We start from the raw sequence: 144,179 nt of genomic DNA, 5'->3' as shown, positions 1-144,179 counted from the left end.
CCTGGGTTTCTTTGCTCCGACTGCTTCCCCCGCGACCCGGACCCGGATAAGCGGTGGATGATGGATGGATAAATTTACATTGCAAATATTTGTAAAGTCTAAGTCCCGAATTAAAAATTTATTTGTAAATTGTTGAATCTGCGTTTGTGAATCAAGTCACTCACGTGTTTTTCGTGAAGTGCATTAGTTCATTTCCTCTCGCGGATTTTTATGGAATCAGATTTGTGCCGAAAAAATCCCACAAAAAATTAATCTCAAACGTAAAACTTATAATTTTCAAACAAAATATCCAGCTCTGACCTTTGTGCTCTATGGTTTTAGTGCGTGAGCTCTGAGTTCTGCGTGCTCTCTGAGTTTTGTGAGTTTTGAGAGCAGTTTTGGCACAAAGCTCTTGCGTGGGCGGGACTTCTCAGTGGCGCCTTCCATTGGCTAATGAGATTTTGAGTGACAACTCAGTGCCCTGAACGTTGTTCACGCGTGTGTATTCGGCTTTGGGATTCCACTTTTGCAGAATATAACGCATTTACGCGCTGAATAGCTGTGATATAATTTCCTATTTCATAATATTTAAACAGATAGTTCTTTTGCTTGAACTGTATACTGTTAGAACATTTTGACTTCTTGTTTATCAATATTAGTATTAATAATTCATTATGGTTAATAATGATTAATGATTTATTAATTATTCACATTTCCTCTCAAAATCCAAAAATGACAGTGGACTTTGCAGAAGTTTGATACAACTTTATTAAATTTGATAAAAACAGATTAACTGTGATCTTCAAAATAAAATTTGAGCATTTAAACCGTCTAACAGTGGTTACGGGAAAGTGAAGGCCCTCTATGTTAGTACACGATAGGTTCCTGAACAGAAAATCAAGCACTCATAAATAATATTTTACAAATAAACAAATAAACGCTCCTTTATTCTGTTTCACGCTGAGTAAACAGACAGTATCTGGTAACGAGAGACAAACAGGTTTGTACTCACAGTAAAATCTTTGATGTTTTGTTTAAGACAACATTACCTCAATATCTACATTGATTGTCGGAGTTTGCAGGTATTTCATAGTTTTTAAACAGTAAAGTACAAAGAGAATTCGTGTTTGTGTAAAATTACTCACAATGTTGAAATATTTCCTGTCTCTCCACTACTGAGCTGCATCTAATGTCTTGGGCACTGAGTTGTCACTCAAAAACTCATTAGCCAATGGGAAGGCACCACTGAGAAATCCCGCCCACTGGAGAGCTTTGTGCCAAAACTCGCAAAACTCAGGGATGAGGAGCACAAAACTTGGAGAGCACGCGCACAAAACTCAGAGCTCACGCACTAAAACCATGGAGCACAAATGTCAGAGCTGGATATTTTGTTTGTTTTACGTTTTTTGTGTGATTCTTTTTGGCACAAATCTGTTTATATAGTTTTTGGATTTCCTCTCGCATTTCACCCGATCAACTGGCATTTATCTCGCATTTCACCCGATCCACATACAAATGCAGCCTGATCCACAAATGTGCCCAGCGGGCGAACAACCTACCGCTAGGTGGCACTGTTGTTTTTTCCAGTGTCTCAGAACTGACCTGTTTCTCTCAGGGTCGTAGCTAAACAACTCCCTGTAGGCGGGACTATGACTCCATTGGCTGCCGCAGTAAATGATAGACAGCTATCTCTGGCTGCTGATTGGCTAAATAAAAGTGATGACCAATGAGAAGCGCTTATTCTGTTTCGGAGCCGTGGGGTATCCGCCCCTCCCTCCGGCTGAGGGAGAGCGTCTGTCTGAAAGAAATCACCCGTTTTAACAGTCCATTCTCAAAATTACAAAACATATCAGTCCAATAAGCAACACGGTTTTAGTCCAAATACGGGATGATTTTAGCGTATTTTATTTGACAACCCAAATCTGCACCGAAATTAGGGAAGTACCGCTGGACTTTAACGTCGTTAAATTTAAGGCACATTTAAAAGCGTTCAGTGATCCCCTTCCTGTCTGTGATAACAAATGCACGTCACGGAAAACACGTGAGTGACTTGATCCACAAACGCAGATTCTACATTTTACAAATAAAATTTAAATTCGAGACTTCGAGTTTACAAATGTTTGCAATGTAAATTTAAACAAATGTATTTATTTTCGCATAAAATTGTGATATATCTATGAAAACCAAAAACATTTGTGAATGTAACTGTATTTGTGGATGTATTCATTGGTGAATAGTGAAACATATTTGTGACTTGTGTTTAATTTGTGGATTAACATTTACGCATTTGTAAAGTATTTTGAGACTAATCTCTCTCCATAGTTTATGTATTGTGTCAGAATAAAGGTTTTTGAGGACCAAAATACAGGGTCCATAGTTAAGAAAACAAAATCTGTAAACAAGAACTCTTTTATTACTGTCATTGATTCACTGTCTGTAACCGCTTATCCGGTTTATTGTTGTGGTGTGTCAGGAGCCTACCTGGAATCACTGTGTGCAAGGGCACAACCCGGGCAACTCTCACATTTACTCGCTAGTCCACCTACCAATGCGTGTTTTTGGAGAGTGGGAGGAAACCGAAGCACTGGAGGAAACCCACGCAGACACATGGAGAACATACCAAACTCCTCACAGACCCCACAACCTCAGAACCCTGGAGCTGTGTGACAGTGACACTACCTGTTGTGCCACCCTATTAGTTCCATCCAGTGTGCATTTTACCTTAATAATAAATGTTTACTGTTCATTGATTCTTGAGTCTCAGTTACAAATCTGTTTGATTTTTTTGTCCAAATTCAATATAAAGTTGGGATAATCACTGGCTAATAAGGATTGGTTGACACAACCCAAACAATAATTCACACACATGCTGCTTTAGTACCAGCCACAAGTTTTGACTCTTGACTGAAAATGGAAAAAAATAGCAAACACAGATAATCTGTTTGCTGACACCTTCACCTTCATTCAGTAAGGGTGGATCTTGGAATAGCGCTCCACACCAAGGTGTCAGGATTGGTTCCTTAGATCTCTCTGAATTTGTTCATTTGAGATTTTGGAACACCACAGTTTGAAAGTAGAGCCATTGCATTATGTGTTTTAGCTTATTAATAAAACACCACAAGGGATGTGTTAACCAGGTTAAACCATCAGTTATCAGTTTTCACTGGAGAAGTGTCTCCTGAACCCTGAGTTTGGTCTGAGGTGATTAGATAAGTCAGATAGTAGGAATTAAATCCGGCAGAGGTTTTTTTTTTTTTTTTCACCTTGAAATTTAAGTTTTGCTACCTCTGCTATAAACATAGAATGAAGATTCTAACTGGCAAAAAAAAGAAAGAAAAAAGGCCAATAAGCAAGGGCCAATAATAAGTTTTGTGCCCTAAAATTAAGACTAATGAAGTCTAAATGAGAAACTAAAACTGACTATTAATGAATGTAATATATATAAGGAATACAGGCTTATTCTGTACAGAATGATTTTTTAATCCCAGCAACCAAAACGTTCTCTTTACATTTGGCCTCATTTAGATATCATAATTATCTTCCAGTGTGAGCTTTGGAGCATGAATCTCATGAATGCTGTCTTTTAAATTAAACTCCAGTGTGTCGTTGCATGAACAGCAGGAGAGTAATCATCTCAAACTGCAAAGTGCTCTCTGAGGAAAACCATTAAAACATGGCAGGGCAGGATGTGGTTTCATACCCGTTAATTTAAGCTGTTGTTTCCTCCCAAGATAAATAATCCCCTCTGGCATGGTGAGTCTCACTGGCTGTTATAGAGGGTTTCACGCTCAGTGTAAAATGTGTAATAGTGACTTTTGGAAATATACATACAGATACATCTCTGCTTTTGAGAATAATGACACTGCTGGCTGCATGGTAAATAGCTGCATGTATAATGTGACTGTTTATAATTCACAGCCATCTGAGAGAAAATATGCCAATGTGTCAGGCTGTTTGCCTCTACTATTTGCTTCCAATTTTACTGATGCTAATGCAACTGGAGTTAGAATGATATAATGATAATTTTACAACACGTGGTGGTGAGTTAGTGTGTGTTGTATTGGTATGAAAGAATCAGGCACAGCAGTACTGCTGAAATTTTTAAACCCATCAGTATCACTAAGAATAATCCAGCAACCAAAAACATTCAGACGACAATGTCCTTTGTCCAGTGATGAAAGATGAAAGATGTAGGTTTTTAAAGAGTATGTTTGGTATATTCCAATGCCACAAGGCTTTCATTTCAAATACAAATTCTTATTGTCTGATTCATTTTGTTATGTTTATGCTGCTACCATAGATACAAAAATGAGTTTAAAGCTTTATTTCCCAAATGGTTGGGACATATGGTAAAAGTCTTGCTGAAATAACCTGGGACTTTTCTGGAAAAGACCATGTCTCCGTTTCAGTAGTACAGTTTGTTTTGGATTTGTGGTTCTGGATACTTCCCTAGTCATCCACTTTGTCTAACTGTGCTTCTGAAGGTATGCATGATTAGCATAAAAATGAGCACAGATAGCAAAGAATGTTTATAAATAAGGGATTTATTTGTTATGCAAATGATTACCAGAACCTATGAGACAGAAACAGATTGCTTGCCCAAGGCCTTTTTGTTGTTATGCTGCACTCAGGACTAAAGAAACAGTGGCAATCCGGGAGACAGGCAGTGTATGTAGCAGAAATCCAATTTACCTATTTGAAACCTGGCGTGAGGTGGCTTGGTAGGAGGGACAACAGAAGGACAGAGGGACATCATGTAAAGGATTAGAGAAAAGGTGAGAAATACAAAAGAATAATGATTCATGAGTTGAGAGAGAAGCTACTGTTTGATTAATGAGAAGAGAGAGATATGCCAGGGTCTATTAATGTCTAAAAGATCTTGCCCTCCTCTTCTACTTTTTGTCCTTGTGTTGTTTCCCTACAGAGGCGTGACTTCTTTGATGAGCCTGACACCCAGGCCCAAATAATGGTCATGACCAGCACTGACCTTACAGGCTTCCAGTGATGTGCAAATCCATAGCATTTGCTGTGTGCCTCGGAGAATGTACACTTTCAAGAACATACAGGTGAAAAGTGCCCTGAGAAGGTACACTACAAGTTAGATTAGAGTGACCAAGGGTTAAATCAGTCATACTTGAACCAGTTGACTGTTGTATTTCAATTTTCATTTTTTTTACCACTCCTAATTAAGATATTTCCATCAGGAAAACTTTTAGGGTGTGGCCTTTATGCTCCAATGAACATGAACACTCTTTATCATATTTGTTTATGGAAATGCGTTTTGGATTATTCCCATTATTTACACATTCGAGGGAGCATTTAAATTTACATAAAATACATTTACAAAATGACAGCAGACTGATCACATGTTACTCAATCTGCATGTTACCTTTGTTGTTAAAATTTACTTTTTATCAAGGAAACAGCAAAAATCTGATCTACTTCTGAATTTTTCATTCACACATTCATCTCAAATTACTTTGATTAACAATCTTCTCTCTGATGATAATTTTTTTCCCTCCATAAGGTTCAAAATTCTGCAGCCTGCCTCCTTTTCTGCTCACTTCACCACATTACACCTGTCCTTCACAACCTTCCTTGGCTCCCTGTAAAATACCACAACCAGTTTAAAATCCTTTTGCTCAGAAACAAAGCCTAAAATAAACTAGCCCATTCTTACTTGTCAGATCGCTCAACCTTTGATCTTCTCCTGCTGATCGGCTTTTCCGTTTCCTCTCCTAACCTTTGTAGTCTAGGCGCTAGCCTTTCTCTAGAATTGCTCCCTGTCTCTGGAACTCTATTCCCCCACAAATCCAGGAGTCAAACGCTTTATCCTCTTTAAAATCTCAGCTCAAAACTCATCCCTTCTCCCTCACATTCAACCTCCCAGTACATCTGCTGATGTCTGCCTGCTGTTGTATTGTGCATACTAACAACAACCTGTAAACCTATTTGGTTTCTTGAAAAACATGTATGTTCTGTACTCAGAGAAACAATATTAACTTGATTAGAAAGAAAAATGAGATTAACTTCTCTGGAATTTTAACTCATCATTTATTAGAAGCCATCAATGCTGAGGTTTAAAATACTGACTCTTGTTTCTGTGCATTTCTGTGAGGCATCAAAATAATTCAAATGGGATTTATTTTTTCTTAAAAAATGGTTAAGGTTTTACCATTTTTTTTCATTTATTTCATGCAGAATTTGGTGTGTTTTCACTGTGTCTGCATGGATTTCCACCAGGGCTCCCGTTTCCTTTCTCTCAGCCCAGGATGTGTACCTGCCTTGTCTCCAATGATTCTGGGTTAGGCCCAGACCACAGTGACCCGAAATATAATGACTTCTGCGGTAAGGGAGCTCCAAGTTATATGTTTGAGAATGAACTAGTGGTCTAGAACTAATGATCCAATATCCTGTGGCTAAAAGCTTTCAAATGCATTTAATGTAAAGCCTTCACTAGAGTTAGTGTTTGGAATGTAAAACGAACATCGGCTAGAGGTATACAGCGCTGTGCTGAATATGTGGAAGCCAGAACTTTATTGAGAACACTATTTATTTATAACATTTTAGAAGGTCTATTTTGTTCTATGTGGTACTAGGAATATCACAGGCTTATTATAGACTTATGCAAGTGAAAGACCATTCCTGTATTTGGTGCTTACAGCTTGTTAAACTGAGAGATGTAGGTAAAATGAGGGAATGCTCTAGCAGCTTATGCATGGTCCTTCTCCAAGCTTTAGCTGTTTCATAAATCAGATTTATGTCCAAGAGCAAAGCAACAGCAAAACAAGCCAAGGTGCCTGTGCTGATGTTGATTTTAAATTGAGAGCATGAGTCAACTTATGACTCGATGTAGTCACATTAAGCATGACACCAGAGAGACTAGAACGACCAGCCTTTCAAACACAGTATGAAAATATCTGAATCATTCAAAATGTCCTTTTACAGCTTTCAAATAACTCTAGCTTGCAAAGATGTGGTTTATTTCCCAGCCTAAATAACGTTTCATTTTGGCTTCACGTAAGATTCTCAATCCATAATGTGTCAATGGTTTCGCACATCAGGCAACTAAAAGCAGTCTGGATTCAAAGAGTAGGCTGAAGAACCCACCTTTATTTATCATGTTTAAACATTGGTGAGCATCCTCTTATGTTTAATGAACAGATATTCAGGTGTGTTTCAACATCTTGTCTGTTATGATTATATATGCATGAAATTGTATGACTTTAATTGAATTTAATTAAATGGGATGGTCTGGAACAGCCGCACCTGAGCTTAATGTCATCTAGGTCAATGGCAAGTGTTACTTAGGAATATAAAGCCAACAAATATTGGGCTATGGAGCAGTGGAACTGTGTTGTTTAAACTGATAACATATTCATTATCTTTGAGATGAGTTGGTGATGTGATTTGTAACCTAGATTTAATCAACCATCATCAGCATCCAGCTTTACTAATGATAAATAATGCTAGCAAAATACTATCAAATGTTCATAAAAATATTACCAGATATAGTGTAAAAAAACCTCCCAGAAGAGTGGAACCTGTCAAAATAATCCTTAATTGTTTTTTTTTTTTACTGTTATCCCAGCCTATTAACCATGCTTCATGGTCACAGAGCCGACCCATATTTCAGACTCATATTTTGCAGCTTCAAAAGTGAAAGATAATTAAAAGAAACACCTGTTATTACATGATTATTTAAACAAGCACCAACATATTGACTTGAGTGAGTCTCGGCTGAGTGATTCATTCATTTGAGCAGTCATTCCCTCCTCCATCTGCCTAAAATGTGACATCCTCAGTCAAGTTCAGACCCACTGTCAGAGTCAAACAGCTCAATTTTCTGCTTCATCAGTTCAATTCAAAAGAAAATGCACTCAGTGGCAGCCTTAAAGAAGGGACGTCATAAGCAGCATTTGTTCATTTTTAACCAAGCAGTAGCAAACTACCCAGATATCAGACATTTTGGCCACACCCGTGTCACTTTTGGCACTAGCAGGTTGCTAGCTAGATATATGAATTTTTGCAAATCTAGTTCTACACACACAAGTACAAATATATCATACACTAGGTTGACCACACCTCCTCTTTTACCAGGACATGTCCTCTTTTTTAGACTTAAGAGCTCTTTTTCTAGAGCTTACTTAGAATTTCGAGAAGCGTTTCATTCACAAACTAGTCCCGCCCTCCCCTACTCCAATTGGTTCGCTTGAGTGAGAAGGGGGAGTGGTGAAGTAGCCTAAAATCTTCTGATTGGACGGTCTGACTGTAGAGCTACCGTTATTGGTCGATAACCTTCTCTGTAAACATTTAATTAGTCAGTCTGCACGTCAGTGGGGGGGGGGGGGGGTCGAAACATATATAAATCCTTCTTACGTATGTTAAATATTACAATAAATGTAAAATTTCCATACATGGAAGTATCTTGAAATACGTTTTCAAACACCCTTACGTCAGACCATACCACTCCTTGTTAAGTTTTATGTCTCCATATTATTGGACACACATATTGCGTCCTTATTAAGGTAGCACGTGCACAAACCAGAGAAGGCTTTACGTAGCTACCTAGCCTTTTAAAATCACTTTATTGCCTTCACTAAATCACTCACGTGAAGACGTTAGATTGTTCAATTTTACCCTTCCATCTTAAATGCTGCAGCAGCTACACACCGGTTTCAGGCTGAAAATGTGTTTTTTGGCAATTTGAACGCAACATTTTTGACTTTTAATGTGGAACAGAACATTCAAATAAGAAGACAGGTTTTTATTTGGACTGTTTTTTTTTTTTGCATAACATAAGCAGAAATGTATAAAACTCATAAAAAACTTAACATCTACTACAAGCTCACTGTAATGTATACACCATTTTAACGTGGAGGGGAAAATTTGAACTAGACCTAAAAACAAAATAATCTGGTGTCTGTAGTAGTGAGACATTATTTGCTGTGCGTAGTTCTACAGTAAACACAAATATTCCTGCATTGAATCAATACATTTATTTATAAAAGGCACATACATGGCTGAGGCACATTGGTTAAAATGTTTTCACTTAACATGATTCACTAAAAGAGAGTTTACTTTGGAGACTAACAAAGAACAAGTTTCTATATAAAGATATTCCACCACGCTCCCCTTAACACTTCACATTGTAGATGCTGTATTGGTCACGGTATGAATGAATGAGTCCGAAAAAAAAGCCTATAACTACAGTGACATTTAATGACATTATTCCCATTTATTCAGAATTAATTAACACATGGTTCCTGTGGAAGAGATTCTGTATAATATGAATTTCATTTTAAGGGCATCAAAACTGCTGACACATTTTGATTATTGGGTGGTTTATACCTTTAATGTTAGTCAGGAACAGGCATATGTTTAGTATGGTAGTAACCAACAGCATTGTGTGATTTTGCTCTATAATATGTTGTTGATGACCCCTGACTACAAAGGTTATTGTGTGTTATGTGACACATTACCTGGTGTAATTGATTTATCATTAATGTACTGCAGACATTACAATAAATAAACTAGACTCTGTAAGGATTGTAAGACTTTGAAGCACATGCCTGTGCTATTTCCCATTACGACCTGAAGAAAAATTTGACCCCCAAGTTGTCACTGTATACTTTGCACCCAGGTCTGCACCGGTAACTGACTTGACTGTCTCCGTATTTCTTGTGATTTTAGTGGTATTTTTGTTTTATATCTGAATCATGTCATGTACTCCAGTATAAATTCAGATCCTTGATCACACAGAGGAATAAAGTGCCTATTTTGCATTTGTAGCTCATATGCAATATTACAACTTTGAGAGCAGAGCCATTAAACTCTAAATATATGGAAATTGAAATATAATTACTCATTTTGTGTCAAACCACACATTGTAGACTACACCAATGAAGTTGCTCTTGTAGTGATCATACAAACGCTAAAAGTAACACTTACAGAAACCCACTTATCTCACAAACTAATGAGAGACAGCTGTGAAGTATCTGGCTTGTCTCCAGTGTGGCAGTGGTTTTACTTTCTAACATATTCACCAGGGGTGTGCAATAGAGCAGGTGAAACCAACACTAATTGGACCGCTGTGTAAAGAAGACACACTCAGTTAAAGTGGGACCGTCTCTCCAGCTCTCTACCTACCTCGTTCTGTGTGGTTTTGTACACTATAATTACAGCATGTTGAGTTGAAAAAGTGCAGAGGTGTACTCAAAGTTCAAACTGATATTCCAGGGCTGAAAGCAAAATCCACTTACACAACAGTTTCTGGGTTTACAAACACTTTGTGGAAAAAAGACAATTAACAGTACTTTCTCGATGCATTTTTTAACAGTCTGATTGCAGACAATGATGTTTTTGATCTTACTAACTAAAGAAGGAATATTAATAGTTAATGAAACATAAATACATTGTCATAACTGCAGTTATTTCAATAACTTTGATTTATAAAATACCCTCCATTTAAATTATGTGCACAAAAGCTACTTGAAGTCTAATTGCTCCCACTTATGGAAAACCTTTTACCTACTAAGCTTCATATTAGTGAGTTACAAGCCAGGTGCACACAAAAAACACACATGACAAAACAGTGTATATAGTCCTCATCATCAATGTCTAAAGAGAAGATAAGTTAAAGATAAACAGCCCTATCACAATCAGCCTGTTCAATAACACTCAGTACAGCATTTATCAATAAACACTAAGAAGAAAGGCCAAACTAAATAATAGTCTAACATCGTTGCATACCTATATTTACAGAATACCCTTCTCATAATCTCTGGTGCCTACAACTTCTGGACAGTACTTATATACTTATATACAGTGTATATATATATATATATATTAAAAGCCTCTGTTGATTTTTTGATTTTGTAATCAAACCACCGCCACAGGACTGAAGTCACTCCCCTTTTAGTGCAAATTCCTTAGTGTCAGAGCCTGTGCCTAAACGACTCATGTGAGTAACGTATGCTATATAATGCGTAACTGCATGACATTATTACATAAACAACATTTTTAACGTTATGATTATGATGATATTATTGCAAATAATAAGCAATGCCCAACTCATTCCCACTTTGACTGCAAGAGTTAACATTATTAAGGTTAAATAAGGGTTTTGATTTGTTATTTTTTCATATGTATGAACTTCAAAAGCATTTCAACTCAATTCTGACAAAGAAAAATGTCAGTATTCCAATGAAGCACATTTGTTTTCTACAATTTCCAAGTTGTTTATCCAAGTGGCTTATGTGTAAAATGTAATTGAATGGCAGTGGACTAAAATAACAACCTTGTAGAATGTTCTGGAGAAATAAGTGATAAATTATTTTATTACCATCAATGAACATTCATTTCCTGTTATGTCTTGAACTTGTTAAAGGCTAAAGGTTATTTCAGCTCTGTAAACACCACCTCAGACACACATTTCAGTAAGTGTATAGGGCTATGTGCAGTTTGCAGTCTTCTGTGTGGTCTCCTGTCATAGTGAATTGAATTTGAAATTGAGGTGTATTTTGGGCCCATATTGCAGTCATGTCATGAAACATTTTATGCTGTGTTTGTGCTCATGTGTAAATATTGCCACTGTCAGGACACAACCTCATTGTGACAAGCGGTTTGCCACCCCCATAAAGCAGGACTCAGTTTCATAACAGACATTTTTTTCAATCACAAACAAAAACTCAACAGCAACACAGGCTTTTCCTCCGCTCACACTTTTCAGTGACTTAGTCTCAAAAATCTCTGGCAGCCACCTGCTGCTGCATTGTTTCCTATTTGCCTTCTCTCCTCAGCACTCGCTGCCTCTCTTTATACCTGCCAGCAAATCCTCAATGGGTGTTTCTCACTGGGAGCAGCTGACAGGTAATCAGAGCCGAATCGAGTGAGGGGAGTCATGTGGCTCACTCCCTGCAGCTCCTGGCTTGACTCTTAGCCTCACCTCTAACGTTGAGGTTTGTTGTTTCCCTGGCTCATTACCTCACCAGGGAAGCAGCACACCATAAAGGAACATAGCTTTATTGAGCCCCAATTGTCCACTTCTCTCATCCTCTGTGGGCTCAGACTATACCTATATTTCCAATATAGCAACTTTATTAGAGTAGATAACCTTTTTGTTTACTGTGAACAGGAGCTGCAGTATGGTGGTGCTGAAGATAATGTCACTGTCACCCAGTTCCTGGGTCCTGAGGTTGTAGGTTCAATCCCTACCCCTGGTGACTCTGAGGAGTTTGGTGTGTTTTCCCTGTGTCAGTGTGGGCTTCCTCTGAATGCACAATTTGGTAGGTGGATTGGATGTGCAAAATTGCCCACAGGTGTGAGTTGGTGGTGTGCTCAGATGGATTGGCGACAGTCCAGGGTTTGTTTTCTTTTATGTGAAATTATTTCTATGTAGGATCCTGACCCACCACAACCCTGAAAAGCATTGGGTGGCCAGAGAAGGTCCTGACAGTGATGATATGACCCTCAGATTCAAAAGTATGATCTGTAAAAGAATGCCAGGTCAGTTCTGCTGACCCAGTTGGTCGAGGCTGTGATTTTGAAGAAGTACACATTTCAAGCCCCTTTGTCTCCCTTTCTTATCTCAGTGGGGTTATAGACTCTTTGTTATAGTAAACACTCAGAGATAAGCCATGCACAGCAGTTGACACCTTCAGATATTAGGTGGTTGTATCAGTGTGTATGTGTGTGTGTGGTAGATAGCCTCTGAAACCTGCAGTGGAGCAGAGAGATAAGAGAGCAGACTTCATTCAGACACACACACACACACACACACACACACACAATGTATACAGCTAAAGTATTTCAACTTTACCGTTAGTATATATAGTGAACAAAGAATGTGCAGTGACACAGAAAATCAGTGAATACCCCTTGAACTCTTTGCTAAAAGCGAGTGAACAAGTTAATGTGTGACAAAGTGAATGAGGAAATAGGTTACAAGCCAGTTCCAGGAGGTGCTTTGCATAAAAAGTGATACATTTTGTCACTGATATCAGCTTTAGGTGAAACCAACACTAATTGGACCGCTGTGTAAAGAAGACACACTCAGTTAAAGTGGGACCATACATGTACATGTACATGTATGTTTTTGCAACTAGAAAAGACTGGACCTCCTGGAGATCCTGGAGAATTCAGTGAATAATACTGTATACCCTGCACAAAATCTTAACCAAGTAGCCACCAGTTTCCCAGCACAAATGTACCTAAACAGTTTAAACAGTACCCTGCTGTCACCCCACTCATAAAATTGCTTAAAACGTATTCAGTATTGTTATGCAGAATGTATTCCAACAGGGTATAAATTGCTATTCATGGAAAAGTTTTATCTATGCACACCCATGTTGATGAATAGCATTAAAGAACATGTTTGTTCTTTGGATCACACTCTGAGAGGAGATTGGTTTGGTTCCAGATATGGTTTTCCCTCCCCTGTGGGACAGAGTCAGACCCAGACACTCCACCCACAAGTAGATGGAAAGCCTGATGTGTTAAGCTGGCCTCACTGTTGGGATGGTGTCAGCTGCATACTAATTGGCGTTCTGATCCAAATATACGCACTTCTGCATGTTGTGTAGTCATGCCAGACTTGCAGACTTTTGATTGGTCCTCTTGCAAATCAGTCAAAAAAAAGGAACACTAGGTAAGACTTTTGTCTTTTGCTCCTGGGGCTCTCACTAATGCAATTCATGTTTATAGCACTTCAAGTTCAAGTTCAAGAAGTTTATTGTCATTTCAGCAGTATACAGTGTTTACAGTACACAGTGAAACGAAATAGCGTTCCTCCAGGACCAAGGTGATACATAAAACAATACACAACATTAAAGTGCAACTAGTACAAAGCTAGTGCAACATAAAAAAGTGCATACACATTAAAGTGCAAAAGATATGGCTAAGAAAATACAAAAAAATGTCCATACAGTACAATACAATACAATGCAATACAAGACAAAGCAAAGCAAAACCATAAGTACGGAGGGGGTGAGGGAGAGAGACACTGCAATTTAAAGTGTATTTGTGCTGTAAACGGTAACTGGATGTAACCATGACGTAAACAGGATATGTGTAAATAGTACACTCATTTTCAGTCCAACAGACCAGTGTTTGCATGAAGAAGTGTGTGTGCTTCTTCAGTCCAGTCTCAGTCTCTAGGTGTTCAGGAGTCTGATAGCTTGTGGGAAGAAGCTGTTACGGAGTCTGGATGTGAGGGCTTGAATGCTTTGATACCTTTTTCCAGACGGCAGTAGGTTGAACTGACTTCATACCAGTCAGTTAGCCACTGCACCTCCTCTCTGTATGCTGGCTCGTCGTTCTTACTGATGAGACCCACCACAGCCGTGTCATCAGTGAACTTGATGATATGATATGATTTGAGCTGTGCATCGCTGCACACTCACGGGTCAGCAATGTGAACAGCAGTGGACTGGGCTCCAGTGTTCAGTGTGATGGTGCTGGAGGTGTTCCTACCGATCCGGACTGACTGAGGTCTCCCAGTCAGGAAGTCCAGGATCCAGTTGCAGAGAGAAGTGTTAAGGCCCAGTATATTCAGCTTCCCGATCAGGTGCTGAGGAATGATGGTGTTGAATGCTGAGCTGAAGTCTATGAACAGCATTCGGGCATATGTGTCTTTCTTGTCCAGGTGGGTGAGTGCCAGGTGGAGCGTGGTGGATATGGCATCGTCCGTTGAACGGTTAGGATGATACACGAACTGTAGAGGGTCCAGTGTGGGGGGAAGTAGGGTTTTGATGTGCGTCATGACGAGCCTCCCAAAGCACTTTGTGATGACCAGTGTGAGTGCAATGGGACGATAGTCATTGAGGCAGGACACAGAAGAATTCTTAGGCACCGGGATGATGGTGGTGTTTTTGAAGCATGTTGGAACAATGGCGCTGCTAAGAGAGATGTTGAAGATATCAGTGAAGACATCAGCAAGCTGGTCTGCACATTCTCTGAGCACTCTGCCAGGAATGTTGTCTGGTCCAGCAGCTTTCCGCGGGTCGACTCTGCATAGAGTTTTCCTCACGTCAGCTGCAGTAAAAGACAGCACCTGGTCGCTGGGAGAAGGAGTGGACTTTCTCGACGTTATGTTGTTCTGTGCCTCAAACCGTGCGTAGAAATGGTTCAGCACGTCTGGTAGGGAAGCATCTCCGTCACAAGCAGGTGGTGTAGCCTTGTAGCTGGTGATGCTCTGGATGCCCTGCCACATGCGCCGAGTGTCTCTACTGCTCTAGAAGTGGCTGTGAATGATCTGTCCGTGTGTACGCTTTGCCTCTCTGATAGCTCTGGAGAGTTTGGCCCTCGCTGTTCTCAGGGCCGCCTTATCGCCTGATTTGAAAGCAACGTCTCTAGCTTTCAGCAGCGCACGCACCTCTGCATTCATCCACGGCTTCTGTTTGGAGCGGATGGTGATGGTCTTGGAGATGGTCACATCATCGATGCACTTCTCTATGTAGCTGGTCACTGATGATGCGTACTCCTCCAGGTTGATTGTGTTGCTGTAAGTTGCAGCTTCTCTGAACATGTCCCAGTCATTGCACTCGAAACAGTCCTGAAGAGTAGAGATTGCTTCTGGGTGTGTATGTCTTCCGGGTGTGTGTTTTGGAAGTCACTTATGGCTTCGTATAATTCCCACAGCGCTTGTTTTGTGTTTGCATCGGGAGGGATATAGATTGCGATTAAGTAAACAACGGAGAATTCTCGAGATAAATAAAAAGGTCTACATCTCACAGCCACAAACTCCACTAATGGTGAACACTGACAGAGGCTATGTTCTCCATATTACAGGTCAGTGAAACATCACAATGGTTTTGAATCACTTAAAATGGTGAAAAACCTAAATTTTCCAGATTCTCCATATGGAGAGTATGGCCATGTGAGGCTACTGATGGGAAACCTGAGTGAAAAACAGTAACAAAAGGGTTATAAGTACATATAACCTGATTGAGTGTCATCCAGTACTCCTGGGATAGGCATTGCAAAGTGTCTTTTTTTGATTCAGAACTAATCATCCGCCATCCTCACCGATATGTTCAGATATGTAGCCTCATGCTTTGCCACATTTTCAGCAAAAATGTAGTGTATATCAGTTCCATTAAAATGTTGGAGAGAAGGTGGAATTTAAAGGTGTAAAAGCAGAGAAACCTATATATAACTGACTGTGCCAGACAGGTCAAAGCAAAGCTACAGTGGGAAATGTGTGAGAGTGACCCTTATGTAATGATTCAATAGATTTACTGTACATAAGAATCATACTTTGTTACAAACAGCATATAGACAAAGGTTTGTGGACACATGCTCATCCAAATTATCTTCTAATATAGAGTATCAGTAGTTTATATGTAGTTTGGCACATTTAGATGCCCTTCTGGGAAGAGTTTGCACTAGTTGTTGGAACATTTTTGGGAGGAGCTGCTTGTCAAAAGCATTAGTTCTGGATTTCAAAACCACATCAACCCCACCCAAAGATACTGGACGGAGCTCCATCAATCCAGAGAATACTTCTAAACAGCCTGATTCTGAGTCTTTATAATCCTTAAGCCATCATTTGGCACTGCTCACAGTAAACTTAAGCAGATGCTGCTGCTCCAGAGCTTTCTATTTCATTTCATACTTGTTCAGGGAAATTATCTGGAGATTTTTTCCAAGCTGTGTATGCACAACTGAACATCTTGTCCACAATGAGTGAACAGTAATTGAATTCTACTTTTTGGATATATAATGTATCTCAGTGGTACTTGGCTTGAGGCTAATTACGAATTGCACGTCATCTCTAATAGCTTAACTTAAGAAACACAGAAGCCAGCTATGAACTCTCATTGTACCAATACATCAAAGCAGTGCAGTGTGAAAAACAAAAACAGAGCTGCAGCATGCAATTTACATGAGGAATTAAGATGCACACATCACAAGTATTTAAAGCATTCAGTGTTGGGATTTAACACACACGCGCGCACACACACACACAGGGTAATGTAAGGTCTGTCTTGGTTCATTTTATTCTCATTACTCTACAGCTACCCAATTAAGCCAGGGCTCAGGTGAACAGATTTCCCTTAAGCACTAAACAGGATCAGAGCATACACAGTGCAATTATTAATATTCCATAAATTAACATTTATTTCAAGTTTGGTTCTAATTTCATTCACTTTCATATTTGCACAATTAGATAGAGAATGACATACAGTATTTCACAATCTGTTTGGTAGTGCTTTACTGGAAGTGTCACAAAATAACATATTAGGCATAAATAAATCGATAATAAATAGTTCCTTGTAGCTTAGTTAAAATCTTGGTAAATGTGTATAAAATAATTAGCAATTAGTAAAAAGCACTCTCCTAGTTGGTGTATTTTTTTTAATTAGTTTGAGGCTTATATGCGGATTAAATCTGTAGTTAATGCAACTTAGTACACTTTTACTAAATAGATAGTGTTTACCCATACTGAGAGGTAACTAACTACAACTTATGTCTCAGTTGAGTCACCCTAACCCTCACTCCTCTCATAGCTGTCTTAATGTTTCATCATTCCATAATGAACCAATATAAATAATTAGTAGTTCATTAACCATTTATCTGCAACTCTTTATAGAATATGCCCCCTGTATTTGTTTCTCTATGCTAAATGCAATCTCTTTCTTTTGTTTAAAAAAGAAATATGAACAAAAAAAATTATCAGTGGGCCAGTTCCGGCATGTCTGCTTATCATCAATGTGTATTTTATCAATTATTGTTGACCAAATGGGTATGACAAGTTGTTTAAGGCCCATTGAATCATTTGTAAATATGAAAAATAATGACAGGAGCCCACAAATATCGTTTTCAAGCTTCAGCAGAAACATTCCTCAGTGTCAGTACAGGAGGCTTATTTAAACACATAGATATGTTCAAATCTTTCCTTGACAACAGAGGAAATACACCAATAAGCCTCTCAGAGTCACTGAGAGATGAAATTAATAACATTGATTACCTTGTATAATGGCATCTATCAAGGGGTGATGTATATGAGGCAGCAAGTGAATAGTTGATCCTTGAAGTCACATAAATCCTACCTAATACATCCCACCCCTTTACAGGTGCCAATGGCATGAGATAATCAATGTTATAAACGTTGTCTGTTGTGGGGTATTAATGTTATGGTTGATTAGTGTTTGCAGTGTGAAGCTTGAAGAACAGCACTGGTTTTTACCCCTGCTAAACACTTTCACCATATACTTAAAATATATTTAAATATGATCAAATGTTTGAAGACTCCTCTCCTAATGAGCAGTTTCCTTTATATAATGAAGTACCCACTGCTGGGTTATATTATATTCACCATGACCTATGGTTGATTTGCTCCTCCCAACAATAGCTTGACAATAGTTTTACGGAAAAAGTAAATACTGATCTTCCCAGATTATCCTGTAGTGTGGGGAGTCCATACTCCAGTCTTTTTACTTCAATGGTCTTATATGAGTGCAGGCAGGGCCGCCCTGACTGTGAGTCGTAAATATGAATCATGTTCAGTATTTATGACTCAGAATGCTGACGTGCGGGTGGGCGCCGTCTCTCGTGAATCGCCACATTAACGTCATACCTGAAACACCGCTAAACAACGAGCCAAGCGAGGCTTAGCGGCTAAACTTAAACTAGTTATTTATTTACTTGTTCTGCTGGGTCCAATATTCAAAACACAACTGGCCACAGCTTAAGAGCTTAGCCCAGACCTGCAATATACGACTCAAGGTCAGATCACATTCTCACCACAAAGTTTTAACCGGGATAAAATGTGCAGGTGTGAAAATACACTAAGATCCATGGTCAAGAGGAAAGCATGGCAAAGCAGGAATGTATGTAATAGACAGGGAATTAGTGATGAATATTGAAGTGGGGTACAATTGGAATAAATGATAGATGAAAGCCATGATATCCAAAAATGCTCCTCTACAGCAGAATACACCCACCCACCCCTTCCTACTTTTCTGTGTAAATGATTGCAAAGTTCCATTGAATAACAATTAGCTCCAAACCAGAAGACGTAGCCTGGCAGGAAGATTTAAAGCAGAATATTGTAATGCAACAAAATTGGACACATGTTCATCACTGAATACCTAACACCAGGATGATCAAATATATTCCAAGGCCTCAGGAGATATGCTAAAAACTTGCCAAGATGATGAGTGTGCAAGACTTTCTCTGTGTGTGTGTGCTTTCTTAGTTTGATTAAAAAAGTACAGGGTAAATGATGTAAGTGGGCATTATAAGTCTGTAAACGTTTATTTCTGTCTAATTTTTGTTGAATCTGAAGCCTCACAGCTGTGGGCCATACCGTGGCTCTTCGTAAACATGGGCTAAAGTGTTGTGATATATTTTGTTTATCCTTAAGTAAATACTTAAGCAAGAGGGACCTACTTTACTGGGGGGAGAGAGAGAGAGAGAGAGAGAGAGAGAGAGAGAGAGATTATACATACATTCCAAATATGGAAATGTGACTCCCAAGAGCTTGTTGTTGTTGTTGTTGTTGTTGTGTATGGAAATAAGGTAGTGGGAGGATTAGACTAAAGCAGTTTTGACTTTATTTATCGCAAAGTTTTATCATACTGTACAAACCTGTATTAAAATAATTAATATTTTAATTATATACATTATATTACATTTTAATAAATAATAAATTTCCCCATGTCCATGTGGGTTTCCTCCAGGTGCTCTGGTTTCCTCCCACAATCCAAAAACACATGTTGGTGGGTGACTTAAACGTGTCCATAGGTGTGTGTGTGTCACCCTGGGAAAGACTAGCGCCCTCTCTAGGATGTGTTCCTGCAGTGCACCCAATGACTCCAGTTATATAAATATAACTCTCCAAATGTCATTCTGTTCGCATAAGTGCAGATGGACTAGTAGTATCGTAATGGTTTGGTTCTTCACCATGAGATGTTGTTGATTCTACTGTGTAACTATTTACCCTTGTGTGAGAGTTCTAATGAGCACAACATTATGAAAAAATTACAAACTTGCTGACAGTCAATGACATTAAACTTAGTCAGCTTCTCTTTGGCACTGCTCACAGGAAACTTAAGCAGATGCTACTGCTCCAGAGCTTTCTATTTCATTTCATACTTGTTCAGGGAAATTATCTGGAGATTTTTTCCAAGCTGTGTATGCACAACTGAACATCTTGTCCACAATGAGTGAACAGTAATTGAATTCTACTTTTTGGATATATAATGTATCTCAGTGGTACTTGGCTTGGGGCTAATTATGAATTGCACATCATCTCTAATAGCTTAACTTAAGAAACACAGAAGCCAGCTATGAACTCTCATTGTACCAATACATCAAAGCAGTGCAGTGTGAAAAACAACAATCCAAAAACACATGTTGGTGGGTGACTTAAACGTGTCCATAGGTGTGTGTGTGTGTCACCCTGGGAAAGACTAGCGCCCTCTCTAGGATGTGTTCCTGCAGTGCACCCAATGACTCCAGTTATATAAATATAACTCTCCAAATGTCATTCTGTTCGCATAAGTGCAGATGGACTAGTAGTATCGTAACACAATTGCTAGCTACAAAGTAGACTAATGGTTCAGTGCCCCGCTTGGGCAGGTATTATTCTTTCAGCCCTTCTTCCAAAGCCACTTCCCCAATTTATATGTATTCAGAGAGAATTAGTAAACACGGAGAGAGTGCTGCAGAGAGAATAATCTTTCGTCTGTCGTACGTATAAATAAACACAAATAAGCAAACAAGCTACACCACCTCAACTTATGTCCTGTTTAAAGTCAATATATATTTATATAGATTAAATAAAGTACAGAATATAACAAGATGAATTCCACCAACCAACACTTGCTCAAACAACAGTGTAGATTACGAATGAAATAAACACAGCCACCTCCAAAAGTACATCATGCAGTTTCTGCGAATGAATTAAAAACAGACTGTTAGCTGACAGCATTACAAAGCAGCAGCTTCTGGCTACATAACTACAATTAAATTTTACACACACCTCCCATATGATAAAATATAATTACCTGTCTAGAAGAAAAACAGCAACCTCTGCATTACTTGCCATGCCTTTGTGTGTCCTTAGAGTACTCCACCGTTTTACAAAGCTCCACTGATACTTACTCTGGTTTGTTCTCTGGCTTTATCCAACTTTTAAGTAATAAATAGTTACCATAAATATCCAACTTTTTATTGAATACCGGCTTTGCCACTGACTTTCGTTTTTATAGTTGTTTACCAGTGCATTCCATCATGATTTTCCAGTGCTCTGTGCTAGTATGTTGTATATCTGTATGTAGCTGTGCATGTGCAAATAAATACACATGCAGGTCAGGTGCGAGAGCATGGAAATTTTAGGCGGTATGTAGATTGTCCATTAAGTCATTAATTCAATTTCTACTGTACGAAAGAAATGATTTAATGACATATTTACAGTTTTTGATATTTATTGGCTTATATACACAACAAATCTCTTTCTTTATGTCATCAGATCTTTAAACATAGTGGCTGCTGTTGGGATGTTAAGATTAGTTTGAGAAATATAACAAAACAAAAATTTTTTTAAGACAGGTCACCTACCCTAGCTTTAAGTTACCTGTGTAACTTCATCAGATATGGATAAGCGCCAATGCCATAAATATAAATGTATTTCATCACCTCCCTGTCAGGGAGCAATTGGAGCAATATAAAATCTTTTTTCATGTTTTTCTCAACCTTCATCTATAGTCACAGTATTTAAACATATTGATGAGCAAAATAAACTAAGTGGATTTTTTTAAATGTTTTTTGTCCATGGGCTCCTGGTTGCTTGTGTTTATCTTAATTAAGTAGGCCCCGCTACCCTCGGCTCTCTGGCTGCCAGCTTTAATCAAAATCACTGCCATATAAGGCCTGTTTTAAAATTACACAGACACTTTGTGACTTTGAGAGAGCAAAATACAGATGGTTTGGTTCTTCACCATGAGATGTTGTTGATTCTACTGTGTAACTATTTACCCTTGTGTGAGAGTTCTAATGAAAAAATTACAAACTTGCTGACAGTCAATGACATTAAACTTTGTCAGCTTCTCTGGCTCCACAGAGAGAGGGAGCAACATCCTGTTTTCTCTTCATTTTCAAGTAAATACCTGTTAGACAGTGGCACAAGACCAGATTAATAAATCTGAGTCTTGCTCATCATGTTCCATTTCTCTAAAGCACCTCAACATGCAAATGAGCTTTTGGATTTTTAAATATGAAATGGGAAACCAGTACCATAAAAGCAGTACTTTAAAACAGACTTTAAAAGCAGAAAACTGGAAATGGAAATTCTTGTTATTAAAGGAAAACTAGGTAGTAGTTACATGAAAGTATAGACAGCAATAAAAGCTACTCAGAGATGATGAAATAAAGATGGGGAGGGGTTTGCAAACAGTGAAATAATTCAAGAATACCATCCATTATCTGTAACCGCTTATCCAATTTAGGGTCACGGGGGTCCAGAGCCTACCTGGAATCATTGGGCGCAAGGCGGGAATACACCCTGGAGGGGACACCAGTCCTTCACAGGGCAACACAGACACACACACATTCACTCACACTTTCGAGTCGCCAGTCCACCTGCAACGTGTGTTTTTGGACTGTGGGAGGAAACCGAAGCACCCGGAGGAAACCCACGTGGACACGGGGAGAACACACCAACTCCTCACAGACAGTCACCCGGAGCGGGAATCGAACCCACAACCTCCAGGTCCCTGGAGCTGTGTGACTGCGACACTACCTGCTGCGCCACCGTGCCGCCCATTCAAGAATACAGTTTCTCAAAACAGTAAAGAGCTTGGGGATTTCATCATGTACGGAACACAATATCATTAAAAATTCAGGAGATCTGGACAAATCTCTGTATATAAAGGACAATGCCCAAAACCACTATTGGTTGGCTGTAGTCTTCGGGCCCTCAGATGGCACTGAATTACAAACAGACACATTTCTTTAGTGGAAATCACTGCATGGGATCAGAAACACTTTCCAAAATCTGTCAGGGATTGCAATTTGTCACTGGATCCACAAAGGCAAGTAAAAGGTCACAAATGCAAAGAAGAAACCAGATATAAACAGGATCTAGAAGCCAAATGAATGTCCTGCCATTAGACAAGTCAAAATTTTTAATTCATTTTGGAAATCATGAATGCTGTGTCCTCCAGGCTAAAAAAGGAGCAGGACCCTTCAGATAGCTATAAGCACGCATTGTTAATGCTGAACAATTTATACAGGTTTCGGAACAACATGCTGCCATCCCAGACATATTTTTCTGAAAAGTCCTTGTTTGTTTCAGTAAGATAAGGCCAGTTCAAATTATGCATGGATTTCAACATGGCTCCTTAATAAAAGAGTCCATGAGCTACATTTGTCCAAACCTGTCCCCCACTGAAAACAACTGGTGCATTACAAAACAAAAAATACTATAACAGAGACCATGAGAGACTGAACAGCTGAAATCCAATATTAAGCAAGAATAAAAATCCCCCCTAGGGGGGATGAATGAAAAAAATATGGATAATATTATTAAAATGTACTAATCACTGTATGACATCACAAAATTACATCACTTAAGAGTACTGGACATCTAATGAGATCAGAATACTTATCACTACATGACACCACTAACAATATACTGGAAAAAAATTGCTATAGAAAACTGAGCACTAGATGAATCGCAAAAAGTTGTATTTCTTGAAGAAAATATGTAGTGCTTGTATAGAGCTGAAATTGTTTTTCAATTTTGGTTTGGCTCATTATTGTTTGTAAATTATATTCTTCTCCTAATTACAAATAAAATTGTATGAATTATAATTATGGTTTGTATTAGGTTTTGGATTTGTTCTTTAAAACTGGCAAAGGTCAATGATCTATACCGTCATTAATCTAGGAGAGTGAACAGTAAGAGAGGAGTGAGATGGAAAGAGAGAGAGAGAGAGAGAGAGAGAGAGAGAGAGAGATGTAAATACAGAACTGATCATTGAATTACATCAATAAAATGTACTGATAAGTGATCTGCACTCTGCACCCTGTGGTGATGTAATTCAGTGCAGTGTTCTTATGATGTTATTAATGGCATCATTATTAAATAGTGCTAATTAACTAATGAAGTGATCACTAATGATAACAATATCGTACAGATTAGTTAATTACATCAGTGCAGAGTACTGATTATGTGACATTATGGAGAAATGATGACTTCATATTTAAAGTGATGGTCCTTTTTATAGAACTATAGAAGAAAGCAGTGAGAGTTGTAAAGGACAGAGCTGTTTGCTTTTTAATGTGCCCTGTTTGTGTTAAAGAAGGCAGGGATGCATGGCATAGGGTGTATAAGGCTTATTCTCACATGGCCTTTATTGATTGGAGTGACTGATGAAATGTTTTGACAGTCCTTCAGCCCTGGTAATTTTTATACTTAAAAGCCAAGTAGTGTTAAGGGCATCCTGGGACACTTAGCCTTTTTTTTTTAGACCATGCTAAAGAAGTTTGCATAATGTAGCAATACTGGCTCTAAATTGACCTCAAGTGTCTTTGTAGTTCACTGTGATGTTGGTCCACACTGGGCACAGCTCTGTGTCCACGTCAATATAAACAATAATGTTCTGAGGTGACAGTGGCTAGAGGATGAAGCTAAATGGTTTTGTGGTGAGTTAATTTAATCTGCATTTCATAATTATTCAGTACATAATGCATTTGCATCCTCAGTGGTTTATAAAGAGGGAGCTTATGTTTAAATGCCTTTTGAAGCTCCACTCCATATTTCAGCAAAAAGAAAAACGGATGAAAAACAGCTGTTGTTCTCTGTCCAAGTTCCCACTTCATATTTCTTGCAGTTGAGCCTAGCTGGAAGACAGAAAATTTCTCTCATCATCATCATCATCTCACACACACACACACACACACACACACAAAGACACACACACACTCACCTACTTAAAGATTCACAAAGAATGACCAATTTCAGGAGGAATATCAAACTTGAAATGCTTGGAGGGGGGTTTTGTGTCATCGTGTATGCAGGGGCCTCCAGAATAGAAAATAAAGCTTTATGCCTTAGTGACCCTTCCTTTGAAAAACAAAGCACAAAACATAATTAAAATACACACCACATTTATTGGCAATTAAGAGCAGAATTTAATTTACAACCATTAATGGGTCATTATGACTTATTATGCTCTTGCTGCCAAAAGTCTGACACATTGATACAAAGTTTCTGTTTACCAAATGTTCAAACAGTACAAAAGGACCTCAAATAGTCAACAAAGGTCCACAAGTCCAGCTGTGTACATTACAATTTTCACAACATTACTCAGTATTAGATTAGTACTTTTAGTACTATTTCAGATAGTATAAAACATTTCTGAAGATAAACTGTGGGGCAGCTGGGGATAGGACTAGTTATTCCTGATGTAGACGTCACAGTTTTTCCTGTGTATATTAATATACATTAATTTTTAATATACAGTGATATAGTGTAATATGTGGGACTGGAACCCACAATCTCAGGATCCTGGAGCCATAAGAGTGTGACACTACCTGCTGCGCCACTGTGCCACCCTTCAATCAATTCACTTATTCATTCATTATCTGTAACTGCTTGTCCAATTCAGGGTTGTAGTGGGTGTGGAGCCCACCAGGTATCACTGGGCACAAGTTGAGAACACACCATGAAGAGGTGCCAGTCCTTCACAGGGCAACAGACACTCACACTTATGGACGCTTTTTGAGTCGCCAATCCACCTACAAATTTGGTGAGAACACACCAAACTTCTCACAGACAATCACCCGGAGCAGGACTTTAACCCAAACCTCCAGGTCCCTGGAGGTGTGTGACTGTGACACTACCTGCTGCACCACCCCCTTTCAATCAAGTTTAATTAAAATCCATCTACAAGTGGAGGATTAGAAAATACAGAATTTAAATGAGACAGATTTTTACTTGTTACCCATCTTTACTTTTACCAGAATATTTAAGAAGTTTTACAAACAGTATCCGTGAGGAGGCTGAAAGTGGATTGTACCCTGAGGAGGGAGGATTATCTGGCATTCAGATCCTAAGTCTTCTAAATAGCCCTTCCAGCAAACTGCCTGGGATTGTCAAAACCATGAACATAAGTAGCTAAAAGTTTAACAAACATCATTGTGACTTTGATTTCAACCAGGTAATCTGAAAAAAAAAAACTATTAAAAAACCCACAACCCCATGATCCTGGAGCTGTGTGACTAGGCGCTCTGGTTTCCTTCCACTGTCTAAAAACGTAGGTGGATTGATGAGTCAAAGGTGTCCATAAATGTGTGCATGTGCGTCGCACCAGACCCACCGCAATCCTGAACTGTATAAGAGGTTACAGACAATGAGTGATTGAATTAATTAATCATTTCCATAAATAGACTCTTAGTCATTCGAAAAATCATGCAAGGAGATTTTAGATCTGGCTGCAAAGCCCAGAAAATGTATGGGACATGACTAGATCTACTGAGTTATCCTAAGTGGAGAGGTCATGTAACAAATCAAGGCCTCTGAAGGTATATTCACTCATACTTCACTGAACAGTATATTCAGAACCTTTTTTGGTGTATTTGTCCCAGGGTGCCAAGGACGCTATATTCTAAAACACTCCAGTTACTCTGTTCTGTTCTGGCATTAAACTGTTAAGTGTGCAATTGTTTTCACCATCTTTCAAAGTTTTAATTTAATTGACAGAGCATAATAGTACACAGTTCCACAGGGCGTTCAGACTGCAAATGAGAGGCATCCTACAATGCTTTGGAATTTTTAACATTTTTTTATATAAATAAGTGATTTGTTCTGTAGAAACAAATAAGCTCCAGCTTGTTGTGGACAGCCCATTTTTAGCAGTGTTCTGGTAAATGAGCTTTGGTTTGAGACCCCCCGCCCCACCACCACCACCACACACACACACACACACTTTTTCTGCCTGTTAACTGTGCAATCACTATGCCAGTGCTGTGTAATTATTGTTCATTACCCACAATAAAATGAAAATATAACACGGTGCATTGCAGTGTTCTTAGTGGAGAATGGCCTTGACACACAATGATAATGAGCTTTTCTATGTTACTCCAAAATAGTGAAAATTACATTTATTTGAAAGAATACACCTTTTGATTTTTGTGTGGGTAAAGCCTGGAAAGAAATATCCAACCAGACTTCACTAAGAGTACTGTAAAATGCAAAGGTGGAAATGTTAAATTACAATTATTTTTGGAGCATTTCTACTCTTCTGTGTATCATGATGTATAAACACTATAAATTCAGCAGGAAGAATTACAACTATATGCAGATATGTATTTATGTATGTGTGTGTGTTAATACGTGTTTTTCAGTGAATCTTTTAAGTGTCCCATGAAGAAACCTTGTTTTTGGAGTGTTTACTCCTCTATTTTAGTGTTGGACACATTTCTATCAAAATCACTTGCCAATATATATATATTTCACGTTTGAAACATCAAATTTATCTCTAAATATACACAGGGGTGTAGTGGAGATATTAAAGATCCATCCAAAGCAGTCACACCTTGCTTTTCAACAAAGCATTATAAGGCTGTTTGCTAGCCTTATGATATAAGGCTAAACACCAGGGTGTGGTGATCCAGCAGTTGGCACGTAGGTACCTTTCACCTTAGTTTACCTGCTGTACACACTAAATGAGCTTTCTGAGACAAACACTGAGAAATCATGTACCATTTTCAATGGGACTTTACTTTCTTATAAGGTTGTATAATATTTGCATTTTTTAACACAAACCCATAGCAGAATATTTTCCTACATTTGCTGGTTATCACAGCTCAACAGAAATGCATCATTTGAATAATGAGGACCCTGATTGCTTAATGTTAATTACACACTGGGTTGTTTTTCTGAGAGAAACATGCTCCAAATTGATGACAAATTACTGTAACACTTTACTATAATAGTCTTCCATTAGTATGTATGAGGTAGCTGAAAGATCTGCTTTGATGTTTTTGTTTTGCTTCCAATTTACTGTAGCCTGTATTGCTTTCAAGACTGTGTGAGGGACGAGAGATGTGAAAATCATTACAGTGTATGTGAATTTATTTGACCTTCCTCTGGAAGTAACCCTGGGCCAGAGAGCACAGAAAAGCCTTGAGAGTTTTTCTCTAAATTGCTGACATTAAGTTTCATCTGGGTACGCTGGCTTCTGTGAGATGAGTGGCCAATGCCATCTTGATTGACATAGGACACATTTCACACTGTTTTCAGTCTGTTTTGTTAGATAATGCTACAGTCCTCCAAGTATATGCCTTGATGAAACCAAAGGAACCTGGAATTTTGTTCCCTGGAATGTGTAACGAAGAAGATACCAAGTCTTGAATTTGCAATTTGTATTTGGAGCTCATTAAACCCAAAGATTACAGCCTGAGGATTGGATGAAAGTCTTGTTTAACCGATCCCATTTCATCCCAAAGGAACCCAAGGGGTAAACCTACCTTACCTTCTCGGAGTAGTTATTAACATGTGCAACAACCTTCACAGAGACAGTGAAATCTTCACTGAGACAGGATTGTGCCCAAGGTGCTATGCACGAGTGATATGAACATACTATAAACACAGAATATTAATTGTGTTGGACACAGTTCACAGAAAGGGCATATATTGTAAAGACAAAAATTGTTGACAGGAATTACATTTAGATTCCTGTTAGCAATAGCTTAAGGCAGATTCAACATTTTTAAAAGTACATTGTAAATAAAGATTATTTGTAAAACAAGGCAACTGTCTAGACTACATGTAATATATCCCAATGGCCACCATTTCCCAGTTAAAATCAACAATGCTGTCCTCCCCAAGGTACACAACGGAGGTTATATTTGTTGGTGACAGCAAACATACATACTGCCATCACACAATCCCCACTGCATTATTATTATACCTTATCTTTTATTGTGGTGGAATTGATTCAATAAAATGATACAGAAGATATCATAGCTTATCACAGGTGATCTGTTACTGGCAAAAGACTGAAAAAGGGTCACCTTATCAGAAGTTCACTCAGATTAGATCCTTCTCTGGACGCTGGCTTGAAGGAACTAGAGTGCCCCCACATGGTACCAACACTCATTACAGACCAAGTGGTCAGATAAAACTGACGCAATGGTTAGCAAGTTATTTTTAACACTGAATTATAAACATAATTCCCATCAGTTGTGTTTTACCATGTGTATAAACTTATTGTAATCTTTCCCACAGATGATGTGTTGATCAGGCCACTAAAAACGCACTTTGTAATTGTACATTGATTAAAGCTGACAAAGCTTCAGAACAACTTTTCAGTGTTTATTTTTTAGAGTGCATTCTCTTATACCAAATATGTACACGCGTTATAAAAATCATAAAGGTTCAATAAGGAAGTTTATATATTTCCTGAATGAAGAGAGCAAACAAAGCAGACATTTGACACAGAAAAAATAGACAGGATATTTTCAGCTCAGTTGTACACAGTCAGCACAGTGAGCTATATAAGATTATGGCTGGGGAATTTCAACACATTTATGATGATACAGGGAAGATAACTGAAATGATGACATGAACAGCTGACTGATGACGGCAGCCCAATCACTGTATAAACAGAGCAAAAAAACCCTGAAATTTACTTCTACATTATCTCATAATTGTAATAGTCCGACAGGAAGTTAGCATTTCCATTTTATTTTTTGGTTGGCTGCTTAAGTGAACAGTTATCCTCACCGATGACCTTTAGCTCAGTCAGCATATTAAAAAGCCAAACAAACAAATGCAGATGGATTCACGTCCTCATCACTCTCAGGACATCTGACAAATCCCAGTCTAGCCTGCCTTAACTTTATCCAGACATTTTCCATTCAGCTGAGCAGACCAAGTGTAGTCCTCGAACAACCCGAAGAGAGACGTATTATTGCTTTCATACTGATCACTGGCTTTTATTTGCCTCATATGTTGCTTGCAGAGAAGAGTCAACAGAGGTAACCACTATTAATCATCGCATTACTTACCCTTAGACACATTTCTAATAGCAAATACAAAGGAATATTATAATTATCCAGGCCCGTTTTCACATATAAAATATATGTATTTATTAGACTCATTCATAACCAGTGTGTGTTTGTTAGTGTAATCAGTCATCAGGTTCAGTAACACACTGCTCCACTATCTCCCGCAGGTTTGGGTTCTCCATGGCCGCAGCTACTCTCTCCTTATCGTTGATCTGTTTGTTAACTGTGTAAGGAAAAGAGCATTAGATAAAAGGCTCCATCTTAAGCAGATAAATACATCATCTTATATCAGTAGATGAGGATAGAGCATTAAAAACATTTAGCAACTCTAACACACAAACAGATCTCACTAAATCACATATAAATCAATATTGAGGATATCTCTTGGATAAATCAGATGTGAAGTTTTTAAACTCTAGATATAATATTGTGCATTTGCAGACTCAAAGATGGTTGTTTCACACTTACTGTCTTCTTCAGTTGAATGTGTTCCCTCAGTAATGTAAATTTCTAACTGTAAACAGACACATAAAATGCAATCAGAATAAACACAACCTGGAACTGAAAGAGACTCCAGATGGACATTCAAATTCACTGATCATTTTCATTAGCCATGATTTATTTAATTTATTTTAAAGATTACAGCAATAAGGGGAAGAAAAACATGATCCTCCACACTTACTTAGATGTTCTCATTAAAGATTGCTAAAAATAACATACAAAGCATCATGGGAACTTGTTTAATTAGTTTAACAATGCTAATGTTCCTGTACACAACAGGAAATACAGTGGCTTCACGGACAAGGAAATGATTCAAGAAGATAACTGCACTGAGTTATTTAAGCTTAAAACTTTGGACTTTACCTTGTGCTTAAATGGGAGGCATCGCTGTAACTTCACTTGTAAGCACAGTCCTGCAACACATCGTTGTAAAAAATGTAATTTGCATTTTACCATTCACTACCGACTAAGAAGCACATCCACTTAGTCACCTTGATCAATGCCAAGCACTGGCTAGAGCACAGGTCACTAATCTTATCTACAAAAGGCCAGTGTGGCTGCAGGTTTTGATTCCAATTAAGCAGGAGCACACCAGATTTTACTTGTTTAGTCACCTAGTCTCAGTCTCTAAACAGTTATAAAAGGTGTGCTTTTGTTTGTTTGGAATGAACACCTGCAGCCACACCAGACCTTTGTGGATAAAATTGATGACCCCTGGGCTAGAGTAAAGTTAGCAGCTGTGGAATGATGGAGTAGCATTCAAACTTTTAAAATGTGTTGGAATGGCTTTCATGATCCAGAAATTTAACAATAGCTGACATCACAGATTATGTGATTCCACAATATGGTACCTACACTGCTTTAATGTACTTTTTTTTTTAATTGGTATCTGGTTCTGGTACTTTTTGGGACTGAACATGGCTTAGCAGCAAGTCAGTACGCACAGATCAGTAGTCAGGGCTGAGCAGAGTCAAACAGAATGATGTAGGCACCATGCAGTGTAAAACCACAATAAATTCCTGTGTCTATATGCCATCAAATCTAACAGAAATGTTCCAAATTCTAAAAGAAGAGCAGGAGCTCTTACTACAGGCTTTATAGGGTAACTAACAAGACAAACCTTCCCTTTACAGTGTGTCTGTATGTGTGGGTGTCTAGTGACAGTTTGTCCTATCTCTTGTAACACACACCTATCAGAGTGGCCAGAGAGCAGTGTGGCACAGTAGGAGAGAACTTGATAATGATGAGATATTCATCATCACCGAGGTCCTGAACTTCTACACACTTCTCTGTCACAACATCCAGCTCCTCCAGTGTATTGGGCTTCTCTGGGTCCCGAATTGTACGAATAACATCTATATGGAAAAAATAAAAATGACATTTGAAAATGTAGAAAGCTAGACTGAATCCCAAATAACCCCATAGTCCCTTAGATACTATACCATGCATAACAGCTTCTACACTCAAACAGTGCATTATAAACTGATCAGCCAGAACATTATGACAGCCTCCTTGTTTCAACACTCACTGTCCCCTTTTTCAGCTCCACCAATCATACAGGAGCACTTTGTAGTTTTACAATAAGAGACTGAAGGTCATCTGTTTCTATGCATACTTTATTTGCGCTCTTTCACCCTGTCCTTCAATGGGCAGGATGCTCAGAGAGCAGATATTATTTGGATGGACGATCAATCTCAGCACTGCAGTGACACTGATGTGGCGGTGGTGTGTTGTGCTGTTTTGAATGGATCAGACACAGCAGTGTTGCTTGAGTTTTTAAACACTGTCTGCTCAGGCACACATACCTTGTGGGTCCACCTTACAGATGTGTACCCCATCTGTTGCTGCAATTTGTGCTGGTCACCCTCTAGTCCTTCATCGCTGCACACAGGACGCTGTTGGCTGGATAATTTTGTTTGGTGGATAATTCTTAGTCCAGCTGTGACACAGAGGGCCTTAAAATCTCCAGCAGCATTGCTGTGTCTGACCCACTTGTACCAGCACAACACAACACCACCACCACATCAGTGTCAGTGCAGCACTGAAAATTCATTAAGGATTCATTTGAAACTCAACCCTATTTTAACCTCCTCTCAGCTACTTGAATTACAGTTACAGTGCTGTAAGTTAAAGAAAATACCACTCTTACTCTAATGATTTTTCACTTTTTAAAACAGACGCTATACTTTCATATACAGTGAACAAGATGTGTCAGAGATTCTTTACTAACCTTGAGTGCCACTACGGGGGAGGCCCACTCTATGGAGCATAAACTGGTTAACTGAAGGTCTAACATTATAAAACAAGCAAACTGCAATTTATAATAAACTTAACAAAAATGGTTAATCGTTACTATTAATATTGTTTGCCAATATCATGGTGTCTAAACCATTCTTCTTTAAATTAACTCGGTCTGTCCTGACTCTTAAAAGTCACCTGACTGAGTTGTTTCAGAGTATAAGGTGGACATTAACCTTATTATCCGCGTCATTTTATGCTCTTTAAAGCTCTCTGGGAGATAAATGCTGCGAGTTTGACTGTTAGCCGTTAGCCTTTAGCAGACCCCACTCACCATAAACCTCTAACGCTTTCTCCTCCATTTTCCTGGTCCTTTGGTCATTCTTCGGCAGAGAAAATGTGGAAAGCTGAAACACTTTATTTATAACACCAGAGATGATATCCATCTTGTTTCTGGCCCCATCATCGCTCTCAGTGACTTTCACAGTTCGCTTTTCATACCGAAACTCCTTTAGGTTCACCCTCACTTCCTCCTGCTGCTCTCGGACACTCGGCTCGGTCCCCAATCTCTCCACACTCCCTGCACACGAAGCCGTAGGGAGCTTTGCACTACACTGGGAGCAGCGAACCATCATCAACCCTTATTTGTTGTGGATTGATAAGGAAAAACGTCCTTTCTTGTTTGAAAAAAAGATTTTACTATACAGTTTAATCAGATCTAATGTTTCAAAACGTATTATTCATTCATTCAGCAGTTTATACCGTAGACTACTCTTTCCACAAAGAAAGATTTCTCAGGGAACAGGAGAGCGGGAGACTCCAGACACTTCTCAATGTTGGGCTTAAGTTAGCTGGCTAATTGAGAACTCCTTCTTTATGGAATACCCAGTGTCCATTTATTGAAAGCAAGCTTCAAAACAGTCCATTGTGTGTGTGGAATTTGTCATTTAATATGAAATGTATTAAATGACTGTAATAATAAATATTCTCGCTCTCTCACTCACTCACTCACTCACTCACTCTCTCTCTGTGGTTGATTGGTAATGTCTAATGTGGCGGTGCTCTGTCACGTGATGAGCAGCAGCATGTGATGATCGGTGACGTCTATGGGATGGAGAAAAGGGCTGTTTGTTTTGCTTTTTAAGGCGATTTCTCTGTCTTTTCGGATTCCAGAGGGCTTTTTGTTTTTCGTGGTTGCCAGGAGAGTGAAGGAATGGGTTTAAGTCGCTGGTGAAATGTGTGCACGTGAATGCTCTGGACAGAAACACAGAGAGTGAATGTTGAACTTTAGTTCTGTGTGCTGTTGAGGTGAAATCTCTGGCATAAGATGTTAAGTGGACCTGAAGCTCGAGCGCAGACAGCGCTAGAAGTTGCTCTTCTGCCTGAAAATGACTTGTGTAAAGATGTGGAAAACATTGTTAAAGCCAAAATGGCTAAAGGCTGCTCCTTGATGTGCTGTGTAAGTGCTGGGGGTAAAGTGTCGGTCAGTGATGTTTCTGAGCGCAATGCTCCGGTCCATATTCTACAAGACTTATATACAGAGTAAGTACATATATAGAATGTATGTATGGATATGTGTGTGTGTGTGTGTGTGTGTGTGTGTGTGTGTTACAATAACTGTAAAACAGAGACAACCTTCTTTTTGCTTAAGACTAGTTCACATTAACCGTTCATTTAAGCATCAGAAGGCAAAGCAGATGTCATGCATAACAGACCATTCAGAAGCCTCAACAAGTGAATATAATAATATTTTTGTAGTATTGAGTGTTTCTGTGTCCACCCGCTGCTGCTTCCATGTTTTTATGACATGCTAAGTTTCAGTTCACAAAGTGCAATGTTTATGTTCTTCTCTAAAGATAAGTCTTGGAAGTTGGATGCATTTTGTGCTTTTCACCATCCAAGTTCCGTCTACTTTTCTGAAAACATCAGCAGCTTCTTTTTTGACACAGTAATGTTCCCCTTTTTTGAATATTTCCTTTTCTCAGTAAAGATTATTTGACTGTTGCACATCCTTTCAGACCCCTGCTCTTCCCACAGTGGAGGAATGACCAGAAACACTGGTGGAATTTTCACATCTGACGCAAGATTGGAGCTTGACTTTCTCAGATCTCTTAAAGACGAAAGCTTTAAGTATTAATTACCTGATGATGACAGATTGGGGTCTACCAGGTCCTCCATGACTGTTAAGAGTCACTTTCTCTTTATATTGTTAGTCATTGTTTGAATGGCAGTTTTTAAAAATTCCTGTTTTTGTCACTTTTCCTCTTCCTTTCAAATTTTATACTTGCGGTTCTTCTCCTGAAACAGATAATTTTGACTGGAAATCAAATAAGGTGGTCTCTAACATTTCGACAGTACTCTGGATCCTTTGTTACTGCAGAATAATCAATGCTTTGACCTTATTTCCAAGCAAGTTGATATCTCTCAAAGGATTTATTTTTTCTTACTCAATAGCTTTTTCTGGGAAGTATTGACAGAGAGAAGTAATGTTGACAGCAGCCCTAGATTGCTGGTTGTGGGGCCTTCATGTGAACTCAAACTACACAAGTTTGATCTAGAAAGTGAGCTGTCACCTCCATCTGAATATCCAGCACACAAACTGCTGCAGCTTGTCCAGGAGAAAGACTCAAGTGAGTGTGGTTTACTATAAAAATCAGAAAGTGTTTCTTCACAATAAACCCTGTCATATTCCTATGCTTCACTTTAATTCACTGATTATTGGAACGTGTTATTAAAGTCGTTAAAGTAAGAGACACACTGCTGTAAAAATTGTGAGCTGATGCTGCTATGTAATAGTTTTGTACATCTGTATATAGAAAATGTAGATATTGGGGCCACACCTGGATTAGCATTGCAGAAAAAATAAAAAGGTGCTGCAGAGTCTACAAATATAATGAAAATTTTAAAATGCAGTTATCCCACAATGGCCTAAATACTATTATCTTTCAGAGTACCATTCATAAATGAATATAAACTGGTGTGAAATCTAAGCATGTGCCTAATTCAGATATTTTCTACAAGCATATGATTCCAGTATCATTATGAGTCCTTAATATACATTAAATTTAAATTTAAGTGACATAGATTTCTGCTACTGACAGATTGCTGCTCTTTGAACAGTTCTGGAGATTTAATTTTACATTGTTCTACCAGTTTTACCAATAATACATGATCATAAAACAGTTAGGTCTACTTGTTACTTGCTACCTAATTGTGAAGTAAAAGCAGAATGTCTTTCCTGAATTGTGTCCTCTGCTCTAGGTATTAGTAAGCTGTCCTGTGCAAAGCTGCTGGCGTTCACCAATGGCTGCTGTTTTCTTCTGTTGAACTGGTGTGTTCTGGTACAGCTCCTGTTTTTGGAAGCACCAGAAGAACCAGAGATAGTGTCTTCCTGCCTCATCAACTTGCCTCCTGAAATTCAGGAAAAGTGCACAGATCACCAGCTCTGCAGAAGCTCTCTGTTTGTGCTGACAAGCAATGGACTCATATGTATCCTTTTCTATAAGTGTTCTGTTTTTACTCATTGTAGAAAAATAATAATTGAAACTTTGCCTTTGACTTTATAAAATTTTAAATATTGTGGGAGTATGGTGCTGCAGTTGTGAGACAAAATCCTTGTATTTCCAAATTGGGAAATTTTCAGGATAAGGAAAATCATTGCTGAATTTCAGTAAAAGTTTGTAGAATCTATTTTATTCCAAGTCATCTTGAAGAATATCTTTTGGTCCAATTATCATATCTATACAAAAGAGGACAGCAGATATTTATTATTATACGTGAAAAACACCAAAAATGGAGATCTCAACCTATCCTCTCTTATCTTTTATCCACTCATGATTGACTGTTTACATCACTAATTATGAAAGGTATTTGACAATTTTCTAACAAATATGGACTTATTCTGTGACCATAATGAAATGGTACAAATAAAATAAAACTCAGTATTTTGAAACCTCAGATTAGCCACTAATGTGGCTTGGAATAGCTTTTTATCCTTCTGTAGACTACGTATATTCGGGTCACTTGTTGAGTACCGGATATTTTGGTTAAATTATAAACTGAATATGTAAAATAATGATTAAAATATATATGTATTAATTAATACATCAAATTCAGTTCATTTTTATCCTGGCAGTGTTGAAACATAGGTGTATAAACATTAATAACAGGTCCAGACATTTATACATGTGTTGATCTCTGAAAGTTGGAATTTTGGAAAGCATATTGTGAGTAGTTGTGCTTTTAAAAACAGCGTAATCAGCATTTAACATTAGAATAAAACAAAACAAGCTTACATGCGTTCAAAACTTTTCAAGAATCTTTTTATTTATATATTTTTTTATTCTGGTTCCAACTTACAATTCCTTAACTGTGCATGTTAGATGTGTTTGACAGCATGGAGGGGAAGCACCTGGCCACTATTGATCTCCCTGAATACTACACATCAGCACAGAGAGAAACAGAGTCAGTCATTTCCTCTTCCAGCTTCTGCCTTCTGCACGTATCACAAGACCTTAGCACAGTTGTGGCTGCCACCCGTGAACACCAAGCTCTGGCAGTCAACCTCAATGATTACTTCAGGTGTGTTTGATAGTCATTGTGTTTATAGAGGATAATGGGGAGTACAAATAATATCAGCAGCTAAGCTTTAACCAAATATCATTAGTTTATTGCAAGGTTTCCTTGTATGTTTTCTTACCCTGCATATTTATTTTGTAGTGTTGTATTTGATTTTAATTGTACATGATTGCAACCAAACACCTACAGATATTGTTTTTTTCTGAAAGAATTTGAAAAGAATATGTAATTTGTGAGGAATGAGACAACATAAGTGAATTTAGATTAAAACCCCTATTCCATATACTTTTTTTTGCCTTGTTGCTTCATGCAGGATTCATCCAGATCAGTTGCTGTGTCAGCAGTCTCCAACCCTCCCTCCTCTCATACCCACAAAGCCCTGTGACCAGGACAGCATCGCCAGCTCAGCCTACAGTCAGTCTGTGCTGGGCACCCATTTTCAGATTGAGCAGTAAGACACAAATTCATTCAATGTGTCTTCTTTCAATAAAACACACCTCTATGTTTATTAGTGTTACCATTAATATTAGCTGGAATTAAATTGAATCTGAACTTCAACAGTGATTGTGTGTCAGAAATTAATATTCTGGCAAATTTTATGGTTAAGACACTGAGCCTCCAAGTCACTGCTGCCTGTGGTTAAAACCGAGGCATATACTCACAAGGCTGAGTGATATGGAAAATAATAATACCACTCACTCTGAAGACATTTTAGTCATAACCATATTTATCTTCAGCTTACCATACACTGGTTGGTGTTTGTATAAAAAAGCTCAATACGCAAGCAGTTAAACGTATTGATGTCACTTACAATATAATCAGAAATGAGAAGGAATTTATCAGGATATTTACTGCACTCTTTTCTACCTTTGCTTTTTCTGTGCAGCTCATGGGAGGCGAAGCTGGCGCTGCTGTATAAACATGCTAAAGCTCCAGAGCCCCAGTCATTCAGGCTGCCCTGGTACAGAGACTTCCCCCAATCAGAGTGCCGTAGAATGGCTGCCACTGCCAAGCTCAGTCAGCCCTCCGTACCAGCAGGGGGCATCCTGACCTACTTCACTGTACCTGAACATACCATCCCAGCCATGCTGAATGTCTCTGAATTCTCAGCAGTGCTCACATTTGCCACAACAGGAAACAGCAGCACCACACTGGTCCACTGGGACCTGGAAAGCCAGAGTGTGACATACCACTCTTCTGATACCCCTGCTGCACCTGTCCAGCGCTCGGAAGAGGAACACCTTTCTTTGATACTCAAAGGTAAAACATATAACCTCATATTATACATATTGTAATATTTTCAAATTTCCAGTTGTACATTATTTGGGTTCACTAATACAGGAATTACACATTACTCTGGAGAAGCCTTGGGTAGCTAAACCAGACATTATAAAGTATTTCTTTTGAAAATATGAACAATTTTGTTTGTAAATTGAAATAGAAGTTGTCAAAAAGGGTAAATACAAACAAGGCACTGGTTTGTAACTCCATTAGTAATACTGCTCTTTCATCCAAAAATGATTGAAAGTGATTAAACCAAAATGCTACCATGTATAAATTCAAGACAGATTGTTTTAAGATCTTTTTTCTATTTGTTCTTATATTGTTTTTCTAAGCAAATAAAAACTGCAGTCAATGGCCAGATAATTATAGTGATAGGAATACATGTGTTTGAGTGTAACTGGTCACTTTAACTTTTCGCTTTTTAATTTCAATTTCATTTTTTCCGGTGATTAAACCTTTGCACAGTGTATCTGTACTGTAACTGGGATTTGCATTACATAGAAAGGCATTGTCGTTGTTCAATGAAAAATATGTATCTCCAAAAATAGTAACTTTACAAGAGAAGGCACAAACCCTCTTTTTTGGCATTTGGAGCTTTTCTATTGCTTCATTCTTCATTAAAGGTTCACACAATGTGAATGACAGCTGCTGTGTGCAAATGACATAGTAGGATACATGTTTTTCAGCGGAGGCCGACACTATTTTAAAAGAGAGATACATATGCAGTAAAATGATTTGATCAAACATTCTGCTCTTCCTTAAAATGATAATTGCATAATCACATTGTTTAACTGCAATGTTCATGATTGTAATCAAGAAACACCTTTTTATAAAATTTTGAATATATTTCCTCAACATTTGCTAGCTCTCCACTCTGTTTGTACACTGGAAATCTGTATAATGTGAGTAATATGTATAATTACTGGGGCTTTACGAAGCCCCAGTAAAAAAAAAAAACAGTCTTGGTCCAGTATGCTAGGCTTTCTCTCTCTGTCTGCTGATGGAAGAAATGCCATGTGAAGAGTTTTAGATTTTAGAACAAACCTCCAGACATTGAAAAGCATGAATGAACACATTTGAACAGAAATCCAGTTCAGGGTTGCGGTGGGTCCGGAGCCTACCCTGAATCACTGGGCGCAGTGCAGGAACACACCCTGGAGGGGGCACCTGTCCTTGCAGGGTGACTCACACTCACACATTCACTCACACACTCGCACCTACAGACACCTTTGAGTCGCCAATCCACCTACCAACATGTGTTTTTGGACCATGGGAGGAAACCAGAGCACCCAGAGGAAACCCACGCAGACACAGGGAGAACACACCAAACTCTCCAGAGACAGTCACCACGAGCAGGACTTTCAGGTCCCTTGAGGTGTGACTCCAACACTACCTGCTGCACCACCGTGCTGCCCCTCTACAAACAACAGTCATCTTTTATTCTCTAGCATTACAATCCTCCTTAAAACCCAGAGCTTCTGAACATAAACCAAAGAGGACTGCATATCCCCACAATCGTAAATGTTCTATCCATCCATCCATTATCCACCACTTATCCGAGTCTGGGTCGCAGGGGAAGCGACCACAATGCACCAGACCCAGATTACTACCTCTCCCACAGGTGGACCCATGTTGCTCCTTCGGGCTCCTTCGGGCTGAGCCTGCTCACACAGACACGCAAACCCCTCCACAACGTTAAGGTGGTGATCTGGGGAGGGGTCGTAAATGTTCCCTTTAATCTATTTTAATATCAGTAATCACTTTTTAATTGACATTTCTTGACAAGAGTTTCTTTATGTTTATGTAGTTGTAACATTTAGAAAGCTTGATTAAAGTGTGTGTGTTTGTTTTTGTTTGTTTCAGCATCAGGCTTGTCTCTAGTTCTCTTCATGGTTACCCAGGAGGAGCTGTTGAATAGATTGATGGTGTTTGGCAGTGCTGGGGTGGTGGACTCTCTCTGCCATTTGAATGCTTGGGGACGCTGTTCTATGCCCATCCATGCCCTGCAGGTATGCGAACACTTCACATGAAATCACAAAAATAAAAAAAGGTGATACTAAGTTTATATGTAGATAACTACATATAATGCGTGTACGTGTATAATTTCAGGCAGGACTGAAGAATCGTCAGCTGGACATGGTGGATTTCTTTTTGAAGAGTAAAGAAAATATCTTTTGCCCACCAGCGGGCTATAGTATGCATGACCAGACCCCTGCTATCTCAACACAGATGCAGCTAAAAAGTAAGACTTTTTGGCTTTATTATAATGCTAAAAAGCTTTTAAATAAAATGTGCATTTAAAAAAAAGGTGGAGACAGTTGGAGATAATTTGAAACCTAGGCACATTAAAATAAAATTACTCTCTCTAGTTTACGTTGGTCTTGACACACTTTCAAATCAGTAAGCTAGGCATGTAGATCTATAAAAAGCATCCGCGTCTTTCTAATAGCCCTTCAGTCATGCTTAGTGTAACCTTATGTTATACCCAGATTAGTCAATCTAATCATCAGTGCCAATACGTAAGAATAGAAAAAAAGAAAATGTGATTCATATCTAACAAAAATGTATTAGCTCTGTATTTATTTATCAGTGTACATAATGAACAGCTTTAACCAATACAGAGCACGGTAATTACATACTTGATTAGGCATCAAAACTTAATCATTAACCATGAGATATGGCTTTGATTAGCGTTGTGATGCGGTAGAGCAGTTACAGGATATGGGTGTGTGTATTTTCATGTCTGAGAGAGGGCATATGGTGAGCAGTGTACCAAGCTGTTGAAGTGATGTGCTTCAACAATAAGCTGGATAAACAGAAAGGGATTGACTACTTCATTAATATTAAACATCAAACAGAAGGAAGGGCTTATCTTTTAATGACCTGTAAAATGGATTGTAGGTGTCTCATTTATAAGAGGTGGTGGGAATTAGGTTTAGTGGTTTGTTTTAAGTGTGTTCACTGTCAAAAGCTAGTAAACATGTTTTAGCCCTACATTTCTCCTGAAATGAGAAGTATTAATTGGAAGTTTGTCTCCCTTGCTGCTACTTCTACCACTCATCTAGAAATGCTTTACATTAGCTGTTGAAACAATGCTTGAGCCATGCTCTGAGGATTTGATTGAGTTAAGCTCCACAAACTTTAGTGAACTCAGGTACTGATCACAAAAACCATTCCAGCTCATGCTAAATGTAATGGATGGTGCTCCATCACTCCAGAAAATACCATTCCACTACTTGGGGACATTATACCCATCTGGTTTGTACATGGCTTTGAGCATGGTGACCTTAGGCTTGGACTGCACTCAGAGCACCCGGAGGAAACACATGTCGACACAGGGAGAACACATCAAACTGCTCCCAGACAGTCACCTGGAGCTGGGGTCAAACATACAACCCCAGGACCATGGAGCTGTGTGACAAAGACACTACCTATTGTGCCACTTTGATGCCCCATGCCAAGTAATCAAGTAGTGTAAAAACGGTATTGTTTTGTTTCAGTCAGATTTGTATGTGTGCTGCACTTTTCCTTTTTTTTTCTCATAAGAATTAAACAATAATTATTTTCTGTCACTTTTTTAATTTGCACAACAGGAGGACAGGTTAATTTTAAGTATAAAGATAATGGTAATCATAATGTTATCAGACCATGTTTGTTGTGTGAGGAGGGGATTTAGCTGTAATATGTCATAAAATGTTTAATTATATCTCAAGAGCTAGTGACAGTCTCTTGAGTTTCCTGTTGATAATTATAATGGGTTTTTCCCTGCCTGATTTTCAGTGTCCCTGTAATTATGATATGTTTGGTTCAAGGTGTATATTATGCAACATAATATCTAATATAATTTTAAATTATGCAAGAGGAATGTAAATATTTATTTGTCCATGCCAGAGGATATTTCAGTATTGCTTTCTGTGGGAATGAGTTATGCATAATATGCATAAAAACTGTGTATACAGATTATTTTATATTTTACACTGCACTAAACCCAAAACAGGTCCAATTATGCTCTCCATGTAATGAAACATGCAGTGGATTGGTGTTCAATGTTTGTGTGTGTGTGTTTAGATGCTCGGGATCTGTGTCCAGCATTGGATCTCCTTCACTCTGCTATCAGAGATACATATGCCGAGGCTCAGAGTCCACAGTTCTGTGAGCAGCTTCTTAACATTACCCTTAACTTCCTCAATACACAGATCAGAGTCATCCTCAGCAGCAACCCAGGTAGCACTCACAAACACTACCATGTTTCTGTGTTAGGACTCACACACAGTCATATGCTGTACTGTTCATAATTTACAAACAGACATTAAACTCTAACTTTTATAGAATAATTCTGCCCATTTTTAATTGTCATTTAGTATGGTTTGGTGCGCATTTGTCAGTTGTAACATTGTTTCTGAATTGTTATAATTGAAGCAATAATGTTTACAAAGTAAATGTAGTCATTTTAAAAGGTGTTTTAAAGTTTTATTTGGAATGTGCATAAAACATACAATTGTAGAACATTACTGAACTGGAAATATTTGTTTGGGAACCATTCCTCAGGACATTCTTCATTTAATTCTCCACAATCAGTAATTTTTTACATTTAGTTTTGCTTTTCACATTAGACTACACTGAATGATTTGTTTAGATGAATTATTTGTTTACTGTTGAATTATGGAGGAATTTGAGAAAATGAATTCCTTTAAGTTCTATTATTATAAGTTTGAGAGAATAACAAAGAATTTTCTGTAAGCTTACTGTTATGTTCATGTTGTGTTTGCCTTTTGGTCTGTTATAGAGCCAGATGTAAACCTGCAGGAGTGTGTGACGATTTTAAGTGGTTATATCACTGAGCTCCGCACCTACTTGAGGAAGTACCCCTGGCAGGGTGGGAGTAATCATACTCTTGTCCTTAAGCCTTTATCTACAGTGACCACAGAAGATGAATGGGAATCATTGTCTGTAGAGGTCAGAGACATTTGATAAAACACAGCTTTTGTTATGAATACAAAAGGGGATCACCAAAGGTTATAGATCTTGGCGATAGATCTTAGATCTTGTTATCTGCAGATTTCTTTTTTGTAAACATGTGTAGTAATAGCAATCTGCCAAAAATAAATAATTGATGTTGAAATTGATGTTCACATGTATCAGACGTACATATATGTGGGTATATCTCTGTTTCAGGAAGTGGTGAGGAGTGCAGTTTTGTGCAGTGAAATCCCATATGCACAGGCATATCTGCGCAGACGCAACTGTCCAGAGCAGAAACTAGAGGAGCTCAGGAGAACAGGTCTAAAGCTGGCCTTTACCTGCCTCACACACAGAGATCTGCCACAGGCTACAAGACTGCTCACTAATATGGTAAACACCTGCAATGGCCTCAGCAAATGTACAAAAAGTTTTCAAAAAATAGTACACTTTAGGGAGCTCAGTGGCACAGTCATACAAGGCCAGGTGTTGTACAAAGCACAGTGGGCCTTGCTCAGTCTGGCTGAGTAGGGTAGCCCTCCATTTCCACTGTTGTTCAGTATGATTGATAGGATGTGTGAATATCTGTGGGCTAACAACTAATCTGAGCATATAGTATTCTACCTGAAATGTGGTGAGCCAACCAGTGTCATTTAAAATAAAAAACAATGGCGGGCTTTAAATGTCTCATGAGTCAAGATGTGCCTTCAGGTTCTTCACCCTCCCGTTTGGTAGCATCATAGGACCGGGTGACTCCTAGCTAATGGGTGTGCAAATGAATAAAATTGTAGAGAAATTGGTGGTAAAATAAAAAATGTGTTAACTTTATGAACAATTACTATGTAGTTGACAGTTTAGTGTATTTTTGCTTATATTTATCTCTCTCTTTCTCTCTCTCTCTCTCTCTCTCTCTCTTGTCTGTCCTCTCTCTCTCTCAACCTGTCTTGTCTGTCCTCTCTCTCTCACACAGGGTTTCAAAGTGAAAGAACAGCTCCACAACATATGTATGTACACAGCTGATCGGGACCTCAGGACGTTTATGGTCAGCATGTCCTTGAATTTCAGTAGAAATTTAACTCTAACACACTGCAGACTTGATTTTACTTCAAACAAACTAGTGGCTCAAACTAGTGACTTTTTTTCTGGATAATTGAACAGGTTGAGGAACTAAAGAGGCAGAATCACCTATCTACTGAGGAGATGGAGAAAGTAGAGTTCATTAAACATATTGAACAGCTGTTCTCAACACCAGCAACACAATGTTTAAAACCTGTTGACAAGAACAGGTGAGAGATTTCAGGCTTTGCTTGTCTGAATAAACTACTGTGCACAAGCCAGAGCAACATTTATTCAGTTTCTAGTCTAAACAGTCATTAAAGAATAAACGGTACGCTTAAGGAAAAATATGACCATCATTTGTATGATGAAGCTGAACTTTTCTGAAGTTTTTAGTAATTGTGTGAATATCCACTGAAACATTTGTAACTTGAGTTGTTTAGTTTTGTAGCATATTCAGTCTGCGTTTATTTTCATAATGTTATCAGTCTCCCGAATTTGACATCAGTTCTGTCTTTCAGTAATCTGAAAGACAATTTTACCCACCTTTGGAGCAGGAATAGAGCAATTCTTGTCTTTATTTTATTATTATTTTTAATGCTTTTCAAAATTTGGAGGTTTCTCTCAGCTGTTTCTATGGATATATTTGAGGTGGATTTGTGCACAGGATGTATATAAAATAATGAAAGAAATGTCAGAATAGTTGTATCCTTTACCTAAAATGATTCAAGTGTTTTATGCAGTAGGCTCAAATATAATGACGATCAGACACTCACTTAGTTTACCTTTGGCCTTGTAAAAATATTATAGTTGAACTACAGTCCTGTAAAACCAGTGTTATGAGATTGAAATATTTCAATTGCTGACACAAGGGGCCATGTCTTATTGTGTAAATGCACTGGTCCATAATCAGAATTATACATTGTGTCTGTGCATTTGTCATGGTTAGAAATGCAACTTCAAGGATTAGTTTTTGCATATCATCTGTTTTTTTTAGAAGAAAATAGCAACACAACATAAATGGCTTTTTGTTTGACAACCGTTATGACTCTGTGTTTTGTGTAGAGTTCTTCAGATAAGCCAGTCTAATGCTGAGAGCAGAAGCTTGTTACAGGAGATACGCTGCCTATCATCTTCTTCTTTCCAGTCTCTGCTGGGCTCAGTGCGTCTGGATTGGGTCAGACACTGGGATACCAACACACAGAGAACTGTCCTCCTCTCAAGACTTCCACAGCCCTGTGAGTGTGTTAATATAATTTTACTTTATGGTTCACCACATTTACTTAACCAAGGATAGAGCCTTTAACCGAAACAATATGTAATCCAGGTATTAGGAGTTAAAGGTAATGACAAAACATTTAACAACTGAGCCGTTCTGCTTTACACCTGCTCTAATACATACCTCAGAATAATCGAAACTTCTCCATTGCTCTGTTGTCTGTTTTGTCCTAGTGATGAGCTCCTGTGACCCCGTGGTCCTGTGGTCATACCTCACCTCTCTCCATGACCTGACCCGCATTTCTGCATGGCTCACGACCGTGGGTGCTCAGGACAGACGGAGCACTGCTGCCCCCCAGTGGCCTGCACTCACCGCTGATATAGTGGATGGAAACACTCGCTTTACTCGCTATATGAGAGACCAAATCCTGGACACACTGGCCAGGTTATTAAAATTTTCACGAATCTTCAAGAGTGTTCTCTTTTGTGCCGTAACGTGCTTTGGAAGTAACAAAATTTACCAGATAAAAGGCATTTCACTTAAAATTGAATCAATAATTTGCATATACATTAAAAATTGTGATAAGCATTCATTTGATTTGATTAAATTAACTGTTATTTGATTGAAGCATGTAAATACTAATTCAGAGATAACAAATATAGTAAAAATGAATTGGGTTGAATTCTTACTCCCCTAAATTAAACACAGCTGCTCTGTCTGCTCTTCACAGACAGGAAGTGTTTGTGCAGTCAGAGATGTCTGACTTTGAGCAATTGCTCTGGAGGCTGGGTCAGACTGGAGGTGTGATGCGAGTTAACAGTGTCCCTCCTGTCCCACAATTCTGTGCTTCTCAAGGTCAAGATTTCCACACGCGCTTCATCCAACATTGTCTGGAAAACAGCTTACATTACCTCCTTTATACTTATCTGGAGCACTACAGGTGAGTTAAATAGTCATATGGTATTTCATAACTGCAAACACACAGCATGTGTCATAGGAGCCTCTGCAGTAAGCACCTGTTCACCACAAGCATGGGTGCCATTTTGAGTTTAATTAACTCTTCAATATACTTTCTTCCATTTTCAGGCTAACACCAAGTAATTGCCCTGCTGTTGGAGACAGAGATTTGTATGAAAATTATCCCTGGTTTGAGATGATGGTCAAAATTCAGAGAATTACAAGAGACCTAACAGGCAAGTCCAAACATTAAATGTAGCAGGGCAATAGATTTATTGTCAATCCACGTATAAACAAGTACTCAGTGAAATAAGACAATGTTCCCCCAGAACCATGGTGCACAGAAAAGGAGTGCAGATAATGCAATCAGTGCAAACAAGTCTTTTGCAATTCTTTCAAGGACAAACAATAAATACAGGGACAATACATAGGACAGTATGGTTCTGTTAGCCAGTACACAGTACTGAGAAATGTAAAGTGACGTTGAGCATAGAAGATATATCATTCTATAAGTGTCTGTCTGTGTCTGTGTGTCTGTGTCTGTGTGTGTGTGTCTGTGTGTGTCCAGTCTCTAGGAGTTGAGCAGTCTGATGGCATGTGGGGAAAACCCTGTATTATCTAACAGTACTGGACTAAATGCTTTGGAACTATCTTTCAGACAGCAGGAGAGAAAACAATTCATGTGAAGAGTGTTTTGGGTCATCCACAATGCTGTTGTCTTTTTAGATGCAGTGCACTGTGTAAATGTCTATGGTTGAGCGGAGAGAAACTATGATGATTTTCTCAGCTGTCCTCGCTGTTCTCTGGAGGGTCTTGCGGTCTGAGACTGTGCTGTTCCCAAACCACTATGCTCTCCTGAATTCAACCACCACCATTTTTTTTTTTTTTTGTATTCACATTCAGATATAGGTTGTTGAACTTGCTCCAGCTTGCTGGTTGCTGCACCTACTCTATGTACACTGACTCATCGTCCTTGCTGTCATTAGCAAACTTAATAATGTGATTTGACTTGTGCATTGCTACACAGTCATGCGTGAGCAAAGTGGACAGTACAGGACTTGGTGCACTGCCCAGGGAAGCTCCAGTATTCTGTGTGGTGGCACTGGAGATGTGGCTCCTGACCTGGACTGATTGAGGCCTTCCAGTCAGGAAGTCAAGAATCCAGTTGCAGAGGGTGGTGTAGTAGTAGGCTCAGTTTTTCAGTCAAATGCTGAGGACTGATGATGTTGGATGCTGAACTGAAATCTATGAACAATATTCTAACGCATCTGTTCTTTTCTCTGAAGTGGGGGAGGGTCAGTTGAAGGGCAGTCGTGATCTGTGGAGCGGTTGGAACAATATGAAAATTGTAGGGGTTCCAGTGAAAGGGAATTAATGTGCCACAGTACATGGTGATGGGAGTGAGTGTGACAGGGTGGTAGTCATTCAGGCAGGACACTGGGCGTCTTTGAGACAGGAATGATTTAAAGCTCTATGAGATAGTAGTGCTGCTCACGAGAACATCTGATAGCTGGTCTGGAATGTTATCTGATCCAGCAGTCTTCTGTGGGTTGATTCTATACAGAGTCCTCCTCACATCTGCCATGGTTAGGCACAACACCTGTTAATTAGGCTGCGTTGGGGAGTTACTCACTGCTGTCTTCCTCTGCTTCAAACCATGCATAGAAATCAATCAGTGCAGAAGGGAGGCATCATGATCACAGTATGGTGGTGTTGTCCTGCATCTCCTGCCACATGCATTATGTGTCACCGGTGTCCTGAAAGTGACTGTGAATTCTCTGGGCATTTGTGCACTTTGCCTCTCAGATAGATTGTGACAGTTTGGCCCTCGATGACCTTAGAGCAACTTTGTCACCTGCTCTGAAGGCTGAGTAACAGGTACTCAGCAGCGACTAAAACTGGCGTGGCCACTGCATGTGACTCCGCAGCTATCTTGAGACATCAATATCAATTTTCAGTTTGCTAGACATAGGGGTATAGTTATGGGCTCCAGACCTACCGTGACCCTGAACTGGATAAACAGTTACAGATAATTAATGAATAAATGAACTTGCTTTGGGCAGCACAGTGGCGCAGCAGGTAGTGTCGCAGTCACACAGCTCCAGGGACCTGGAGGTTGTGGGTTAGAGCCCAGCTCCAGGTGACTGTCTGTGAGGAGTTTCCTCCGGGTGCTCCGGTTTCCTCCCACAGTCCAAAAACACACGTTGGTAGGTGGATTGGCGACTCAAAAGTGTCCATAGGTGTGATTGTGTGAGTGTGTGTTGCCCTGTGAAGGACTGGTGCCCCCTCCAGAGTGTATTCTCGCCTTGCGCCCAATGATTCCAGGTAGGCTCTGGACCCACTGCAACCCTGAACTGGATAAGCGCTTACAGATATTGAATGAATGAACCTGCTTTTATAGCAAAAATCAAATATGCTTTTAAATTAATTGAAATATTACAAATGCCTGCAACTTGGACTGTTGTAGTATAATTTTGTCTGCATCTGAGATGCAGTTTGTTTGGAACAACAGATTGTTGCAACTTTTTTTCTCTCCAGACCCAGAGAGGGTGTTCCAGGCCAGTCTGACCAGTGCTCAGGTGCTGCTGCCAGGCAGCCAGGCTAGTGTTAGCAGCATGCTTCTAGAGGGACATAGCCTTCTCGCTCTCTCCACTATAATGTTTGGACCTGGGGGCATTGATCAGGTACGAGATATATTAGCAACTGTCATTTAAAAAGTTGTCTATAATTCCTTCAAGTTCTGATGTTCTTGATAAAACTTTGCTTATTCAGAGATGAAAGGATTACGTGATTGATAACTTTTACTTTTTCCCTGATGATTGGGTGTGAGTCTATACGAACAGTAGAAATGTTCCTCTACAGTCGGAACTGCTCAGTTTTCTTATAAGAATACTGCTTTTGTTTCTAGTGTTTTGATTCAGGGATTTGGAACAGACGTTATTACATTCCTCTGCCAAATATTGAGTGTCTACTAACTATCTATTAATTAGTTCTAACATCTAAATATGTTAATTAGTTTCACTCATTCTTTGGCAGTAAAGTTTGAGTTAAAATTTACCTGTTGATAAGTCTATATATATTTAAAAATATATATTCTCCTATAGATTGATTTTTTTTTTCCATCTTGTTACCAAAGACATAATAAAGAGATTGGTGTAGAGTGCATATTCTGTGTGGATTCTTCAGCTTACAGCAGAGTTTTAAGGATATTGTGGCCATCACATCATGATGGTGGTGGTCATTGTTTTTTAGAGTTTCCTGCCAATAAAATATTAGTCTTCTTTTTGTCTAAAGAGTATTTTAATGCTGAGAGGTGGGCAGATTATATTTTGTACTGATGGTAACTAGAGTATTTTCTGACAGATTCTGTTCAGAAAGATAAAATTAGCTAATTAAATATTACTAAAAAGACACGTAGCTAAAGTTCAGAAAATCAAAGTGCAGCCCAGCTGTTATGTGGTCTTCAGAATGTGAAGATCTCTTGTTTGAATCACCCAAAAGAGTTATTCAGAATGCATCGATCCTGGTTATTTGCTATTATCCTAATCCAGCCGTCCTTCCATTATGAATAATGTTGTTTTTGTAAAATCAATAATGAACTTCACTCTCTGTTAATACATTATAAATCTGCCTCTAGAACCATTAACATAAGCACTTAAGTTCCGAAATTCCGGATGAATGTGAAACATTGTAACAGTCTCATTAATGGATATCTCTGTGTGTAGGTGGCGAGAGAGGGCGATAAAGGTCAGGACGCCCTGTGCAGAGTGGATCCCCAGCTGTTGAGGATGGCACTGAGTGCCTATCCCAAACTCAAAGCTGCTCTTTTCTCTCACAGTGGCCCAAGAGGCACCTCAGCTTGTGATATCTCGATCTATCAACTCATGCAGGTACATGTACCTTATATCTGGTCGATTTATTGATGCTTTTAGCTCGGTTGAACAAATGCTCTTCAGCACAAAAATAACATAAAAGGAACTCTTAGAAAGAGAGCAGAGTGCCATAGATTAGTTTAACCTCAGATGATCCCAAACACTGCCACATTCTGAAGTAGTTTTAGAGTAAGTAAACTTTTTCCGTTTAATTTAGAAGGAAAAGCTTTCAATCTCAGAGTTTAAATTAAAGACTGTTGTCAATTAATGTTTGCAGCGCAGGTGTACTAATAGCCATGTGAATGCTGTACAGACAGACTAAAATTAAAGGGCGAGAGGATCCGGGCGAAGTTAGAAAAAAAAACTGTTTATGCTGTTTCCTCAGAGGTTACTAAAGTCAATATGGTTTGAGCTAATTAGACAGCGACAAGTAGAGTGGCAGGGAATTAGAATTCAGTTTGCTGTATTGTCTTTTGTTAGATTTCACTCAACATCTTGACTCAGTTTTGTGGTGTCTCTACAATACGTATGGCTTGGATTAGGGGAGGTCCTAAATCAGCAGCAGAGAGCAGAATTTGCAGATATGGAATTTGATCATTAACATTCTTCCGGCACAGTGCACTCCTTTATAATTAGCATTCCTCTAACACTAAGGGGTATCAGAGTCCTTGTGGTTTTGGCAGCTTCACCCTCAGGCAAGTGATACTGGAGAGTGATGTGGTTAATGAACAACAGGGCTGAGGTAAAATGAGCCTCATCACATGATGGACGTCTCAGCACTAGCTATTATATCTCAGGAGACTAAGTTCACAGTCGGCTGTTGCTGCCATGCAAGCAAAAAAAATGCATTAAGATAAGGCTGACTTCCAGGAAGGCTCCTGTCTGATTTCTCATTAAGATTGCCATGGCCTTCTCTCCTGTTTGCGTTTACTGTGCCACCAAGATAAGCTAAATGGCCAGAAGCAGTTGCTAAGATCAGTAGCTTGTAATACATATTTTCATATTCAGAAAATGGAACTGAAATTTGGGAAATGAAACACGCATTGTTTAAGATTGGGGAAAACCTGTGCTAGGAGATGGAAATTAGTTATTTTTCTTTCTCTTTCTTATTTAAACTCTTTTCTTATTTTAGTCTTTGCAGCCACTGGATCCCTCCAGACTGTTTGGATGGCAGTCTGCCAACACCTTAGGCTCTGCCGGTAGGCATTTCAACTTTCTGAACATGCTCTTGGAATTCTTATTGGTACTGTTTCAAAAGTCAGTGCTGCAGTTTTCAGACACTTTTTGGTGAATCATCAGTATTCACTAAAAGGAGTGACACTTTACTGGGTCATGACTATAGTTTTAGTTTTACAGCACTTTTGCAGTGTTATAATTAATGCTTTATTTTTGCTTCACTTTGCTGAAATTAATTGAAGTCTAACACTAATATGCTCCTACAGAAACATCAGCTGAGCTCCCCCATTTCTCTAGCCCTCACCTGGTGAATAAGTACGCTCTCATTGAAAACCTAGACTTCCTATACTACCTACAACATGGCAGACCTTCTTTTGCCTATGGAATTTTCATTATTCAGCATCTGGTCAATTCCAAGAACATGAAGTTGCAGTGAGTCTGGTTTTAGCTGTGATTCTGTGCTGTACATTACAGTAGTCATTTTGTTTGATGTGGAAATTAAAGTATATTAATGCCTGTTTAATAAATTATATAATATGCAATATGTTACAGTAGGATAACATATAATACAAGCTTCAATACATGTAAGGAATCTTTTTATCCTCATGCAGCATTACCCTGGCTGTGGAGCAGGCATACTCCCTGGGCCTTCTGAATTTCAACTCTCCATCTGTAGCAGCAGCATGTGTGTGTTTCTGTGAATTACTGGGTGTGTGCAGTCTGAAGCTGAGGGTAGATCTCAAAGCCCTCAATCTCATCATCAAGCTATGGAGTCAGAACTGTGAGGAGAACAGCTTAGCCTTCCTCAGGATGTCTTTGGGTAAGACAGAAAAATGACTTTGTCTTGGGATCATCATGTCTGTAGACACATGTATACAAAAAGTTCCAGAAATGTGTACTGTGTTATAATATTTCACTTTTTCTCAGTTGAAAAGGTCAATAAACTGGTAGCAGCTGAGAGGCAGACAGCAGAAGAACTCCTGCTGCATCTGGAAGGAGCAGTAAGGGACAGTGTGGAGAGGAGGGATATCAGCAGGTTTGTGCTCTCTGTTAACGTGCCATTACAAATTATGATGAGCCATTTTCATAAAGCAGTTAATAGTGTCTGGCAACTGAGTGGATGAGTACTTCCCTAAGTTCCATATCAGTGGTCAGTGTGGTCCAAATGTCATAAGTGAAGCTTATAATGGGGATTTTTTGTGGGCACAAAGTGGGCCCTTTAGATTGAGAATTTTTTTTTTCCGCAATCTGAATTACATTTATTACAGTTATTAAAATGCCATTTATAATGTGCTGATGACATGTAACAAAAAGCATGTGAATGTGTAAACAACAAAAACAGTCGCATTTAGCAGACAAGTTAATCTGTCAATTTTACAGTAATGCTACGCTTGTCTTTGTTCGAAAGCACTAAAGATATCCCTGAAATAATGTAATTAATTAATGATGTTAGTGTTTGTGTATTTGCCAGTCAATACGGGCTGTAGCATTAATCTCATTATACCTCATTAGCCCTGTTTAGCAACACTACCTTTTCAAAATTAAATTAATTAAATTCTCCTTTAATCATGTTTGTGTGTCAGGTCATCGTATGAGGCTGGACAGGAGTGGGCCCTCCCTGTCCAGTTCTGCCATCTACATGATCTGCCCTTGAGTGCTGGTTACCTCCGAGACTGTGCTAGTGATGGAGAGTGGCTTAATTTCTTGCTTTTTGTGCAGCTGCACCATTTCCCTCCTCAACAGGTACCTTTGCATGATTTTAAATGATATACATTGAAGATCACAGTTGAATAACACAAAAGACATACTGATATTGTGTGTATATTGTAGTAAATCACAGTTGCAATAAAGTAAATATATATTTGTGGACAATGAAATTAAATAATATATTAGTTTTGACCAAAATTGTTTAGTTGTGGTGGATTAAAAGATGCTCACAGCATTTAATATCACCCTTTTCTGCATTATATTTGTTGCATTAAGACAAATATAATTAAAACAATAATTTTAGTGTAACATCTCATAGTTACACATTGTTACAAATATTTACATATTTATTCTACATTTGTAAACAGTTATTTTAGTGTTGTAATTATTGAAATATACATATTCCTACATTCTGTGTCATATTAAGTCCTGTTATGTGAAATGGATGAAGACAGTTTAGCTGAATCTCATACATGCTGCATTCTTTGTGGACAGGTCCGATCACTGGTGACTAGCTTTAGTCCAGCTCTGCAGGCCCATCTTTTCTTGGCCTTTCAAAACCTTCAACTCATCCACCCTCAGCAGGATCTAGAGGGCCACAGTGACTACCTCTGCTCTCTGCCTATGGAGGAGAGCTCTGAGTCTCCTAAAGATCTGTTCCAGGTGCTGTTACAGAGCCAGGACAAGAACAGCCCCTGGAGGCATCTGCTGACTGAGGCTGTACAGCAGCACAGTCCACCACTTACTGTGCTGGCAGCATGCCACCAGGTAGGAAAAAAAGGCATTGTAACATCTACGAATTCCTTTGAATCAGTTCCGTTCCACTAACACTGTGAGGTGCCTGAGTGTTTGTTTTAGATTTTATTTTTATTGCTTTAGATGATTTAATTTTTTTTTCTGTTGTATCTTTTCCTTATTCTTAGTGTCATAATAAGCTAAAACCCTCTAGGGTGTGTTCCTGCCTTGCGCTCAGTGGTTCCGGGTAGGGTCCAGACCCACTGCAGCCCTGAACTGGATAAGCGGTTACAGATAATAAATGAATGTTTGGCTAACTCTAATAGATTTTGGCATATTCTTCTTTCTCTGTGCTTAAGCTAATAGTTTTTCAGTGATGTGAAGCATTTCATACCCTTTTAGGTAAAAAGTGATTCATAAACAAATATTATTAGTAATAATAATAATCATTGTAATATTGGTATTAGTAATATGACAAACTTTCACCCCACTTATAAAAATGCTCAATAGGGTGCATAATGTTGCTCACTGTTACATACCACCTTAATAGTCACAGTCCCTGTCACAAGACACATCCAACCATCTGACTTTGTCCTTTGTCCGTCTGGTTCAAGACAGCACAATGTGTGACCCCTGAGAACGTTTGATCAGGTCAAATATTCATGACGTAATACAATACACTGAACTAGTTTTAAGAGTAGATGCACATACTGGAACAAATGCAGTGAATTCATTAAACAAAAAGACATTAAATACAAATCATTTTAAATATGTAGGACAACTAGGACCCTGCATCACTGAGAAAAAGCAATAAATAGGGCCCTTTGTACAGCAGTTCCTAAACATGTTACTATATGAATGAATGTGTGATTTACAAAACAGTTTCACTAGGTGATTTACATCTAATAAAAATAATATATGGATGGGTGAAGAGATATTTGATCCATCTGTAGTAGATGCGAAATTCATTGTAAAAGCTTGATTTGAAACCTATTTTCCTTATTTGTGTTTTATATTTTCTTATTGGCCCAAATATTTTATATTGGTCTTAAATAATTATACATTATTAACTGACCCTTCTTGTATTTATTTACCTAACAGGACGCTGAGCTCTTGCAGTGCTTGTGTGTGTGGATCCTGACCTCTGTGGATGATGACATTGCCCAGGAGGCCACCTCCCATATTGATGAAAATCTAGGCCATCACACATGGAATCTCTACGATCTGTCTCTTTTATGGAAAACTCTCCTTCGCAAGTGCAAGATCAGGCCTCTGATACGTGGCTTCCAACTGTTTCAGCGGGTAAGGCATTGTCATACCACTTGTGCATCATTATTGTTATAGATGCCTGTTCTTGTAGAAAATGGTACTAGCCATTTTGAACATTACCAATTTCATAAATCTCATTTTTAGCATAGTGTAATTTAAAAGAGCTGTCAGTCATTTTCTCAAGAAATTCTTATTCACATTGTGAGTTGCTCTTTATGTAAATAATACAAAATGAATAATCATTTAATTTGGGGGACAAGAAATGCTGATTGCTCCTATGAAGGAACTCATCATTTGTAAATAAATACAATATTTTTCTGGAATGGGCCCAGTCTTATCCATTCTGCCTTTTCCTATTCCTTTTTTTGCTTGAATCTTTTGTCTCTGTTTTTACCCTCTCAGGAGTCTCCCCTGATACACATGCTGCAGATGTTTGAGCTGTGCTATGACTACAAAAACTACCAGGGGGCCAAAGACAAGCTGCTAGAATTTCAAAAATGTCTCCTGAATGTAAGACAAGTCTAATATTTCTGTTCATCATTCCTACTGTCTGATGTTTTATTTGACCAGTTTACTTTTCTCTCTCTCATAATTTCCCATGCCCAGATAACGGTCTGCTCTTCTAAAGACATTGAAAAGTCACAAGGAATCAACTATGGTTTTTTTTGTTTTTGTTTTTTTTTTTCCTCCCCCCGAGTCAAGATCTGTCCTACTGTCTGATTAAAATGAACTGGCTCATGTGGCTATAAGGGAGGAAAACCTATACACTGTTCCAAAAGCTTGTGCATACCTGTTCATCCAACATTCCAAGTTAAACCTGTTAATTGGGTGTTAGTCCCACTTTAGACTAGATGTTGAAACATAAATTCTGTAAGTTCTGGACCAAAAACACTACTCCAGCCGATCCCAATTGTATTCAATGGAGCTCCAGAGAACAGATGTTCAGTGCTCTACATTGCAGTATTGGCTTTATTGTCTGTTAGCTGACACTTGCCATCAGGCTTGTATAATTGATCCAGAGCATTCCATTTCATTTAATGCTTCTATGTGGATAATGTACAAGCTTTGTGCAAAATTAAAAATCCCATGGCCAGTGCACTTTAAAGTAACCGAATAGACATATTATGGGGGTTATATATGAAGAAATTAATATACAGTGTAGTTTAAACTACACTGAGAATAATCTTTACTTAAATATTTGGATCCTGTCAGGTTCCTTTTTTTTCTTACAAGGTGAAACTCTGTCATGGCTATTTGTCAGTCTGAGGAGTGACTGTCTGACATAAACCTTGAGTTTTTTCAGGAAGGGCAGGTGTCATAAGGATGAATTTGATGTCTGGTAGATACAAGGTTGAGTAGATTTATAATCATAGTCAGTCAGTCAGTCAGGAGTGGATTTGTGACATTGCAGAGACCGCTTCAATGTATGCAGCCCCATTCTCAGGATAGTAATGGACTGTGTCAGAGCAGTCCACTACATTACATGCTATTTATGACCACTTAATGAGTCTATTACCTCACTCTCCTTTAATATGAACCTCCAAGGTGCAGCACAATGCAACATTAAAGCAGTAGAGTAACCTTGCACTTACTCTTACAGTTATTTTCTTTTCCCTTTCTTTCTCTCTTGGTTCCTCTGACTTTTACTTTCTTTCTATCAACATTGTCTTTTATTTTTCATCTGCTCTCTTTGACTGTATTTCTTTGTCAATTTATTTACTTTTCATTCTTATTCCTTCTTCATTTTTCTGTTACTTTTTCATTCTTACTCTCTCAAAATTCCCGTCACAAATCTCATTCTCTGTCTCTCTCCCTCTCTCTAGCTGAGGAGTAGTGGAAGTGTGTTGGGTCTTGAGAGTCTGCCAGTGCAGTGGGTGGAGTCTCAGGCCTCCGTACTGCTTTTGGTTCTGATGCAGCAGAGTGGGACACAGTATGAACTGCGCAGACTGCTTCAGCTGCTGGCTGATATGGAGCGTCTGCTCAAGTCTAACGGTGAGATCAGATCCCATTGAGAAGTCCATTTAAAGACCTAAAATATAACAGCAGCAGACAATTTTTGGACATATGTTGCCATAAACCTGCACACCTTTATCTCAACCTGACTGAGAAACTGAGAACTCAAAAGTAGAAACATTGTTTGTCATAATATATGTGTTTAACTGGAGTCTTTTAGAAGTAAAGCTTGGGTCGGTTTCACTTCAATGTACAAAAGTGTCCTGTGGTCTGACAAATGTAAATTAGAAATTCTTTTTGGAGTTAATGGATTCAGCATTATCCTGGCTACAGAGGAGGGGGATCTTACGGCTGGTTATAAGAGCATAGTTCAAACGCCCGTATCCTTGATAGTATGCAAGGGCATTAGTGAACATGGCATGAGTGACTTGCACATCTGTGTCAATCCATTATTTACCTTTCAGGTCCTGACTTTAAGAAGCTAAGTCATTTGAGTCAGATCCTGGCAGAGACACCTGTGTGTTTGTCTCCATGTCTGCTGGAGGAGTACAGCCCTGAGCGCCTGCAGAGGGAGTGCCAGAGCACGGTGGAAGAGCTGCAAGAGCTCGGCCTCTTCTCCCAGGCTAGAAAAGTGGCTGACCTAGCAGGCTTACCCATCGACTGCCTGATAGTGAATGAGGTGAGGGCATATTAATGAGGACAGTCATCATGCTTGGATTGCTTGGATATGTTAAACACTAAGGAAAATGGATGACTAACCTGTATATGAGAATTAATCCTTATTTAGGAGTACTGTATTTCCTAAACTAGAGACTCTGATTAAATTACCATGTGTGAATTCACTGATAAATTTGCTTGGAAAATACAAACCGGATTCCAAAAAAGTTGGGACACTAAACAAATTGTGAATAAAAATTGAATGCAGTGATGTGGAGATGGCAAATGTCAATATTTTATTTGTAATAGAACATAGATGACAGATCAAAAGTTTAATCTGAGTAAATGTAACATTTTAAAGGAAAAATATGTTGATTCAAAATTTCACAGTGTCAACAAATCCCCAAAAAGTTGGGACAAGTAGCAATTAGTGGCTGGAAAAAGGAAATTGAGCATATAACGAACAGCTGGAAGACCAATTAACACTAATTAGGTTGATTGACAACATGATTGGGTATAAAAAGAGCTTCTCAGAGTGTCAGGGTCTCTCTGAAGCCAAGATGGTAAGAGGATCACCAATTCCACCATTGTTGCGCAGAAAGATAGTGCAGCAATACCAGAATGGTGTTACCCAGCGTAAAATAGCAAAGACTTTTAAGTTATCATCATCAACCGTGCATAACATCGTCAAAAGATTCAGAAAATCTGGAACAATTGCTGTGCGTAAGGGTCAAGGCCATAAAACTGGAGACTTGTGATCTCCGGGCCCTTAAACATCACTGCACCTCAAACAGGAATGCCACTGTCAAGGAAATAACAGACTGGGCTCAGGAATACTTCCAGAAAGCATTGTCAGTGAACACAATCCACCGTGCCATCCACCGTTGCCAGCTGAAATTCTACAGTGCAAAGAGGAAGCCATTTCTAAGCAAACTCCACAAGCTCAGACGTTTGCACTGGGCCAGGGGTCTTTTAAAATGGAGTGTGGCAAAATGGAAGACTGTTCTGTGGTCAAATGAGTCACGATTTGAAGTTCTTTATGGAACACTGGGACGCCATGTCATCTGGACCAGAGAGGACAAGGATAACCCAAGTTGTTATCAATAAAGTTATGTCATCATAAAGAGGAAGGTGCGACAAAGAAGGCCCAAGACGATTGAACAGTTAGAGGCCTGTATTAGACATGAATGGGAGAGCATTTCTATTTCTAAACTTGAGAAATTGGTGTCCTCTGTCTGAGTGTTGTAAGAAGAAGGGGGGATGCCACACAGTGGTAAAAAATGGCCTTGTCCCAACTTTATTGGGATTTGTTGACGCCATGAAATGAAAACATGAAAACATATTTTTCCCTTAAAATGATACATTCTCTCAGTTTAAACTTTTGATCTGTTATTTGTGTTCTATTCTGAATAAAATATTAGGTGTTGGCAGCTCCACATCATTGCATTCAGTTTTTATTCACAATTTGTTTAGTGTCCCAACTTTTTTGGAATCCGGTTTGTAGTAGTGATATCCCCACACGTTAAAATTTTTATCTGGTGTTCCACTAGCTTATAGTCATATGATGATATCAAACTCTAAACTAACTTTTCCTGTTCTGTTTGTTCCACTGAAGCTACTTCGGGACCTGGAGGTGCAGAAGTCCAAGCGGCAGTGGGAGAGGCAGGACACCAGATTGGCCTTCTGGAGTAGATGTCATGAACAGTTTAATGCTGACAGCATTGGAGCAGAGGCAGCCTGCCAGTTCTTCCTTTCTCAGGCAGAGGTCATTTTCAGTTCTAGTTTTTACTGTAGTTATTTTTTGTTTTTAACTTGTTTTCTATTTAAACTTGTCACAAAATATTTATTTACCCTATTCATGACCAATCTCAAAACCTGGGTGTTTGTGCTTATCGTAAAATATAAAAGGAAATAGTGATCTAAAATGATTCTATTGACCCTTTTGCTCAGCATTTAAAAGCTGCTGTTTAGCGGACCTAAAGTTGAATGATTAAAAAATCTTTAAATAGTGTTGACTTTCTAGTCCCTATTTAACTGTTTTCCTGTAAATTGAAGTTGTGTATTATATTGTTATTTACTTATGAATGTGGGTTCTATTGGTCATCGTTATCATAAGAGCTAATTGTTATAAAATGACTGAAATACATCCTTCACTTTGATGTTAATTATTAATATTAGTCGGTGTTTTTTTAAATAACAACAAATCTGACAACAGTTCAGTGTCCTGTTTCTTAATAAAATATTAACATGATAAGTTTATTGTAATTTTTAATATGTCCAGACTCAACTCTACAATCTGTGTTTTTTGTAGGAGCCTCTTCAAAGAGACACAGAGCTTCATCATATACAGGAACGCTGCCTCCTGCTAGGTCTGGCTGGTCACTGGTTGTCTCAGTGCAGTTCCCCTACTACCGTGAGCCGCTTGGCTCATCTGGAGAAGCAGCAGTGGCAATGTCGCATCCAGCAGCTGGTCCTGACCACTGCGCAAGAGCAGGAGAGCCTGTTTGCTCCAGCTGCCGTGGTGGTAGAAGACACCTTCAACATCCTCCTGAAGAAATACTCCTTCTCCAAAATGGCCATTCTGAACAATCCAGTACATATGAGCCTGGAAGGACTTCCAACTTCAGAGGTGAGCTGCTTGCTGATGGGAGAGGAGCGCAAGGCACTAACAACTCTGATTGGCCAGCTGTTGGATGAGGGGAGCGTTCATGAAGCGAGTCGTGTGTGCAGATACTTTGAGCTGCATCACAGGGATCAGTGGCTAGTTTTGCAGTGCCGGGGCTTGGCCTGTGGAGAGATACAGCTGGGCCTTCAGGAACTCCTCAGCCCTGAAACAGAGAGCAGGAGCAGTTTCCCCAGTTGTATGTATATTATTCATCCTCAGATCATGTAATGATAAAGCAGTGCTATATGTGTGCATTTGTAACCTGGCTATTATTGCTATAATGTTGCAATATTTTATTCCAGTTTTACACAATTTCTATTGGTCCCATCACGCTTAAATTTTGACTCAATATAAAAGACAGCTGCACATTTAAAATCAAAGGATATTTATATAAGGTTATCGCCTCAATGTTTGATCACTACTTTAAAAGGAAATTATCTGCTGGACCATTTTCATAGAATTACCTGTGGTTTTGCTCATCATTTTTGACACACCCCAGTATTTTCATATCGTCTCTGTCTGATTAAAAGCGCGTATCTCCATGCGTAACTTTTCAGGAACAGAAAAAGAATGTGTTTCTCTGACAGTAACAGAAAAAAGAAACCACAGATAACACGATTTATACCAATAACTGCTCAGAAATGTAAAAATATCTTTATTGAGACGCATGTCCAAGAGTTTCATATGTAAAATGTACTTGTGTCTATTGTAGACAGCAAATATTGACAAACGTGTATTATTATTATTATTATTATATATATATATATATATTTTTTTTTTTTTTTGTGGATTCCAACGAGCCACGTCTACCTCCGTGTAACCACAGCCTGCAGCGTATTCTCCTAAAACACTGACGCTATGAATCCATGTTTCAGCAAAAGCAGAGTCTATCATTGTTTGAGCCAAATCAACATATTCAATCTTTATTGTGATTAATTATAGCCACGCTGGTCTAATATTTCCCGTGAGTAAACAGTTGATAACACTCAAAGCGTACCAAGGTGAGATACATGGTTTAGATAGGTCTAGCAGCCAATGGAAATACTTGTTAAATAACTTGTTTTTTGGCTTTTCATTGTTCATTTTATTAGTAGTTGCTATGAGTAGATGGAGAATAATGCCCACATTTAACACATGTAAAAAGCAGTGTTTAATCTCCCCCAGGCTCTAGTACTGGGAGTCTATCCTCATTTGTGGTGGTTTCGTCTCCTGAAGACCAAGTTCTCTCTCAGCTCCAGCTACTGGTAGAGCAGTGCCGTCATGGTAAAAGTTACTGCAAACAGGTCCTCAGCCTTTATGAGCTCTCCAAGGTACTGCACACCTCCCTTGTAAAGACGTTATGCTCTAACAGGCAAAAGGATAATATATGTATATTAATATTCTATGGAAAATATCTATGTATATGTACACCAGTTAGCCATAACTTTATAACCACCTCTTTATTTATATACTCACTGTCCATTGTCTCAGCTTCACGGAAAATACAGGGCCATGTTGTAGTTCTATAATTACAGAGTTTGATCTCTCACTTGCTCTGCTGACCATTAAATGACAGGGTGAAATAGGACAAACAAAGAATGCAGAGCAACAGATGGACTACAGTCTGCAGTTGTAGAACTACAATGTGAACGTGTAGGGTCAGTGTAGCTGAGAGAATGGGTAGTGGGTGCAGAAACCAGTTAGGTGTTGTACTGTATTATTCTGTCTTAAACATATTGTGTCCCTTGTTTTGGTTGATTACTTGTAGGAACTTCGTTGTTCATATGGTGAGATATCCTCAGAGGAGCCAGTGGCTGTACTACGGAAAGTGCTCCTATCCCACCAACCAGAGCGCTATAAGAAAGCCCAGGCATTTATCAATGTCCAGGGGATGCAGGCGGACACTGTGGCCCAGCTCATCTCTTCCGCTGTGCTGGAGGGACTACTGGCCTCTTCTCAGGAAGTAGAGACAGGTAAAAATTTAAATACTGTGGTCTGTGTTAGGAAGATATTTGGTCTAAAACACTGAGATTCTTTTTTTCCATTACACAGCAGAACGGCATATATACAGTCCATCTGAAGGTAGAGAAGCCTTCCTGCAGCTGGCTAAATTGTGTGGTGATCCCAACTTGGTGGGCAGCAAGTTGCTGGACAGCATCCCCACTGTCCCTCTGGCTGAGCTGAGCTGCAGTGAGTTACCTATACTTATAATGTGCTTGTGAAAGCATGTTATGCATTTATGTAGTCAGAAAGTGCCAAGGCAATACTGTGGAGCAGCGCTCAGATAATATTTACAATATTTTAGTATATAGTCGTTAGTTTTAACCATATATTAGAAAGTAAAGTTAAATTTGTTTTAAACCATGAATAATTTTGAAGAACATGTGCAATTACTGTCTTATACAAAACACAGGGGAGAGAAGTCAGGCCGTACCCATTTAGTATTCGATGTATTTATTTGTCTCGCACATTAAACATGAACTTTTAGCTCGTACACCTTCTTGAGGTTCCTAAGTGCTGATTGATTTTTTTTTTTTTTTTTTTTTGTCTGTAAGTCAGTTAAATACATTGGATCCTTTTCCTTTTTGCTTATACAAAAAATTCATGGAAATGGGCTGTAGCACACACATTTGGTAGGCTTAATAGTCACTTCAAGGGCCTGCTATTAAGTAGCTTTTGACTGGTATTGGTGCTTCCCCTCATTGATACGATGGGCTCTTTTTGAATTCAGAGATTCAAATTCAGAGATTTACTGTCCAAGAGAACACAACTGTGCCCCTCCTCTCTCTCACCATCACACAAGCACTGTGCTGGTCTGGGCAGGTGTCAGTTGCCTGACATAGCAGATCTGTTTAGGCAGATTTCACTTTCAGTTCAGTTGGGTTGTCCAGTGGCATTGTATTTTTGTTATATTTCCAAATAGGCAGTCATTGATTTGAATACCTTAAAAGCTTGCTTCTCCTTTAACCCTCTCAAGCAGGTGTATTTTGTGTGACGGGGTCGTACTAGCCATTAGGATGGAATTGGTGACAAATTAATATAAAGTATTCTGTGTTCTCTTTGTGTCCACGTGGGTTTCCTCCTTATTCTTCCAACAGTCCAAAAACACACGTTGGTAGGTGGATTGGCGACTCAAAAGTGTCCGTAGGTGTGAGTGTGTGTGTGTGTGTGTTACCCTGTGAAGGACTGGCGCCCCCTCCAGGGTGTATTCCCACCTTGCGCCCAATTATTCCAGGTAGGCTCTGGACCCACCACGATCCTGAACTGGATAAGTAGTTACAGAGAATGAATGAATGAATGAATGAATTACGTATTCTGTTCCACAGCTGCATGGTTACTTTTCCTCTAGGTTCATTGCAGACCTTTATTTCAAGGATAAATTCAGGTTCAGGTGTTTGGCTGTAGTTTCTGATTGTGTGATGTATCTGTTTCTTGTAGCTGTCGAGTTACTGATCCTGGCCCATGACTGCTTCAGTCTGACTTGTAACATGGAGGGCATCGTCAAGGTCCTGCAAGCAGCCAGACACCTCAGCCACACACATCTGGCTCATGGTGAGGGATATGGGCTATTGGTGAGTAAATATACTTTATAAGTAAATTTAAGTCTTGCTGTGCAAACTTTGTTAAATGCTCTGAAATATACACTCTTTTATTCTATAAAGCTAATTAAATTTATATCTGTAATTTTATACATAGTAGAGTGTCATAGTGCCTGAAACCACATTAACAAGTGTGTTTGAGATGATTTGTCAAGTAATTCCATGATTCTAGCTGATTCTTTTTTTTGGCCTGCACCTTGCATGGTTCAAGTGGGTTTGACACATCTGTTACTTGTAAATTTAGGCCTTACAACAACCTTCAAACACCCACTGTTGGTGTTTCAACAAAAAAAAATAAAAATTTAAATATGAAATCTGAAGCTTAAATAAGTGACATTTATTCTGTATGTGTCCATCTGGATATGTCCCTGAATGCTATTGGTCAGTTTTAGAATTAGAAGTTATATTTTCTTTCCCCATGCAGTAGCAGCAATGACTAAGAAGAGTTTGTCCCGTCTGCAGGTGCGTCTCCTGACCGGTATTGGAAGATATAATGAAATGACATACGTCTTTGATCTGCTAAACCAGAACCACCGTTTTGAGATGCTGCTGAGGAAAAAAGTGGAGTCGGTGAGAGACAAATACCTCTGTCACATCAGCATCTCTGCATGTGCATGAGACTGTGTGATATGCACTAGAATAAATACGTTTTTGTGTGTATGTCACAGAATACCAGGTTAAAGACAGCTCTGCTGGACTACATTAAGCGCTGTCTGCCAGGGGACAGTGAAAAGTACAACATGGTGGCTCTATGTTTCAGCATGCGTAGAGAGATCGGAGAGAACCATGAAGGAGCTGCTCGAACACAGCTCAAGCTTATTGAGTCCCAGCCATGGGGTGAGCTAGACAGTGTCATATTTGTAAATATAAAATTACAAAAACATTAAAAGAATATTTAATAATATGGAGAACATCAACTCAAAGGCTTTGGGTTTTCTGTAAACAATGTCATGTTTGTTTTGTGTTTTATCCCTACTTATATCAGCTGTGACACCAGAACTCAAATGTGCCCTGGAGAAAGTTCTTTTTTTGCTGAAAGATGCAGCAGAAAGTTATTCTAAAGTAATCACCCTTTACCAGTTTATCATACAATTTTTTTTTCTAACTGTGATGGAATTAATGCTATGTTTTGTAAACTCACAGATTTTATTTGTTCATGTCTCCCCTCAGGACTCTTGCATGCGGCAAGCATTGCGGTGTGTAAAATTAGCAAAGCTCATCACCCTGCAGATTCACTTCATCAATCACGGACAGGACCACCGTGTTGTTAATCTTCGTCCATCAGAACTGCTCAGCACCATTGTAGCTCTCCCTCGCTGTTACCAGGTATTTCTCAGTTACAATTTTTGCTATTTGCGTACAACTTAACAAAGCTTTTGAGGAATCTGTGGCCTTTAAGTTAGAGAAGTGAGCTAGAGGCCAGAGGGTTGCCGATTCAATTCATTCACAGCTGAAGTGCAAGGCACCTAAAACCCAAACTGCTTCCCAGGCACCGAGGTGGTTGGCTGTCCCCTGCTCCGGTTTTGTGTGTTCACTGCCCCTAGTGTGTGTGAAGAACTGCTCACTACCCAGTAAACAAGGAACGTCCCTGGACGTTCAAAATAGGTCTAAAAGTAGTCTGTCCGTCAAGGACATATTTTAAACGTCAATGGATGTCCAAATTCCATCTTAAGTTAGTTAAGTGGTGACCAATCTATAACGTCAGTGGACGTCCAAAATGCGTTTTATACAAGTAATTTATTTCGGGACCAATTAATAACGTCAATGGACGTCCAAAATACGTTGTCTTTTCAATGTCTGTGTTTGGACGTCTTTTCAACTTTCAACATGTATGGGTCAAATGCAGAGAAGTAATTTCCCTAAGATATTAGAGGAGTATTTAATTAGACGAGGAACTGAATATGGAGGGAAAATATTATTCCTACCAGATAATACATTTGTTCATTATCTGTAACCGCTTGTCCAGTTCAGGGTCACGGTGGGTCCTGAGCCTACCTGGAATCACTGGGCAGAAGGTGGGGACACACCCTGCAGGGGGCGCCAGTCCTTCTCAGGGCAATACACACACACACACATTCACTCACACCTATGGATACTTTAGATTCACCAATCCCCCTAACTGTGGGAGAAAACCTACACGGACACAGGGAGAACACACCAACTCCTCACAGACAGTCACCCGGGACGGGACTCTAACCCACAACTTCCAGGTCCCTGGGGCTGTGTGACTGCGACACTACCTGCTGCGCCACCGTGCCACCCTACCAGATAATACTAATGTCTTGTCTTTGAAATATTGTGGGTTTTTTTTTCCAAATACTTGTTTATGCTTATGAAAACAATTATTTCTCTATTTATTACTGCACAGGTAAAGGGTGTGTGTGTGTGTCCACTGAAATCATATTTAATAGCAAAAACCTTTATGATTAATACACATTCTTATCAACACTGAAATTGATTTATGCTTTATCTCATTTAGTCATTGGTAGTAGCAGAAGCATACGATTACAGCCCGGACTGGGCAGAGGTTCTGTATCAGAAGGTGATTCTGAGAGGAGATTTCTCATACCTGGAAGAGTTTAAACTGCACAGACAACTTTCAGTCAGTCTCTTTGAGGAAATCTCCAAAAAGTAAGTTTGTTTAATAATGAACATTATTTGCAGTACTGCTTTGGAAGATTTATTAGATTTTTTTATTTTGATTTTGATTTATTAGATTAGATTAGAAAAAGTATACTATTTTCTATAAAATTGAGTCCTTTTTTTTTTCCTCCTCCAGACTGTTACTCAACAAGCCCCCAAACAGTGCCAGTCAGAATCTGAAGAAACTCCTCCAGCATTGTGAAGACGTCTACACTCACTACAAACTGGCCTATGACCACAAGTTTATTGATGTGGCCAACATGCTCCTTCAGGACTCAAAAACAAACAGTTACCTGAATGACAGACTAAGCACCTAACTGTCAGTTTAACACACTTCTTGCCTATAGTTAACTACTTCTTTCAGATGGCGTCTGATACAAACTAGTCACAATAATCAGTGGATAAACCGGAACCTGTTGAACTTGTTTGATTTGACTAACTGTCACACTGCCAGTATTTCATACACATTTTCAGCTGTCTTGTTAAACTTAGCTTTGGTGCTTTATGAGCAGGAGTTTTCAATCTCCTGGTGGGAGGATTTGTTCCTTCAGGTTTTTTTAATGGATGAAAATGACTATAAATGTATATATTTGATTTTGCTTTTCTATCCTTTGATGGCAATACGGAACCAGTTTTGAATTCTGACTGTACCAGTTATAAACTATCCAAAAGTTTGTGAATCACTATTTATTCAGTATTTCTTCTGAAATCTAACACATATGCCTCAGTAGTCCAGAGGTGGCATTGGGCAGGGTAAGCTTAGGCCCATGTGTGAATGTTCTAGAGCATCCCCTTTCATTTCATGCTTTTTGAGATTATAAAAGCTGTTTGTGTCCACAGTGGCAATCTATAATGTAGCTAATTTCATAACAGGTAGTGTCACTGTTACTGTATCACAGTTGAAAAACACATGTTGGTAGTGAAATTGGCTATTAAAAAATGTCCATAGGTGTGAGTGAAGGTAAGAGTCTGTGACAGATTGGTACCCAGCCCAGAGTGTGTTCCTGCCTTTTCACCCCGTGATTCTAGGTAGGCTCTGAGGCCCTGAACAAGATGTGTTACATAAAAATGAATGAATGAAAGTAGGTCTACAAACATTTGGATATGTAATATACCTTGTATGCTTCTTAGATTTACTGCAGCATCACTATTTTGAAACTGCAGTACCTCTGAATTGTCACTAGATGCTCTTATAGAAGCTTAAATTATGGAGCAGGGATATTTCCCAAAATGCTGTCCAGACAGGACTGGGCCATCTATTTCACTTTCCAGCCTTGTCAGAACTGGTGTAGTGAAAATGTATTTAGAATGAACATGGCACTGTGTCTTGCATTATGTTGTAAACATTGTGGCAGCTCATGACACACATCAAATTGGTTTTCATATTGAGTTTGGGTTACATTTTAATCACCACTTGTCTAAATATACACTGCTATTCAGCATCCATAAGAAATCCGTCTGCTTTCGTGAGGCCTGACATAAAGTGCACATCATTTTAACACATCAGTTGCCTAGCAACATTCTGACAATGTCATGCCAAATGTGGAATTACATGAAACAGGATTGTTTCTGACAGCAGACTATAGTGAAAAATATAGAGATGACGTCTTTGACCCCTGGGTATATTTGGGTAGGCTTCAAACGCCAGAGATAATAGAGATATATTATATTTACTTTCTTCAAAATATGACAGTTACATTTTTTGAGACCTGGAACACTGTGGTTGTGTGTTTAACATAGGGGTGGTCTCCCAGACTGGGATTAAGCGTAGCCTTGGACAACAAAGAATTATGATTTTCCACTGAAATGAAGGTATAGTCTAGGATTAAGCTTTATCCCTGTCTGAGAAACCAGCCCATACTGTTCTCATAGTTTTGGTCTTATATATATTAAACCTTATTAAAGTGGAAACCTGTAGTGATGTCATGAAGGTCAGGATGAGGGATTAACATTGTGCAATATGTGACTTTATATGCATTATATTTTCAGGCTTTTCTGTGAAAATTTTACATTAGATGCTGACATTTTTGTGAAAAACACATCCAGCCAAAACATGAATTCAGGTGATTGTGTCTAAAAAAATAATTTCTTTAATATAAACACTGCTCCAACTTATCCCAAAGGTATCCATTACATTTGAGCTTAATAGCTTCAGTGAACATGGTTACACTGTTTAACGGGGGCTTTATCCCTTGTAGCTAACACAGTGGGTGTGTTATCCATAGACTCATGTGGGCCTACTGCAGTATCCCATTCTGCATGCTTGACAGCAAATGAACACGTGTCAATGGATGCTTCTTGAAGTGGCACATAAGCCTAAAGTCACCATCAAGTGTGGAAGCAGTCATGTAAGGATAAAATGGTTGGTAGTGGAGCTGTTTGTTACACTGTTTTGCATTTGAACAAAGGGGTCATTTTCTTTGTACGCTATTGCTGTGTGGAATAATTCTCATACAACTACACTGCTCTTTACGCCAGAAGAACTACACCAGCTGTGAACTTAGTATGTAAATGTTTTCTTTGCACTTTGACGTCCTGAAAATGAGATTTATTCAGTTCTGTGTTGACTCTCAGTGTTACTCTCTTCCTGAATGTGTGTTTTGTCTTATCCCTCACATTTGGGGTTTGAGGGAGTTATGTCACACACCATTAGTTTTATTTGTGGGACACGATTAGTATTCGTGCTAGTTTTGTGGGAGCTTGAAACATCTGCTCTCAGATCAGCGCGAAAGCGTTTTCCAGCTCTATAGCCGTTGGCGTGTGACGTCACGACTGATTTCAGATTAGTGAAAGGGTTTTAGAGTTGTGCTTCAGGGGAAGTAGACCCCACCGGGTTCTCTCATACACACACACACACACACGCACACGCACGCGCACGCGGAGAGACAGATGGCTGTAGCACTTTCAGCGTCTCAGAACTGTGGGCTCCAGTGAAGAAGCGGGAGCTGCGGATTCACTTCTCCCTCCGCTTGAGCTCTGGAGTTCCTGTGTGTTTTCAGAAGACCCTCAGTCACCTCCGTTAGTCCTCACACCTCTTTGGCGGCGAAATGGGGGCGAAACACTTCACTGTGTTGGTGCTGACCACTGCAGTCTTCATACACGGTAGGTTTAAAATGTATTAACATTTCATTCGTTCATTCACGTGGTGTATCCATCCTAACCGTCCCTTGTGCCTTCCACACGAATTACTTTGCCGTTATTTTCTACGTCTGGTAACGGTAATGTTTCTAAAAAAGACTTTCACACCTGCTGACGTGCATTTGAAGTGCACAGAACTCGACTCATGCGTAACAACATGTCTTATACAGGAATAACGTTGTTTGGATACTCCCTCTCCACAAGTTTTTCGGAAGGAGGTTGAAGAGCCACATGTAGAGAGAGGTCTTATCACAGTTCGCCAGCTTTTGATTTGAGGCGTATTTCTGTTTAATAAATGCGCTTCATTGGCAAGAAATATCTTACCCACCGAGATCTCTCTCTAGAAAAGTGGAGGCATTCGTTCGTGCTTTGTTCACGGCGTCATGTTTTCAAAAATTCATCCAGTTATTGTCATAAGCTTTAATGTGTTCATTCATACGAGACTAACATAATTAGTCTTATGTTTAGTAATTTGGTCATTCATTCACTCACTTAGCTAACTTTTTGTATATTCGGTAATTTGATCATACAATCAGTTATATTCATCATATATTTAATAATTCTGTATATATTCACTCAGTCATGAATCAATTCATTATTTAATTCAGCCATTCATTCAATCAGACATTTACCCAGGCATGTATTTAGTGTTTCACTGGTTCATACAGTCCTTCATTCATGTATGTACACAGACACATATTAACTAATTCACTTTGTTATATATTTAGTTGATTGTTCATTCATTCACTTACCGAGTCATATATTTAATACGTAATTCATTTTGTTATTCATGCAGTCATTTAGTCATGTTTTGGTTCATCTTTTAGGCAGTCCTTTACACAGCCATATATTAGTAATTCACTCAGTCACTCATACAGTCAGTTGTTCACTCAATCATATGTTTAGCCATATGTTCATTCGTTCAGTCAATGAGACCATTTTTATATCCTTTATTAAGTAAATTGTTCAGTCAGTGAGTGATAAATTTCAGTTTAATCTCTGATCTGATCAGTTCATCCTTTACTCATTTGTCGTGTGATATAAGACGAATGTTCCTCCTTTTAATTCTTAGTCTCGCTTACACTCGTGGTGTTTTCAGGACTCTCAAAGGTCTTTGCATTTTTTGAGGAAAGCTAAGGAGTCACTTCAATTAAAGCACCTGGTCTAGTGCTGAATCCAGTTAGTGCAAATCCTCCTGTAATTCTGTCCGCTGTGAAACAGTCTCAGAAAATGTAGGCTTGTGATTTTAATTGCCCTTGCTTTGCTATAGAAGGTCACTGTGTTAGAGGTGAAGCCCCTGGGGAGTCCACCGTAACTGCAACTAAAACCTCCCTAAACTGCACTGGGCCTGTGGATGTACAACAACATAATCCATTTCTACTGATCTTCCAGTTCAACACTGTAGTTCCAAATCCAGGATGAAAAAGAGAAGAGACAGACAAATCTCTTCAGTGTAGAGAGGTTTAAGGGTGCACATTCACAACTTGAACAGCAGATGGCAATTGGTTTTACTGCAATACACCTCAAGGGGCTCCTAAATCTAAACATTTTTCCCTTTGTATTCTTTATAGTATTTACACTGTCTGAGATGTGAAGTTTAATATTTGTATATTCAGCCATGTCTGCAGGGATGAGTCCACTGATGAAAGTCCCAGATCAATAAGCTGCCATCTGGACTGCTTGCTGAAGCTGTGGCTCGTCTGATTTTTGGTGCCTTGCATTCAGATGATTAACTCTGGGACCTTACATTAACTCCTTATACTTTTAACCTTATTCATTTATTAATGGTAAGATATATATATAATTCAGCAACTACAATAAATTATCCAGTAGGTATTAAGAAAATAATATGTAAATGAGAATGAGGGATGGAAGTGTGAACTCATATGAAGGACCTTAGAGTTTAAAAGGTTGTCTTTTTAATGGCTGTGGGTTGCTTTTCACATATACACTGTACATGTCGAGATCTTCCTGGAATAGTAAAGGGTGTTAGTACCCCTGAGTATTTTACTGAAATGTTGGATGAAAAGATGTAGTCAAACTTTTGGGCATGTAGCATATATTAGAACAGAACATGTGTTATCAAATATTTGTTTCTTTTTTAAAAAAATGTATTCATTATATTTAGTGATGCTGGAATTTTTCTCTAAGCTTTGCTGTGTGTGTGTGTGTGTTTGGGGGTTTTGGGGGGGGTCCTCAGTGTCCTTGCAGGGGGAGCACCAGCGACGTTTGTATAAGGACCTGATGAGGAATTATAATCCCTTAGAGAGGCCTGTTTACAATGATTCTCAGTCTCTAACTGTTCACTTCAGCTTCAGTCTCATGCAGATCATGGATGTGGTGAGTAAGCACACATTGTAACACTAGCTCATACATACATAATAATGAGGCACATACCCTATATGGCACAAAAACAAGCCCCACTGTGTAATGGCCTTCTGCTGAGGTACACCCTGCCCTTCAGGAACAAAAATGGATTTTTTTCATTGAAAGTTTAAATGACCAATTATTCATAAATTCAGTGTATGAAAATGCTTATAACAGCATATAATTTCTTTCATAGCCTGCTACATCCAACTTCATCAACAATTCTAATAAACCTGGTATAATTAACATCAGAAATGTCTGATGATGATGCCTGCTATTCAGACATTTATACTATACTGCACAGAAATGCCAACCAAAATATCTCTGAATGAATTTGTCTGATTAAACAACCTCACTGGGCTGCTGAAGGCCTAGTTCTGAATGTAAAACACATACCACTTTGCCTTGCTAATGCTGTAATTCAAGTCTGCCACACTGCTATTAGCATTATATTCACATATGTTCTGTTTTATTGTGAGGCTATATGTAAAGAGCAGAGGAAGAACATTTATCTTTGAGGTGATATATGGTCACGCCTAAGATGAATGTTAATGTGAATTCTTATGAGGCATTGAAATATGTTTGGGTCTCACACTCAAATGCCCAGTGTCTGTCTCTCTATATCTTCCCCACCCCCACAAATAGTACAGGAGTGCACTACAACCTAACACATGTTTATAGTTGTTGAATAATCTTAAAATAGTTTTCTATTAATGTTATTAATATGGAATTACAAACAAGATACACCTGTGCTAGATATAAAAACATGAATCTTTGTCAGGAGTACAAATTTTAGAGCTGACTTCATAGGTAAGATTAATTGTATGAGAATGAAGTGCAATTAAGTATAAGTATATTTTATTAATGTGGCACCTATAATTGGTAAATATATGCATTAAAAACTTATGTAGTAAAATGCATTTCTTTCGTTATTAATTTTGAGAGTCTCTGCTACCCATACCCACAATAAAGCTGAATATTTAAGCTGCCTCTCTGTTGCCAATTTGTGTCTTTGCAAATAGCACAAGTGTAATATGACATAAAACAAAACCATTAATGTAATAAAGCACTGGGACATGTTGGAGGAGAATGAAAGAAGGAAATTTAATGAAAACATTTTGGAATTAACGTTCCATCAGAAAAAACTCTGTGGACATGGTGTTCAAGGAGGAAGGGGCATAGATTAAACCATTCATTTATTTATTCATTTTCTGTAACCACTTATCCTACCCGGAATCACTGGGCGCAAGGCGGGAACACACCCTGGAGGGGTGCCCGTCCTTCACAGGGCGACACACACTCACACATTCACTTACACCTATGGATACATCTTAGCAACCAATCCTCCTACCAACGTGTGTTTCTAAATAATATTTAGTGTCTTTCTATAAATGTCTAATGTCTCAGTTTCCAGTAAAACATAAGAAAATAAAAGTAGAGCGTTATAGGGGTTTAGAACCCGTCTAGAGTTTGGACATTGTGTACAATAGATCATTTTTAGACAAATCTTTTGCTGCGTTTTGGCAGCAGTGAGAAGCTTCTCCAGCTCCCTACTGGTTTGAACACAGCACAAAATCAGCATCAGATGCAATTTGACACAATTCACCAACCACATTTTCCCCTCCCTTTTAAGCTGCTCCAATTCAGAAGAGGAACAAGCACTGTGATTGCTTACAATAGTAAATGAGACTGTTAAAATCAGTCGGTTTTGTCCATTTTTCTAACGGGTATTATTCTAGATTATTGCCACATTAATCCAGGGAAGTAATTCTGTGTTTTAGTTGCATTACTGTAATCCATCAATGTTCAAATTTTACAGTAGGGAAAGATTAGCGTTTCCATTAGAAACCACACACATGAAAAATCATTTACTTTTTAAGGCATTGGCATTGTCAGTTCAACTTAAAAAGACACAGGGGTCTGCAGCAGCCTGATCAGGGTTTTTTAAAAGATGCGTATTATTGCTGAAAATTTACAGTGCCACATGATTGCTGGTATGCACGACCACTGAAAACCTGTTGCTCTGTAGATAAATGCAGCCACCACACCCTTGTATGGTTCTACACTATATATCCAAAATTTGTTTTCAAATGAGTCACTTCAGCTGCTTAGGTTATGGGTGCACTCATGTCTTATACAAGGATTGTGCGCACAACTCTAACCTCAATAGAAAAACAATATTAACAGTATGGGATGCTCTGAAGCAGTGTAAGGTCACCAGGCCCAATGTCAAGCAGTAGGTATGTAAAGTGCCCCTCAGCACTCTGCTGTGGAGCATTGGAACTGTGTTCTCTGAAATGATGGAGGTCCATTCAAAGCCTTAAGCAATGATCCAACATCTAGAGTAAATCCTTCCCATAAAAGTACAAGCTGTTTCTTCCTGCTTCTTATTTCCAAAGATCCATGGGACAAACCGGTGTAACATGGAGCATTCCATGTAAAAATTACACTCTCGTAAGTAATTTTGAGTGAAAATATTTTTGGCAATTTTCTATCATTTTAATATTTAAGAAATGAACAGTGATTGTATATTAGAAGCATAGAAATGTGTTCTCTGTAAAGGTAGCTTATTTATTTTAATCTAGAAAACAGTACAACATAAATTTTAATTGAGGTAGCATAAACTTTTCCATATGAATGTATTAAAAGTGCTGAAAAATATAAATGATCATTTCACTAGACAATAGTTTATTCACTTTATTCACTGACAAATGACCTGGCCTCAGCTTGCTTTAAAAAGAATCTCAGATATTTTATATTCGGCACTGGAACACAGTTAAAATGCTTCAAAACTGATCCCTTTTGAGTAAAGTTTTTCCTCTCACTCCACCAGTTGGATGGAAATATCGTAGAAGAGAAAGTGGGCTTTGAATGCTGTAGCCAAGCAATTTCAAACAACCTTGTGGGACTGTCTGTGTCAGAGCCACTCCAAAGAATTTAGTAGTGGCATTGTAATGAATCCACAGGCACTGATATCAATGACATAACAGCTAATATGAGAGTTTCCAATCAATATGAACATAAATTTGGGTTAGGGATAGGTCTAAAAGTTTGTGACTCATCACAATACATTTTCTTTTAGAGCGTTAGTGAGTTTATATGCTGATATTGGATGATTAGTTCTGGATCCCAAGCTCCACTTCAATTCATCCTAAAGGTATTGAAAGGAACTCCCATCACTCAAGAGAATACATTTCAGCTGCTCCACAGTCCACACCTTGGGTCACTTTAAACTTCCCTAGCCTATGCTTGCTTTGTTGAGCTTTTTTTTTTTTTTACTCCATCATCCCATTTCATTCAGATTCAGACTTTTCCTTGATTTTAATCAGTTTACAATGTCATTTTAATCAGCATTCACACAAAAGTAGCAACTTCAAGATTCTCCATATAACTTTGAATGTGTATTTTACTAAATAGTGTTTTTTTAACACATTTATTGGGTCTTCTAGGATGAGAAGAATCAAGTTCTGACAACCAACATCTGGTTACAGCTGGTAAGTCTTGTCTCTTTTGTTCATAATTACAGAAAATTAGAGGAGAACTGTGGAGAACAAAAGTGCCAGGCATTGTTTGATAATTGATGACTAGTTTATTATGTGGTTTCCTCAACCACTGTCACAAACTGTTGACTTTCCAGTGATGTACAGTATGTGCTGCATTGTCATAATCACAGTGATTTCTACCTCACAAGAAGTGTTTAAAATAAAGAGTATTCTGTGCTATAGTTATCAACTATATGGCATTGGACCCCCGTTCATCAGGGAAGCTTTTACACTAGATATTGGAACTCGTCTGATTTGATGGCATTCAACCATGAGAAAATTAGTGTGTTCAGGTACAGATTATAAATGAGAATGGTGCTGCACCACTCCAGAGGATGCAGTTCCACTATTTCACAGCATAATACTGGAGGGGTTTTATACCTGTTTTAACATTGGCATTGGGTATGGTGATGTGGGGCTTGTTTGCAGTTGGCCCAAAGCAAGCCATTTTCTGCAAAGATTATACAATTGCATTCACACAGTTGAATGTCCGTGTCCAGAGTGAGTGCACTGTAAAAGAGCTTGTTCATTAATTAATTTGCTGTAAACACTTTGTCCTGTTCAGGGTCGTAATGGGTCTGGAGTTCACCCTAAACCTTATGCTAAATTGCATTTTTGTATTTTATTCCATTTTTATGTAATTGCAATATGTCATTTAAACATTTTACATTTAAAAATCTTTTGTTTCAACAGAAAATTGCGTTAAGAAATGTAGGTGCCTGTTCTCACTAAAAGCTGTTTAGTTTTGTATGTTTATCATTTTTTATCTATTAATTTAAAAAGTGCACTTTTTCATTACATTTCTTTAACATGCTGCAACAAATGTTGGGGTTTTTGTAAAAGGGGATTTTGTTTTTGTATTTTCAAATAAACCAGTTAATAGATCCATCTAAAAAAAACCCAGCAGATTAATCATTTTATAAAAATAATCGGTAGTTGCAGCCCTTGATATGCCTATATGTGCAGTATGTGCAGGGCAGGGATCTGATTCTAGATGAGCAGTTTTTGCTCTGGCATTCATTATGTGTATGTACATATGACCCATGTTAAATTTTTACACATTGTGCTGTGAAATATATAGCGGGTCAATGGAGACACTTTTCCAAGACTAGGCTCTTTAGACAGATTTTTTTTTTTTTTTATTCAAGAGCTACTTGCCAAGTAACTGCATTAGGCAAGGAAAGCACAGGTCCAGATCATTACAGATTATACTGAGGGCAAAAGGGACACCATCTTGATGGACTCTATGAAAAAGGGTGAATTGAACATTATAATAAATGTAGAACGAGGGGCAGTTCTTTTTCCCAGAGCTTGGCTCTCTAACACTTTAAATGAATTGATTCCTCTCTTCTGTGTTTGACCCAGATAAGAAGCCAATTGAGGAAAATCGCACTGTAAACACTTTTATGCACTTCCAAGCTCCACACGCTTGTGAAAGATGTTGTTTTGGTGCAAGTCTCTTTACTTCAGATCTGAAGAGCAGTGCATGCAAATGAAATTTGGAGGTGTTTTGATATTCTAGGGCTTTGAAATTTCTGTCACCTGCAGTGTGGCTTTAGACTTCTTCCTGCCACTCATTCCATCTCTGGGCAACTGCTGTCATTTATTATTCATGGGAGCAAATTTATACACACTTACACTTTCAGCATGTTCAGACATACGTTTTGTTTATGGCTGCCGTTCCTAAATGATGCAGTTGCTCAAATTTAATTACTGTTATCACTGCTCCTTTGGGTTTGGTGGGGGAAAGTGTCCAGAATCCCCACCATTTATAAAAAGGCCTATAAAAAATGACTCTAATACAGCTAAGCTTCTGTTATCTTTTCCCCTCTCTCTCTCTCTCTCTCTCTCTCTCTCTCTCTCTCTCTCTCTCTCTCTCTCGTTCTCTTCTGTCTCATTTTCTCTCTCTCCTGTCTCTTGCTTTCCACTGTTTCTCATTCTCTCTCTCTCTCTCTCTTTCCCTCTTTTCTCTCTCTCGTTCTCTTCTGTCTCATTTTCTCTCTCTCCTGTCTCTTGCTTTCCACTGTTTCTCTCTCTCTCTCTCTCTCTCTCTCTCTCCTGTCTCTCGCTCTCTTCTGTTTCTCTCTCTCTCTCTCTCTCTCTCTCTCTCTCTCTCTCTCTCTCTCTCACACACACACACCACTAAGGTCATTTAATCCCTAGGGTCTTCCTCTCCTGCAGCTTTTTTTAAATTCGCCTCTAAAGTCCCCTTTCAGTTTGATTTTCTGCACGTCTAAAAGCCTGTCCCTGTACAAAAGTTTTCTTTACACAGCCAATGAAGCATGGACTGTGAATGTTTGGAGAACTGAGCTCTCTTCTTTCCAGTTTTTAATAGGGTTAAGCTCTTTTATGCCCTGGGGTTTCTAGGCCTTTTTTTTCAAATGTCACAGTCATTTCAAATGTTTCATCTCTGAATGGAAAAGATGATGCTGGTCTCTGTTAGGAAAAAAACAATTATCCCATAAACACAAGCTTTTTTTTTTCATTCTTATGATTGTTTTTACACTTCCTCCCCACTTCCGCGGATGATGCAGGTCTTGGTTTGCTGAATTGTTAGAAGGTGTGTGTAGGAGTACTTCTGATTCCATATCCCAGCTTCAAGCAGCCTGCTACAGTAAATGCTAAAACCATTAGCCGGAGGGCATGGCAGCAAAACAGGATTATGAAAGCCAACTAAATGGGCCAATCATGTGCCTTCTCACTGAGATACACACGCCATTATGCCGCATGATCAAATTTAGACAGCTCTTACTCTCAGAGAATGAGCTATTACAAAAACCCAAGCTTCTCCAGACTACTTCGCCAAGCAGCATGCCAGACGCACATTATGTAATTAGATATTATAATAAAGAAATTGACTTGGACCAGAGCACTGCACAGACTGATTCCTCAAACTGACTGTAATTTAACATGGTGGACTGAGGTCATCCTTGGGGTCACTCTGCCCATGACTTGGACTTCTAATCAGATCCATCAGTTTTGTTGCTGATGCAGTGCTATAGCATCCTACACAAGACTCATGATTATGGGGTGAATCTTTAGAAAGTGTGTACTTTGAAATGACCTAGTCTTGATTTAGTGTGCAACAATCAGAGATCACCCAGTGATCAGTGATTTACCAGTGGTAAAATAAGTAAAACTGGCAATTATAAATAATTTATTCAGCAACAGGAAAATATATAAAATAAAACAAAGCCCTCTAAATTAAAATTAAATATAATTTCATACAATACAATAATAAGTGCATCCACTCTTTTTTTTTCCTTCAGTACTGATTCTCTGCTTTTAGGTTTTAAACAAATATTTTGAGGACTTTTTTTCCTCGCAGCTTTAAAGGACAGTCATAGAAGTTGTTTGCATTTTCTACTCAGCCTAATTCAAGAAATCTCAAACATACTCATGGATTTTGTGGTCCCAGTATAGTCTTTGGCTTATGAACAGAATTCAAACCTCAATTCCCCCCTTCAAGTTAACTTGAAGGCTTTCCCTGGCTGTTCTATTTATAAATGCTTTGATATGTGTCATATATTAATTTGGATATTACAGATCTGATGATTGCTTAGTATAATTTATAAATATTTCTGTAACATAACCCTCTGTTTTTGCCTTCTCAGTACTGGGTGGATTATTACCTGCAGTGGAACATTACTGATTATCCTGGTGTGACCAATGTGAGGTTTCCTGATAATCAGATATGGAGGCCAGATATTCTACTCTACAACAGGTACAACAGCAAGCTGTCTGCTCCAAAGCGAGTGTAACTCACTCAAGATCAGATAAGAAACAGGGCAAACATGGGGAAGATATAAAAATTGCTGCCATAGAAAGAGACATATGTTTAGACTTTTTTGACTATCAGGTGGTCAAGGTGTGGATCTATAGTCACTTTGATATTTAGTGCTGATGTTTGAAGTTAGTGGTCTCAAATTTAGATCAAAGGCCATGTTGTTGGCCATTTAGTTGCGCAGACAGGCTGCTTTTAGGTTTACAATACTAGAGTAGTATGATAATGTATTCTTTGTTTATATTATTTTTAAGAAATCGGTTACATTTAATACAACATTTTTATGTGTACCATCAACAAAAGACTGCAGAATTACATTACTTTGAAAAGAAATTGGAAAATGCATAAATCTTTATTATTTTCCTGTCAATTAGTGTACAATTTCAAGGAACATCAAATGATAGGGTGGATCCATAGACATCCCAAATGGTTCTGATTCAAGTGTTTTTTTTTTTGTAAGGTTTTAGGTTTTGAAGCAGGACACACTAATTAGATTGCAGTTCCAATATTAACACTCTAGCTTATGGCCATTTCAACGTCTTTATTACTTAAAAAAAAAAGTTTCCCTTTGAAGTGCTTTGCCTGCTCAGATGGACTACAGATTTTTTAAATGAGCAAAACAGACCACTATGGCTGTCTGATCATGGCAAATATATAACTTTCCTTTCCAGTCCATTTTTATATCTGTCAGAAAAACTGACATTAGATAACACGGATAATGCAGATGATCCGAGAAAGGCATCAAAGGTGGTTCTGAGCTTCTCTTTTGCTTCTTGTCCTTACTTTGTTTTGCCTTTACATGCATGTGTTTTTTGTTTGTATTGAAACAGCTGATGCTGCTATTTCTGCCTCTGCTCAGTGGCACAGAGATGCTGCTAGCTCCTGATCTTCCCCCATGGCTTCAGTCACTTGTCTTGTCTTGTATCTGCACTGTCTGGTTTAAAGAAAGCTGAGCAAAAATGATTTAACCTGATGTGTCTGTAGCTGAACTCAGAGGCTGATCAGCATTGTCAGAAAAACTTAAGACCTGTAGAATTATATTGTTCTACTGCTAAGGACTATCCAGTGTGATTGTTGTGTTTTTTCACAGTGCTGATGAGAGGTTTGATGCTACTTTCCATACTAATGTGCTGGTGAACTCCTCAGGTTACTGCCAGTATCTACCACCAGGTAAGCTGGTGATGGATTTATTAACTAACTCTTAATTATTTGGATTAGCATTTCATTTGCATATTAATTTGGCTGCATTAAATGGCATAGACACTTCTCTCTAATAGGGTTGGGCATTATAAACATATTATCATAAAGTCGTATAGTCTACATGCATTACTGTCTGGAAGAGAGGTGAGAGATGGGGGAGTTACAAGGATCAGGTGAGGGTTAATTTTTCTGGTGTAGGTCGTACAGTGGGCAAGGCAATGTTTAATCACCCATTTGTAGCAAAGTTTAATTACATGAAATTTTGCTAGACCTTAAGTGTTTTGCCCTTTCTTTCAGCACGTGACCCCAAAAAACAATAAAGACAAAATGTTTGTGATGTGGGTGTTCCTGTCTGGGAGCCAGAATGTATAGACGTGGAACAGAAACCTGTCATTAACATTTACAGTAACATTATATTTTATATATCCCCTTGTCATTTTCAAACAACGGCAACTTTTTTCACTGTTCACAAAGTAATTACGCAATAATACATTTGAGGTTCGTGCTATAACGTGAGATATTGGCACTGGTGTACTGTGGTCGTAGACCAGAAGATCAGTACAACAGTGCCAATATCTCATGTTATAGCACAAACCTCAAGTGTATTATTGCAGTTATACCACAGTTATCACCATTTTTTATTATTAGGTTATAAGATGAAGAAGACAGTGAAAAATGATTTGTTTTTAATCAAACTTCCACGATGTAGAATAGTTCCATTCCGTCACATATTCCTTTTTGCTCTTTTCAACAAACTCTGGATCTTTAACTTGTGCGATGTTGGGCCAGTCCAGGGTTTGATTCTCTCCAGGAGCCGGTCCATGTTCACATCAGATTTGGTGGGAAACAAGGCTGCTTTATTCAGAGCTGCTCTCTGTCCAAATCAGGACAGAAGCAGAGATAAACGCATCAAGTCAATAAAATGTCATGGTTTAACCATTTTTTACAGTGGATTCAGATCTTTGTGATATATATCATACATTAAACGAATTTAAGTTAAAATTGAGTATTTTGGAGTATCGCTTTAGTGATGTGTTGCTGAGCTGGTGAATGAGAGCAGCGGAGAAAAAAAGACGTGCCTCAACTGGAGTTACACACAATCACAGAAACCACATAGACGCAGCCAATTACTTTTTATTGATTTCCTTTTGTTTACAAATCATAAAGCAGAAAATGGTCCACTGCGCCATAACCCTTTATTCTGTTCAAAGTAATGTGCGAGAAAGGAAAACTTGTTCGCCATTGGGTGAAAAAGTCCAGGCACAGTCTTGTAAGCATGGGGGTCTTTGCTAGGTTACAAGTATTTTGCGGAGTGATACCTGAAGAGCTTCTGTCAGATTACCATTATAGTGTAATATTGGCATTCCTGGAACATCTCTCAGCCAATCACATTGCAGGGTCGGAACTAACTGTATAATATATTACTATTAACTAAATGAGATTTGAGCACAACTGACCATTTACAAACTATGATCAATACATGTCTTGGTCAAACCCAGTTTTCTATGTATCCTACATTTTGTGGATTTAGTGATTGAAATCGTATGTATGCAAAGACTGGTCTCAAACAGTAGTTCTTGTGCACATGTAAAGAACCATATTACCCTCTGAGAACTCTTCTGTGGTCTCCACATTGCTTTCTCTCTGTCCTTAATGAAGTAAATAACTCCTTATACCTTTATGAACACAAAAGGAGAAAATCAGACTGATTGCCCATTTTCGTAACACAGGCCTTTGAGTATAATGGGTTCTTCACATAAAAAAATCTGACCAAAAGCCTCTAAAAAGAGCCTTTTAGAGTATTACATAGTTTACTTTTGCTGCTTTCAGTGACCATGTAAATTTTAAATCACATAATTTTGATGTATGTAATTATGTTTACATAGTTATCTGGATTCTCAGTTAACATACACCCCCGGTGAAAGCTTATAATGAGATTTGTCCAGCTTTTTTTATTATTATTTTTGTTTGTTTGTTTCTCGCTTTCCATCCTTCAAACAGTTGCTATAACTGTTGGTTCACATATTTAGTGCCCTGTCAGACATTGATTTATTGGAATTATGCACTGGCTTTTGCACAGTTTCTTGGTCATCAACTTGAGAGGCGAAACAGAACAAACCCTAGATGTGAATGCCTCTTATCTAATATAATTTCTAGCTGTTTTATTTGCATTAATTTACATATCATAATGATGTAACAACACACAACTGGCCAAGAAATAAAAGAGGAACCCACTGTCCAATTATTATTTGCACTCCAAATTGGAAAGATAGTACACAAAGTCTGTACCCTTATCATGAATAGACTCACATACACAAATTAAACCTATGAGTCTGCACTCTGTCTTCATAGTCATTTGCATTTCAAATCCAATTGATTCTTCTTCATGTTGATGTAATAGCTAGAAATAATGACTGAAGGCAATTACCGTACAAAAATGTATTCTTTGCCAAGGCACAAAGCATCATTCTAATCTAATGTAGCACAGTGCAAAATATAAAAAAGAAGCTTCACTACATGGATCTTGATGTATCCAAGCATCTTCACTTCATGTAAATGAATTATCACTTAGCAATTTTCCACACAGAAGCCACTGTGCAAATACAAGTAAACTTGACTGTGATGTATTTTCTTTAATATATTATATTATGTATTATATGATTGGGTGTGTGTTGATGCTAAGACACAATAACATTTAAATTATGTAAATTAATTTATAATACATGTCCAACAGTGTGTAAGCCTGTAAAATAAATAGTAAATTCAGCTATTTTGTGGGGCACCCATTGCAGATATTTATATGTTCAGCTCGGCACTTAAGTATTGTACTGTTTCCAGATCAAAGCATGAAATTAAAATAAATAAAATGGTTTGATCTGGAGCAGATTAAGGTCACTATATGCTCAATGTCAAATGACAATTAGAGGGGTGTAAAGCCACTAGATACTGAGCTGTTGAGCAGTGAAACAGCCTCCTGTGGAGAGATCAACACTATCCAGTACCTTTTGGAATGGGCTGAAGTGATGTTTGTGATACTAAACTAATTGTCCAACATCACTATCTGACGTCTCTCATGGCTGAATGCAATCCAGACCTATCGTATATGTTCAGTCTGATTTTCTAAAGATTTTCCAGAAGAATAGAAGCTGTAAATGCAACAAAGACTGAAAAAACACTGTAAACATGCTTTCAGAATCAAGTTCAATCCAAATGTTGAATAAGCAAGTGTCCAAAGAGGCCATATGGCGTAACACATTGAACATCTCACAAAAATATATTTGCTTAATTTGTTTGGTATGTTTCTGCTTTATCATACAAACAGTAACCCTGCCAAATATGATCTACATTATTTATCCAGTATATGGTGCAGTCTCCACTCACCATTAATCCTGTTTATGACCTTTAGGAATGTCATTAGAGTCTCAGAGTTATGGCTGGTCTGGGACAGAAACATATAATTGGATGCAGATATAATGTCAATGTTGAACTCACCAGTGCTGACCTTGGATCAACGAACACAGTGTTCTGAAGCAGAGATGTCAAAATCAAATTCTGGATGACCAAAGCAAAGTGCAGTTTTCTGTGTTTCAGCAACTCTGATTCAAATATAAATCATGCCCTTCACACTGTGAGTGTAGTTAGAGTAGTGAAACATTTAAAGTGAACAGTGCTGTTGGTGTCCACAACATGAATCTGACACCCTGCTGAAGCATATTGAATAAACGTCAAGACATGCTTCACAACAGATTACAGTTCAGAGGCGCTGAGTGCTGTGTAGGCCCTCGGGCTCAGCCCTTTTGACAGCAAAGTCAGTACAGTGCCCTCCAGGCTGCTTATCTCTACACTGCGCTAGAGGATTTCACCTGTCACCTCCCAGCCGACTTTTTACTCGCACACACATACGCGCTCATACTGATACCCACAATCACTTTAACCCCTATTCTAAGCTTATTTTATGACACTGCTACTAAGAGTAAGAGTCCAATTACTGACAGAAATCAATGCATGCACAAATGCTTCCGTTATTCCATGGCAGTAGAAATATATAAACGCTTCCATGAAGAAAGAGCGTGATGGGATTCGGTCAAATGAGTAAGTGTTTGTTGTAGATACTGAATACCCAGGGGGTCACCGGGAAGGATCTGGAAGCCCTTATTGCTTTTGGGGAATGTAATGCTGGAGAGCAGGAATGGCTGGGCAGATGAGAGGAGGAGACAGGCCTGGAACATTCTGCAGCTGCTCAGTGATTGGGAACAAATTGGATTCATGGACATTTGTCTTCTGAGGGACAGGCACAGTTTAAATTAAAGAGCGTATTCACCCCATCCACCCTCTTCCAATTCTCCGCCCTCGCTCTTTATTAACAATAGAATTCTGTGCAGGGCATTTCATAGAAAATACTGAAAATAATACAAACATACATACATTTTCTTTTCCGCATCTCCATTTCAGGGTCGCGGTGTACTGAAAATAATAGTAAGCCTTTATTTAAAAAAAAAAAAAAAAAGTACAAAACAAAACAAGAGTAATGCATAGAAATATTGACATCTATCAGTTCTTTAAGGAAGGAAGATGTATATAAAAACAAAAAATATATATTTTAGAGGTTATCTGCTTTTTACTTTATATTGATATTGTTTTGTTTCATTTTAATGACACATTGAGGATTTATTTGAGAAATCTGTAATGGTGCTTTGGGCCAGTCATTAACTTAGGTTCATTAACTCGTCATGACCATGCACATAATTATATAACATATTGTTTAATGCAGAAGCTTTCACTTTATGTGCAGCCTGAGGTTTTCCACGTTCTATAGGAATTTTTATGTCATCGGTGTTGTAGAATTGCTTACAACAGAGGTTTTAACATTACCTGGGTCAGCACAGACTTTTTTAGGCATTTAGGCATTCATAGCCTGTCAAAAATCTTTTGAACTACTTATTGTATGAGACTTATACCTGTTGAGAACACATAGAATAAAAAGCGTGTTTCACACAGAGTGTGAAAGTCTTATTTAAGTGGTTTCACAGTGGTTAAGAAGGGCTTGGACTTGCTTGACCTAGACACAACACAATGTCTGTCTTATACTTCTTGCTGGTTTTAAGCTTTATATAAGTTGTTTGGTCAGAACAACGGTTCATATTTGAAGTGTATTTAATGGCTGTGCTGTTCTGGCTCCACTGACCCTTCAACATTTCTCTGGCACAGGTATCTTTAAGAGCACCTGTTATATAGATGTCCGTTGGTTCCCATTTGATGTGCAGCGGTGTGACCTGAAGTTTGGCTCCTGGACATATGGTGGATGGTCTCTGGATCTGCAGATGTTGGATGCAGATATCACAGGATACATTGCCAATGGAGAGTGGGACCTTGTGGGTAGGTGCAGTAAGCCTCTGTTTTCTATTATAAGTAATAAAATAACTTTATTTTATGTCTGCCATCAATTTATATCTCAAGATGACCCATTATTGTATTATTTTCAGGACCTCCCCTCTAATGAGTGATGGACAGTTGTAGGTTTATATAATCTCTATAGAAAGAGTGAAAATCAAATGGAACGTCCTGGAGCAGCTGCAGATGAAACTAAGCACAATATGTTTGTTAGCTTGTATGGGGTAGAGAGGTCTAAATCCCCCCAACGTTGTACTGTGTAGCAATGGACCTGTCTTCTCTGGGGTAATGGATATCCTTCCAATACCTTTGAGATGAGCTGGAGTAGTGTTTTTGATCCAGAATGAATAATTTCACATTAGTGCTTGAACTCACTTCTGTTTTGTGGCCAAATGTGAACAAATCCCTATGGAAATATTAACATTTCTAATTGAAAGTATTCTCAGAGCAAAAAGCCTTGGGTGGGAATATTGGATGAGCAGATGTCAAAGAAATGTATAGCTCTATAGTGTAACTGTCTCCACATTTACTGTAGTATGACTGTAGAAGACGTTGACATGTTTAGTATGAACGATGGAGACTAAAGACAGATAAACAGACTCCACTGCACCTCTGAAACAGCCAGACTGCTTACTGTTTGTAAAGGGGCTGAACCTCTTTTGTACAAAATGTAATTATGCAGTATTCCCTCATGCACAAGTGACATTTCCCTCCCCTGAATGAATGATTAGGAGCACAATTTTGGTTTTGTTTATTTGGAATACATTTGCAGAATATTATTTGAAGAGTATGGTACCAATTGAAGAGTCATTACCAGTGGAAGCTATTTCTGTAGATTTTGTGTCAAATAGCAAAATATGTTTTAATAATTATTTTATTGTATTGAGATGAGGATGGAATTAAATTTGAATTAGACATGAATTTGAGAATTTGCTCATCAGAATGTGGTTGGATTGAATGTTGTCTTTGATGTTAGAGTTACTTGAACAGAGAATAATATTCACATCATGGACTTGGAAGGTATGGAAACATTGGAAAACACAATTGCTTCCTACAGCAACAGCCCTTTTAACCAACTGAAACATTTTATTACTTTAAAATATAATAAAATGTGCCATGCATTTTCATTATGACATCAGGAGCTGGACAGAAGGCATCAAGTCTTCTCAAATTAACTGTCAGCATAACACCAGTCACTATCTAAGACAGTGGGTGTTATCTGCAGTGATATATTAGTGAGGGTATAAACAGTTAATTTCTTTTACCCGTTCTTGTAAGAGTGTGTCTCATTTTTCATGGACAATCCAAAACCTTTTCAAATTTTGCAGCTGACCTTGGGTCAGTTTTTATGTTAATGGCTAGGGTCACTGTTTGGCTGTGAGAAGGCTGATGGTAGGGTAATGAGGTGTGCTGTTGTGCTTGGTGGTCAGTATAGAGATTAAGCACCCCTATTTGGTCAGGGAAATAAGAGTGTAGGAAAGAGGGAGAATGAACACATGTCCTTAGTCAATGGGCCATAGAACACCTACATAATTGAAAATCATGTGAATATTCAGGCATCCACTTGAGGAAATTGGTTAATTCTTCTTGTATTGGTTCTTGTGAAGGTTAAACCTGTCTAATGTCTAATGAATTTTGTTGAGGGTGCAAGTAATTTTTCTGAGCGCTCAGAAATGTTTCAGTGCTATAGACAGCATGAGTGCAATTCTGCCATTATTGTTGTAATTAATTTCAAGATATTTCAGTTTTAGGACCATTTATAAAATGTATGTAAACACTTTAGTATTATGAGGCTTTGATAGAAAATTTTGCATTACTATAAGATAAAATAAAACATGATGTCTTCTTCAACAAACAACATTTTTGTAAAAAGAAAAAAAAACACTGCAATACACAGGTGCAATACACTAGGTAATAGTAGTCTATTTCATTCTTAAATTCAGTTCAGTTCAGATGATGGTGTATCCTATACAGTGATATTAACACACACACACACATACAAACAGAAAGAGAAAGAGAGAGAAAAAATGTACTAATGTTACTGGACCAGAATTCTAGACAAATTCAGTATGATGCACTTGACCTCAAGTAAAATGTGTCCTGGTTTTGAGCAAAAGATTGCTAAAGGCCATAGAACTAAAAAGATTTTGGACATCTATCAGTCCACATTCAAGTGTATTATCTTATAGAAAATCAGATCTCCACAGAAACATGCAGAAAAATGTATTTAATGGCAGTGTTGTTTGGACAGTGGGATAAATAAATAAATAAATAAATAAAAACTAAAAATTGCCTTCTTAAATCCTTATAGGGAGGTGTTATTTGTAACAAATGCAGTGCACCTATAAACTCTAACTCTTTTCTCGTGTTTGGGTTCTGCATTTTCAAGATATTTCACTTGAAATAAGAGTACTATAATACATGCTGAGATTAAATAAACCTTCTGTATGGTAAATCTATTGAATAAAAACGAATAAATAAATCATACACATTGTATCCTTTAGTTCACAGAAATCATTGGACCTTTTCTGAATGTCCTTAGGGTTGTCTTCTGTTTGCTGGTATCAAATATTATACCCAGGATCAGATTATATAGCAACAGCTGTTTAATTCTGTTGAATAGCTACTGAATTCATTTTAAAATGGTTTGCTACATGTGTGAAGGACATTGTAAGTTTGCCCATTTCTTTTTACAATTCTGTACTGCTTGCAGGAATACTTGTCAGTTGAAAAAACATTTATTTCTCTGAATGCTGAAATGTTGCTCTCTCTATGTGTGTGTATGTGTGTGTTGTAGAGGTTCCTGGCCGGAGGAATGAGAGGTTTTATGACTGCTGTAAAGAGCCATATCCTGATGTTACATTTACTGTGGTGATGAGGAGAAGAACACTGTACTATGGGCTGAACCTCCTCATCCCCTGTGTGCTCATCTCCACCCTTGCTCTCTTAGTGTTCCTGCTGCCTGCTGACTCAGGAGAGAAGATTTCACTTGGTAAAATACACACACACACAAAATGTTCTTTATATGCAATTAAAAGTTTGGACAGTTCTCATGCTTTGCTTAACCTCAAAACTAATCTAATCTATGCGAAAGCATGAGGACAAGACATAGGGAATTTACATTTCCTTATGTAAGGGTTTTGCAGCTGAGTACTTACTAATCCCCTAGTTAGTCCACTTCTGTTATAATTCATAACATATAACTGACTCGTGTATGGACTTAAAATACAAAATAACAACATAACAAAAATAGAACCACAGTGTGCACTGGGTGAAGTGTCTGAGGAATGGACTCAGTCCTGAGTAACTGGTAGAAAGCCTTGATCTGTGTAGGAATATGAATTATTTCTGGGTTTTCCCCCCACATTCTACTATTTATGATCTGTCTTTAGGGGCCTCAAGTGGCAAATATATCTCTGTTGATCCTGTATTCTGGAGACTGTGTGTTCAATTCCCAGTGATTCCTCAGCCATCAGTGAATAGGAGCCCAAGAGATCACAATTGACCTTGTTCTCTTTGGGTAGACAGGATGGCCATCCCTCTCTCTGTATGATTCTAGCTAACACAGGCATCTTTTAGACATGGTAAAAGATTTAGGCAGTAAGTGATCTCTTTCAAAAATAAAAACAAGACAAAATAAATAAACAATTTCAGTCTAAGTACATAAAATATATAATATGCATATTTTCTAAATTATATATATATATATTTTCCTCTGAAAGGACAAGGAGCTCAAAAGGCTGTGACAGAAGCACATCAATCTGATGCTAAGGATAAGACAAAGTCATACAAGTCTTATTGTAACAATGAGTCTACTATGTACTATAAGGGAAATTTCATGTGTAGTGGCTTGGAAAGCTTTCCAAATGAAAATAAGCATATATACAGTCACAATCTGGCATTTGCAAATCTGCTTTAGAACAAGAGCTGTGGGGATAAATGTTCACAAATATCAAGTAGATGCATTTTTATAGGGGAATTGCACAGGATTGTCATAATTCCTGCATAATTCATTCATTAGGATGTAAACGTGTGTAATGTGCTATGGTAGAGAGTCACCATTATTCAGTGTTGATCATAGGAACTTAATGTCTAAAATATTGTAGTGCCTCTAAAACCCATATCAACAAAAGCTAATACACAAAATGATAATGAATGGAGTGAGCACACTGCAGTCAGAACCAGACAAGGTTCAGTCTTCTCACATCTGGCTGGCTAAACTCAGTGGTGCTGCTGACATAATCAGCATAAAATTGAATATCGTTGAATTTACTTTTTTGCCGTTCCGCAGCTGGTCGTGCAATACACAAATGCAGTAAAACTCACCATTAAAATTAATTGGATAACGTTCAAGTAACCCTTCATTGTGGCTCTACACACTTCTCTATGTAGTGAATGAGTGTGTGTGTGTGTTTGGAGAGGGAGGGAGGTCTTAATTGGACTGATAACCCTTGATGCCCTGTAGACTCTGTTCCAATGTGCCGCCTATTGCCAATTCAGGTTGAGATGTCTCTCAGTACTCAGTGCAAATGAAACTTTACTTTGTATTTTCAAATTAATAAATCTAAAACTTATTAGACTTATTTTCTGGCAATGTCTTCAAGGAGTATGTGGCCTAATTAATACACAAAGTAAAATAGCTTTAAGTTAAAAACACTTTAAACCATTAGAGTAAGCTGTTCACACATACCAGGATGCAGTAAATATTTTAATGACTGTATAAGAGAAAGTATAGTTATAGTGAGCAGGGACAGGCAACAGGATGTGGGTTACATATCTATTTCCCTCTCATGAAATTTTTGGGAATTTACATAACTCTCTTCTCAGTCTATCACTTTCTAATGGTTTCATATATGAAGCGTAACAGGGGTATAAACTGTGTATGATGATGATGTTATACTTATAATGGCTTTTTAGGGTTCTTATTCATATTCAGATAAACTCTGTTTTACTCAGTTAATCTATAATACTGTTTCGACATTATTTTGAGAATGTGACCATAAAACTGTAACTTCTCACTGACTTTGTACAGATTAGTTGGCAGTTTGCATGATGATTTTATGGATTATGAATTCTCTACTTGTCTCTTTGAGGGGGAAAAAGAAATTAACAACATGATGGGCACACACATGTATTTCTCTTTACACCTGGCTTTAACATGCATTTTTTAGAAACATGTCGGGTAAGAGGAGGGACAATGCAGGTGTCATGTTTTTCTGGAAATCAGTAGCTGTTTTTTTTTGTTTGTTTTTTTTTGTTTGTTTGTTTTGTTTTTTTCACAGATTAAGGTAAATGTAAATCATTGTACACAAAGGAATGAAAGGAATTCTGTGTCTGTAAAAATGGACAAAATTCTTTTCCCCCAGTCTTGACTTCTCTGTTATGATCATAAATTGCTCTAGACAGTCGCAGAGCTGACAACTGCAGAAATCCCAGCAGCTGTAAGACTGTAGGTTCAGTACACTGGTCGTAGTATGTGAGAAACCATGTTTACAGGCAGTTAGAAGAATTAAAATGGAAATCTACGTGTTGGTGTGCTGTTTACACAGACAATTTAAAATTTGATCTTAATTGGTCATATTGGGAATACATTTTAATGATAATTGGAAACAGAATCCAGGCAACATATATTCAGATACGACTATAAAGGCTTCATATTTGATGCATTGTTGTGCTGTGTATGATTTATAGGGTTCAGTTAACATTTAAGAGTTTGGCTTTTCAATAAATCATGATTAAATATCAAATGATTTGTAACATTTCTCAATTTCAAGTAAAATTGATAGTGAGTGTGTCAGGAATCACGGAGGGCGGACTGACGGTGGCGGACGCACACGCTAAAACACAGTGAACTTTAATTTACAAAAAGAATAACAAAACAGAGAGCTAACGGAGACTTGGACAAAAAGGAGCTAAGTGAACTAAACTAGGACACAGATTTAAACAGATGAAACCTAAACACAGAGTACTAAACAGACTAAACATAAAAATGGAGTGCTAAACAGTGTTAATGGTACATAAAGACTAGAGAACTAAACAGAGTCATAAACAGAGTATTAAACAGTGGACTAAACAGAGGACAAACCTAAAAGAGGATCAACAGAGACAGACAGACTTGGGAGCAACAAGACAATGGAAAATTAAACGAGTAATAGCAGAGACAGACAGATTAGAAGGCTAAACAACATGACCTAGGGATTGAAACGCAAAACAACATAACTAGGAAGTGAAACAAGAACATGACACGACGGAGACAAACAGACTGGACTGAGTGACATAAAGCAAAACAACATGACTTAGGGAAGGAAACAACAAGACTGTGAATTGGAGCGAATGACCGACAAGAGGAAGTGAGACAAGGGGATTTAAATACATAACACAGACAAGACACACCTGAAAAAGATAACGAGGAGGAAGGACAAGGAGGCGGAACAAATGCGGGCCTTGGGACGGAGACATGGACAATAACAAACAGAGCCATGTGCTGAGAGAGCACATGGCGGTGAAAACACGCGACAAGACAAGGGCGTGACAGAGAGAACTAGTCCAATGTATATCTTACATTAATACAATAATTAGATAGTATAGTAGCACACAGACAGTCTATTTATAATCTCCATAAAGAAGTGTGAAATGAAAATGGATGCTATGGAGTACCTACAGAGCCTAATGCTGGAATCAGACTACACAAATTTAGCCCGATTTTGTATTCGACAAATTTCCAGTGTCTGATCCAAATTTGAGCGTCTGGGGCGAATAACGCTCATGTAGTGTTACGTAATCAAAGATCAGCGATGTGGCCTCTGGGACATGCCACAACAAAAAGTCTACCATGTTAGAATTATTTGGCTCTTTTCACCTAGTCTGGCATATTTTACGGCATGTTCCTTGACGATGACCAATAGGAGGACAGAGCGCTGTCTGGCATGCATATGTAAACACAGAGAAGAGAATGAGCGAGGCTGCAGCTGTCAGGTGGAAAAACAAAACTGAGGAAATGCGCTTGATATGTTGACAGTCTCCTCCTCGAAACACACAGGAATGGGTCCACAATTGTGTTCTTCTTCTACTTCTACTTCTTCTTTTTGGAACACTAAACCGCCAGCAGCACTGCGCTTCTGTAGCCGTGATTGTCAGTTTCTTGACCCACCTCCCTGAATAATTCTGAACTCACTCAGTGACGTGAACGAAAAATGGTCCATGTCAAATGTGTCACGGACCAAGTCTCCCGACCAAGACATGGCACAAATTTATAGCGCTAATCTGCCGTATGAATGTCGTAGAAGACAAAAATATTGTGTAATCTGATCCAGGCATAAGATGACAATGCACAAGTCCAGATGTTGCCTGGAGATATTATGCCATGAAATCCTCATAGAAATATTCCAACTGTGTGGTTTAATGCAACAAACACTATCATACATCACATTTACAAGGGCATATCCAAGCAGTGTTTTACTGTCATGATTGACAACAGGGCAGCGCTCACAAATAGGCGGTATATTTTCCCTCTTCGTGATCTGTCCAAGACTGCTGTTGAAATAGTGTCAGTCTTATGACCTTGCTCAGTTATACCTTCATGTCAAACGTTAAGAAATAAATCCTAACGATCAGATTAAATATATTTTTCGTTTTGATTTGTGAAGCGTGTTACACAAATAGAGCCTATCTCTTGGTCAGTTGTTGTAAGCCAGAAAACATGGTGGAATTGTTTTTCTGCATTGATTAAGTGTTGGCTGTGGCTTGATTGCATTATGCATGAAAGCTATGTGTTATGATGGAGCTGATGGGGAATTTAATAGGGACAGATGTGACAGAGTAAAGGGGATGAAAATAAGGTTTAACTGGTAAACAGCAGCAGTAGAATGTCCCGCGAGAGTAGGGTGTCTGCTTGGTTTCTGTGTAAATAGAGGGAAGTAAAATGGGGAATATAAGCATTATTTATCTGCATAGATACATGCTAGTATTGAATGACCCAGAAGATTGCAGCCTGGATAGAAATATAGAAGAAATAAACTTTTTGTGTGCATTCATACACCTTTATTCATGTGTGTTGAGAGCGTGACTGCTAGGTTAGGATTTTTGTAGTTTACGTGAACATCCTAAATTGAATACTGCTTTCAATTGCTACTATATACTCTCAGAAAATAAAGTACTATACTGTCACCCTCAAGGGTCCCTCTTCCTTACTTAGGGAAATAACTACCATATTCAATTATTGTGTGTGTGTGTGTGTGTGTGTGTGTGTGTGTGTAGGGTTACATTTAGCCAATACAACATTTTTTAACTCTAGTTTCATCCAGGTACATGGTTTGTAGTTTGATTAATAAAAAATATGTAAAGATGGGTAAGATTAGTCTCTTAACTCCTCATGTCACAAAAACTCCTGAGCAGAGTGGCACAAAAATAGTTGTGTGCCTATATGTTTCTATGGCAGTTAAAATTTATTTCTTTGAACTATTTTAAAACAACAGTTTCCTGTTACTTTATTTTTAATGTGCAGAAAAGGTCCAAAACTATAAAAGCACAGCAGACATAAATAACAGCATTTCTTCCAGTAAAGCTGACATTTTAAAGATTAAAACATTTGTTAAGAGAGTGATGATATATACATGTGTGTGTGTTACATAATTTAGTGCCTGCTAATTAGCTGAAATCAGTATTCAATCAGTGTTGATCAATGGTTTTATTGATTGCTGATTTCATTAACATGTTTTTAGTCATGGGCAGTGTGTCATTCTCTGTGATTAGAGCATAGAAGCTGAATTACTCCTCCATATATAATACTGGGCAAAAGTCAGAGACCATTTATTTACATGATTAAATATGTAATATGGAATTAATACAGAAATAAATATATGTTGTGTTCAGAATTCGTATGCATCCATGTATTTTTGGCTACATGTCAGTTTATACTTTTATTAGTTAATAACATATTTGCACTGAATGAATACATGAATGGCCCTAAATTAGTGTCACATAAGTTCCCAAACTTCCCAAGCTGTTACATGGTATAAACATGTAGCAAAATGAAGATGGTCATTTGGAACCTGTAGAAAACATGTGCTGGAAATTAAAAGCTTGGAAACTCTGAAGAATCAAAAGACTAATTGAAAAAAACACCAATATCAACATTTCTTTATTTCTCCCTTTTTATCTGCAGGCTTCAAATATTTTCTTGCTTGTTTTAAAAAATACAGCTAACATGTCCAAGATAAAAACAAGGTTCCCTCTTAAAAATTGAATACATTTATTAAAATAAAATAATCATAAAAAATGGGCTAAAAAAATATGTCACCATGAACTTCTTATATTTACAGACAAGAGCTGTGTAACTTTAGTATGTAGACCAGATAGATAATGGCTGGTCTCTTAGCAAGTCGGTGGACGTGTCACGATGAATTTATTGGCCCTTTTCTTGTGCGAGATGTAATGAAACTGAACTAATAGGCAATATTGAAGTGACACGTTTCGTAAGGTGGACATCAGTAGCAGTCGAATTATACTCTCTAGATGGCAATAATTGATGATGTAAACAATATCAGCAAAGATGTGATTTTTAAATATTCATGTTAGTTTATATAGTATATATTGGATTTATGCCTTTCTCAATAGGCCGAGAAAGGTGTCAAGTAAGGAGACTCCATCTCTCTGTTCATGGCCTGTCTCGTAATGGTCATCAGAGACATTGACTGGGATGGCATCATGTGTATTAACGGTGAGCTACTGACTCACATTCAGTTCACAGACGACATCATGCTCATCACAGAAAGCACTGGTCAGCTACAGAACAGGCTGAGTTAGCTGAACACCAGCAGCTCAGAGGTCCGCCTGAAGAACAACTGCATGAAAAAGTTTATGCAGTCTGATTGCGTGGCACTGACTCAGATAATAGTAAGATGTGATGAATTAGAGAAGGTGAATGTGTATGTCTATGTAGGACTTTCCTGTACGCCATATTATAAAAACTGGCACTTGCATAATAATTCTGAACACGTTTCATTATTTAATGAGTCCACCCTTTACCTTTAAAACAGCATTCATTCTTTTTTTTTTACTTTCATTCTACATCGCCAAGAAATCGCATTTTCATCTTCTCACAATCCATGTTATGGCAGAGACATTCAGTGCTGAGCTCTGGGTCTAGTGTCCAGTTCTGAGGACATCATTAGATTGTTTATGTACAATTATTCTTTCTTTTTTTTTGTCTGTTTCCTTTTCTCTATAGCAGCTTCTTGATGGTTATGGATCCTCCTTTGTGGTTGATGAGGTTGAGGGTTTGGTTATGGGGTCATGGGGTGTTGTCATAAGCCCAAAGAACATAGGTTTTAAAATGAGGACAATACTCATAGAACACTCAGAGTTGAATTGCTCTTGTGCATTTATATGTTTGTTCTAATATTCATTACTCATGCTCAAATTTTCATCATGTCCTCATGAACCATGCTGTCTTTATGCTCTGATAAGTCCTTGGGCAATCAGAAAGGGTTACAGATTTTGCCTCTTGTGCGATGAATTCACTACATCTCCAACCTGATCATCTCAGGTTATTAGAAGCAGAAGCAGAGTCTAAAATTAACTGTGCTGAATATCTGAATATAAAATCAAACATGATGAGCACAGGGTAAGATTGTGAGGATTAAAAATCTGAGTACAAGCATGCATGCTTTGGTAAAGTGAAAAAAAAAAAACATACACTAACTTGGAGTGTTTTAATTGCAATAATAAAGTCTTAAGTAACATACAATATTAAAAAATAATAATGAAAATATTTTTGAAACATAAAGCTCCACGGTTGTGCTGCTATTTTGCCTTGCAGTATTTGGCAGTTGTTGCAGACCTGTACCAAACAACCTAAAACCTAATAATGGTCTGTGGGTGGGTGGCTGTAAATCTCTGGTTTGCCAGGTCCTGCTGTGTTGTTAGAAGCTGATTATTCTCTGTAACTTTTAAGAAATGTTTAATGTCTGTTTTGGAAACTTTTGTTTTTTTTATTTCTTTTCATAGTTTTCTTAGACTTTCTCTATCCTTACACAAAAGTTGTAATGTATATGATGGGCATTTTGACTTGAAGCATTGTCTCTGGCTGTACAGTGCTCTAGAGGCTGCTGCCTTTGTTAGAACTACACCTTGCATCTTCAAAACAGTTATTACTGAAGCTTGAACTTCTAGCTGGAGTTCTGTTGGAGTAAACTAGTGATGCTGCAATGGCCTTGTGCTGAGGACAGGAAAAGAAATGATTTACTGTGAAGATTTTTTTAAAGATTGGGTTTACACACATATGCTTTGCTGGAATATAAAGATAAATGAGACTGATTGCTTTTCACTTACAGACCTAAGATCATTTTTCTTCTGCTGTAGGAATCACTGTGTTACTGTCGCTGACTGTTTTTATGCTCCTGGTGGCTGAAATCATGCCAGCAACATCTGACTCAGTGCCACTGATTGGTAAGTAAAGTTGTCCATCATCATCTCTCAGCAGGGAGGGTCAGTGCTGATTAGACAGTTTGAGGAGTGGAATGGAAGTGACAGAGGAAGCTGATAAGGCAGAGAGGGGACAGCTAGTTCTTTAGCTGAAAAGCGAGCCTGCCTCTGGCATCATTTGTCAACTCCACTGCTATAGATCATCCCCAGCTGGGTTTCTTAAAGATGAACAGAGTCTGTAAATCCGAGAAGGAGGAAAGGTACTGTATCTGAGGCATGATGGAATGAGCACAGAGAAAGCATTTGATGCCTTCTCCAACTCAGGTTAAGGCTTATGAGTATTTTAATTATTGCAATGATTCCTGTGTCCATGAGCTCCCCAGTGCTCTGAGGACATTCTGTGTCTCTACTTCTGGAGCTCAGTGAGTGGCTCATCAACCCAGAGTGGTCAATTTATAAAATTTTACACGAGAGGGAGTGCTATAATGTGGAATATTGGCACTGATGTATTATTGTGATTATACCAGATTTCCGTTAGCGCTGTTTATTGTTTGATTTTAAGATAAAGAGGACAGAAAATTATGATTGGTTGGGTTTATTAACATTCCTCAAGTTAAAATAGCTCAATTTCAACTGTGATTATTACTTGGTTTCACTCCTTGAACGCCTCTCAACCAATCACATTGCTGGCTCGGAGCTGTGGTATAATCACAAGAATTAAAGAATTAGTTTAGCAACACTGGAATTTACCAAATTTTCTCCTAAATGAAGTTGCCCTGCTAAAGCATGTTTGGTTTGTACATTTTGCGTGTTTGATCTTACACCAAATCTAGTCAAATGTATCTAAAACAAATGTATAACCAACATGAAGCCTTTAAGCTTCCATTGTTTGTTAGCTATATTAGCCTTGTAGCTTTAGTGCTAAGTTAGACAAACATGTCCTTGGCTGATTGAGTACATTTAAGGCAAGTGTTATGTATCAAAATATTTATTTAGACACTACATAAAGGCTTGAACTTCAGATGAAATGTCATTAAACGGTTTGTAAGACCTCTGAGCACTTTACAAGAAGAGGCCTGTGGCATTATCCACCACAAGTCCACCTCTTTCTCTCTCCCAAATATATCCCCTCACAAAACCAATATGTCAGTCTACTGTAGAACTACACCATTCTCATCACATAAATATACTATCACAGCCCAATCTTTTTGTTATTTTCTGTGTGTGTTTTATAGCTCAATATTTCGCCACCACCATGGTTATTGTTGGACTCTCAGTAATTGCTACAGTGCTGGTGTTACAGTACCATCATCATGACCCAGATGGTGGCAAGATGCCAAAGTGGGTAAGTAGTCTTTTCACTTTTCTCCTGCTCTCTTTCTTTATACCACCATTTAACTTGTGAAGGTTAAAGCATACGTTCCGGTGGAGATCAGGGTCTCTAGGCTCAATCCACAGGGACACAGTGGTGACCAGAATAAGAATAGCTCTGCAGTTTGGGGTCATTTTATGCCATGTCTCTGTTACCCTCCTGAAAATGTCAGAACCCCCGGTGTGTTTTGAATTATTATTTTTTTTTTGACATTCAGTTGTTCATTCACATGGTATTGGAGTTGCCATTAAACATTATACAGTACCTTAAATTAGAGTTAAATATTTTGCTTTGCTCTCCTCTGAAAGTTTAAAAAGCATTGTATAATATATAATGTAAATTCAGTCAGAAGTGAGCAATGATTAATGATTGTTTCTAAATTTAAAATTCAGATTTCATTGTGTATTCTAGTAGTGTTTGATAGTTGCTGTTCTGTTGTTAAAGACTCGTGTGCTCCTGCTAAATTGGTGTGCGTGGTTCCTGCGTATGCGGCGACCAGGTGAAGAGCGTGTTCGCTCGGCCTGCCACAACAAGCAGCTGCGTAGGGGTAGTGTGTCCAGTGTGGAGCTGTCCGTAAACCAGGGGGCGCTGCAACCCAACAACAGCAACATGCTCTACATTGGCTTCAGAGGCATGGAGGGCGTGCACTACACCACGTCACCTGACTCCGGGGTGCTCTGCAGCCGCCTCATGGGAGCCAGCGAAGAGGACGTTCTGTTGCCAGGCGCAGCAGTGTCATCGTATCAGGCTGGGGTTGGAGTTGGAGGCGGAGTCACTGGAAGTATTGTAGGTGCTTCAGAGACAGAATTAGCAAAAATCCTGGAGGAACTTCGATACATTGCAAGGAGATTTCGAAACCAGGACGAAGACGAGAGTGTGTGCAATGAGTGGAAGTTTGCAGCAGCTGTCATAGATCGTCTCTGTCTTATGGCATTCTCTGTCTTTACCATCCTCTGCACTTTTGGTATTCTTATGTCAGCACCCAACTTTGTGGAAGCTATCTCTAAAGACTTCTTCAACTAAGAGAAGAAAAGGCTATAAGAACTCATAGTGCATTTCTCACCAACCACCTATTTCTGGAGCGTTCTCACGACCAGAGCGTACCATCCCAGTGTTCTCCCACCAATACCAATGTTCTTAGGTTGCAGTTGCTTTAGAATGTTTGGAAAAAAAGATGTGATAGAGCAGAGGATCCAGTGTGAAAAATCATTTTGGAAAAATGCAAGGGGGGGTGGGGAATACAAGAGCAATTATATTAAGCTACTGCACTCCAGTATTATGTCAGGAAATAAATATTCAATTCCATTCAGTTGAAGTCATATTAATTGCCATATTTGATATTGGACATTAATTGCCAATGCTTGACTGAGAGGGTATTCTTTTAGTGCTATCCAGATGTTTACGTTACATCTGTACATTCTTTCATAGTGACACGCTTTGTATCAATTAAAACATTTATACAAGTATGTACCACTAAATATATATCATGTATGCATTTGAAAAAACAGCTAAATCTATTAAGATTTAGGAGATTATCAATCTGATAAATGATAGATGTTTCACAAGACATGTTAAGTATGCTTTCTTCCCAGAAGGTAGTTGTTTAAAAAGGTACTGTGCTGGGTTTTGTGTATCCACTTGATTTTTTTAATGAAATTGAATACTTTTTATTTTTATATTTAATTAAATTTCCTAGAAAAGTTAAAGATACTTATAATAATTTAAAGGCACACATTACAGGACTCAAAAGGGTAGCAGATGGACCTCGTTTTTTCTTTTTGCAGTCAGTTGAATTCCCACATTTTTAAATGCATTAGTATTTATTAAAATACTAATACACTTGTATCCTAATAAAATGCAATTGGGTTCAACTATGCTACATTTTTTGCAGACACTTCTGTATATGCCTTATATCACTGCAACACACATCATAAAGAAAACATTTGGTGATTTTAATTAAATGCATTTTGAAGACATTTTCACAATGCACAGTAAATGTAAATGTAACTGTGAATTGTTTTTGTGAGTTTTGATAAGTCGGCCCGGTAAGAGAATGCCCGTAGTGCCATGTTTATAAAATAGTGTCAGTGTAACATTATGGGGAGTTTTTAAGCCATAACTTACATTGAACTTAATCTACTAATGAGAGGCTAGTCATATATTGGACACTATTCAGTTTCATGAGTCATTATTTCCCATAGCTATCCTCGTTTTAGTATCTGTACTTTAAGTGATGTACAGTTTCTCTGTGCTGATTCCACCAATGACAGTGTGAACAGAACATGTTCTACAATCTCCGAACAAACACAGGCTTGCCACTCCACGTAGAATGTGGTTTATTGGCATTTGTTGGAAAATGTGGGGCGTGTTCAGGCTTTAATGTCAAAATAAGCCCTATATAAGTATTAATTTCAGTGTAGATATAGTCCTTAAAATTGTTGAGTGCACTGATGAATACAAACTGAACACTGGTTTACTCCCAGATTATAGCAATAAACAATGCTTGAAATGTCTCATTGTGAACAGTTAAGTGTTCTTACATTGTTCAGTATTGATGTTGCAGTGAGGTGGTGTCAGTGTACGGTGTATTTTTGAGGTTGAATTTATAAGTGTTACCTTCAAGCATTCATCACCCTGCTGTCCCAGAAAGTGTTTCTGTATGTATCACGTGAAATAATGGACTCTGACTGACTGACTGTCTTGGAGTTGCATATCTACAAATCACAAGTCCTTTGTGTAAATGACAAGCATCACATGATGAGTTTATGTTCCGAGTTTGCCATTACAGCCAGTCATTTCTGACTGTATACACAAATCCAGCTAAGCAAACAAGGAAAAACGATTGGATTTCACCATCCTACGCTTTCCTACATTTCACGCTAAAGGAGCCATGGTTTTCTCCACCCTCCCTTCCTCTCCTCCCATATTTAGGCATATGTGCACTTCAGCTTTGTGAGCCCTTTACAAATAAATGTATTTTTCTAAATGTCAGATGTTATGTTTGTGGAGCTTTGCACTTTTCCAGAAGTCTTAAGGTTATTCCATTTTCCATAAAATAAAAGTGAAATGAGTTTTAGGCTGTATGTGAGAAACAGCGAAAGCAGAGCATTTTAATATAACGTTTGTGATGTCACAAATTGAGCACATTTACATACATTTATTTTTGCACACATCACTGAGGATAATGCTCATAATTCAGATCGGATGTTCAACATCAAATGTTTTTTTTGTTTGTTTGGTTTTTTTTTACGTGGAAACAGGAGTTAAGTGACTTGAAAGGTACCAAAAAATGCTTTAATATACCTTTATTTTCTGTACACAGATGCTATGGGGTATTGGTGTGTATCACACTTCCATGCAGTTTCATTACTGGAGAAGTTGGGTTGGTTCAGGGAATTATATATTATTACTTTCATTTAACCGTAAAAAAAATAGCACTTAAAAAATTGTTTTACAGGAGCATCCTTGGCCAAGAAGGTAGCATCACATTTAATGATCCACTTTACATTTTATGCTGTTCAGGGTTACAGTCGGTCTCAGAATCAATGGGTGCAAGACAGGGCACCAGTCCATCACAGGACACCGCAAACTCACACATTCACTCCCACACATTGACACTTTTTGCACCAGGATGTGTTTTTGGACTGTGGAAGGAAACCCACAAAAACAGGGCAAACACACACAGCTTTTCAAAGGCAGTTACCTGAGGCAGACCCTGGAGCGTGTGACAGCGACACAACCTATAGCACCTCAGTTCCCCAGTCAGATACTCATCACATGAAAAAAAATTGTTGCAGTATGTCAATGCACTACAGCATTAACTTTTCATCATGATAAAAGGAAAAAAGAAAAAGGCCTTCAGGCTCAAAATCTCTGAAAATAAGATTCTCTTTTCTGTGTATTTGAAATTCCTCAGCTCAGTCTCACTCACTCACTCACTGTCTGTAAGCATCTGTTCAGGGTCACGGTGGGTCCGGAGCCTACCTGGAATCACTGGGTGCAAGGCGGGAACACACCCTGGAGGGGACGCTAGTCCTTCACAGGGTGACACATACTCACACATGCATTTAAACCTATGGACACTTGAGTCACCAATTCACCTACCAACATATTTTTGAATCTTGGGAGGAAACTGGAATACCCGAAGGAAAGCCATGTGGACACAGGGAGGCAGTCACCAGTAAAAATTTATTTTGACATGTTGGGAAAGGGTTAAGCAGTGGTGTTATTATTATAGATGAATATAGCGGTTAATTTAAAAATATAGATCTTAGGGTGTAATTACTTCTAAAACAGTTCAGTCAAAAGATCTTTCAAACCAAAGGCAGTTTAAACAATTGAAAATGTATATTGTTAAGTTGTGTTTGTTGAGGTTTTTGATAATAAATTAGAGTCACACACATGTGAAGAGAGTAAACATGTTTTATGTGAAAGTAGAGATTGAATGTTTACAGAGATGTTTCTTGGTCGTGACTTGGTTACTCACACATATTATAGAAAATGTTATCACACTCAATTGTTCCATAAACAATCTTCCCCCCAAGCATCAAGGTTATAAACCAATGATACACAGACAGAGAAGAGACAAACAACTCTGAAAGACGTCACAGTGGTCTAAAACAAAGTATAATAAAGAATTAATATGAAATTAATCACTTTCCAACAGTTGTGATCACAAAGGGATCAATTACAGAAATGTGACATTGTTAACCATGTTTTTTTTTTAATGACTAAAAAAAAACCCAACATATAAAAGTCTAAACTCATGAATGACCCATTACATTTGGTCGAATTGGAAAATAAAAAGCAGTCACACAACTAGGACCACCAAACTAGGGGTTAGGGGTCAAACAGATGGAACTTTTCAAAGCAAGAATCCAGCTTTCTGGAAAGTGTTTTATTTCATAATGAATGATGATATTTGGACAGGGGAAAGTTTCTCTTGGATCAGTGCTGTCAGCAGTCTCTCTCCCACATAAAGCCACACAGTACGGGCTGAGGGTTTTGAAATGAGGGGGGGTCAGTGTGAAGGATGAACAGGGTGAAGAGCTTAGACATAGGACTGCTGGCTCAAGCACTGGATATTTGCCCAGCTGGGCACGGTGCTGTTTTTCTGTCCCTAAGTTGACCGCTATCCATTATGTATCATAAATACCATCCTTACTTGAAAAAGACTAAATATTTTGGTGACTACAGGAAAAAAAGGGTCCATTCTAGAATAGTGACTACAGGAACGGTGAAAGTAACTGAATGGTTTTTAGACTAAAGGCATTGTTCTGTTTGAAATCAATTCTGACATTAATATTCCTAACAAAAGTATACCAAAGATGGGATAATTATAAAGTAGTGTGCAGAGGACCCTGTGGGCCTAAGGGGAGGAACCAAGGTGAATTTTTAGCTGAACAATGCAGACAAAATGACCCTTGTTTTATGTTAGCCCCTAAGAAAGCTTGTTAAAATTCTGAGATCAGTTTCAGCACATGGTGCAAATTAGAGCATGTACTAGAGGTCTGTGCCCATTTATTACCACAGTTCACTTGTAGCTGCTTCAAGCCCTAGAATCAGAAAAGACCTCCTGGTCCCTTTTTAACCTTTTTTATTACCTGCTTTTCCCAGCAGTCTTAATTAAAAGTGTTCTGATAGCCTGAAGCAGCTCGGGGCACTGGGGAGCTTCCCGTTATTCCAGAGAATCATGCTGCCATCCAGTGGTGGAGGAGTATTTTACAGCAAACAAAGCCAACAAGTATTAGAATGACAGGGATCTTTTTTTTGACCAGATGCATACAGTAAAAATTTAAATGTGCAATAAGGTCAAACATGTCTGGCGGAAAGGCCTCTCCTGTCCTGTAGAAACATAGATTAGACTTCAAAACTCCAGAGAACACAATCCCACTGCTCCACAGCCACAGTGAACAGGGTGGCCAAAGCTCATGTGCAGCTGTTCATGCTCATTTCACTTTTACTCTTGTGAATACACAAGCAGTATGTGCACAACGGAATGTCGGTGTCCACAATGTGACCCCCACCCCACTGATTTCAGTACAGTGCTCTAAAAATTAATCACACTAGGGGAGCCCCAGGAGAAACAATTTATTTTACCTAATATTCCTTTAAAGAAGCTGAAATCACTGTTTTAAGGTGTGGTTACAAACATTTGGACATACAGTGTATAGTTAAAAGCATAATGCTAATGCAGTTAGGAGTGTTATTGGTTATAAATATCATCAATAAGTTACACAAGAACGTATGAAAGGGCATAAATGTTAATCTTCTTCTGTGGTCTCATCCTGGTAATCATCAGTTTTGCTGGATGAGCACGGACTCTGTTCCGAGTTTCCTCCTGAAAACTTTACACACTTCTTGGAACTCTGAAAAAGTATTTACACATAATTGATATATATATATATATACAGTCAAGCCCAAAATTATTCATACCCCTGGCAAATTTTGACTTAAATTTACTTTTATTCAACCAGCAATTTTCTCTCTCTCTCTCTCTCTCTCTCTCTCTATATATATATATATATATATATATATATACACACACACGTTTGTGTGCATGCACTCTTGGTCAGGCCACACGTTCAAGATTTCCAGAGATTTTATCTGACTCGCGGGCATCAGGGAGATGCATATAATATGCGGGAGAGTCCGGGAGACTTATGTCTGGTATAAATGCATTGTAATATTCTTGAGATGCAACACTTTGACAATGCAAGAGAATGCACAATGTATTAATCATGCCAGAGTATGTTAAGCAAACAATTAGCATCATCCAAATGTGTTTTGCTGTCTCACATCAGTACCCAACATGCACGAGGAATCACCTCACAGCCATTAAGAAATTTAACAGCCTCTCTTCTGAGTTCACAGCCTGAAAGCCCTAACGGCTTCCTTACACCTTCAAAATACCTCGTCAGAAAGGGCTTTTCCTACACTTTAACTGGAAAATCTCACTCCAGAGGATTATGTGAGACCACTTTACACTGCAAGTAAACACATTTACAACAGTACAACAGATGTTTTAACAGATACGTTTTAAAGTGTAAAGTAGGAACCCTTTAGTGCTCAAACCGCTAATATAAAACACACATGGCTGATTTTAAGCAGCACTGTCAGCCATGTTGAATTGCCTACACTTACTGTCGGAAGTGGTGGTGCCCTCAAGGGTGCGTATTCTTTAATTAAAAAAACATATTGTACCTTATTCTATTATAATTGTAGATTTTTAAAATTGTGTTGATTTCATATGCTTCATTTCATCTCCAGGACTTATATTATGTTCTTTCGTTATATTATTTTACAGAGCTATACAGTTTAAGGGAACGCTAGGAAGTATATTACTTTAAAATTACTAAATCATTCTGATGCTTCGCTGAGCAATAACAAGGAGAATAGAGCCCCTGTTGTTGCTTCTCTAGGCTCAGCACTGCAGAAACTGCACTAACTTTTGATGGAGGGTACAAACTAGGGTGGACGACTACTGACGTGCAGACTGACCAATTAAATGTTTACAGAGAAGATTATCGACCAATGACGGTAGCTCTACAGTCAGACCGTCCAATCAGAAGATTTTAGGCTACTTCACCACTCCCCCTTCTCACTCAAGCGAACCAATCAGAGTAGGGGAGGGCGGGACTAGTTTGTGAACGAAACGCTTCTCGAAGTTCTATGTAAGCTCTAGAAAAACAAAATCCCGGAAATTCCGCCTGGACATTTTTTAAGTCTAAAAAAGAGGACATGTCTGGGTAAAAGAGGACGCCTGGTCACCCTAGTATAAACCTAGCTGTATTATTACTGTAGTTCCAATACAAAACTAAAGCTGCAGTTAAGTTAAGCTGCTTAAAGTGACTTAAATGTGAAAATGATGCACATTTGATGAAATTGGGTATTAGGTAATCAGTATATTTCCTGAGGAGTGTTGTTTACCTGTTTATTGGCCACTCCCCGTGGATATTGTGCTATGTCATCCCTTCTTCTCTCCACCCTCTCCCAGTCCTCCTCCCACAGTTCCCGCCTGTATTCAGATTTTCGCGCTGTGATTCGCTGATAAATGGCCAGGTTCTCACGAGTCACCTGCAGTAGCTCCTGCCTCCTCCTCCCAGCATTCAGACTGTAGGAAGGTAAAAACATTAAAGACCCTCCCTCCAGTGAAAATCTATTTATTTATCTGGTTAACGTTACAAATATATTTGCAGTGTGGGGCTTTTAAGGTGCAAGGCCAGCGGCAGAGGGTTGGGTAGAAATACAGAGGGACTAATTGCATATTTTCATACTGGGGGACAATATGTCATTGGTCAATCTGTTTCCCAGAAAACTCAATTCATCACAGCCATAAAAAATGCCTAAACGCAAATGTAAATAAACACATCTGTTTGATTTTATCTGACTTTTTTTTCTCAAAAAAACCCAAAAACAAATAATAATAAAAATCCACCCCCCCCCCCTTATTTTATTTTAAGACATAATTTGAAATGAAAGGTTATTTATGATTCTTGGTAAATGAGAAAATGTTTATGTATTAATTTTCATTAATATAGTTGTAATATTTCAGTAATATTTAACTCTCTCCTATCCTCACACTCTCTCCTTGAAGCCACAACATCTTAAACATTACGGATGCATGTGTGTCTCCTGTATCTTCCCTTTTCAAAATCAATATTGTTCACCTTATTTTATAGTGAATGAAGGCAAATGTTATGTCTAAACTAATTTTAAGGCATTAGAGATTTATTAATTCATGGCAATACCTTATAAATGAGTCATGCTGAAGAACAAGGATGAGATTTTAGGGGCGGACTGGAGGGGGACACAAATTAGTTTATATCACGTTGATTTTGGAATAGTCATTTGTTTTGACTGTCCATTTGGTTACAATTACATTACCCTGTGAATAAGCTGAAGTAAAGGTACTGTAATTATTAAAGAACTACAAAATTTGCTTCTCGCATGGGTTTCTTCCGGGTGCTCCGGTTTCCTCCCACCACCCAACAACACACGTTGACAGGCGGATTGGTGACTCAAAAAGTGTCCGTAGGTGTGAGTGTGTGCGTTGCCTTGTGAAGGACTGGCGCCCCCTCCAGGGTGTGTTCCCACCTTGTGCCCAGTGATTCTGGGTAGTCTTCGGACCCACCACAACTCTGTATTGGATAAGCGGATTCAGACAATGAATAATTGAGTGAAAGATTTGCTGCTTAAAATAAGGTCAATGAAATAAAAATGATTTATTACTGCTGTAGAACTTTAATTGAACATATTTGTGTATCCAGTGTCTATCCGCATAGGAAATGAACCAAGAGAACAGACAGATACAAAAATAAATATTAAACCAAAGAGATATAACTGAAAAGTTGTTGAGTAAAAATTGATATGTTTACTGACAGATAGCCAACACTTAAGACAATAAATGTTATGGTGTCAATAGGGTGGGACAATTCCAGTAAACTACTGGTAACTTTCCATGGGAACTTTAGCTCAGGAACTTTGGAAATATTCCAAAACATAAACTTTCCATCGACATTTTGGGAACTTATGGGAATTTATTGGAATAAATAGGAAATATTGGATAATTTTTAAGGAACTATATCATACACTATCTTCAATGTACCCTTTTATGCCAACAGCAGACATGAAGGCATAACAATACAAATAATAACTATAATATAGTTGATGTCACAGTTGATGCCTGTGACATTTTTCTGTTGAATTAAATGGCAAAGTGTAAAAACACTAAAGCTAATGGTCTTCAAAATGTTAAATAAATAATAAGTATTAATTTTTTGTAGGTATGCTATTACAGGTAGGGCAGGACGGTGGTGCAGCAGGTAGTGTCGCAGTAACACAGCTCCAGGGACCTGGAGGTTATGGGATTAAGTACCACTCCGGGTGACTGTGAGGAGTTTGGTGTGTTCTCCCCATGTCCAAAAACACACCACAGGTGTGAGTGAATGTGTGTGACCCTGTGAAGGACTGGCGCCCCCTCCAGGGTGTGTTCCTGCCTTGTGCCCAATGATTCTGGGTAGGCTCCAGACCCACCACGACCCTGAATTGGATAAGTGGTTTCAGACAATTAATGAATGAATAATTCTTGGTTACAGAAACCCACTGAGGAAAGGATATAGGTAGTTAGCCTATGCTAGCCTTGGTAAGGTAACCTGCTAGCTTTGGTGAACTATTCTCTTAAATGAAACTGCTCACTGAGCTTTTCTGATTTAGCAGATAGCAAGCACCTGTGAGATTACACCTTGATTTAATAGTTGCTTAAATGTGTCAATGCTATTACTGTCAATAAAAAATATGAACCTCATCAAAAACATACCTGCCTTTAGGTAGCTCTTTGGTCCAAATGTGTGTTTTCAGTAGGTGAGTCAGGTTTCTAGAAATCATCTGGACATATGCTGTACATGTGATGGAGGAATGAACAGTGCAGGGGGTATGGTCTCAATAGCCCTTCAGTGTGTAATGTGCCGTGAGACAGGGATTGAGGAGCAGCTGTGCTTTTCAACTGTTTTGGTACCATATCTAATTATTTTAGCCAAGATTATAGTATATTATTTACCAACTATATGTAAATTTCAAATTTAGCTTAGAATATTCCCATTTTATACCCATTAATTCCAGATAATTCCCATAATTACCTGTTCATTCCCATGGTAAATTTCCCAACTTTGAAAATTCCTGGAATTTTCCAACCCTGGGTGTCAAAACTAAAACAGTGGGTCCCTGCATAGGAGTTTCACGTTTAAGATGTCCTAACTATTCCCAACCAGGTAGACTTTTAAACTGAATAAGCAGTGTCTAATAAATCATTAGAGACATAGCAATTTTGCCACCTTCACAGGCAGTAGTTATACCACTGTTAGAATATGAAAAATCTCCATAGACATCATCCCAATTTTCAAGCAAATATGAACAATGTACTAGTTTAATTTGAAATGAGGAGATATGACTCTGAGGTCAAATGAGCCACAGACACACAATGTTAACAAGACATGGAGCAAAGTAGCCTTCAAAAGTCTTGTTATTTGGCTAAACACTGGAGTTAGGGCTGTTACTGTCAGTGATGACTCTCAACTGAAGCCAATCCCATATGAATAGCTCAAATATTCACAGAATCTGGAAATATTCAGAACACGTTCCTGTATCTTTATCCTGGCTTTGGCTGAGAAAATGCTCCATGATAGAGCTCTTATTTGCTCAGCTGAAAGAGAGAGGATGCTATTTTAGTTAATGATTGGTTGGTGACACCTGAAGAGATATAAAAGCAACTGTCAGCACAGGGCTCCATATGGCAGATCATTATCTAAATCCAGGTTAAGAGTATTCATTACACAGTTAGAAATGCCACCTGAGCCACAGTGTGTAGTTTGAGCTCACCTGCGCTCTGGATATTCATTCCTGTGGTCTACCAGCCCTTTAGAGTGCTCAATCCCAGCCAGTCTGGAGGCCAACGAGAGGTTATCCCTGTCTATAATGGCCTGTCTCTCCGCTTGAACCTTAGACCCCAAATACAACAACAGGGCATTGAGGAAATGATGAGTTACAATGCTGTCAGGTTTACAGTGTCTGAAAATGTCAGGTCAGGTATGTAACCATTGTTCAGGGAAAAACGTATTAGCTGCTAATTCAGGTACTTTTTTACCTTAAATGTCATTTAATAAATGTCTGCACATACCACAATATAGACCACATATTGAAAAGGTATTTTTTAATAATCTTATTATAGAACTAGTCACTTCTCAGTTCATACAGGCCACAATAAAAGCTATCAAAATAGCTTGTTTGAATGTATTGGTATTATGGTGTCACCAAAATCAGTCTACTGCAGATTAACCCAAACTATTCATGCTGAAATTATTAGGGATGAATCAGTCTGTTGCTACTGTAGCAAAATACTGGGCAAACAATTAGAAAAGTGTTGATTGACATAAAGGACTCTTAAAGACACAGGGAATAAAACAGCGTGTTTAAGTCTAAGGCCCCATCAGTATGTTCCATGAAACAATATTTTATGTAGGTCTCGTCAAATTTTCAGATTTGGGATTTTTTTTTTTTTTTTGGCGCTAAGCTCTTCTTCAACACTACATTTAACGGATGGACCAGGTCCTCGTCTTATCAGAAACGTGTCTATTTTGCTGGATGCAGATTTTGCAAAATTGCAGACTTGCCCCGAGCATGTAGCAATGTGGCGCTGTTCTAAGGACAGACAACCCGCCAACTCACCGCTGACGATGGGAATCGTGATTGGTTGGCATTTTTAAAAAGGTTTTTATTATAATTATTTTCAAAATTATATTAATTTTAAATATTTCTTTTTAAAATCATGGATCACTTTTTAAGTTGTGGCCAAATTAGTTAATGATAAATGGACATAACTGAAAATTATAAAAAAGAGATACAGCCTCTAATGCTTTTCTGCGGCCCCTCTAGTGCCCCCTTACGGCCCCCGCTGGATTAAGGGATAAAGAAATGTATTTAAAACTGCTCTTGGTACTATAAGAAATGAACATTGGGGAAAATATAAAATAAGGGAAAACTTTACAGTCCAAATACACTTGGTAACTCAACCAACCAAACCAGCAGGACCAAATCAATCATTGATGATACTGTTAATTAAAAATTAGTAATAGATATTGTAGAACGTCCTGTAAATCTGTAATTAGTATGTAGAGTAAATCAGCACACCTGTACTTTCTTTAGCTTCAGCTGAACATGAGTGGGTGTTCGGATGCCTTTGGTATCCACAGTGGGTTTGGCTTCTCTCACCTCATGAGAGAAAAAAAAAATTATCAAAAGCTTTTACCATAGCTTTTGATTTCAAAAAGAAATCAAAAGCTATGGTGGTTTTGCTGATCACACATCACCATTAGCTTCTGACAATTCAAATCAATCCTGCTGTGACAAAAATAGTAATTGTTAGTGTCTGAGAGATCTGAACATTATAAATGAAAATTCTTGCCGTGATTAACATTCACACAAGCTACAGCCTGTGTGTCTTTAATAATCAGTTTTTCCCAGGTCCCACATCATTATAGTGTATGATATTACATTGCAGCTTTAATATTTGTTCTCTGTGATTAAAAAGACCCCCCCTCTCTCTCTCTCTCTCTCTCTCTCTCTCTCTCTCTCTCTCAAACACACACTCACCTTCTTTCGATGTGTTTCATAGTGGGTATGGTCCCATTTCTTCTGCAGGAACTTGTTAGTGGCAGGCTTGAGCGGTTGATAAGCTTTATGCATGGCTGCAGCCCAGTGTTTGCAGAGGAGAAATGGGGAATGTCCAGGAATTTATCAGACTATCAGTAGATATGTAAATAGGACTCCGATGTACTGTAGAGTTCCTAAGATTCAAGAGCATTAAACAGTTCAGGAATTTAGTATCGTAGCACTGAATGATGTGAGGAGTATAAAAAGGTGAAGTGGTCCAGTGCACCGCATGTTATGCTAGTGCCATTTAGAATGTGTCCTCACAACCCCACTCCTCGTGGTCACCCAGCTGGAGGCCACAGCCTGTTGCCATGGCACCATTACTCACCTATCCCTCCGCCTGGGCGTGCTGCTGAGAGGGGATTGGGTGTCAATGAATTATTAGTGTTCGCAGCCCACTGGCTCCACTGGCCTAAATGACCTCAGAGCAGCTGAGCAAGGGAGGGCAAAGGCACAGTAAAATCCACTTCATATAACACAAATAATTAAATTATTTAAAAGCCTGGGAGATTTAGAATCTACATTTATGGCCTTTTATAAATGATACAGAAGAAAATGAGGTTTTTGTGATATTAATGCACATACATTTACATTAGTAATGCAGTAACATTTAGTCTTTGGTGTAGCTCTGGAGAAGCTCAGTGCTTTACTGTATTTAAGATTAAGGTTTATTTACTTGTTTTAAAACCGGTGTCAAAATCAGTTATAAGATGTTTTATTAAATGTTTTATAAAATACTGCTGTGAATAAAATTTGGCATAAGCAGTATGTTGCACATGTAGCACAGTCACGCAACAGGTAGTACTGTTTCACAGATCCAGGGTCCTGGGGTCCTTGCCTGGGGTCACTGTCTGTGAGGAGTTTGGTATGTTCTCCCTGTGTCTGCATGGTTTTTCTCAAGGTGCTCCGGTCTTCTCCCACGTTCCAAAAAATACCTGCCAATATTTTTATTATGTCAATATTTTTATTGTAACTCTATGCTAATGATGCTAACAGGTAGGGTATATACTTTTATGTTCACTAAATAAACAATGACGTTTACTGTTTAGTGAACATAAAACACACAAATATATGTTGGCATATTTAAAAGCTTTGTGGTAAAGGGTATGTATGTACATATGTATTGTATACATATGTATGTACATTATGGTTGTATGTTTGTTTTTGTTTTTTTGCCCAATATTTCTAGTCGGATAATTTGATATACAGCAGTATGTAATGATCAAGGGGCCAAATCAGAAATTCTTTGTGAAAATAATTTTCTTTTCCCGCCACCAGATGGCACACTCCTCCTTGTCTTTGCTGGCTGAACGGCGGCCATGTTTTGCGGTGCAGTTATGAGGAAAGACACCACCTTAGAAGGTGTAAGGAGGACATGATGAAAATACAACATCAAAGGCAGACCTGAGGGCTTGTCAAAGAGCCCTGGACGTGTCTGAGACCGAATTTTAAGTGAAGCACATGGTTAAATGCCTCAAAGTCCACGCTCTGGGGTAGTAGGGTGTTGGTGTGATGGTGTTTTCATGAGAGACATGTTGATACAGCCCTTCGTGTCAACCTAACTTTAGATAGAAGTCTAAACTCTGAAACCTTCTAAAAGACCTTCAGTAGATCTGGAGTAGCTCCAAATGACACTGCGCTGCTCGAGGCTGCACTCCTCCTTCTATATCAGCACTTCTGCACCCGAGGTGGTTTGTGAGAATACAAGCGATAGTTGAGCAATATGACCAAATGTATCATGATAATACTTTTTATATTGTGATAATACTGCTTTATAGTATCATGTTTTCTTTACATATCCTGGTAATTATGCCATGGGGTTAGGTTTAGAGTTAGACACCAGAGGAGGTAGAATTTAAGTTTGAAATTAGTGTGGTTTTATGAGAAAAGGTGGGAGCCAGAGACAATTTGCCAATCAGCTCACATCACTATAGCTTTTTAAGCAGAGAGATAAAATTACATCTTAAAAATCACATTACTGCTGAACTGATATCTTAAGGGTTTTTTTTAAAGCATAATGGCTTAATTGACCAGATTCCAATCTTTAAAAGCTCTGGATGTGTGTCAGCAATAAATGACTTTGTTTTCTTTTACCATGGTCATATTTACCTATGCTATTAGCTTGATAAGTTGTAGCCTAAGCATGAAACTCACCGAGTAGTTGTGCTTATATATTTTGTTTGTCTGTTTAAAACTTGTGTGTAAAAATTAATGTTTGTTGATCAAAGGAGCTTTGATTCTTCATTTTATTTCTTTAGCGTGAATAACATTTTGGACAGTTTTCTATTACATTGCTGGATGTTCTTGTTTGAACTAGTGAATTTGCTTTTAAGTGGTGCTTTCCCTCTTTGCATGTCTCATAACAAAAAATATAATTGGGTCTGTCTAAATTTAGTGCACAATAATATAGAAAAATCATAATGTCATAAAACATATTGTTTACAGAGAAAAGAATTGTGACGTTAAATTCCCCGCCCGCCACCCCCAACAGGCTTGAGATTCTTGAATAATCTCTTTCCCCTCTTCGACTAGCCTGAGTGACTCAGTCTTGTCTGTTGTCTGTGCAGGGGAAGGTTGCTGGTTGGAAGGAGCAGAACATGGTAGGCTACTAATTCTGTGCCAGGACCTGAGGGAAAACCATTTCATTCTGTTCCCTCTTCAGCTCCCTCTCTCTGTCTCTCTCTCTCACTCTCCCTTTCCCTCTCCATCATCCCCCACCTCTCTCTCTTTCAGCCGCTCACTCACTTGGAAAATGTGGCTATGACAGCTTTAACATCTGCTCCCGTCACAGTACACACAGCCCCTCCCCAGCGCTTTCTCTGCCGCTGCTCTCTTGCTCTCTCTCTCTCTCTCTCTCTCTCTCTCTCTCTCTCTCATTCTCCTTCTCTCTCCTTCTCTCTCTTTCTGACACACACACACACACAGAGCTACATCACATTAGATTCAATAACATATTGACCCAGAGGGAGGCATTTAAATGCTGCACACTGATTTTCTGCCGGAGGGTGAAGAACTCCTGTTTAAACATGATTACTCCTCTTTACATTGTAGCCGGGTAATTCTGGGGGTGTGAGCATTGATGACAGCTTTTAGTGGCGTAAAGGTGCTTTAGCAAACACTCTCCCGTCCTGTTCTCTTCTCTTCTCTTTAGGAAAAGCCTTGAATCATGCTGAAAGAGAATCAGGCTCTTTTGAAGCACTCAAGCGGATGAGATTAAAGAGAGGTGCAAATCAGTGAGTAATTACTGTTGGCTCATAATTATTTGAATCAGATTACTAAAGCTATTCAACAAATTCTCTCTCTCACTCTCTCTCTGAAACACCCCCTCCCCCTCCACCTTCTTTACCTCCCTCGTTTTTTTCCCCTCCCGTGCCATAAAATCAATTGTTGTGCTGCTAGCTCTCTTTGTCGTGAGTGTGTATTAGTGTGTTTGTGTGTGTGTGCGTGCACGCTCATGGATAAGCCGATAATTCCCCCTGAGCACAGATCTCACCCGCCCACGCTTGTCTCCTAGCAGCCATCCTTGTCTGTAGTTATCTCTGTCTGAGTCTGCATGAGTGGATGGGGAAAGCTTGGCTGGCCCTTATGAGCCTTTGTTGCTGCGCCTGTCTGTCTTGTTCTGGGCAGAACTGCAGGAGTGAGTGTGAGAAAACTGAATAAGCAGGAGTTCCTCCAGGCTTCTGCTTTACACAGTGCTGAAAAGGTCAGCAGAAGAGTGCTCTTAGATTAGATGCTTAACCATAAACAAACCAAAGAAAAAAAAACAAAAAACAACAGTATCACTTCCCACATAGTATTTCTTACAGATAGTACACTTGTGAGGGTTTTTTTAGTCACAGGTGAAGATACTTTCTGGTTTTCTATAATAAAACAAAACTAATCCTCAAAATGTAATGGTCTACAAGAAAATCTGTCCAGTCAGATGAAGGTGTGTGTGTGTGTGTGTGTGTGTGTGTGTGTGTGTGTGTGTGTAGTCACAAGCCCTGACCACTCTGCTCATTTTACTCTGACAAAATGTACCATAAAGCCTAGTTTTGACCACTAATGCTAGTTTCCACTAAAATATGGAGAATAAGCACTAGTATTGGTTGGAGCTGAAATGGTGAAAACACATGTGCACAGTTTCCCCCAAAGCCAGTACATCAGCCAAGACTAGAGTCTCCAAGAGTTACTTCTTTAGGTAAGCATTTGAGCTAATGTAGCCAATACGTAACAGGTCTTCAGCCAAAAATATTTTTAGTCACATTCCTCTCTTAACCGAATTAATATCACACACAGCTGTTTACTTATAAATGAGATTACTTGACACAAGTATGTATTTATGGAAAAGACTAGGAGACAATAGACTGCTGCTTTTTGTTAGCTACATGTGCTTCATCACTTGAATACAAACTAAAGCAAAATCTGGATGCCAAACTTGGCTTGGCTGATCTGCTTCACTGGGGTAAATAGAAAATGTTTGTTTGAAAACCGTTCCAGGCTGTTTGTAAATACAGCTGGATGTATCTATCATTTGTGAATAGTTTGAGCTAGATGTGTCTTTTCTGTGCATTAAAACTTGGATTTAAACATCTATTTAACCACTTAAATAGTAAATAACTGTTTTAGGTATTGGACTAAAAGAAGGTTATAAAAGAGACTTCTCTTTATTTATTATTTACGACAAACGTACGTTGATCTATGTTGATTTCTCAAATTAGTCTTTTTTCATAATAGTTCGATGTTTCGTAATAGTTCGATAAATATATTTATGTCTGAACACATTCTGTCACAGTCATTCTCGCTGCTGTCTTGCAAGCATGTTTTTCCCTTCAGTCTCTTATCAAGGCTACAGCGTTTCATTAATAATTACTCACTTCCAGATGAAGAGGAGAAATTCAATTATAACCTAAGGCTGAGTCACACTGGGTGGCCATTTGAGATTAACGTCAATAATTACGTGGTGAAAATAAACACTTCGCTTTGTGTCACTTTGTTTTCTCCTGTGTAGGTCTTGATTGCTGTGAGCACAGAGGAGGCAGACACACAATAGCAGCCATCTCTCTCTCTCTCTCTCTCTCTATCTCTCTCGTATAATCATATTCTCCTGTAGACCTGAGCTCACCTACATGTCTTGTTGCATCAAAAGAACTGTCTCCACTCCCCTCTCCACTACGGCCCACTCTGTGCTTTATTGATTGGTCAGAGCTAATGAGAGACAGGTGATTCTTGCCTGTAATCTATATCCCTGGAGTGACCCTGCTCACTGCTCTGCTGTCTCCTCAACACGAGGTCAGAGGTCAGGGCAAATATTGAAAACCAATCACAGTCTTCCCTAAGGCAATTTGCCCACAGTAGGGGGGTGAGCAGTGGAGCCAGCACAAACTGCTGATTCTCCATCTGTCTGTTAGGCTTCTTGGCTGGAACCACTGCTTATTTATTTATCTTGATCTAACTTTTCACTTATTCATTTTGAGTGTTGCCAAGGATTGCTTATTTATTAAAGAAAGATGTACAGAAAAAAATGTGCCACACTATATATATATATATATATATATTCAGGGGCCTACGTAAATACCATGAATCAAATGAAGAGCCATACTTATAGTAAGTTGCAGCTCTCTGTGTAGACCAGGGATTTAATGCTTAATTAAATGGAGATATGGTGACCTAACAGCAGCACTTTTAGCATTTACAACACACAACTGTAACTGAAAATACAATATTGGTCAACTACTCTTTTGGCTGGTTTCAAGCCATTTGACTTGCATTTTTTTGGGGGGGATGTGTAGGGTTTGGTGGCTATTAAAGCCTCTGGGAATCTAAATCTGAGTTGTCTAATTTATTTAATCTAGCTCCTCAGAGCATTATGAATATCTTCTCAAAGTCTAACAAATGTTTGTTGTATTTCACTAGTATTGCTTCTCTAGAATGGGAGGTCCAAATGGGTAAAGCTTATTTAACATTCACCCTGACCAATCACAAGGCTAACCCGGTGTTCCTTCTGAGCCTAACACTGCGTAAACTTAGTTCTACTTCTGAAACTCACATTGAGCAAACCCAGCACTCTGATTCTCATCATCTTTGTTGTGTATATATTAAGTATATGCTGGTAACTCAGTTTCAGAGATCAAAATCTCAGTGAACCCAAAAGGCCTTTGAAATAACAACTGGAATTCAGAGTTAAAAGCTAACAGCTTGTCTGTCTCAAGGCTGTGTGCGCTGCCATGGTAACATAAACAAAACTTTCTTCACCAAAGATAGCGACTCTCTGAAGGTGTGAATACATATAAATCGGATGGTGAACTACTGAGCTAGTTTCCACTATAATCTACCAAACTATAAACAATGACATTTAAAAATTTGATTTAGAGGAGTGATGTATGTCAGAACTGTTAGCAATGGGTTTCCATTTGTTCACTAGCTCTCAATAATTCTCTCTCTCTCTCTCCCTTCACAGTTTTGAGCTCTGGAGCAATAGTTCATCCAGTCAAATCATCAAACAGCAATGGAGGACTCACAGGTATGTGAGAGATTGTAGGAGTCACCAGTGATAGTATCCTATACCCCTTTTGACCTGTTCAAACAGGAAAAGTGTTTCAGTGCAGAGAGTGTACATTAAATGTGAAAATGGAGCTTCTGCAGAGATGACATCTGGGTAAAACGGCAAGAATGTGTGGGTTATGAGGGTTAGGAGGGCTGGAAACGTCTTCCTGTTGCACTGCATTGACTGGCACATATGAGAAAAATGTCTCAAGAGCACTCAAGTAAAACGGAATAAACCTGAGATTCACATGCACTCATTTTAACAATGTAAGATATTTGTAGCTTGTTGAAGATATTCCCTGATTTGTTTGAAGCTTGTAATAGTCATATTACCACAATTCTTACAGTGACTACTTGGCAGTAAACTGTCACTACTGGTTTCAACTCCTAACAACGTATTGAAGCCTGGGTAGAATAGGGTTATTATTCATAGTTGCAGATGTATTTATGATTTCAGGAAGGCATAGAGAATTTACCTTGATATTGCTCACCACTAGCACCACTCAAACAAGACTGGCTGTCTCTTCTTATTTATATTTTAGACAAAGTAAGGTCAGTATTCTGTAAAATCTGAGGTTTAACAGTAATAATGTATGTGTGTTCACTATTTGGCAAACTGCAGGTCACTGTTGCCCCTTCTGTCAGTGTCATAACTGATTATTAATCATTTTAATGCATTTATAAATAACTATTAATAAAGAGATTTTAAACCATTTACAAACCTTTATAAGTGTAGTCTTATTCTAATATCCATCCATCCATTATCTGTAACCGCTTATCCAATTTAGGGTCGCGGGGGGTCCAGAGCCTACCTGGAATCATCGGGCGCAAGGCGGGAATACACCCTGGAGGGGACGCCAGTCCTTCAAAGGGCAACACAGAAACACACACATTCACTCACACCTACGGACACTTTTGAGTCGCCAATCCACCTGCAACGTGTGTTTTTGGACTGTGGGAGGAAACCGGAGCACCCGGAGGAAACCCACGCGGACACGGGCAGAACACACCAACTCCTCACAGACAGTCACCCGGAGCGGGAATCAAACCCACAACCTCCAGGCCCCTGGAGCTGTGTGACTGCGACACTACCTGCTGCGCCACCGTGTCGCCCTTATTCTAATATGGTACTGAAAAATAAACTGGTAAACAAAGGGTCATCACGTGGCCTGTAAGACTTTTCCCAATTACAGAGTTCAGTTTTCAGTACAATTTGAAGCAGACCATACGTGCAGTTAAAAAATATTGACCCAGTAAATAATTAACTCACACAAAAGTACTGTCTTCTGTATTACATTACAGCAGAAGCCATGAGTAGAGCGTTCCAGGAGAGTTGAAATTCTTTGCCAGGCACTCTGGTTTTCTGGAATTAGTGGTAATGTGAGTTGGTGACTTTGAATTGTAAATGTCTCTTTTAATAAAAGCATTAAGGATAAAGCCTTGTGCTGGAAAAACAAGCATTAAACTCTAGAACCAGACAAATGAGTTTATTCACAAAGTTCCATTCTGTTGTGAGGGGTTTCCCTTTGTTGAGGTTTTGAGGTTTAGCCTCTTACGTTGTTAAATACAGCTCTCAGAAGTTACGCTATGGTTAAGGACTCCAGTGCTAGACATTGACTGCACTTCTCAGAACTGATTTTACATGAAGGAGCACAAACTATGGATTTGCATGGAATCCACAGTTGCTGATTGTTACTTGAGAGCTTGTGGTTGCACTGTGACTAACATGTGGACCTAGTGTGCTCTCACTAATCCTTGGAGTATAGTAATATAATAGAAGCAGCTCAGACGTGCTCCTAACAACATTTGAACACAACCACATAAACTGTGTTTATAAAGAGCACACCTCAAAACTGTCAGTGCTGGATCCACGGTCAGGTGTCATGGGGAGAGTACTGTCTCCTTGTCTTACTGTCTTTCTTTTTCTCCCACATTCCCACCTCTCACTTCCTCCCTCTCTCTCTCTCTCTCTCTCTCTCTCTCTCTGATTTTCTCTGCAGTTGGCTTCATTATCTGCTGTGTGCAGCAGTGAAAGGATGCCTCCCCCCTCCCCCTCGCTCCATCTCTCTCTACTGTTCCTCCCTCCTTTTTCCAAGACTAGGCGTTTTGCCATGAGGAGGTCACTCAGCGTGTTATTTTGCAGCACAGTAGAGGATAGGATTGGGTGAGGGCCGTGGTCTGTGGGCTGTCTGACAGAAAGAGCCTGCCACAGGCTCACAGGAGCGTGAAATACAACCAAACGGAGACTATCTGCCTCAGCTAGTGACTCAATTACTGTGAATCATTTCAGAAAGCAGGGCTTGTCTTTCCTTCCAGTCATCCTCAGTCCACACAGGAAAGTTTCCTATCTTTTAGAGGAGCAAATAAAGTGGAGCTTCTTAGAATGAAGCTCCTTTCTCTCTCTTTAATACCTTACTTTTTCTCTTTTCTCACTCTTTCTCTCTTTTTCCCCCTGTTCACCTCAGTTTTTTCTCCATTTCTCTCATAATTATTCTACTTCTCTCCCATTTCTCATTTCTAACTACCACTCTCTTGTTCTCTCTCCTTTACTCTACTTATCCAGCTCTCTCTCTCCATTCCCACCTCCACTCCATCCCCCCACCCCACTCTGTATGGATGGAATTAATGAAATGTCTGTGTCTGCCAAGCATTTCACAGCGAACCTGCAGTGCACTGAAATGAGGTCACGGCAGCTACTCAAGTCAGAATGCTAACACGCACAGTCAGCCTCATTATTCTAAAAGCCAAGAAATGCTCACCTCCTTGGGTCAAGCACCTAATAATGGAGAAAGCTAGTTTATATATATTTTTAATACAAGCAAGGGCAGATGTAGTAGATCTCATTAATAATAAGAGAATGCCAAAGTGAATGTAACAGAATGTTTCACTGATTGGGGCTTGGCCATCAAAATGCATAAAACGTGACTGAGGACAGTGAGGAAATGATGAAAATGGAGCAGGTCTGAGCAATTGCGCTTCGCTCAGTGTTCTGAAATGTGGAACATAGCTGGATGTGCCCCACTGCTCCTGCTGTCACTCTAAACTGGAGTCACTGCGGCGGCTGAGTGAAAAGCCTGAGATATCCGAGAGTGCAGTGGCTCAGAGATGACTCTGTGTGATTGAATTTCTCCTCTGTGGGCTTTCCAGGGCTCTCTCACTCTATAACAGATGACTGGTAGCTTCCTCATTGCACCTCCTTCCACCTCTCACTTATTTTCCAGCACTGTAATTGGCTTAGGCCCCTGACCAGCTATTGATAGATTCTAGTTTTTCATAGCTTTCACTTGTAGTCTGACTTGGTTGCAAGCTGTGAAATAACATACAGCTGGACCAAGCCAAGCACCAGAATTAATCATGAGTGAGACATCAACTACAGAGGGACATGGTGTAATGTCTGCTGATTCCTCCCACAACACCATTTCATTGTTTTTATCAATGCTGTCCATCCATTATAGGCGTGAGAACAAAGTACTGGACTCTATGAAACATCTGGGCGTGGTTGTGGGTTCGAAATCCCACCTAGGTTTGCTGTCTTTGAGGAGTTTGGTGTGTTCTCCTTGTGTCTGTGTGAGTTTCCTCTGGGTGCTCTGATTTCCTCACACAGTTCAAAAACATATTCTGCATATTCTGGTGGGTGGATTGGCCATGCAAAGTGTCCTGTGTGTGTGTATATGTGTGGTGCTCTGTAATGGACTGGTGCCACATCCAGGGTGTATTCCTGGCTTGAACCCAGTGATTCTGGCTAGGCTCCGGACCCAACACTACCCTCAGCAGTATGAAACTGTTACATAAAATTAAAAAAAAAAAAAAAAAAAAAAAAAAAACATTTTCCCCTTGACCTTGTAGAGCCAGACCTGATTTGAAGTCAAAAGCATCTGAAAATTGACCTCTCCATACTCTGTCCACAAATACATTCTTCTGTAGCAGCTGTGGCAAGTTTGGACCACCTTAAGAGAATATGGGCAAGAATCCCTGTGGAAGTGTGTCCTCTGGTGTGATGGAGCATATTTCAGTAAACTTGGGATGAACAGAGTGGTGATTATCATCCTGAACTGATCATCTCAAATTAGTACCTGACCTCATTAATGGTGCTTTTCCACTGCATGGGATAGGTTTGGCTCGGTTCAACTCGACTCGCTTTTCCACTAGCACAGCTCCCTCACGAAACGGAGCTGCGGGCTTTGAAAACCACAACATCGGAAGTATAATCTGGGTGTTTGTTTTTTGGACTGAACACGGCTCTGTGCACCAGTTTTTCGTAGGCCACACACCCAAGGAGCGTTTGAACCTCTTCAAAACACCATGGGGTAATGTTGCCAGCTGCTGTTGTAAGTTGGATAAAAATAAATGTTACTGCTGCTGTAACTTTGGAGATTTTACTAGCCGTGAGTTTGTGTTGGAGGTCTCTCTGGTCAATCAATGCTCTGCCAGGTTTAAATGCATATTTAGTACCTATTCGGCTTGATTTGTACTAGGTGCAAACAGGGACTGAAAATAAATAACCTGCTTCCAGGGATCAGGCGCCAGGTTTGGGTAGTGGAAAACCAAAGGAGCTGAGTCGAGAAAAGTTGTGTAGGTTCCATGCAGTGGAAAAGCACCATAGTACTCTTAGAGCAGAAAACAAACAAATTCTCTCAGGAATGTTGACAACATGAAGTGTTGTTGAAAGTCTTCCTAGAAGAGCAGAAACTGGCGCTAACGTTGGACAATTAATTCTGGATCAGCAAAGCCACTCCAGCTCTTGCCAAATTAATTGGACCACAGTTTAAATACCTTGGCGTAAGTTGCAGTGGCTTGTGTGATCCAGCATTAATCATCTAACCACAATACCTGACCTTACTCATACTCTTAACTGTCGACATTCAAATTCTCACAACCGTGTGCTAATATCTAGTATAAAGCCTTCACACATGAGAAGAATCTGACACTGCAGCAAAGGCGTAGCAACACACTCCTTATTTACTACATATTTTCTGAATTACATAGGATGAGCAGGTGTTTACAGACTGATAGGACATATACCATATGTACCATGTGTAGATGGCAGGCCTGCTAAAGATTTTAAAGTAGTACAACTGTAGAAGTGTGTGCATCTTTAGCCTTTATGCAGTTTACTCTCTCCTCAGCATTGTCTGGCTTGTTCAACATGTCTAGCTTTAGAAGAGCAGCAGGAACGGAAACAGTTTCACAGGCTTTGAAAGAGCAGAGAAAGAAAGTTAGTTTACACTGTAAATCATAATTCTGCTTGTTTTTGAACTCTTTGAAGAGAATTGCTGAGTTATACCAATAAAGCCACAAGCATGTGTACTGGCACTCTGCTGTCAGGCTTTGTGTCTGTAGCTATAAATTATGGACAGTTTTCAGCACCGAAATTGTAAGCTGTTGTATAATTGATACATGTCTTAGAATTGGAATTTGGTTGCTTCTATTCATAAAGAGAATATTTTATTTCTAATTACAGTGGGATTAGTGTTTTGGGGGAAGAAAGTCAGATGATGAGAGGTCTTGGAGAATTGACTTTGGGTTGACATTTTAAATTGGGTTATACATTATGTGAAATTAGACTGTGTGTGTGTACTTATCAGGTTTATGCAACATTGTGGGAACCAAACCAAACTTACATTGTAAGGACTCATATGCTGATCCCCACAGAATACATTGTTACTTTTTAAGCTGAAGATGTACGTTAAGGTTAGGGTTAGTGTAAGGTTTAGACATAGCTTAGGGTTTGAATACATTTCCATGGTGTCCAGGATATGAATGGAAATCTTTGCAGTTCACAGTTCACTTAAATTTGTGTTTATTTTCAGGACCTCTAAATGGTCCTCATGATCCTGACCCTTATTTATTTATGTATTTATTTATTTCCTTAATCAGCACGAGTGGTAATAACAGCCACCTGGCTCTTGGTTTTGACCCATATCTGTGTAATTTCATGGCAAGTGTCTTCAGATATGGTCCCGTAAATCTAGTGGCCAGAACAGCTTAGAGATCAATAATCCAACTCCTCTTAATTGCCAGGTTTGTTGATGTGGTTAAACAGTACCATAGTGGAATTGCCTTGCAGATACGATTGACTGGATAATACATGACTGAGCATGTGTACAGGTGTTCGCTTATATAGTGGGCTGTAAGTTTCTGTATGACCCTGTGTATTAACATTATACACATAAACATACCTCTCTCTCTCTCTCTCTCTCTCTCTCTCTCTCTCTCTCTCTCTCTCTCTCTTATATATATATATATATATATATATATATATAAAATCTCCCCCACCTCTCTCCTTTCCCTACAGGGGTTCATTTGCACATCTACGTGTTTGCCATTCATTCTCAGTCTCCATGCTGACTGAGGCCTCTTTTCTGTGCTCTGTCTTTTCTTCTCTCTTTTCTTCTGTGTTATTTGTTGGAGAGCGCCTTTTCCTCCATGGCTCCTCCTGTGACTGTGAAGTGTGGAGGCCAGTTGCCAAAAGGCTCTTTTATTTGGCTGAGATAGAGTGCAGCGAGGCTGGCCAGCCACACAGCCCTATTACGGCTCGTCCACTGTGGGGAGATTGCCTGTCTGTGCCCTCTAATTGCTGGGGGCTTTGCGGAGCTGCTGGCTCGGCCTGTGTAATGGACCGCCAGGGCTTTCTGCCTCTGCTCTGCACTGCTAACACTAGCCCAAATACATCCTGGTTCACAATCACACTTTATACACCCCCCCACCCACCCACCCCTTTATCAAACTTCTAACATCTTCACTCCACGTTGCCTCAACATGCTTTCCTTCCAGCTTCTCTTTTATAGCCTAGTCTTTTGTGCCTTTTGTGATAGAGCCTCTCTTTCTCTCTCACTTTCTCTATTATCTTTCCATCCATCTTTTTTTATTTTGATGTTCTCTGTGGTCTCCATATTACGCAAGACATTGCTATGTCACACCAGAAATATCCCTGCAAATGGAGAAGAATAGCCCACTTATGGCTCATGTGGGAGTATGTGTGTGAACATAACAGTCTAAAATGTACTGAAGGCAGTGATTATTCCAAAACTATTTTACAGTGCAGCCAATATTCCGGCCCCCAACACAACCCAATGCTGTTGTCAGTATGCCAGACTCAGGTTAAGTCCAAACCTAGAGTTAATTGGATTAGCCAGATTGTCAGTGGTGAAGCACTCCTGATACTGAATTAATAATCATTGTCAGTGAAGCTCAGCCAGAATTTATTAATGTTTACTTGTCTCCAACATTTGGTTTGTAGCAATCCAGCATACTGCTAACACCAGATTTAGGCTTGTAAACAGTTTCTTCTATTTAATAGCCTACCATGAATATAATATTTTAGCTTGCTATTTACTTCCAAATGTATATTAATTCATTAATTCATTTATTAATTGTCTGTAATCCTTATTCAGTTCAGGGTCTGGAGACTATCCGGAATCATTGGGCACAAGGCAGGAATACACCCTGGAGGGGGCGCCAGCCCTTCACAGGGTCACACACATTCACTCACACACTCACACCTACAGATACTATTGAGTCACTAATCCACCTACCAACATGTGTTATTGGACCGTGACAGGAAACCCCATGTGGACACTGGGAGAACACACCAAACACTAACTGACACTAACTGCTGCACCACCATATGAATATTATAACCAAAATACAAACAGATATAGCTGGAGCTCAAATAAACAAACATTTCTCACTGCTGCCCTCTAAATATGCAGTTAGTTTTTGCGTTTTTTGTGACACTTATGATTTGTTCTGAAATACAGCAACTCTAAATATTCGTCAGCTTAAGTAATTGCAATTCAAGTAAAATTACATTTAAAACTGTACGACTTTTACTGATGTTTGTGAGCAAGAACATATACTGAAATGTAGTAATGTAATGTAATTTTAGTATATTATATCATTTAGGGATGTTTTTCTTTCCTGATAATTTTATGATATGACATTGGCGACCGAATCTGTACTGCTTGAGATCTGAACTGACTTTGTGCTTTTAGGTTTGTTTCACACACTTTTTTTTTTTACTGAAATGAATAATGCAAAAGCTGTTCTGACTGGCAGTTGAAGAAATGAGGAGTGGTCTCTGAGTTTTGCACAGAAGTGTACATATGTACATGCTTGTGTCCTGATGTAAGAGTGCAGATGACAGTGTTATGTGTTTCCTCCGGCATATGGATTTTGTGTGCTGGTTTGTTGGCGCTCTTGTTCTGTCGTCACTTTTCCTCCAGGAGAGCTGATGGGAACATGAGAGTCAGTGCTGCTCTGGAAAACAAAGACACAGAGGAATTTAATATTCCACCATGTGGAAAACAACAATTCCATTCAGCCAGACTTTCCCCTGCTCACAATCACTTAACCTCTGTGTATTCTCGTAAGCTCAGCCAAGGAATCTTTGAATAGGAATGCTGATCTTAGATCAGGTTGCACACACTCAGAATCCAACTTGGGTCCCGTTTAAGAAAAGCAAAGCTGAGCTGAGAAAGGCAGCATTATTCAGATGGGATTTGAGAGAAGGGTTTCTTTCCTCTCGGTTCACCTGCACTCCAAACACTCCATGATCTAACTCCGCTCAGTGTTTATTTTAATTCTCTGTGATTTTTCTTTCCCCTAGGCCTCTGGCAAATGGAGGTGTAATGAAAGTGGAGAAAGATCTTTTTCCACATACTCTCACACACACACACACACACACACTCACAGCTGCTCTAAGGCCATATCTACCAAGGTGGATGATGTCATGTAGCCAGTTGCGAGTTGATTAACATACTGTGGAAACTATTAAACAGAAAGGCAGTATTTTTGTGTGTGTGCTTGATGCATCAATGCTTATTTCAATGACCAGTTGTAGTTTAATGTGCAATTTTTATGTAATGGAGGAAAATAGAAAGTTTCAAATAGGCAGAAGACTCATTTTGAATGTATATAGTAAAAGGCAAACATAGCAGTATTATTGCAGTATTTTACAGTATTAAGTAATCAGACAGTAAGAAGCATTAATATACAATTAATTGACGTCACAATTAATCATTAAGTAATGACAGATACAAGAACAAACTTTATTATTATTTATTTTAGGATTTTATAAAACCTAGGAAAATGCTAGTAAATGCTAGATCTTCCTACATCTACCATTTAATAGAGTGTAAGAGTAAGAAAGAAGCCCCTTGGTCAGATAAAACAAACGGGTCATAAACTTAAGTGCCATTTAGGTAAGAAAAATATCATCTCAACTTAAGTATGGGGGTGGCAGCCTCATGTTGTGAGCTTTGAAGTAGGAGGAATGTTTAGAAATAGTGAACATTAAAAGTGACCTATGGGCTGGGATGTATGGGCTGAACTGTAAAAGTATGAACATAGAGGTCAGCAAGCTTGACTGAATTCCACCTGTTGTATAAGGTGGAATTGGCTAATATTTTAATAACAAGGCTGCTGAAAGTGTTTAATTGAGGTTAAGTATTTTAAAAACAAAAGTGCATGTAAACTTTTGATTTTTCGATTTAAAAAATGGATTTAGTAAATAAAACAAAAATAAACAACTTTAATTTGAAATGATTTATTTTAGAAAATATATTACACAAAATTTATCAAACACACAGAACATACAATGACAAGAAATCGGCATGAATGTGAAAAATTGTTTGAAAGGGTCTGTGTATCTGTAAACGCTTGACCTCAACTGTAATCTACAGTATTATTGTGTACATTTATACAGCTGTTATGTTTAAAACATTTCTTAAGCTGACCCTTAGGTGTACCCATCATAGACCAGGCTGAAGACTTGTGTACTGCTGCTTGTGTACTGTCTTACTATAATAGAATAAAAAACATAATAGAAGGTGCTAGAATAGCCCTTCCGTAGCCATTTAAATATAGTCATAACTATACAGGTGCTGGTCATAAACTTAGAATATCATGAAAAAGTTGATTTATTTCAGTAGTTCCATTCAAAAAGTGAAATATGTATATTATACTCTTTCATTACACACATACTGATATATTTCAAGTGTTTATTTCTTTAAATTTGATGATTATAACTGACAGCTAATGAAAACCCCAAATTCAGAATCTCAGAAAATTAGAATATTGTGAAAAGGTTCAATATTGAAAAGACCTGGTGCCACACTCTAATCACACGCTAATTAACTCAAAACACCTGCAAAGGCCTTTAAATGTTCTCTCAGTCTATTTCTGTAGACTACACAATCATGGGGAAGACTGCTGACTTGACAGTTATTAAAAAGACAACCATTGACACCTTATATAAGCAGGGCAAGACACAAAAGGTCATTGTAAAGAGGCTGGCTGTTCACAGAGCTCTGTGTCCAAGAACATTAATAGAGAGGCAAAAGGAAAATATGTGGTAGAAAAAAGTGTACAAGCAATAGGGATAACTGCACCCTGGAGAGGATTGTGAAACAAAACCCATTCAAAAATGTGGGGGAGATTCACAAAGACTGGATTGCAGCTGGAGTCAGTGCTTCAAGAACCACCACGCACAGACGTATGTAAGACATGGGTTTCAGCTGTCGCATTCCTTGTGTCAAGCCACTCTTGAACAAGAGACAGCGTCAGAAGCGTCTCGCCGGGTCTAAAGACAAAAAGGACTGGACTGCTGCTGAGTAGTCCAACGTTATGTTCTCTGATGAAAGTAAATTTTGCATTTCCATTGGAAATCAAGGTTCCAGAGTCTGGAGGAAGAGAGGAGAGACACAGAATCCACGTTGCTTGAGGTCCAGTGTAAAGTTTCGAAAGTCAGTGATGGGGTGCCATGTCCTCTGCTGGTGTTGATCCACTGTGTTTTCTGAGGTCCAAGGTCAAAGCAGCCGTCTACCAGGAAGTTTTAGAGTACTTCATGTTTCCTGCTGCTGACCAACTTTATGGAGATGCAGATTTCAATTTCCAACAGGACTTGGCACCTGTGCACAGTGCCAAAGATACCAGTACCTGAGCCCCAACTAAGTATTGAGTGCTGTACATGTTCATATTTTTCATGTTCACACTTTTCAGTTGGCCAGCGTTTCTAAAAATCCATTCTATTTTTGTATTGGTCTTAAGTAATATTGAAATTTTCTGAGATACTGAATTTGGGGTTTTCATTAGTTCTCAGTTATAATCATCAAATTAAAAGAAATAAACACAAAATATATCAGTCTGTGTGTAATGAATAAGTATAATATACAAGTTTTACTTTTTGAACGGAATTACTGAAATAAATCAACTTTTTCTTGATATTCTAATTTTATGACCAGCACCTGTATACATGTGTAAATGCATTGCTTTAATTTAAACGTTTTATGGTTTAAGGTTGAATAGATGGGATAAATGTGATTAGTTGCATGTAAGAACACAGTATAATTTGATTGTTTGCCATTCCTTATTTGAATTCTTTGACACTTTATATGCCATTGAGATATATATATATATATATATATATATATATATATATATATATATATATATATATATATATATATATATATATAAATCTATATTTTCTTCCTATATTAAATATTATCCACATTTTCCAGTGCTAGGATGAACATTTGGATGAACATTTCACCAACTTCTATTAAAATTGTTTATTTACCAGATAAAATATTCTTCACCACTTTGACCACATCAGAATACAGCTCCGTGCTTACGACAAACATTTACACAAAAAATTTGCTATGAAGATGTATAAAAGAAAATCCAAGCTTGTATTTTAATTAATTTATCTATGTATTTGCTGCATGTTTCTGTTGTTTCTCATCAACTTTTTAATAAGTCTTAAAAACTCAATGTTTTTTAAAATCTTGCCAGCCTGCTCACTCAGGGTCAACACTGAATATTGGGCAAGAAAATGTGATTCATGTTTCAAAGCTGTGAAGTCTGGCTTTCGTCTCCTTATGCTACAAACTTGGATTAAAAATACATTTCAAGGTTTCCAATAATTTATTAAACAGCCAGTTAGAGTAGTTGCTTCATGGCCCATACCTTTTAAATGAGTCTAGCGGCTGTATTCTTCTGTCTGTGGCTCAGAATCTCCAATGAACAAAACAGAATTACTGAGCAATAAAATTACCACGTACCACTTACCAGCTGTATCAGCCATACCAAAAATATAACTTTTGGTATTTACACTCACTTCCATTGACCAAACATTTTGTAGTTCCACTGTTACACTATTTCAATGTAATAAACCTGTTCACACATCATTACTTAACAAGACAAATATGATATAACCAGTGAAATACATGTATCTCCCAAAATAGTAGAAAGCAAAAAAAACTTAACTTTCAATGGTATTCCGTGTAAAGTTTTATTTCAAGTAGCATTTCTATTGGTCCATTCATCATAGACACTATGCTTAGCCATGAATATGTCTAAACATATGGAAAGTACTACTACTCTAAAAAAAAAAAAAAAAAAAAATCTCAGGGGCATTACATAGCAATCAGTCACAAATAAATATAAAATAAAGGATCTGAGTTCCTGAACAATTTATTTAAACCCAGGATTCACACAGCTAGTTTTTTTTATGTCCATTGTCACTGGCCATATGAACTTTGGATCTTAAATCCTGAGTAAAGTAGATGACAATAAATTTGGTTTGCTTTATTACTGCTCATATATATAATTGTTTTATTTTTTTCTTCCTGTCAGGTTGTCTAAGTTTTGCTTCTGTTATAATCATGCAGCATTAGGAGTCTTGTCTGAGGACTCTTAATTTTAAAGCATGCTGTTTCAACCCAGTTGGTGTGTTCTCCCCGTGTCCGCGTGGGTTTCCTCCGGGTGCTCCGGTTTCCTCCCACAGTCCAAAAACACACATTGGTAGGTGGATTGGCAACTCAAAAGTGTCCGTAGGTGTGAGTGTGTGAGTGAATGTGTGTGTGTGTTGCCCTGTAAAAGATTGGCGCCCCCTTCAGGGTGTATTCCTGCCTTGCGCCCAATGATTCCAGGTAGGCTCTGGACCCACCACGACCCTGAACTGGATAAGCGCTTACAATGAATGATGAATGAATGAATGAATGTTTTAACCCAAGCTAGGAATCACACTCTGGTCTGCCACATGGTAATGGTGTTATCCTTTACAATATACAATGTCAGGACACTGTCCATTAATCCATGGTCTGAGTTTAGTATACTTTCTATTAGACCTTAATTTCCTGAGAAGAGAGAGTGTTGCCTTATTATTATTATTATTATTATTATTATTATTATTATTATTATTATAAATGTAAATTACAATGTCCTAGAAGTAAGATTATTATTATTGGAGACTAAGCTACAAAATATAACAAGGATGTCCACAGTGCTGTAATTCTCTTAGTGACAGTGTAGCAGATTTGATGTGACAGGCCTATGTTTACCTGGAAGAGGCATTGACCCACTTACATTGACTTATCCTCTCAGTAAAAGACTTATCGTCTCTAGTAAAAGCAATGGAGCATCTCTATCATGTATAACGTGTTCCAAAAGACACTATGTGCAGGCTTTCCAAAAGTGGTTTCTTAAAATTTTAAGCTTCTATCCAAAAAACAGAAGGAAGTCGACAGTAGAGCACTGTTGGGTAATACATGAGTTTGGAGAGAGATATGATTAGCCTTTAGCTGTATATTGTTTTGAGTTGCCCTGTATGAAGAAATGCTAAAGTGTAAACAATCATAGAGAACAAATGGCATTCATATGCCTGATCTGATGTGCTCTGTTCTGCAGTTGAAGCCTGTGAAGACAGTGTGTGAAGCAGAGTGTTTATCTCTTTATTGAAGCAGTGCAGAGATTACACAGTGTGTAGAGCTCTTTCCACAGCTTTTTTAGCTTCCACACTGCCTATGAATCAGAGCAAGATCCTTATATCTCAGTCTCCTGCACTTTGTGTGGGGGTTATGGGGGATATAATTTCATACTTCATAGCGTATGCGGTACTAGCACACTGCCACCCCTGTCTAAATTTCCCACAGGGATTTTTACTACTTTTTTTGCAAAGACTTTTATGTTCAGTCATCGTGGAAAAAAAACAGTTGCACCCAGAAGGAATGTCAGACTGCAGTGATATTTAGAATGAAGATAAAGGTTACAAGGAGCATTAAATTATTAAAAAATTTAGTCTGATATGGGCAATATTTATTGAGCTACACATACAGACGGAGTGTCCCACAGTATCACGGTGGGCCGCCATGTTTGCTAACGCACCATGCCAGATGTGTTTGAATGGAGGTTCCTAATGGTGTTTTATGATAAACCATCCCATGTCTGTAATGAAGACCATAGGTTTTCTGGGATATGCCAGTTACAAACCATGACAACAAACCGTTCATCACTGACCACGGTGTCTCCACACTCAGATTCATGATTTATGAACCCACCAAGATGCAGCTGTAGTTGTTGGGTTGTGAACTTGGAAATTTGGAATTGTGTATTTTCCGTTCCTGTTCCATCTGTATTCTATAAGGCTTTAGTTCTTTAGCTGTTCTTAGAAAAGTCACTTTCCAGCTTAATTCCAGATTAAACACAGGTTGTAAAATACATTGTACTGAAGCTTGTGACAGACAGACAAATTAAAACTCCTTTAATAATGATCCATGATATTGAGTTACCCCATTTTTCCATTTAGTACAACTGAACGAATGCACTGATGGCAAGCACTCATACTCACAATTTGCGACAAATAAAGTTTGTATGTACATCCGAGACAAAATTGAAAATCAAAGCATGATTGGTTGCAAATTTGTTCAGGATTTATGTTGGGTTTTTTTAAGTTTTATTTTTTTTTCATACACTTTCTAAGACGTTTCAGAAGGACCTTGGGTTACCCCAGTGGGAGTGATTCTAAATATTATGTGATACAATTTCTCAGGCTGAATGGGTTGTTTTTAAAGCTTGTCCAAACTAGCAACGGTTACTACCAAAGAATGCATTTGTATGTGGAGCAAGGTTAGGTCAATTGAATTGAGAAGCGTGTGTGTGTAACAGAGAGCGATAGAGAGAGATTGGAGGCGGGTTGGTGGTGAGCCGCTGCAGAAGGCTTTAGCTCAGAGAGGATCAGATCTGGCTGCCTTTCCTAAATCCTTTGTTTTCTCCTTCCCTCCCTGGCACTGTGCGATGAGCTATTCCCCAGAACACAGGCATTTAGACACACACACATATGCACACACATACACCCCACCCACACTCTTCCTTGCTTGGAAGATGTAATCACAGTCCCTTGTGATTGGAGGCAGTGCATTAGATGAGTCAGGCTGCTCTATCTGCCGCCAGATTAGCGCCATAGCTCGCTGTCATCATGAAGCTGTCACTCTGCTGCGTGGCCCATACTTTCGTCCAGATACGGGGTGTTTGGCCCCACGCCTTTGTACTGTGTGTATGTCTGTGCATTTGTTACGTCAAGGATGGCAGGCCTTGATATTTTCACTCCCCCACCTCATTCTCTGTTCCCATATCTGTCAAAACATGTCTGAAATCAGTGGTAGCAGCATTAGCACAGTTGTTTAGATCAGTGTTGAGAGCCTAGTGCTTTATTTATGAGAGCGATCCTCCGAGCTCCTGGAGCGTGATGCCTCTCTGCCTGGCAGCCTTTTCTCACTGATTTTATTTGGAGAGCAGCCTTTCGTGCATTGTGAGGCACCAGCTGGAGCAGTGTGTGTGCCATTAGTCAGAGCGGCTGGAGGAGGAGGACTAACTGCACTAACACACCACCAGGCAGACTCCTCTCCCTTAGCCTCCATCCATCACACTCTCACAGGCAAGGGGAGGGAGAGAGGCAGGAGAAATAGAGGTCGCAGGGGAGCGATTTGGAGAATATGTAGCTACTTGTTCAGACAGCAAAGGCCAAACAGACGCCCACTCTCCACCCTAGTTCAAATTTACATTGATCAAGAGACAGCCCGTAATTGCAGCACTTATTAAAAATACATCCTGTTTGTGATAGGGCAGTAAATGAAGGGGTTAAGAGATGAATGAAATTTCCACTCATTTGGCCTGTTTAGCCTAAGACAACTCATAACATCCTTATCAACAACATGAATCCTTACATTCCATGGGAATTTTGAAAGATATCACAATTAAAAGCTGTGATCAAAATGTCCCCCTAATCCCTCATTAGTATTGTGTATTATAGTGAGGCACTATTTAGTTGACTAAGTTGCACTAGAAGCACAAGTGAATTCGGACACTTCCACTGTCCGTTGCTTAGTAACAAAGAAATTTGCAGTGCAATTTTTGGTCCACGTTCAGCTCATGTAGTGAGCTACAATGTTTACTATACATTACAAGTGCGTTGTTAGACATTATGCCCTCAAAATCACACTCAAATTCAACTTTATGATTCGGGCACTCAGGAGAAAAATGGCTGACATACTCAGATGTGCCCTAAAATGTAAATAGGGAGCTATTTCGGTAACAGCCATAGTCTGTACTCCATCTTTTACAATGCATACATTGTTAGCCTTCTTTCATCCTGTTCTGGTGGTTGTGGCAAAGTATGCAAATAACCAATGATAATTACAGAAATACAAAGTACACCTTATGGTAAGTGGCGCTGATGAAATGGATAGTGAGTGTAGAACTAAGGAAGTTGTTTTAATGTTATGGCGGATTGGTGTATTGAAGTATGGCATGTGTCTGTGTTGTGTCTGAGATGCAAGACTTTGAGGACCTGTGGAAAAACAGTAATTGTGCAGTTGCTGTTGACAATATCTGACAGTGTAGGAGCAACAACACCCACACAATCTTCATATGTTTCATTTAATTACCCACAACATCGTTCTGCTTTCACTTTGTTTTCCATTTCAGTCTGTCAGTGCATTCACACAGGGTTCAATATAATACTCACTTCAGCTCAAGTGTAGTGCTCCAGAGCTGAATCGTGGGAGATGACCATGAGTGACCATCACTTTGATGTCTGTAGAATGCATTTTCAGATGTGAGCAACTCATTACCCTGACTGTAACACACTGACTCACTCATTCATCATTCACTCACATACACATCCGTACACTCATTCATATACTCCCCCACTAATAAATTACACACACATAAACACTCAATCTCTCACTTCCTCACTTATTTACTCACTCACTCATTCATTGATGAATTTTTTATTTATTCACTCATTCATTCTCTCCTTCACCCTTTTATTATTCAGCATCAAACATTCACTCACCCTTTCACTCTCTCACTCATTCATACTCACATTCACTTAATTACTTCATACACTCACTCATTCATACGCTTACTCTCACAATCACTCAAGCCCTCACTCATTCATTATTCACTCACATTCTTTCATTCATATACACACATTTACTCACTCCTGCACCCGTTTATTTACTTATTCATATAGTTTTATTTATATACACTCTCACTCACTCCCTTGCGTTTGTCAGGTTGAGGGATTGTCCAGAAGGTGGCGCTGGTATCACTGTGTGCATGGTGAACATGCTGCTGTGCCTCAGTGACAGAGTTATGAAAACACTGGCCATGGCGAGGCCTGTAAGCAGCTGAAGTATAGCTGATGAATTTAAGCAGTGTGTGTTTTCTGTGTTTAAGTCGTTTGTATGTCTGGCTGTTCTGCGCCTCGTTCCTTGAGTTTTTATTTATGGCAGCTGAAAGCTCGGAGGAGCACTTCTCTGAAACAGGCATTCCTCGCCCCCAGGCAGCCAATGAAAATGGAGTTCCACACTGAAACCGCAGATCAGAAGAGGACGAGTGGAGGGAGCAGAGGGGCTAGCTCACCTACCCCAAATCCCCCACTCCCCCTCACATCTTTACCTCTCCCTTTCTTTTCTGTCTCTTTCCCTCTCTGTCTGTTTTCCCTTGCTTATCTGCTTCACACCAGGAGGGAGGTGATTATTTATTTATGCTGGCGGTTCAATATTCATGTTTTTTCTTTCCTTCTTTCAGTGCGATCCGTGAGGAGCTTTGGCGCTGGAGCCTGACCCCCTGTTAGGTTCATAGTCCATTGACGTGTGTGTGTGGGCGTACAGTATGCACGTATGTTCATTAAAACTCTCCTGCCAGCTTTAGGTGCTTCTTATAAAGCAGTCACTGTAGGATTGGTATCCCATGTGTCTCGTGCCAGAGGTTCTTACTAGGGCTGTCAGAATGCATTGATGCATAATGATACCTCAGTCTTAACAGGGATTTAGTTCTCTTGGTTTTGAAATGTTACTGTTGATTATAATATTTTTGGCCAAAGATTCTCGTTATTTGCCAGTGTAAAAATTTGTTTATATTTTATGCTCTGTAAACACCTACATTCCCCTGAGTTTAGAACTGCGAGCCAATCTTCAGCTCTAGTCTTTAAAGACTATGCTTGTGATTTTAATGAAAATACACTTTTTATAAAACTCAGACCACCATTTGCTAGCTCTTTGGTTTGTTTGCGCACTGGAAAATGCTCAGGTGTTTGAACAAAGCCCTAGTTCAATACATGAGGGGAAGAATATTATGGGTCTCGGCCCGAAACGGCTCAGGCTTTTTCTCTGTGAGTTGCTGGCTGAGCCACAGTCAAGAAACAGCATCTGGACAGCGGAGGGACCTCAGTACGTTGTTAAGCATGAAAAGAGATGAAGATGGTGCTCTATTTCTGCTATAAACGTGGGGAATATTGACTTATTTTTACCGTTTTGGATTACTCAAGGTGGAACTGACTGCAAACTGTAGGGGCAGGGAGCAGCCCTAATGGCCAAAGAGGATCAGGCTTGGTACCGGAAGGTTGCCTGTTCAATCCCCAAGACCGGTAGGAACATCCATGGCTGAAGTGTCCTTGAACGAGGCACTGAACCCCCAAATGCTCCCCAGGCACCCAGGTGGAATGCCTACCGCTCTGTGTGTGTTCACCCCTAGTGCACTAGTGTGTGTGTGTGTTCACTGCTATACATGGGTTACATGCGGAAGACACATTTCGTTATACGCTGTACAATGACAAATAACTGCACATTATGCATTATAAACTCAAGAGTCCATTAACTGCATGAAAGGAAACACAGACCGAAAGTGCTTCAAAACTAAACAACTCAGTTGATTACCACAGAAACTCTACTACAGATGAGTTTCTCTGGTAATTCAAACAGTGAGTAACACTTACAGACAAGTTCAGCTGCAGCCATCTACACACTTCAGTCAGTTTCTTACTCAAATGTACCGTTCCACCTTAAAAGATGCAGAGCTTTTCCAGAATCATCTATGTTGTCTATATTTCTGAATAACAGTAAACAATAAACTGAACAACATCACATAGCGTAACTGAGCAGCCACTAGAAAACTCATCATGCTTGAAGGGGAACACAAAATGCCTATTCCTGTTACAGCAGCTTGTGTTGTCCAGAGTGTTGGAGGGGACAGGGAGAGTCATTATGCTGTCATCAACTAGTAAATTATTCATTATCTGTAACCACTAATCCAGTTCAGGGTTGTGGTGGGTCTGGAGCCTACTTGGAATCACTGGCGCAAGGTGGGAACACACCCTGACCGGGGTGCCAGTTCTTCATAGGGCAACACACACACACCTACGGACACTTTTGAGTCACAAATCCATCTACCAATGTGTGTTTTTGGACTGTGGGAGGAAACCGGAGCACCCGGAGGAAACCCACGCGACACAGGGAAAACACACCAAACTGCTCACAGACGGTCACCCAGAGCTGGACTTGAACCCACAACCTCCAGATCCCTGGAGCAGTGTGACTGCAACACTACCTGCTGCGCCACCATGCCACCCACTGGTAAATTACATGGATCAAATTACAAACCAGGGCACGGTAGTGCAACAGGTAGTGCTGCTATCACACAGCTCCAGGGACCTGGAGGTTGTGGGACTGTCTGTGAGGAGTTTGGTCTGTTCTCCCTATGTCCGTGTGGGTTTCCTCCCACGGTCCAAAAACACACGTTGGTAGGTGAATTGGTGACCCAAGTAGTCGGTACGTGTGAGTGAATGTGTAAGTGTGTGTTGCCTGCAAAGGACTGGTGCCCCCTTCAGGGTGTGTTCCTGCCTTGCACCCAGTGAGGATGAATGAAATTAAATTACAAAACTAAAATTTCAATCAAAATTTGAATTGATGTGTAGGATTTAATAATGAATTGAAATGAATCATTTCCCGAAGAACTGCAGTCAAATTCCAGCTGTTACCTATGCATGCATTACATTAGCATTGCTGGTGTAAATTCTCTTCTCATGCCTGCTAATGAATTCATTCAGCAAAGAGAGCATGCTCTGGAGCATTAGGCTTTAACTCCAGCACAAACGGCACTGACTGCAGTATTCATACGTGTTGTGACAGCTCCAGCCCCATTACGATCGATTAATGTGTAGTGCCTCTGAACAGCCTGGTCTGTAAGTGCTATTGTATTGAGTGCATTATTTCAGTTGAACTCAGAAACATTTCATGTTAATTCATTTTGGCTGAATTGCAGGAGGACAAGCCGTCTGACCGCTGCTCCTGATCATGGTGATAAAGTGTTTTATTTTGCAATGGCATGAAATTAAAATGACAGATTTATTTAGCAGGTGATTAATCAGTGGAGACAAATGGAATGGTGTGTGTGTGTCTGTGTGTGTGTGTGTGTGTGTGTGTGTGTGTGTGTGTGTGTGGACCAAAAAAATTCATTTAGGAGCAGCTGTGCTCCAGCTATTTTTTTTTTTACTAGTACTGTGTTTTTACAGAAAAATATGAGCTGTCGGTCAGAATAGGAAAATTGAAAAAATAGTAAAAGTTATGTATTTATATGTAGTGCTCACTGGGGTTGATTGATATTCCAGTGTGTTAGCCTCTGCAGCTCAGGACGGACTCACAGTGTGTTTGGATTTCCCTGCAGAGACCCCTGGGTGCACTTGGATCTCATCCAAGCCACACACACACACACTCTCTCACAATAACTCTACAAAGCTCATATCAAATCTGCAATTCCATATGATTTTCCTCTCGTTGCTGTACCTGTGGTAAGTTTCTCACACTGCTCCAATATGATGTTTTCAGAATATTCTTTTAACATTTAATACACTTGCTAGTCCTTCTACATTTCATTTTTGAAAGCAAACTTATATCAACTGGAATTTTTTTTTTTAAAAGGCTACTATAAATATGCCCACATTTGATTTTGATCAAAATTGTCAGGATTTGCACCACAAAGGGCACTATTTACAAATAGTCCTTCACATTTAGGGACCACTCTGTGGACCCTCACCCCATTCTGTTATGAGTGTAGTTTGGCATGGTCTTTTGTGTAAAGACACCTTTCTTCTGCATATGGCACATTCCTGGACTCTCTGGGAGTGTAGCCTGTCTTTTTTAGACTCAATCAAGTCTTTACATAATTTGTGCAATAGCAGCCAAATAGAACTGCAGAATAACTATACCAGAATTACTGTCACTGGGAGATTATCTTTTTTAAAAAAACAGTAGCTTCTGAACTCTCTTCAGTCTAAGCACCACTCTTTATTATGTTTACCTCAGTCTTGTTAGCACAGTGTGTGTGCGCATCAAATTTCTGATACATGCTTGGATACACCCATTAGCTGTGGTAACAACACAGCCAGCAATGTAGTACAGAAGGCTTTATTTGCCAAGTGGAAAATGATTATATATTTTTATATGTGTGGATCACATGGATCTGAATGTGTCCTGAGCATCACAGGGCATGAGCAATGTGTTGTTTAGGATGGTAAGGATGGTACAGTGGAACCTCTATCTACGAACTTGATCCGTTCCGTGACCCGGTTCGTAAGCGGAAAAGTTTGTTTCTCGAGTCAATTTTCCCCATTTAAAATAATGGAAAAGCAATTAATGTGTTCCAGCCCACGCCGAAAGTCACCCTTCCTGCACTGATATATGTTTACAACACTCTCAAATTAGTAAAAAAAAAAATACATTGCAATACATAGCATTACTAAAAATAAAAAAGGAATACAGTGTGAACAGTAATAAGAAAGAAATAAAAAAGTTTTAAGTGGTTACATATCGCTACCTTGAAGACGTGACGACTGGAGGAGTAACACAGGCACTGGCTGTATGACAGGAGGTGGGGGTTTGGTGGAATAACGGAGAGTAGGCGGGTGAATGTGGGAAGACGAAGCATAGATACGGCTTAACTTGGCACGAATTTTGATGTCTGCTATTTACACTAATGCTAAATTGCTAAAGCTACACTTTGCTAATCTTAAAAGCTCACTCAAGTCTGGGGGCTGGGAGACTCGCCTATTGGGGTCAGTGGCCATTTCCAGCCGCCGGCTCGGCGGAGGCTCGGGTTCGTTTCTAGAGTCATGGTTCGTTGGTGGAGGCAAAAAATATTCAAATGTCCGGTTCGTATCTTGGAAAGTTCGTTAGTATAGGCGTTCGTTAGGAGAGGTTCCACTGTACTTTGTGCTTCTAATATTTATAGTACTTTTTATAATTGTTACATTGTTTTTGGAGTTACTGGTTTTGACTTTCTATACGATTTAATTTTAAATGTTTACATTTGTACACTATGGTCCTAGGGTTGTGGGTTCGAGCCCCACTCTGGGGGACTCTCTTTATTAACTAAGGTTATAATATTTTTCAGTTAGAAAATCAACAAAATGTCATCATTTTGGAACTGGCACACAATGCATTTTACCTGTCAGATATTTCACAAATCCGGGTTCAAAACACTGCTTTGTCTCTTAATCCTGACTTTAAGTGTGATTACAGACAGGGAGGAATGGCTGTCCAATCTCAGATCAAATAAATAAAGGCTTTGTGTTCAGTGCATTAATCTGATGGTCAAGTGCTAACAACAGATGTTTACACTTGAAGTGGCTCCTTTAGTAGGATTATTAGAGATTGGACATTAGGGGCATAATCCCAGAGCAGACCGTGTACATAAAGACAGCAGAGTTCAAATAGAGGCCACTGGGGCTCAACGTGCACACACACACACACACACTCCCACAGCCCTGTGCCAGAGAAAACTGCTCAGCTGTCCGACAGGGATGGAGAGCTGTTGTTAGAGTGGACTTACTGTGAAGTGCTTACAACCCATACTTGCTGATTTTCATATGCAAGATAGTCTAATGTTTATAGAGTGTTATAAAATGAAGTGTAAAACTAGTCTCAGTGCTGACTACAGCAGCACTATAACTATAACAAAGCCACTACTAAAAGACATATTATAAAAGACAGCTGTGGAAAACATAAGCTCCTGTTTACTGGAGGATTTTGGGTTTATTAGCATTAATGTCAAAAGACAATATGAATGTTGATGATACAGATGTATCCAAACAGATTAACACGTAACGTGCTGAACAGACTTAGCAAGCATGTATGACCGTACCAGAATTTTGAGAACAGTGTTGCCAAGAAAGAGATGATCTACAGCGGCCTAAGGTCACCATGCCCCATTTCAGATATCTGACAGAGTGGTATAAAGCCCCCCAGCTTTAGGCTGATTAGCTTTGGGACAGTGCTCTCTGGACTCATGGAGCTCCATATCGTGTCCGTGGAATGAGTTGGAGTGGTGTTTGTGATCTAGAACTAATCATCCAGCATCAGAGCTTGGCCTCAATATATGTGACTGAATACAGCCAAATCCTGATACGTTTCAACATATGGCCCCACTAGAAGGGTAAAGGTGGTTACCGCAGCAACCTGGGGACAAACTCCTCTTAGCTGGTGTTTGCTTTGGCTAAAATATATTCTCAGCACTCTGTCTAACTGCCTCCACTTTGCTTTGTTCATGTGTCATGACTGGGAAATAAAAATTCTAAACAGCAGTTTAGGAGTAGCCATTTGCTTTGAGCAAATCTGTCTAAAATATAGATTTTAAATAAGTAAATTTTAAATTATGGACTGGCCTAAGGATTGTTAGCCACATTATTTACCATATTCCATATATGACAGCCTGTGATACAAGTCTTAATCCCTGTTTAGAGAACCATTTAAATTTGATCCCGTTGGAATTATTATTAACACTTTTTGGATTTGCTCCACTGTCATAGGACAGTTTTCATAAGAACTATATTGGTTTTAGGATAGTGTACTCTAGTAGCTTTGTTAGTACTTTATCCTCACATTCATAAACCTGGAACCCAGGGCCAAAGCCATGGAGGAAAATAAGAAAATAGAAGTTGGTTGTTTTGTTTGAAATACATGTTTTAAAAATGATTGCATTTCTATTTTAAATCACTGTTTTATTATACCTCTGTGGAAAGAGTTGCTGTGTTGTAATGTTCTAATGTTGGCTTTGCTAATTATTCTCTCTCTCTCTCTCTCTCTCTCTCTCTCTCTCTTTCTCTCTCTCCCCTTCGCTCTCTCTCTCTCTCTCTCCTTCTTCTGTAGGAGACTTGTGCTCAATTTCCATTTTTATGAACAATCAGGTTGCCTCTGTCAGAAAGAGGGATGGAGGAGTGTGGGGGGGATCAATGTCACCCTCCTGCTGAATAGCAATGAGCCTCAGCCAGCAGGAAGCTGAATGCTATTACCGCTGTTACTGTGGGTTGGTGGTACATTGGGAAAATACTACATTCAGCCTGGCTGATGTTCCTCTAGCCAGTGGGTTTGCTATCTGAAGGAAACGATGATTGAATTATGTGCGTGAAAAAACACTATTGACTAATTTTTACAATAGAAATCTTGGCTTGCTAACTTAAAACAAATCCATAATGCATAACTGTATAATGGAACTGATGTGTAAACAGTTGTTTGTGAACCACCATTGAGTTTTTGTATGAAATGCTTTGTATGGGCATTGTAACAGTTGTATGGTAATTAACCTTTTCCAGCTGTTCTTGTATTTGTGCTCTTTGAATGTTTTAAGAAGTATTTAGCCGAGTGTAAACATATCCACTACTGTGAACAATTGAAACTTGTTAACTTTGTTTTCATCTTAAGCATTTAATTATGTAGAAATACAAAAGGAATTCATTTTTAAGCCGATCTTACCTAAGGTTTCGGAGAACATGCTTTTAAAATTGAGATGCCTATAACACTAGCCACTTAATATTGAATAAACATCAGGAATGCAGAAGCAGGGTATATGTTGTAGTGTGATAAAGCATACACTAATTAGAGACATGGTATTTATTAAATGCCTTCTGACTGCTTCTAGGCTTCATGTCACTGAAACCAGCAATTCAGGGAGAACAGGTGAAAAGAAAAGAGAGAGGGAGAGAGAGAGTGAGAGAGAGAGAGAGATGAGGCAATTAATCACTTCCACCTGGAGACCTGATCCATTAAGTCATTTAGTCATG

The 144,179-nt window shown here is 38.8% G+C and overlaps 4 protein-coding genes and 1 long non-coding RNA gene across 8 annotated transcripts; 3 read left to right on the top strand and 2 right to left on the bottom strand.

Moving 5' to 3' along the window:
- Positions 1 to 29,275: 29,275 nt before the first annotated feature.
- ciao2a (cytosolic iron-sulfur assembly component 2A) lies at positions 29,276 to 33,470 on the bottom strand. Its single transcript, XM_066668601.1, has 5 exons — positions 33,077 to 33,470; positions 31,695 to 31,859; positions 30,868 to 30,917; positions 30,472 to 30,517; positions 29,276 to 30,226 (listed from the first exon to the last, which is right to left on the bottom strand). Exons 1-5 carry the CDS (start codon positions 33,375 to 33,377, stop codon positions 30,126 to 30,128), a joined length of 663 nt encoding a protein of 220 aa, XP_066524698.1. The 5' UTR covers positions 33,378 to 33,470; the 3' UTR covers positions 29,276 to 30,125.
- A 402-nt stretch (positions 33,471 to 33,872) lies between these two features.
- Positions 33,873 to 69,084, top strand: spg11 (SPG11 vesicle trafficking associated, spatacsin). Of its 2 annotated transcripts, none has more exons than XM_066667250.1 (41): positions 33,873 to 34,284; positions 35,197 to 35,372; positions 36,004 to 36,231; positions 37,125 to 37,323; positions 37,634 to 37,771; positions 38,207 to 38,580; positions 40,468 to 40,613; positions 40,714 to 40,846; positions 42,673 to 42,828; positions 43,391 to 43,560; positions 43,780 to 43,956; positions 44,534 to 44,605; positions 44,722 to 44,849; positions 45,685 to 45,857; positions 46,072 to 46,282; positions 46,569 to 46,778; positions 46,925 to 47,031; positions 49,334 to 49,479; positions 50,521 to 50,685; positions 51,800 to 51,866; positions 52,110 to 52,275; positions 52,455 to 52,663; positions 52,771 to 52,879; positions 53,427 to 53,586; positions 54,046 to 54,318; positions 55,387 to 55,587; positions 55,957 to 56,064; positions 57,378 to 57,546; positions 57,972 to 58,186; positions 59,780 to 59,929; positions 60,476 to 61,025; positions 61,994 to 62,139; positions 62,577 to 62,781; positions 62,864 to 62,998; positions 64,247 to 64,380; positions 64,870 to 64,977; positions 65,076 to 65,244; positions 65,393 to 65,469; positions 65,578 to 65,733; positions 66,887 to 67,038; positions 67,187 to 69,084. In XM_066667250.1, exons 1-41 carry the CDS (start codon positions 34,070 to 34,072, stop codon positions 67,365 to 67,367), a joined length of 7,164 nt encoding a protein of 2,387 aa, XP_066523347.1. In that variant the 5' UTR covers positions 33,873 to 34,069; the 3' UTR covers positions 67,368 to 69,084. The 2 variants fall into 2 exon arrangements, with proteins under 2 accessions (XP_066523347.1, XP_066523346.1); XM_066667249.1 differs by having other exon boundaries at positions 62,861 to 62,998; positions 67,187 to 69,083.
- A 37-nt stretch (positions 69,085 to 69,121) lies between these two features.
- On the top strand, positions 69,122 to 102,194 carry LOC136693959 (neuronal acetylcholine receptor subunit alpha-7). Of its 3 annotated transcripts, none has more exons than XM_066667253.1 (10): positions 69,122 to 69,412; positions 72,389 to 72,528; positions 76,005 to 76,049; positions 79,712 to 79,821; positions 80,972 to 81,051; positions 86,290 to 86,457; positions 89,270 to 89,464; positions 97,834 to 97,920; positions 99,132 to 99,241; positions 99,713 to 102,194. In XM_066667253.1, the coding sequence occupies exons 2-10, from the start codon at positions 72,433 to 72,435 to the stop codon at positions 100,289 to 100,291; spliced, it is 1,470 nt and encodes a 489-aa protein (XP_066523350.1). In that variant the 5' UTR covers positions 69,122 to 69,412; positions 72,389 to 72,432; the 3' UTR covers positions 100,292 to 102,194. The 3 variants fall into 3 exon arrangements, with proteins under 3 accessions (XP_066523350.1, XP_066523349.1, XP_066523348.1); XM_066667252.1 differs by lacking the exon at positions 69,122 to 69,412 and adding an exon at positions 69,475 to 69,553; XM_066667251.1 differs by lacking the exon at positions 69,122 to 69,412 and adding an exon at positions 69,895 to 70,152.
- Positions 102,195 to 105,511: 3,317 nt separating this feature from the next.
- On the bottom strand, positions 105,512 to 112,631 carry si:ch211-284k5.2 (sperm axonemal maintenance protein CFAP97D1). The gene is made up of 5 exons (XM_066667007.1): positions 112,415 to 112,631; positions 111,953 to 112,033; positions 110,645 to 110,763; positions 107,198 to 107,381; positions 105,512 to 105,636 (listed from the first exon to the last, which is right to left on the bottom strand). The coding sequence occupies exons 1-5, from the start codon at positions 112,505 to 112,507 to the stop codon at positions 105,532 to 105,534; spliced, it is 582 nt and encodes a 193-aa protein (XP_066523104.1). The 5' UTR covers positions 112,508 to 112,631; the 3' UTR covers positions 105,512 to 105,531.
- Positions 112,632 to 113,821: 1,190 nt separating this feature from the next.
- LOC136693724 (uncharacterized) lies at positions 113,822 to 143,885 on the top strand. Its single transcript, XR_010802096.1, has 5 exons — positions 113,822 to 114,162; positions 115,042 to 115,074; positions 115,626 to 115,707; positions 118,914 to 118,976; positions 143,269 to 143,885. It is a non-coding gene; the product is annotated as an uncharacterized lncRNA (long non-coding RNA).
- Positions 143,886 to 144,179: the final 294 nt, after the last annotated feature.

Source organism: Hoplias malabaricus, chromosome 4 (assembly GCF_029633855.1).
Source record: "Hoplias malabaricus isolate fHopMal1 chromosome 4, fHopMal1.hap1, whole genome shotgun sequence".
Lineage (NCBI taxonomy): Eukaryota > Metazoa > Chordata > Actinopteri > Characiformes > Erythrinidae > Hoplias > Hoplias malabaricus.
Note: the sequence above shows the minus strand (reverse complement) of the source record. Positions and strands in the feature narration are given on the sequence as shown.

What these genes read in the sequence shown, in the direction of transcription:
- spg11 (XM_066667249.1), top strand. Translation starts at nt 34,070, where the DNA reads ATGTTAAGTGGACCTGAAGCTCGAGCGCAGACAGCGCTAGAAGTTGCT. An exon ending in AACCTCAATGATTACTTCAG is followed by an intron (nt 37,324 to 37,633) that starts GTGTGTTTGATA and finishes TGCTTCATGCAG; the next exon opens with GATTCATCCAGATCAGTTGC. An exon ending in TCTGGCTGAGCTGAGCTGCA is followed by an intron (nt 62,999 to 64,246) that starts GTGAGTTACCTA and finishes TGTTTCTTGTAG; the next exon opens with CTGTCGAGTTACTGATCCTG.
- LOC136693959 (XM_066667251.1), top strand. Translation starts at nt 70,098, where the DNA reads ATGGGGGCGAAACACTTCACTGTGTTGGTGCTGACCACTGCAGTCTTC. An exon ending in CACTGCAGTCTTCATACACG is followed by an intron (nt 70,153 to 72,388) that starts GTAGGTTTAAAA and finishes GGGGGTCCTCAG; the next exon opens with TGTCCTTGCAGGGGGAGCAC. An exon ending in CTGCCAGTATCTACCACCAG is followed by an intron (nt 81,052 to 86,289) that starts GTAAGCTGGTGA and finishes TCTCTGGCACAG; the next exon opens with GTATCTTTAAGAGCACCTGT.
- ciao2a (XM_066668601.1), bottom strand. Translation starts at nt 33,377, where the DNA reads ATGATGGTTCGCTGCTCCCAGTGTAGTGCAAAGCTCCCTACGGCTTCG. An exon ending in GAAAGCGTTAGAGGTTTATG is followed by an intron (nt 31,860 to 33,076) that starts GTGAGTGGGGTC and finishes TTTTCCATATAG; the next exon opens with ATGTTATTCGTACAATTCGG. An exon ending in GCCTCCCATTTAAGCACAAG is followed by an intron (nt 30,518 to 30,867) that starts GTAAAGTCCAAA and finishes GTCTGTTTACAG; the next exon opens with TTAGAAATTTACATTACTGA.
- si:ch211-284k5.2 (XM_066667007.1), bottom strand. Translation starts at nt 112,507, where the DNA reads ATGCATAAAGCTTATCAACCGCTCAAGCCTGCCACTAACAAGTTCCTG. An exon ending in TGAAGCTAAAGAAAGTACAG is followed by an intron (nt 110,764 to 111,952) that starts GTGTGCTGATTT and finishes TTGGGGTCTAAG; the next exon opens with GTTCAAGCGGAGAGACAGGC. An exon ending in AATGAATATCCAGAGCGCAG is followed by an intron (nt 107,382 to 110,644) that starts GTGAGCTCAAAC and finishes ACCTTCCTACAG; the next exon opens with TCTGAATGCTGGGAGGAGGA.